The sequence below is a fragment of the Strigops habroptila genome, chromosome 7 (assembly GCF_004027225.2).
Source record: "Strigops habroptila isolate Jane chromosome 7, bStrHab1.2.pri, whole genome shotgun sequence".
Taxonomy (NCBI): domain Eukaryota; kingdom Metazoa; phylum Chordata; class Aves; order Psittaciformes; family Psittacidae; genus Strigops; species Strigops habroptila.
In genome coordinates this window covers 45,710,559-45,854,737 of record NC_044283.2, presented here as the reverse complement: position 1 = coordinate 45,854,737, position 144,179 = coordinate 45,710,559, and the positions used below count along the sequence as shown (strand labels likewise).

At 41.2% G+C, this 144,179-nt stretch overlaps 1 protein-coding gene across 7 annotated transcripts; it reads left to right on the top strand.

The window, feature by feature from the left end:
* The first annotated feature begins 53,875 nt into the window (after positions 1–53,875).
* Positions 53,876–142,308, top strand: TRIM2 (tripartite motif containing 2). 7 transcript variants are annotated; one of them, XM_030491800.2, is made up of 12 exons: positions 53,876–54,193; positions 104,054–104,235; positions 106,352–106,589; positions 112,007–112,158; positions 112,821–113,001; positions 116,085–116,808; positions 125,578–125,681; positions 126,986–127,153; positions 133,350–133,518; positions 134,181–134,251; positions 136,664–136,804; positions 137,819–142,308. In XM_030491800.2, exons 2-12 carry the CDS (start codon positions 104,102–104,104, stop codon positions 137,969–137,971), a joined length of 2,235 nt encoding a protein of 744 aa, XP_030347660.1. In that variant the 5' UTR covers positions 53,876–54,193; positions 104,054–104,101; the 3' UTR covers positions 137,972–142,308. The 7 variants fall into 7 exon arrangements, with proteins under 7 accessions (XP_030347660.1, XP_030347662.1, XP_030347663.1 ...); XM_030491802.1 differs by having other exon boundaries at positions 53,882–54,100; XM_030491803.1 differs by having other exon boundaries at positions 53,882–54,263.
* The last annotated feature ends 1,871 nt before the right edge of the window (positions 142,309–144,179 follow it).

Genomic DNA, 144,179 nt, shown 5'->3' with positions numbered 1-144,179 from the left:
GACCAAGAGGTGTGAAATGTCAGCAGGTAGGAGCAGGTGCCCAGTGTGATTCCTTGGAGAAGAAGCTGCTCCAGGAGCAGTCGGGTTGGGGCATGCACCACGTATGTGGTGAGCTGTTCATCATTACTCAGGGGAGCAAGACAAATGAGAAATCAATTGAACATCAAACCATTGTTGCTGATTGCCTATGTTGAAAATAAATGATTCATGGAGTGCTTTAATTGATTCATATACGTGGCAAGGAGTTCCAGTCTTGATTTATGGACCTCTCCACCAGTCAGGCTGGAAAGTCTTGCTCCCACTCACTTTATTTGTGCAACAAACATCCTTTTCTCCTGGCATGGATTAAGCCAACCCACTTACAAAGTCTTTTTCTCTCTGATTGTTTACTTTGCCCTTAAGTGATTGGTGATTCCACTCACTTACATGGTGCTTTTTTTTATTATTTATTTTTATGTTATAGCGGAGGAGCCCGGAAGGGATGGGGATGGCTGTGTGCAAAGCACTGGGCTCCATGCCCAGCAGGGCAAGCAACTGACCCCTTCCTCAGAGAGCTGCAGTCTACAGCATACCATGGTTTTACAATGTCCACTGTAAAAAGGGAAAGGAGACGGTTGGTGACTTAAAAGCCTTTTGTAACTCTTCATGCAATATACTGTGGATTACTTTGTGTCTTCAAACCTGTAGCCCCTCTGCAGACATAAGGGGTTGCTCACAGGGGTTGAAGGAGACTGTGCTTCCTCCCTGCTGCTGTGTCTCTGTTTACCCACCAGCCCGAGGAGGAGGTGTTGGAGATGTGCCTCTGCTTTTCCATGGCAGTTTGATAGGGTCGTCAAAACAGAAGGGAAACAACAAGGTGGTGTTTGCTGCAGGTGAGGGGAAGGGACAGGGAGGGAGGTGTATCCCATCTTGTGTAACCAGTGGGTGGTACCGTGGTGGGGAAAGGCGTGAGGAGAGCTGCAGGGACAGGGAGGTTCCCCCTGGCTAATTTGGGAGGCAGGTCTCTGGCAGTGCTTGGTGGGGGGAACACAAGTGGGAGAAGGAGGGAAAAGAAATTGGACGGTTGTCTCAGAGTTTATCAGGGGGATAAGGCAAAGGCAGCCTCTCCTCACCCTGTGTGTCCCCAGCTGTGCGAAGGGCTAACAGCCTGCCAGCCCCTTCACCACCAAAGCCATTGACTGCTGTTGCCATTGGGTTGTGTGGTTTGGCCTAGGTTTTTCAGCATTGCCTGAGGCCAGGCAGCAGGGAAGCGAGTTATCTTCGCCTGTCTAAAATACCAGAATCATAGAACGGTTTGGAAGGGACCTTAATGCCACCAAGCTCCTTGATCTGCCACAGCCACAAGAGAGACAGTGATCAGCAAACTGGGGCTGAAACAGCTAGAGAAAAATAAAAGCCCAAACCAACAACAAAACAATGTCAGCCTCTTGCAATTATTTGCCAGCAAGTAGAAGAGTCATAACTCAGTTGCCCAGGGGCCAATTTAGGATGGAGCCTGATGAGCCTTTCACATGACACAGCCCGCAGGTGCTGTTATAGGATGAAGTCGATTGCAGAATTTACCTGGCTAAGAAATAATACTTTTCCCCAGATTGCTTTTCAGCTGGATCACCTTTTTTCACCCAGCTCTTTGCACCAGTGCTAGGGCCAGTGGAGTGGGAGAGGCAGCACAGGAGATGGAACAGCAGGGTGGGCAGGAGCTGCTTTTTTCCTGTAACTTCACACCATGGTTACTAGCAGTACTTACATCAGCCTGGTGTGAAGGGTCTCCAGCCTACACTCAGGACTCCTTTGTGATTTGATTGACTGACTTGGCTTGGTCTATTTGGCAGTGAAAAGGCTGATAGTGCCGCCGTGTATATTTGTCTACTTTTTGGGCGATATGTTTTTGCATTGTACTGGAAAGAGTTCATATCCTGTCAGTCTGCCCAAGGGAGCCCTCACAAGTGAGAAGAATAAGCCTAGCAACATCTCCTGATCTGCACCCAGGCTGCCTCCGGTGCTTGTGAGCCTGAGACTTCCACCACCTGACAGCGTAGCACGAGCGGGTTGTCTGCCTTTCTGTTTCCCTAATGAAATCCTGAGCTCTGCAATATTTATACATTTTGAAAGTCTGTAAGGGAAGGGCCCAAGCCCTTTATCTCCCAGCCAGGGAAGCTGTGCAGGCAGGCGCAGGTGCTGCATCTTGGTGCACTCTGGCTCTCCGGCTGCAGGAGCTGAGGTGACAGCGAGCTCTGTGGAAGCTGGGTCTAGTTGTTCCTCTCTTTGCTGTGCAACCTTCCTCTCTCAGTGATGTTTCCGAGAAGACAGCATGGATTGGGTACAGTGAGGGAAAGCAGGATTAAGGATTTTTGACTAGTCAAAGGGAACTTTGACTAGAAATAGGGTTTTTTTTGGGAGGAAGTAGCTTGTGAGTTCGGAAAAAGCAGTCTGTGAAGAAAGGTGAGTTGCTAAGGATGGTGCCTGGCAGATAGACGTTGTGATCATATAGCCATGGACAGGGACCAAAATGTGGAAGGATGCTGGTGTGCTTGTGCTGCTTGTCATTTCTCCTTATTGGTTAAAAGACAACAGAGTAAATTTGGGGAGGATTCAGTGTTCCCCATCTGAAGGACCTATGTTAGCAGGGAAGTGCCTCTGTAAGCATTGCTTCAGTGCTGGTTCTGCAAAGAGGTTGCAGGAGCTCATTATTCATGATTTTATCTTGCTACCTGAAATACATAAATAGCCTAAAGGTCCCTCTGATGGACGTCTTCCAGCTCTTTGATGTGCCAAAGATAATTTCTGTATATACTCCCTCAACCTGTCCCCACTCCCTACCTAAGGTTTAATGTTTCTACTTGTTATGTTTACCTGTCTGTACTAGACTGTAAGCTCTCCAAGGCAGGGACCTTGCCATCTTTCATGTTGGAGTACCTTAAAGGAGTTGTAATATCAACATCAGCTATAAAATGTGATATAAATTATCAAGGCACCATCAACTAACACAGTTCAACTCCTTGGCCTCTTCTGTGCCAGGGGAGCTCCCGTGGGACTGCCGGCTGCTCCTGACACTGACTTGGCATGATTCATGCCGGCAGCGCCGGCAGCCCAGCCCCAATGGGCAGTGAGAGCACGTGGTGCCCTGCCAGTGAGTCCCGGGGCTGTTATGATAAGCAGGGCGATAAAGGCTGTGCCCGCCTGTAACCAGGCTCCTTATGAGGTCCCAGCAGCAGTGAGGCTTTTTGGAAAGCCTCCACCTGAAAGAAATCACATTGCCAGCAGCAGGATCCCATGCCCCCCTTTGTTTAAAAGCTCAGGACTATACCCCAGAACTCTTGGCACTCTGGATTTAAGTTCCCTTATGTGAGACTGTAACAGCAGCAGCAGACAGATGCATCCCTGCCTATAGGAGCTAATGCAAGAAATAGGCAGACCTCCCCTGCCACAGCTCCGACATGGCTGTAGAGCATCTTCGGGGCTGTAGCCACTATCCCACAGCGTTTCTGGGATCCTGCCACTTGGACCCACAATCCACAGTGCACTTGCAGCCAGGTCTCTCTCTCTTTCCCTTCTTTGGAGCCAGTTTCTCTGTGCGGCCTGGGATGTGTCAGGGAGAGACCTTGTTTTTATAACCTTCTGTTACGGCTGGAGGTGATGCCTCTGCGGTGACAGCTGGGGAGCAGACTTTGATCTGGTGCATTGATGCCTCCCCTAGGAATTCAGGCCTCCGAGTCTTCTGTGCCCTGGGCAATAGTCAAGAGGATTTCCCCTAAGTAAAGAGCCATCAAACCTTATCAGCTGACTAGCTATTCCTGTGTCACTGCCCCTTGAAGACAGCATCTGCCATGGAGAGGTCAGGCAGAGAAATCTCTGGGTAAAAGCCCAGTGTGTGGCCCAAAGCAGCCCCATGGCACCCCCAGCAGCTCAGGGACTAGCAGCCAGCAGGCCAAAATCCCAAGTCCCAGCTAACTCCCTGCCGAGCCCATGGCCTCCCTGTCCTTTAGTTTGTGGTACATGTTACAGGTGTCTCACCAGCACTGGGTGGATCCCACACACACCTAGCAAAAAACCCATGCAGAGCCCCCCAAGCCCTGGCCAGCAGGCAAGGGGGCAAGCTGGGCTGAGGCTGTAGGTTAGGTCCTACACATGGTCCCCAGCACCCACTGGTAACAATCCGAGACTGGGCTGTGCTGCTGTGGCGTGAGCAGGGCTTGCTTTTGGATTTTGCAGCTCTCATCACTACAGCATCCCAGAAATCAGAGGAATGGGGCTGGTGGAGGAGTGGGGTCAGAATTAGGGATGGGAAATTGGGACACCCAAGTTCTGCTTCTAGCTTTACTACACACCCTCATTTTCCCTACCTGTGAAACCACTAATACCTTCACGTTTTTCATGTCAGTTTAGTTTCTGAAGGATTGACCATGATGTTTGGAGGTAAACTGCTGGGTTGTAGCGCTATTGCACATACAGGTTGCTTTTCTTCTTCAGAGAAGTTTGTTTCCAAAGCCAGGGGAGTGGCGTGCTCTTAAAGGCCCTATAAACTGGTTCATGCAGGGGGCTGCAGACCCTACGCCCTTGCTGAGACTGCCTTGCTCAAAGCTGGCACTACCTTAGACCTCAGAAGTGCCTGCAGTTGTGGTTACTTCTTTTGCACATCTGCTCCTGCAGACTGCTCAAGGCTCTTCCATATTTCTTTCAAACAGAGCTATTATTTCACTGACCCAGGCCTGCTATTCAGTGATGAATTGATTGCTGTTCATTGCAGCTTGAAACACTATTTTGCCACTCTTAATGCTTGCCATTCATTTTCTGTGGTGATCGGATTCATAACAGCAGATATGCAGCTTTCATTGATACTTGTTGCAGCAGCAATACCCTCAGCAAAGGCTTTTTTGTACATAGGGCTCCAAACCTTTCATCCATGCTATCATGGAAAGCCATAATGTCCCTTTTCTGCAATGCCCCGAGCCACCTGCAGCCCCTGAAAGAGCACATTGTTTCCCCCATTAAAGAAACAACACGGGCAGTGTCTGCACTAGATGAGAGGAAGGACTCTGGGTAATCCCTTTTTTCCCGACCCCCATCCTTTGTACCCCTCACACCCCCATTTCTGTTTGAGGCTGAATTTCTGCCCAGATGCTGTTTAAACTGAAGGATATTTGCAGGTTGGGTTATTTTAGGTGCTAAATGAGCCTCCTGATGTCACGCTGCCAGGTGGGGCTGACTCTCCCAGGGTGGCAATCCTGCCAGGAGCGATTCCTGGTGCTGGAGTTTTACATGAACAGCCACAGTTTTCTTCTTCTTGCTATCTCTGGAAAACCATATGGCTCTAAGTGACCGGTGGGGGGTGAGGGTGTTTTTTTCTTTTCCTTTTCTTCTTTATTTTCCTAAAAAAGCACTTGTGTGGGGAGAACATGCCGCGCTACCTTTTGCTCAGAGAGAAGGAGTCTGACAGCTTAGCACTGCTCAGAGACAGGGAAATTACTTTGTCTAGTGAATATTCTAAAGAGATGAAATAACAGGGCGCAATCAAAATCCTCTGTTTAAAAGAGGAGCTGTCTCTCTCCTGCTAAGCCAACAATTTTATTGTTGGGCTCAACTTTTGCAGAATAACCTTAGAGAAGGAGAGGTGGAAATGTCTGTAAATACTTTTTTGCTAAAGAAAAGGAAGATTCAGGCTGTAACCCACGTTGGCAACCAGAGGAAAAATCTATCCCAGATAAGTGGTGATTTATTATGGGCACATCCTTGCTGGCACTTGCCTCTTTCACCTACTTAGTAGAAGGAGTTGTCATCTGCAGCTCGGTGCTGTCAAGCGCCACCCAGCAGCAGCGCGTCTGCCATTTGGCGTGGTGCGATACCAACCCTCGCTTGTTTTCAATAAACAGAGCTATGTTTTGAAGGGAATGGCAACGTTGTTTGAGAAAAACAGAGTGCTTAAAGAAAGATGGATCATATGCTAAACTAAGAAAGTGCCAAAGATGGCAAAGATAATCTCTGAGCTGGCACGCTGCAGCCCCCCTGGTTTTGTGGCGCTGGGAGAAGTGGCGGCCAGGTTGTTATCCCACAGCTGAAGGATATGGGGAGGTGCACACAGTACTTCGAATCACTACTTTTTCTCTGTCCCACATTTTGTCTTTCCTTCTTGTGGCTATCTTGGAGAGGGTGGAAAGCTGGAATCATCTTTGCATCTCAGGAGCAAGAGAAAGTCACCTTACATGCCCAGCCCTTGTAAATATCCCCTCTGCCTTACAAAGCCCATGTCTCCATTTTTGTCCTGCCATGTTTCAAAGTAAATACTGACGTGGAGCAGGCACAAGGCTGGTGTGCTGCGCTTGAGGTGAGGGGCTCCAGGGAAGCAGGGGTCCAGTGGCATTGCCCTGCCACCAGGGCTGCTGTGGGAGGGCAGGCAGGGAGGAGACCATCCCAGCCTCTCTGACACTGCTCCTCCTAAAGCCCTGCAGTACAAACCTGGCACAGGAATAGCTCACCAGGATTCCCCTTTCCTGCTGTTCTCCTCGAGGGCTGAGCCACTTGTTTATCTTGTGGGAGAAGTCTGCAGCCACAGTTAGCTTTGCATATTTGATCCTGTCTGAGGTAATTTCTTTTCCTATCTGCAATATTTCTATTGCAAGTGCCTATAATGGTTTCATTGAGGTAATGCTTACAATTGCTCAATGAACATATTACCTCTATTGTCCCTATGATCTCAAATACAAATGTTGTGGTAGTCACCTATTGTTTGTGGGCTTAGTGACAGAGGCGCCAATAAACAAGTGCTAGAGCAGCCATGTGTGGCACGCCAGAGCCGCTGCCTGCAGGAGCCCTGGGAGCCAGGCTTGGTGCCACCACCCCTCCGCCAAAGGCAGGGTTAGCACCCAACATCTCCAGGACAGCTGCTGAGATGGCTGCAGTCAGTTTTGGTGCACAACCCACAGCAGCAAATTCTGTGTTTTAAAGGACACAGTAGCTAATGCCTTTGGTTCCTACTGAACAACCTCGAGGTTGTGGGGGTGTGGCACTCCTGAAATTCAGGCTGTACCTGAAAGGGAAAAGGCAGAGAGACATATGACGGGAATGATCAGAGGTGCATCATGCTGGCTGTATGAGATCTGAATCAACCAACTTCAGCGTAGAAAAGAGAGGACTCTGGGCTACAGCAGCGGTCTACAACATGACAAATTGCAGGAGGAATGGCAGCAGTTGCTCATAACACATGAGCTGAGGGATGTGAAATGAAATCATCAGGCAGATATTTTTTAATGCAGAGAGGAGGAAGCCTTTGTTTCACACAACCATAATTAATTGGTGGAGCTCATTGCCATAGGATGCTTCAGGTGCTAAAACTATACATGGGTTCAAAAAGCAATTACGCAAATTAATGGGACAGAGGTCTATGGAGGCCTGTTAAGAGCTGCTGCTGCAGATGCAGCCTGTGGCTTGGGAAGTCCCTGGGATGCCAAGTGCTGGGGTTTGCAGGGTTGCACCAGGCTTATCCCACTCTTCCCACCATAACCCCTATGGGCCAGAGCCACAAAATAGCTGTAGTATGTCTTTCCTTCCTGGGGCTCACTGCACCAGACTGGAAGTTCTCCCTCAGTAAGGATTTTTCTCAAGTATAAAAGATCAAAGGACTGGAGGATGGGAAGGGAGACTCCCAATACCTCACTATGATACTTGGGAGAGCTTGGTAGCTCTCATTTCTCTGAGGTGCATTACTATGGGAGTATAAGTAGGCCCTGTTTAGAGAGCTGTGTTTTTGCCTTCTTTCCCCTCCCTGGCTTCATGCTGGCAGTGGTGCTGCCTGACCAAGAGCCCCTGGGAAAGCCAAGGGGGTGGGTGCTGACTTGGGCATGCGAGGCTGTGGGGGCAGCAGGACAGAGAGGGGAGAGAGGATGATGTTAGCTGCTCTGGCTGCACCCTCAGCCTCACATGCATTCACCTGGCCACCTCGTCCTTCACCCTGGTGCACTCTGCTTAATTGTGGGATGTGCAAGTGTCACTTGACGCAGGTGTAACATCAAGAAATTGTGAGGAAACAGCCCCCGTATATATATACATAAAGAGAGAGAGTAGGGTAGTCTGCAGGCTATGATTAAAGCTCAGTTCGTTTACATATTAAATGCTTCAGTACTCAGTCAATTTAGATAGCTTAATCTTTGAGAATTAGATAGCTTAATCAGACAGAAATAGAAGCTGCACAAAGAAGGCTCTGTAAAACCCCAGGGCTCTGGGTATGGGAGCCCCAACCCAACTTCATTTTTGTTTAATGCAGCAGCTTGCGAGGCACTTTTTAGACAAGTATAAAGACAAAGTGCCGGAAAGAGATTTCATGTGCGGAGATATGTAAAGCAAGACCTGTGATTTGTTTATTAGATTAAAGAACACAGCCAGAGCTTTAGGATAAAAGCGTATAAAATACATGGCATGGGAACCCAAACGGCAGCATTTTTTGCCTGGCAAAGAGAGAGGTAAGACGTGGATTGTGTCAGGTTGCCTCTTCTGCACCTGCCTGGGATTAAAGTGTTGCTAATGTTGGCCCTAGATCTGCTCTACCCAAAAGTCTTCTGGTGCTGTGCAACGTATCACAGTTTTGGGGTGGGCTTTTGTATGTGGCCATGCAGACCCACTGTGCATGTAGGATATGGGAAACCTGATGGGGTGTTTGCTGTGGCGCAGTGGGCATCCCTCAGGGGCTATAGGCTTGGGGTCGTAAGGACACCAACTGTCTGGATAAGGGGCCAATTAATGGATGTGATCTAGGGACCATAAATCCAGAGAGACCCCAAGGCTGTTTACTGTAAACCAAAAATTACCTTTGGAAATTGGCCTTGGAAAATAACAGAGGTGACAGCAGCGCTTGTGACACAGCATTCCTGGGCTCCCATGGAAATTCATGAGCCCTGCTGTATAATCTGGTCTCTCACTCTTGGTTATCCTATCTTGATCACTTGGAAAAACTGTATTCACCTGGCAAAAATGTACTTGCCCCAAGGTGTGCAAGCGTGGGGTTATTTGCCAGTGCAGCGGAAGGGCACAGCTGCTCCGCTCAGGAGTGGGCAGTGCATGCCCTGCAGGGAAACCCAGCACTGGATGCGGAGAGGCCATGCTCAGCCTTTTCACCACCAGACAACAGGCACTTACTTCGCAGAACTGAGAGCAGTTGTTGTAAGGAAACACTGAAAGGATCTGTAAGGTGCAGGAACATCTATGCCCTTCATTTATCTTTTGTTTTTTGTTTTTTGTTTTTTGGCTTTTTTTGTTTGTTTGTTTGTTTAAACTCTGCATCCAGTTAATATGATACTTCTTCCTTCTTTGTTTCTTTCCTCTATTTATTCTCTTTTTTATCTCTATTTCCTCTAGTGATGCTTGAGAAACGCCAGAGAAACACTCATTTCAGGCAGTCTCTTCCCCTTTGTCCTTCCTTGCTCCCTCCAGGCACACTCAACTAGGCTCTCTCTCCTTCCCCTTTGCCTGTTTTGTGCTTTGAGGGTGGCCCCAGGGTTTGTCTCTGCAAACAAGCCACCTCCGGCAGGGCAATCGGAGCTCCTTGGGATGAAGCGCTGCATCATCACCCCCCTGCCCTCTCCTTGAAGCTGCACTTTAAGGCCTGAAGCAAAGCGAAAATCTCTGCAGTTTCAGTCCCCAGCCGGATAGCACAAGGCAGTGAGGAGGGAGAGGCTAATCTATTCAGGTCATTAAGACGTGGGCAGAACTCAGCCTGTCCTAATGATCCCCTTTGAAATCCTATATGTATATAATTTATCTTGTGTTCCAGTGGATCCTGCCTGAAACTGGTATTGCAATTCCGTTTCTATGCATCTGCTTTTGTATTCAGTACTTTGAGGTAGTTTACTTAAATGGGTGGCTTTAATTTGCGTTCCCATTGTAAGTGCCTCACAGCTGTGTGGGGCTAGGCCCCCTCCACCCAGTTTTTGACAGAGGCAGAATTACTGAGGGCGTAAGGGGTTGTGGCTCTTGGCCCAAGCCCTCCGGGAGGTACCACCAGGCACGTGCTCTGCACAGGGCATGGGGCAGCCCTGTGGTGCTGCCTGCCCCACTCTCCCCAGCCCTCCTCGGCTGCTCGGAGGGGTCTATGCCACCCTCACCATGCAGAGCAGGGGCACAAAGGTGATGATGGTCTGTGTCAGCCCGTGAGAGACATCGAGAGCTGGCTAGAATAGCTTTCAAAGCTAACTGGATCTATTTGCACAGGGGTTTGTTTGCTTTCCTTTATGACTGATTTTGAAGGATCAGGTTGTTCCCAGAACATGCTTTCAAGTCTCATCCCGCTGCCATTAGCCATGACCTTCCTTGCAGCCAGTTGTTGGCTCCCCTGCTCTGTTCCAAATCAGGGTGGAAATGGTTTGTGGCAGGGTGTGGGACTTCCTGCACCAGCATATCGCTCTGCAGCATCTACCACAGCCCCGCTCCGATCTTGATTTGGGGTCTTTCGATGTGACCACAACACACACCCTGGGAGAGGCAAGGCAGGCCACTATTAGGCATGAGCATTTCTGCTGTCGAGAGGCACCAGCTGTATTTTGGCAAAGCAAATTACATGCAGAAGCAGAACAGCAAGAGGCTTCCCTGACAGATGTCCTTTCATCCTTACCTAGTGAAAGGGACCTAGGAAAAAGATACTATCCTGCTGCCTGCAGGGTGTTTCACACTGCTCTAACCAGCACTAATTTCAGCAGCTTGGCATAACTCTGCGTCTGTGTGTCTTTCATGTCTCCCTTTGCAGTCCAGCTCTGGAGGCTTTGCTGGAGTTTGGGTCTGAAGCCTGAGTGCATAGCAGATGAAAATGAACAAATGACAGGAATATTTTTGATAATTGAACACTTCATCCAACACTTAAAGCAACTGCATTGATCTCAGCTCAAAGCTGCAGCTTTCGCTGTGAACAATAAATAACAGATGCTGGATTTAAAAACAATCTCTTGCCCATCCTGAGAGGACACACAACTCCTTTGTAAGTGCAGGAACCAGTCCTGGGGATTACAAAACAGAGAAGAAGAGGAGGAAGGGAGTAAAAACCATCACCACCATGTTTAGTACCGAACCTGTGATGAACAGTGTCAACAGGCAACACACAGAGAAAAGTACCTTTCATTCAGCTTACTGTGGTGGGGGACATGCCCTGTACTCAGCTGTTCTGTGTCAGTGTGGGTCTCTGGGTGGAAACAGAGATACTAGCTTCCCACATGCTGCGACTCAGCAGCTCTCCTCTTTCATTCCCCACCAGGGGTGCAAGACAAAACCCAGGAATGGCAAAACTGATTTCTGCTTGCTTTTTTATTATTGCAAGCAAGGTGTTGCAGCTCATAGGCAGGATTGCCTGTTAAATGAAAGGTGATCTGAAACTGGCTGTCAGAAATCCTCCAACTGCTCCCTACCATGTCCCCAGTGCAGGTGCCAACCCCTCCCCATTCCCTTTTTATCTTTCTCTCCCCCTTCTTCTTCCATTTCTTGCACTTTTCTCCTTGGCCACACAACACGGTATGGACTTGTAGTAGGATTAATGTGAGTTGAAGCCTGAGGCTATATTCAGCTCAAATTTATGTCAAAAGGCACAGGGTCTGTGGTGCTGGGAACTGGGGATCCTCTGGATAGCACCCTCACATGGGTCTTCCTCTGGGTCAGTGCCATGCTACCACCACCCCCTCATGTCAGTGAGGATGAGGGAAGATCTTCATGCTCACCATGAACTGAGGTTGAACTGAGCTTTTGGGCTCCCAGCCCCCATAAAACTGGGGAGTGCAGGAGCCAGAGATGGCCCCCAGAAGCACAAGGCTAACGTGTTTCTAACAGGGCAGAAGCAAAGCTCGCAACCCTCTTTGGGCCACGTTTTTGCTTGGGGCAGGCTTCAGCATGCTTAGTCCTGTGACCTTCACGCTCTTCCACAGAGTCACCTGGGCTGCCTGCTGCCCGGCTTGCTGCCACCCATGTCCGGCTCCCCTGGCACTGCAGACTTGATGGGCTGGGCTTGCATGAGGGTATCTGAGTTTTCCCTCTCCAAAGGGTGCCCCAGGGGAACTGGAAGTCCTGACTGGAGGCTGGTGTGCAAGCGCGCTGGGTGGCCGATGAGTCTCGGCAGGTCTGGAGCAAGCCTCCTTGGTGGCGTGGGCACGGGTGCAGTGCGGGACCTGGGAAGTGGAGCACCTCTGCACCTTCTAGAGGACAGCCAAGGAGGCTTTAACAAGACAGTGCCACATCAGGGTACCATCTGCCTAAATCAGGTAGCACAGCTGAAGTCAAAGCCTGAATTACCCTTGGCGAAGGATGCCATCTAAGTTTGCCTAAAGCCCAATAGGGTAGAAAAAAAATGTTTTATTTTCCAGCTTCCCAGCATGAAATTTCAATTACAGTAGATACTGATTTGCTTTCCAAAGACAAAGTTAATTATCAAATTAGATTAGAAATCATTAGAAAGCTATTTCTGTTCATTACAGTGGACTAATATATGGCTAGACTCTTGAAAGTTATCAGTCTCCTCAAAATTGTTCACCAGGCAGAGAGGGCCCAGTTTTTCTCCAGCTATAATCCTACAGCTTCAGTCCTGCGTGCTTCTTGAAGCTTTCTGTAAGGCATCAGTCACATCACGCTTCAGTGCCTGCATGTAGCAAGGCCCGCTCATACTTCTGTTTAGTAATAATGCAGCTACCGAATGTCACCTGTCACAGGCAGCTGAGCTATGTGACATTGGTGACTCACCCCATGTTCCTGGGAACACCTTGGCCACAGACACACTTTTGTGAGCATACCACACCCTTTCCTGCAGCCTTTAGCACACCTTGCTGAAACATCTTAGTATTGTTGGCTTCAGAAAAATGGTCCTTGGACAGGTTAGCCGCTTGCCTACCATTATAGAAACTTACTGCTGCATGACCTGCTTTGCAAAACGTACCGTTAAAACATCTTAGTGGGGTTTGTCTGGAGGTATTTGCCACTTAAACAGCTGGGATGCAGAAAGCTTTCATTTTATAATAATCTAAAGCTGAAGTTACCACAACATGACACACATATGGAATAAAGAAAGTGAGACATGATCTGTATTGTATCTCTGTAGATACATCACTTGATTAGGTAAATACAAAGCCAGTCTTGTTTTGGATAATACATTTAGGCTTGTACAGAAACTGTATTTTCAGATTCATCCAATGATTTATTAATGTACGGGTTTGGTTTTTTTCCCCCACATGAACATGTAATTTGTATAAGTGCATTGCAAAGTTTAAAATCTGATTCTATTTTCACATTGGTTTCTCTGAAGTTTATATTGGACCCACTGTAGTTCAGATTTAACCAATCCCTATTCTCATTTCAACACATAACCTAAATAATGTTAAATGTTACCAGCTGTGGTTGTGTTTGCATTTTGCTCCCAGCTCCTGCCAGTCTATGATATTTGTCAATGGAGATAATTCAAATTTAGCCTGACAATCTGCATCCTAACAAATTTTTAGATGTTGCCATTACCTGATTTGCTAAAATGTTTTATTTCTACTTTTTCCCACTTTTGTTTCCACATTTATCTCCTCTGCTTGTAACAGCTTTAAGTAGTTATAAGCAGACTTCCTGCCACCGTACTTGTTTAGATACGGAAGTGTTTATACATAAACTAGTATAGAAAATAAACGGGCTGGTTTTAACCACCTTTATGGAAGGCTAATCCCTTCTGCTATGGGGAGCTGAGCACACTCAACTCTGCCTGCCTCTGAAGAGATGGAGACAGATTACTGCCAATGCTGTGTGTAAACAAGACCTGGCAATGTCACTTCTCTCAGGTGGGGCATCCCAGGGCGGTGTGTTTCCACAGCACAAGTTTTCAACCTCTGGGCACCACTACCTGTGCAAGGTAAGAGTGACAGTTGTCTAGCTACCAGATGCGCCTGTGTTTTTATTGTTTCTCTGAAATTTCTGCTCTTTCTGGACCATGAGGCTTGGTTTTTAATTTACTACTGCTTTTCCCTGCATTTCTCTCTCTCTGTTGCAGTAACCCTCACCAAGGAAGACAAGCAGCTTTGTGTCCAGTTTGCTGTCATTGGATCATTTGAAAGGCTGGAGGGGCAACCACAGGGAAGCAGACATGCTTCCTGCCTGTCTTCCAGGCTCTCAGGAGGCTGTTGATGAGCACAAGTGTTTCACTTACGTGGCAAGAGCTGTGAGAGCCCCTGTTGCCTAGATAACCAAAAGAAGCTATTCCAGAGGAGGCTTTTCCATCCCACAAACTGTGGGGCATGCAGAAGCCCCACCTTTCATATTCCAAACTCATTTCTGGCTGCAAAGTCTACCCGGACTGACATCATCCTCTGCTAAGGATGAATCAGCGCAGTTGCGGAGTACGGTTTTGCAATCTCTTAATGACAATTCGCCACAGCCTGTCCCTGTATCAACTGGCCAGAGAAACAACATTAGTGCCCAGTAAGCAAGAAACATGTTTAAACCTGCTGCTTGGGCAATGCGGCTGATGCTGCAGCTGTGCGCAAGGCCTGGAGGAGGAATTTTGTTGCTCAGCTCCACCTAGTGGCACCGCCTCTGGAAAGACGGCTGTGGCCGTGGGAGGGTACCCGGCCCGTGCGGGCAGTGGGTGTCCGTCAGGCGTGTTTAATTGCAGCTTTTCTCCTTTTGGATAGACGCATGAGTAAGCGTGCATTTTGGTGTGGATCTCTATAGTAATACATACACAAAACGGTGCAGAAGAGTGAAATGGTGCAGAACCACCCAAATTAGGCACAAAGCTGCTCTATGCGACCAGTTGTTCTCCTGTAACCCTTTTGCTTTCTTTAGGGGATGCTTTGCTCAGTTGCTGCATCTTGTCTCAGTCAGATGAGCTCTGGGACCACCACTGGGTGTGCCTGGGCAGCACTTCATGAGACAGGTCCTTAATCCTGAGCGAGGGTGCTCCCTGCTCCTGAACTACAGTAAATAATAATCTAAAAGAGGTGGTGAGCTATGAGAGCAACTAAAGCAAGCATGATCCTAAGTAGCGTTTGGGCTGGGTCTCGGCTCCGGCCCCAGAAAGGACCTGGCCAACAAGCCTGGATATGGAGTCACAAAATGCTCTTTATTCCTGGCTGGGGTTCAGCTGGGCTTCAGAGAACCTTGGAAAGTCAGTTCAGGTCCAGGAGCCAGAATGGATAAGATTCATGTCAATCTGTTGGCAGCTTATAACACTATTTCTTTCAATTTTTGTATTTCCCATGGCAACTTAACGTAGGAGAACCAGAAAGCAAGAGTGACTCAAAGCAATGGAGAAGAGATAATGCCAAAATCAGCAGGATTGTGAAAAGCCTATTTGCATTTTTCCCCAGGGATGCTCATTTTTAATACCTCATTTTTGCTTTTTTTAATATAGAGAGGTGCTAAAAGTAAGGGTATTTGCTTATAACGACATGGATTTTCCTAATGACATCCTCAAATAGGAATTTCTTGGACATACTATTCCATTTGGAGATCAGAGTGTGTAGCAGGGATTCGCATTCTGCACTTTGCTGAGTAGAGGCATGTTTTGGATGGCTTTGTAAGTCTTCAAGATCAACAAATCCATACAAAAGTAATGCTCAGCTTTTACATGCTGCAGAACCTTTCAACTTCAAAGTGCTTTTCACACATTAACTCATCTGAGATGCGTTCCGTCATGAAACTGTTATGCCTTTGTTTTTTGTACCACACTATTATTATATATATTAACCTGATGCCTAGAGGCCCAATTGAGCTCAGGGCTCTGCTGTGCACAGATGGAATAAGAAAACAGCTTCTCTCTGGATGAGTTCACCATCTACAAAAGTAGCACTGGGTGGGAAAGGAGAGCGAGGCACGGGGAAGTGAAGTACGCCTCGTGTCACTCAGCCAGCAGCTTGCGGGGTGCAGGCTTCCTGAGTTTGAGGCCGGCACACAAGCCCTTGACTTCCCTGCCTCCTGGTAATGTCGCAGTTGGCAAGAAAGCCCAACAGCCATTTTGTCTCCAGCTCAGCACAGGCTAATACAGACAAAATTGTATGCGACACCCTCTCACTACTCTTTTCCATTGGTTGTTTCCTTCTAGTCCCTTAATACACACTAAGTGTTATTCTCATTGAAATCACTCTTTACATGTCATATATATACATAAAAAAACCCCAAACCAAACCCTCAGTTATAGTGTCCACTGTCAGTGACCTCAGCTGAATGACTTGCACGCTTAACTTACAGGGTTGTGTATATATACATGTCCTGTAGTGGAGATTATGTCAGGTCTGACATTTCTTTGCTATAGATTACCTTTGTACCTGCACTGCAGTGTCTTGAGAGCTTGGGCACAGAGCAAATGGATGGGTTTGTGAAATCTGAAATGCTGCTAGAAAAGCTTTTCTAGCAGCTTAGATGATAGTTAATTTGTTCAATGCTTTGAAGATACAAAAGAACAGAAAAAATAACAAATGTTATTATTACTAGCATTACTTAGCACAAAAAAAAGAAGGAAAGAGAAGAAAAGAGAAGGAAGGAGAAGGAAGAGATAGGAAAGGAAAAGAAAGGGAAGGGAGCTGCAAGTAAAAATAAATTGTCTGCAACCCATGTGTTGCAAGTAATATCTCGGGAGACAATAGGTACAAAAGAGTATGTCCAGATATTGAGTATAAAACGGCATACAAGGTTTGGAGGCTTGCTACCAAGACCCTTGAAGCAGGATGACCATTAGCTTCCCAAGAGTCATTCTGTTGAAAATCAGCCCTGAGAATCAGGTAGGTCCAAGAGTTTACTACAGACTGGTGACCTTCCTGTGAGATTTGACATTGTCTTCTAGTTCTGTAGCAGATCTCTGGAGGATGGCCCTGGGCTAGTATGGAAACGCTGGCATTTCAAACTACCTAAGTAGACACTTTCCTCTTGGAATAATTTCCAGTGTGGTTCATAGTATTATCTTAAACTCACTTCCACAGCAACTTCATTCAGCTTATATTTTATCCTCCTTTCTCCTGCCTTGTTCAAGGAGAGTATAAGTCTTTTTAGGGAGAGACTTGTTCTGCTTTTGCATGCCTAACACAATAAGGCTCCACCTTGAGGGGCTCTAGGCACTGTCCTAATAAATAAGATAAATTAATTGCATGATCATCTCCTTTAACCATGGGGGAGGAATAATGCTAGTGGACCTTTTTCTTCTGTTGTCAGTTTTCCAAAGTTTGCTTTGGACGTTCATGGCAATTCAGGCATGTACCATAACTTGCCCATGCAATCTATCTTGGTGAAGAGCCCCTCTCCTACAGCTTGTATCTTTTCTGGGCATTGACACAATTTTTTTTTTTAAGTAATCATCTGCTCTGGTGATTCTATTCCTTCTGATGGCTATCTGTCCCTCTGACCAATTTGACACTGGCTTGTCAGTGGCAGTCAGGAACAGGCAAACAGCAAATCCACAGTCTCTCAATTGTGGAGAAAGAAATGAAATAAATACGTGTAAAGATTTTGCTTCATTTGCACTTTGCCTTTATGTAATTTATCATCTTTCAACGTCTTGCCTGCACTTTTTAATTACTGCAACCCTTCCATCATTTTTGTAATTTAAAAAAAGCCAATTATATTACAATCTTGATTGCCTAATAGTCGTAGTAAAATGTGCATGGGTATAAGTAGGGATGATTGTTCTTTCTTGTTTGTTTTTGTACTATTCGCCTTTCAGATTTCTGGGTTATATAATTGTTCCCTTTGGCTTGTGATCAAGTGTTCAGATTAAGGATGTCTCTGCTGTAGTGCACTGGGGAGTTGACATATGGCTAATCCACCTGGCAGGCTCTGGCTCCTCATTCCTTAAAAGCATGTGGATGGAGGATTTTGCTGTTAAAATGGCACTGCCAGTCATGTATTAAGTGAAATCAAGGTCCCGATCTTCATCTTTAAACCAGTGCTAAGAACAACAAGTTCCGTGCTGGAATACAGTCCTATTACTCCTCTTGCAGATGAGCTTGCAGATATGTAGGAGTCTCAGCTCCTGCTGGGTACTGGGGGATTATACATGCTTACCAATTCTGTAAATCAGACATGTATAAAACCCAAACCCACCTTTGTTTTCCCCAAAGTAATCATAATTGAAAATCATCCCTTAAAGCCCTTCTCTAACATATGGAGGACATACGATATTTTGTGTCCTACCTCCAGACAAACCTTACCAGAGGTTTCTATGCCTCAGTGTATTACTTGTCGTTACTTATGCGTATTGGCATAGTATCTGGCAGCCCTTCCAGCAGGCTGTGATACCAAATTGGGAAGCACTGAACAAGCAGAGATGACAAGATGGTCCATACCCTTTAAGGAGTGTGAAATTGAGACAAAAAAATCACTCGCAATGTACACTTAAGTGTATCTTAAGATGACACTTAAGTGTAAGGATATGACTAGGTTGTGCCCACAGGTATTTGCAGGAATGCAGGCCCAAGTCCACCCACATAGCCCACCAAACAAGGTTTAGTGTGGGTATAAGGTATGTGTGCCCATTAACAGCAATTTGCAAGAGAGAGACCTGATAAACAGCTCCTTTGTTGGATCATTGACACAATAAGCTAATAGAAAAATAGCTTTCAAAAAATGCTTCTTAGATACCCCAGATGCCCTTCAGGTGAAGGACAGACTGTTCTGGAATATGTATTTGCATTCCACTCTTCTGAGGGAAGATGCTTGCAGAGTTCAAAAGACAAGTATTAAATAGCACTGCAAAGAAAAATGCCATTTTCAGGGCTTGGAAAGAGGATTATGAAAAGCAAATGGCTTTGAGAAGGCCTCAAGAAACCAAGAATACAATTAGATCATCAGATTACTTTGCAGGTACCAAAAAAACCCCTGCAAACCAACCAAAACCCCTGTCATAAAAATTATGGGATGTACAAAACAGAACAACTGGGAAACACTGAGATGTTGTCTTCTCTGTGAATAATGATCAGTATGTTGGTATCAAAACAAGATATAAACAAAGCTATGCCAAAGTGATCCTGTAGCATAAGAAGATAGAAGTATACAGTAGTGAGAAAAAATAAGGGGAGGAAGGAGGAATTTTGGCTTGTTTGGTGCTAGTGGTGGGGAAGCAGCACAAGGGCAGAGGATGCTCCAGGAAGAGATAGGAGAAGGGCTGAAAAAGACAGAGAATGGGAGTCAATTCAGACCAAGTCTGAAGTGTGCATGTCAGCCATCATTAGATTTAATAGCTTAGTTCCTGAAGATGTTGAAAGTCAAGATAAGGGGTTGAGACATTACATTAAAATTGAGTTAGTTCACCTACTGTAAGCAGCAGCTCTGTCATGTAAAAAACCCATATGCTTTCATTTAGCTCATTATACCAGTTAAGTGGTTGAAGGAGGCAATGCATTCAAGGACATTTGAAGATATTATTGTATCTCTTTGTTGCACCCGCTTCAGTGTGGTCCTACCACTGAGCTTTGGCAGCAATTCTTCAAACAAAATTGCATTTTTTTTTAATTATATAGCAAATTTGCAGGCCTAGATCTCACAGCTGGGGGCAGAGTAGGGGCTGCCTTTGACTTTTTTTGTCCAAGCTGGGTTGGGTGCTAGAACTGAACCCTAAATGAAGTTTTCAGTCTGATTTGATAGAAAAGGAGAATCTGAGAAAACTCAGGTTGGCTGCTTTATGCTTAGCAACGGGCAAACTTTGAAACCTTCATCCTTCACAGATACAACCCTGTATAAATACAAGCAGCTTTTCTTATGCAAAAAACCCTCTGTAAACCCAAAAAACCTATAAAAATGTGCACTACGCATATGCCTCATTATTTGCTCCCTCTCTGCATAGGTCTCTGAAAGCTCAGAATGACCTCTAGCCCAGTGCAGCTGTGGGCTGTGTGCAAGAGCTCCATCCCAATGCTCCAACCTGAATTCTCTTTCCCAGATAACAACTGATAGGACAAGAGGTAACGGCCTCAAGCTGTGCCAGAGGAGATTTAGACTAGACATTAGGGAAAACTTCTTCACTGAAGGGATGATCAAGTATTGGAACAGGCTGCCCAGAGAAGCGGTGGAGTCCCTGGAACTGTTCAACAGCTGGGTGGATGAGGCCCTCAGTGACACGGTTTGGTGGTGGTCTTAGCAGTCCTGGGATAAAGGTTGGACATAATGATCTTAAAGGTGTTCTCCAACCTAGCTGATTCTATGGTGAAGTAGAGCATTACTTAGCAGTAGTTAATGTATGTTACTATTGCAGCTGCTAAGGGCTCTGGAGAGGCATGGAGAGGCCCATGCTCATTGCTGCCCTGGCAACAATGCCGTAAAGAGCTCATGATCAATGACTGTGGCCTCAGCAATGAGAAAGGTCACAAAAAGCCAGCAGAGGTGGCCATTTCATATTACTTCCTGTTAGCAGATGGCACTTACGGTGCTCGTTAGAGCACTTGAGTGCTTTTTCTCCTCCTGCTCGTTGACGGTTTAATTAATGAAGGGTGTGGGTGGCTGCAGCCGAGCTCTATTCCTGCTGGCCCAGGGCGGTGAGTGGGGCTTTGCTCCTGCGGTAAATCCCCACAAATGGGCCCCGTCTGCTCTGGGGGGAGATGCTGCCTCATATAAACGGTGAGGATAAAATCTCTGCAAAGAAAATACTGTTTATTTGTGGGGGGAGAATGGGGAGGAACGGGAGGGGGACAGTGGCTCCTCTAACAGGAAAGCCGACTTCCTCTTTTCCTCAGGGTCTAAGGGAGGAGATGAAGGATTTAATCCTTCCCACGACTCTGCCCTGCTCTCTGGCCGCGGGCTGGTGTCCGGGGGAGACGGAACCTTCCCAGAGGGAAAGGCTCCCGCTCACGCCGGGGCCGGCAGCGGCGGCTCACGGCACCCGCTGGGTGGCGCCAGAGCCCTCCAACGGCCGCGCCAGCCGCTGAGGTGGCGGCAGCCATTTCCGTGCTGCGCGGCCGCGGCCGTGCGCGCAGTAACGCGGTGTGCTGCGGCGAGGGGCGCCCGGCCGCCGTTTAAAGCCCAGGGCCTCCCTCTGGCGGGTGTCGGAGCGGGGTTTGCGCCTGTGGGTGGTGATTTAACCTTGCAGCTGTAGGGTGAGATTTAGGGGGGAGGTTGTGTGTTTCTACGAAGTGCTGAAAGAGTGTGTCGTGAGGCGTGTTTTGGCCTTATGTTTCCGAATTGGCATAAATTGCTTCACAGGAAGAAATCTGTCTGTCGATAAGGGATTTGCAGGGTGTGTTTCTGAACGCTTTCATGCCTGCTGGGGCAGAGGTTATGTCCAAGTTATTGGGGAGGATGTGGTCTAATAATAATAAAATTTTTTTTAAAAGGCTCATTTTAGCGTGATCCTGGGATTTCTCTTCAGATTAAAAAGGAAAAAAGTAATCTGTTACACTAAACTTATTTGAGAGGGAGGAAGTGTGGAACACAGGTATTGGCCTGGTACAAGCTGTGCATCTTTTAGTAGAATAGGAAGAGATGAGGTCAGGATTGAAAGCAGTTAAAAGTCTGTGTTGCAGCTATTCATCAAGTAGATGACATGTATTTCCCTGAGTTTTTAGATACCTGCTTGAAAATGTTGCTTTTCCTATCATTACATGCATTAAAAATGGTTATGCCTGCTTGTGAACCTGCTTAAAGATATGTAGGGGTAAAGAAGCCTGAGACTTGGTAGTGGGAAAAGATGAATCTTGGCGAAGTGTAGGTGACTGATAGAAGAGTTGGATCTCAGCACTGTGAGAGGGATCATGCGACTTCTGAAGTAAACCATGGGCAAGCCCCGCAGGCTGAAAACTGGTGCTTTTGGCAGAGTGTCAGTTTTGTTTTCCCCTTGATCTGAAGAGTCAGACTAAATCTTCTGTTCTCTGTGAAGGCATCCAGTCTTGGTTTGGAAATACCAAGCAAAGATGAAAAAATCTTCCCCCAGGTACTTTGATCCTCTGGTTAATCACCTTGTAGATTACATCTTTGTCTGATTTCACAAATTAATTTTCTTGGCTTGAATCACTGGGGTTTTGTGTGTGTGTGTTTGTTGCATTAAACATCTCTTTAATATTTTTAATTTTCTCATTTTGAAGGATTCATATACTGTAACCAAGTAATCCTTTTTTTCTTCCTTATAGTGGCCTGAGCAGCTGGAGCTCTATAGGCCTCTCCTGCACAGCATCTTATTGAGCTCTCGCCTCTTCTTTGTGGCTCTTTCTGCCTCTTTCCCAGTTCTTAATCAAAGACTTGAGAAACAAGCTTCTGCACAGTACGAACACAGAGATTGTACTCGCTCGTGTTGCTTCCTCAGATGTGTCTGTAACCTCTTAATTTTGTGTAAACCCGAATTCTTTCCAAGGTCTTTGTTTTCTTGAATATACTCTTGTCCTGTGAGACCCATTCTTGCTATTCTTACGTTTATTGCATTGCTTCTGCTTGAGTACTATATGTTACTGAGCTGAATATACTTATGATCAAGTCCTTTTATCCATTGTCAGTATAATAAGCACACATGTTTATGTATCACACATATAGAGATTGACATGGTACGTATATTTCTGTCTCATACAAGAGGAAGGTAAACCCCCACCTTTATGGGCTATGTACCCAGAATAAAACCCTGCAGAATCCCACTAGAAGCTTCCTCAACTGATCATGTTTCCCCACTGTGTCTGTGAGTTCACCAGTTAGCCAATTGTTAACCCATTTGTTGTGCTTTCATTGGTGTAGGATAATAGCTACCTTTTGATGTAGTGTACCCAGCAGCTCTGTGTCAAGTACTCTGCTGAAGTTGTTACACTTTCACAATTATCACTAGTAGTCAATCCCATGGTCTCAGAGAATGCAATCAGGTTTGTGAGTCAGTGTCTATTTTCCATATAATCAGGTAGACCAGCCCTACTTATGTTCATGTCCATTCATTCATTATTGATCGCATTGCATAGTTTTTGCCATTATCTTGCCTTGCACTGAGGGTTATGATTACTGAGGTCAACCTATTTTCCTCTTTAGTGAGCAGACTAGGTATTATGAGTACAATGCTCCAGTCTTCTGGCATGTTCCCAGTTTTTTGAAGGAGAATCTCTTAGCATAATCGGAAGAGGTATGAAATTAGATATTACTGCAGCCCCTAAGTCTCATGAGCATCTTGATGCCAAAAGCCTGGATAAACAAAAAGTAGTCGTGACACTGATACTGTTCTGTCAAATACCCTAGGGTTTGTTGATCCTCATGAATGCCTTGTGTCTCTAAACCTCCATTTGACCTTCGTGTTCCTGTAAATTTTATACTCTTTAAAACTGTAGTCTGGAAGGACAAACACTGTACAACAGTGTGTTTTGCACAATCCCTAGCATGTACTGAAACTTGGATTTCATTCTTAGGAATGCATTTTAGTCTCTTTGCATGGACTGTGAAGTCTAACTGAAGGACTGTGTGTATCATTTTACCAGGCTGTAATCTGTAACTGGGTTGTAACCAATTAATCTGACTAGGAGCAGACACAGTTATCAGAGCAAACAGCCATCTGTTCATATCCTTCCTTTTAGCTACTGTATGAAGTAGTCTGAAAGATGCAGAGCAGGAGAGAATGGGCAGATAAATTGGCGTCCAGAATGATCCTCCAAAGCACTTTATCTTTCTTTCCAGCAAGAAAGGGATATGGATTGAATCCTCAAATCACATTTGTAAAGAGGAGTTTCATAATTAATTTTGTTGTGCTTTGCATGGTTCTATGCAGTTGGAGCTGTGCCTTTTGCTAACTGGGAAACATGCATTTTGGTGGTGTGCAGTGTTTCCTATTACCAGACCCTACGGATAGGTGCAGGCAGCCATCTTGGGTTCCACAGTACCGTTAAGCCTTATCCATTAGTATCTGTAAAAGTAACTTGAGAGTTTTGGAAGACAGATGATTCTCACACGCAGAAGTTTATTTAAAAAGAGAGGAGGTGTGGGTTTTTTTAATTGGATCAGTTGTGTTGCTAAACTGAAGAGACTACATCTACACTGAGTCTCCTGAGGTGTGCATCAGTGTGGTGTGTGAGAGGGTGCCTCCCCACTCATGGTTTTTTAGTGGTGAATGTACTTGTGAATATACCTCACAGTCTGTAACAGGAGCTAAAACCTTACTGACTGTGGATAGCAATTTCATATTGATTGAAATAGAAAATCACTTAACCATTGATCTTAGTAATGTGTTCAGTGAACAAGAGCAGAGAGGCCTGATTTCAATCACATTAGTAACTTTGAGCTTTTTCATTTAATTCTGTGATATACCGTGTGACTTTCTCTGGTGCTCATGAAAGCAAGACGTGTTTTGTATGACAGGTGATTTGTGAACTTAATAAGCTTATTCTTCACCCTCCTTTGATTTTCCTGTTATTCCAGTCCTAGCTTTAAGTCCTTCCCTGAAGTACAGGCTCAGCAGTGTTGCAGATGCAGGGTTGTATGGTGACATCAGACAATTATATGTGCGCCGGAGCCCTAAAATGTAATATGAGCTATTAAGTGAGGCTCTTGGCTAAGCTCAGCCTGTAGAACTGCAGCCGTTCTCTGCGGTGGTGATGTTCCTTTGGTCTTGCACCCATACAGGCCCGCTGTTATCACTGCTCTGCATGCGGCACCGGTGGTGATGGTTCTGCTCTGTCACTTGGTACAAACCGGGTGTGCTCAAAAGAGCCCAGAGGTGCACAACAAGAGGGTGAGGGGCAACAGTGATATGTTGCAACAAGGGAAGTTCCAGCAGGACATGGGAAAAAATTCTTCCTTGCAAGAGTGGCAGAGCACTGGGACCAGTGCCAGAGACATGATATCTCAATCTGCATTGAACCTTGAGTGGACAAGGGACAGGATATCAATATTGAATGTGAAGTTAACCCTGTGTAGAAAAGGTGTTTGGACTAGGTGACCTCCACATGCGTTCCTTATACCACAGTTCATTCTGGTTGTGTGTGATAGAAGTCAGTTTTTCACCATAAGATGATTCAGAAGTGTCCTTATATTTCTCCCCCAAATTTACTTTCCCCCCACCCCATCTTGGTGGCCCCATCTCAGAATTCCCGAAGTAGCTGGATTCTTATCTATTTTCCCAGGTGTGGGGTGAGGCCTTACTCTGGAATACGAGATCTAGAGCATAAGGAGTTAACAATGGTTGTTTCCCTCCCCATGGCAAGGGATTGGAACTACATGATCTTAAGGTCCTTTCCAACCCTAACTATTCTATGATTTAAAGAGGTGATCTGAACTCATGGGCTTGTTCTTCTTCACCAATGTATATCTCCCATTTACTTACAGTAGTTTAGGATCCAAACAGTACGTGTTTCTTTAAGGTAGTTGAAGCAATAGCTGTATTTCTAGCTTCCTTACTGGGACTTAGTGGCTTAGGTAATTGTGTTCCTTGCTATTTGGAGCATAATCAGCAAGCATTCATTCCCCATACAGCCAGCATATAAAATTTGCAAGAGCTGCATACTGTGCGTTCTCAATCAATGTAAATCATTTAGCAGCCCACATAATAGATGTCTGGCTATTGGACTAAAAAATCCACTTGGTAACACAGGCAGATGAGTCATGACCAAGTTTTCCAATTATATATAAAATTATTATATCCACAAGAGACTCTGAAAGCTGAACAGGCTTTAGTTTCCAGCCACTAGAAGGGAAGATGAAATGCTGTTGCAGTATTTTCATGTATTCTGAATGTATATTCAGTGCCAAGATGTCATTTTGCTGCAGTTAATAATTATTACTGACATAGCCTAGCTGTAATCACTTGAGGGGCTGGGTGATTCTTTTCTGTTCACTGAGAGCTCATGGTAGTGGTGAACACATGTTAACGGATCTGTCTTGAAAGTAAGTTCGAACTTTGCACCAGGGTTTAGTAGTTGCACAATCTTCCCTGCCTGAATCAGAAGCTAGGGAATCTTCTCTGTGCTTGAGGAGCAGTGTGCAGTTGTTGTGGAAGTCAGAGCCTCAGCTAATAGTTCAGCAGAGATTTCCTGGGATTAAACTATCAGAGTATGGCCCTCATTTAGACCACTGACATCAGAGTGGGAGTGTGTTGGCTGAGTATCAGCAGCTGCAAGGGATGCAGATGATGAGTTTTTTCTTTGTCAATGTATGTCGAATCCCTAAACCTTTTCACTCATTCAGTATTTATTTGCTAGTCAGCAAATGCTATGAGCAGCAAAGCATAGGTTTGAGCTCAGTTTCTCTCCTTTCTTGAATAGCTCCTGTGTAACAGGAGAGTAAATGTTGCCCCTTTCCATTGTATATCCCTGCTCTTCCTTTCAATGTCACAACTTTACAACTTATTTGAAATGAGAACTTGTTTAGCCCCTCTTATAAGACAAGAACTCTCCTGACTATCAATTGTCTTACCTGGGTTTTGCCTAGATTCTCACAAAATAATAGTCTCTTGACTGCATCCTTCCATCCTCTCTCCTGTGCTTGTTTCTGCACCCATATCACAGATGGAATGGACACATCTTTATGAACATGACATTTAGCTGGTTTGTTGCAGAGAATAGAATGCCATGGATCAAACTCATTGAGTTACCTTAGTAAGCAGGACTTGGCCCCATAAGTCCTGAAGAAATAGTGGTTAGTTTTTGTGTGATATTTTTGTTGCAGGTGTGCTTTTAGTTTGGGGGCCTCTGTCGTAACTTTAAAGCAAAAAGCACTGATCAGAGGTTTTGAGTTATCCTTGAAGAGCCTGGAAAACTCTAAGTTACATTAATTATTAAAGAGGAGAGGGTCTCTTGGGTTTTGAAATGTGCGTACTGATACTCTGCACTGGTTTTCAGTGAAGAATATCCAAGTGCTTCTTAATGATAGTTAGTGGGCAATATCTGTTGCTTGCGAGATCCTGCTCCCACAGAAAAATGCAGTCATGGAAAGCTGTCTGTCTTTTTAATGCTGCCACAAAAGGGCAAAACACTTTACAAGGATCTGGTCTGCTCAGACTCATAGCTCTAGCTCCAAGTAAGATAAAGGTTAACAATTGCTTGTGGATGTAAAAGGAGGATGAGGAATAAGAGAACATGGATTATAGATCAAAGCTGTAACATTTTATAAATGATAATGTGAGAACCTGCTCTAGGCCGTGGATCCTTTTCATGCAATTTATCTTTCCTTCCTGACTGGCAGATGAGGCTCTTCACACATATTCTGTTTCTCCCTTTCCCGCTCCTCTCTTCTCTTGTGCCGAGAAAACCTTGTCGCAGATCAGGGTGGTGTGTGAGCTAGCTGCTTTAGCTGCTGTACAGATCAGGAAGAAAAGGGCACTCCCTGAAAGGGCTGATGAGCGATTTGTGTGAATCTCACTAAGTCCAGCATCTAGTTCAGTTGTTCTTCAGCACTAATGGAAGTAACTTCTCATTTACATGGACAGAATTAAGATGACAATCAGACTCAAAGTTGCCTTTTGAAAACATGTAGGGTTTGTCCCTACATGTCATGTTTGGACATGATGTATAGGTAGCTGCAAAGGAAAGTCTTCCTGGGGTGTTCCTGGCTACTGACCTAGGCTGGTTGTGGAAGCAGTTCATACTGAGGAGACTCCAGCATCTCTGCCCTGTCTTGCATTGTGCAACAGCTTCAAAGCACCTAGTAACAACAAACCTGGAAGTCTCTAGAGAGCTAGTGAAATTAAAAAAACTTCACTGAAAAACAAAGAGGAAAGTCTCTGGTAAAGCAATTGATTAGATTAATAACCTGGCCATGTGTCTCAGTTCTCTTCCTAAGCATGGAACAAAGAAAAGACATTGACTTTCGTTCCAGAGCAAGTCACTCTATAGTGAGACAAACAGATTCTCCCCAAACTTTGCTAGTGGCAGAAGGCAGGGCAGGGTGATTGATGAACCATCATGAAGATGTTTACAGAGCTGTTAAGATTTATGTGTGAAGACTGTTCAACCCTGAAGATGCAGTGATTTTTTTATAAAGAAGAAACTGACAGGTCAATAGGAGATAACCTTCTCAATTTCTCTTCCTGTCACTGTAAGCTGGTTTCAGACCTAAGAGTAAACTGCAAATTACCCAGCTGCAGTTCTTGGGTGGTACAGTTCTCAGTGCAATAGACTAGGCCATTTTTTGTACATTATTATTTTTGCCAGAAATAATACATACAAGTCTATAACTGGACTGATACAGGAAGATAAAATCGGCATGTACAGTAAATGTGACATGAGTCCTGGCATATACTATTTGAATGTTCACATTTAAATATTTTGATGTTGAGCAATTGCAGTGTTCATGTTCCTTGATTTGATGTTTTATGTGTATGTGTTTGAGATTCTTGGTAGTACTGCCAGGGACTCTGTTGTCTAAAAGTGCAAATAGCCAGCATGAGCTTTCAAGTATTGGGCACTCCAGCAAAAGGATGTTTATGACTTTCCTGCTCTGAAGGCAATAAAGGGCTTGAAGGAACAATTTGTATGGAGCCTTCAAATAAAAGATAGTAGAGTAAAAGGCTGTTTTACTTTGTGTGAGCATATTAAAAAAAGAAGGAAGAAGAGTGCTGTATTTTTAGGATACTATATAGAGAGACAGTTGATAAGGTCTCAATGTTTTAATTTAGTCTGGTGCCGAATATGTATCAGCTAAGTAAGGAGAAAGGTACCATCTGTACGCAAGAAGAAAATCAACTCTTTAAATTTAAACTTTAGTGAATTTCTTCAAAGTAGTTACTTTACGTACCTGCTAAATCACTTTAATTCTTGACAGATAATGTTATACTAAAGAAAATAAAGAGGGATTATAATGGGGTTGGGAGGCTATACACTTTGTGGCAAACCAGACTATTAGGATAAATTTTTCCACTTGGCTTAACCAGTTACCCTGTGGGGCTCCTGTCGTTAGAGACTGAAGTAGGCCAGACCCCCTCACTGCGTTGCCGTCTTATTCCATCTGAAATGTGCCCTGGTCCTGTACCTCCCTCTGCTAAGCTATCCTATAGCTATTTATTTCCAGGCCTTTTCCTTCCATAGACAACGAAGCAGGCTTGTGAAGTTGACCGAAAGTAGAGGGAAAATTTCTTTATATTATGCCATTATGCCAGTTTTTAATGACATGTGGCCCTCTTGAGACATTGTGTCATTTCTGTACTGCTTTTTAAGGTCACTGCTTAACCAAGATAAGCAGATGTATGAACTGAGTAGATGTTCTAACACCCAGATCAGCTTGCAAGATTCATAAATTATCAGAGAACAGGTCCAAATCTGTCTGGAAAAAGTCACTGAGATTAATTGTGAAGATGAAGCACAGTACAATACTACACAGTACAAGCCAAAGCAAGGTGAGGTTCAGAGAGTTAGGCAGGGCTCTTACATCACCAGTGAAAGCATCCACAGTGCAAGTGAGGGGACTTGCTGAGAAAGCAAGAGTAGGCAAATGCATTTCTTTTTGTCCACAGCTTGCAACTTCTTGCTCAAGGCTTACTGTTTTCTTTTTTTTTTTTCTTTTTTTTTTCTCCGTAGGACATTCATTTAAAAGAAAAGAAGAAGTTTGACCCATCTTTGGTGGGATCTTAATCTTTGGCCTTTTTTTGCTTGCTTGTAAGAAATGTTTCTCTTCAGCTCTCTTACAATGGCACACTGGTTGTACACCTTGTGCAGCTGATGTGGTGTGGCCAACTCTACCTACTTTCAAGCCAACTTTGTTCAAATTATCTAGGGAATGGTGTACTGAATGTGTACTTTTTGCTGTGTGAAAAGCAGTGGGTTGCATTTTGGTGTTAATAACATGTTCTGTTAAATTCAAAGGCAGGAGTTGATGAGGAAAAAATGTGGCAGAAGGCTTAGCAATGATATTTAGCTGTGGTGGGATTCATACAGGCAGAGAACTCTGGTAGTATGGATAAGGCTGAAGGCCTAGATAACTTCTGGCCTCTCTTATGTGCTGGCTGTGTTCCCCTCACTCTTTCAGTCTCTCTTATTTTATTTATTGCCAACTAACAATTCTTATTTGTTATATGATGCTGAATGTAGGCTGTTTGAACCAAGATCTGTGTCTTGACTTGTCTTTAGGAGGTATCTGGTATGTAAAGTAATTAACAATTAAACTGACAAGTAGAGAAGTCCTCCTGGCATAAAGACATAATGCAAATGTTAATAGCTCTCATTTCAAAAGCAGTGTTGTCTTAAGCCATAACAGGGAGTAGATGTCATTTAGGATACGTGAGTAGGTTACTCAAACTTAGGAAGAATTTTGGCAGTGACACATGAATTTAACTTAAAAGGCTCAATGCTACGTGCGATAAAGGACCTGGGTACGTGAAAGCTAAGCATTGCACATTGGCCCTTCAGGGTAGAACCTTCTGCCTCCTTGTACTTGGGTCAATGTGTAGATCAGCAAGTCCTTTCCTGGATGCGTCATTGCAACATGCAAATAGGTGTCTATGGGGTGGGAATTTACAGAATGCTGCATATGAATGATTTTTGTCCGAGTTGCTAATACAGCTGTTTCACCATTCATTTCTGGTGAATGGTTGGATTGTAAGCCTTTTGGGACAGAGAATGTTTTCTTGGGTAAAAGGCTCCAGTGTTCTTCAAGGCCTCATAGTCCTGTTGAAAAGTAACCTACAACATGCAGTTTGGCTGCATTGTGGCAGTGCCACATGTGGAATTGGGATGGGGGTGGGGGGGAGAAGTAGGGGAGGCACTAATGGCTTTGTCTTATTTTGGACGTGTGACCTACTTTAGCTACTAATGGTGTTGATAAATGGGGAAAATGCATGCAGAAATATTTCTTTCTCTTTGTCTATAAATACCATGTCTATAAAAACACACCAGATATATTTCTGTATGCCTTTTTTTTTTTTTTTTTTATTCTCTGCAGCACTCTCTCCTCTGTGAGCATATAGGATTATGCATTAAGACAGAATTAATCCCTTGTTGCGAAACACACAGGCTCAGCATTTGCCATGGCTTTGCTCTAAAAAAGGGATTCAGACACTGCGGTCTCCATCGGAGAATGGCAAATTTTTGGCAGAACTTTCTTCCATTTTTATAGTGAGTGAAATAGTTAATAAATCAGTCATGCATCATTGCTGGATTAGCAATCACACCCCCAAATGCTAATAGCTGTTCTCACTCTTTCTCCTGAAGATTACCCTAAATCCTATCAAAGGACAAGATGCCTTTTGCCTTGCCTGGCATTAGCACCCTAGTGACCTACAGCCAAAGTCAATAGTCAATAAACTAACTCTCTGACATGGTGAAAGAACGTGTGCCTTGACCAGACCCACTGTTTCTTAAGATGATTTTTGTTTCTCCTGTCAATGGCTCCACTTTTTATTTTTCCTTTGTTTTTTTTTCTCCCACCTCAGCCAGTCTGGCCACATAAACTGAAGCTGAACAGAAGCAAGTTTGCCACAATGAATCAATCAAGAGTCTGTTGCGGGGTCACACATGCTGAGGGAGTTTTGAAAGGCTGAAGACTGCAGAGGAGCTGGAACCAAGAAAATGAGGAGAAGGTAGGTACTTAACAAGCTCTTTCTTTCTTGTTAATAGAGCAGATGAGCTTATTTACCTTTTGTCTGCAGCTGAATGTTGTCTGTGAAACTGCCTGCTCCTCTTGCTCTGAAAACAGAGAAACAGCACTGGAGATGGATCATAAATTGATGAGAGAATTCATGATCTGTGAACTCTCCTTGTCTGCATTTTCAAAGGAGAGTTGCTTAAAGTTGGGGTGTTGGGCATGTAAAATATTGTCACATTTCTTTGATTTTGCAGTGCTCACCAATGTAATGGCTTGGCTTAGCAGGGACTTATTGCTACTTTGTGTTTGTTTTCATGGCATTTGTTCGTTATCACTGGGATTCATTTACAGAAACACAAGAGTTAATTTTGCAAAGCATGCAAAAAATAAGATTGCACTTACACGTTTCATTTTCAAGGGGCATATTTTAAAATAATTGGGTTAGAAATCTATGAGATAAATTATTACTAAAAATATTCTAGTATACATATTCTTGTACTTTCATTATGTTTCACTGTGTGGAGGATTCATGATAGTGTATCTATCTGTTAAATATTTTTCTCACAGCCTTGTAATTTTTTTGCTAATCTGTTATTTGATTTAAAGGATGGTCTGGAGATTTTAAATCTTCTTAGTACACAGACAGAGATAATAGGATATAAGCTGAAAGGTATAAACAGTGTTTGAACTTTATCTTGAACACATACCAAATGATGCATGATTCTGCAAGTAACTGTTTCAAGTGCTTCCTAGTAAATAGGCAACCACAGTCTGTTTGTAGAGATGTACTTTCTGGTATGATCAGCTTAGCTTTTGGAGTGAACTGTTAGATAAAATAATGGGCTAGTGTTCAGAATGGGACTCACTGTGTCTGGGTCTAAAGCATCAGACTGTTTCATTCAGAACTATTATTTCTTTGAATCACAGAATGAAGTCTTTACCAAAATTTCAGATTGTAATGTTTCTTTCCGAAAGACTGCAAACAAAAATGGTCAACGAGAGAATGTGGATAGGGCCAAGGGGAAAACAAAGACCAGTGCAACTGGACAAAGAAGAGGGGTTACGTGTTTGAGTGTAGAATTGAAAAGAGGAAAAAATTGAGTTGGATCTAAAAACTATGTGTAGGGAGAGCAAAAATGTGAAAAATAAAATTTAGGAGGCATCCAGACTGAAATAAAACTTTGTTTTGTACCAGGTATTCCCTTAAATAAAGACCCAAATGAGCCAGCTCACTACCACTTCGTCCTCTGCACTCACCTAATACTTACTCCTCTGTGGAGAGTCTCAGCTCACAGACTACTTTTATCTAAATGTAGAAGACCAGATACTTTTAATTGAAAATTCAGGTTATGGGCTCATCATTGTGAATGGAGTGTTTCAGTGGCTTCCAAACCACCTCTTCCCTTTCTGGGTTTCAAACTAGGTTTTTCTGGCTCTTTAAAACTCTGCTTCTTGTGTGCTGACTGACAGACTTTCTGCCTAGCTGTGACTGTTGGTCTCCCAAAAGACCATGCACATGGTCCCCATTGCTGTCATGCCAAGCAAAAACCATGGCACAGGAACCAGAGGACCCACATAATGCTGGGTTGCCCTCTTGCAGCCTTAATCACTTACTGTGTGAAGTTTCATTTATTCTCTTTGGGTTTCAGCTTCTCCTCAAATGTGCTTAAAATTTTTCTTGCCATATAAAAAATGTGGAGTAAACCAGTGCAAGTGCAAATATGATCATATAGCAGCTACTCGGGATATGGTGTAACTATTTTAGATGAAACATGATTAAGAAAATGGAAGGCCTTAAGCCTGTGCACTAGTTTCAGTCCTACTCTAAAGCTATGAAACCCTGTGGCGTTCAGGGCCTTTGATATTCCCCTCCTCCACCTCCCACCCTCCCCGACTCCTCCCTGAAAAGCTTAAAACTCCTTGGCTTATTTTAAAACAAAAGGAAAATTGCAGAATTTTTCTGGTAGCATATCACTGCCTTACACCTGTCTTTTAAAAGGGAGAAATTAGATGTGCTCTGTAAACATTTTGCATCTTAGCTTTTAATATAGCATGCAAACCTAGCATGATGTAAGGAAAGGGTGTTCAGAGAACAGCAGACTTTAAGCTTAGCTTTGAGGCCACCAGGAAAATCTGAATTCAGCTCCTGCTCTGCCTGCCACAGATCTTTCATTATTTTTTAATGACCTTGAGCAAGGTACTTTGTCAGTAAGGTCTCTCAAGACCCAGGCTGTCTCTCTGCACAGGGGCATCGCAATGATGAGTACATAAGGGACAGTGAGCTACTTCAATATTGCTCTGATGGGAACCGTGTGGGTACCTTCAGTAGTCACCCCCTCTTCCTGCAGCAGGCCCTGCCCTGAGAAAGGTGGCTTTGTATCTGGATAGATGCTGAGTAATATTTCAGCACTGTGGGTTGGTCCCCAGGCTAGTATTCAGGACCACTGGAAATCGTGTGTCCACATAGAACCAAATGTGCAATGCTGAGCCATACTGCCAAGCTGGAGAAAGATGCAGCGCTTCCATCTTGTGACGTGTATTGTGTACTCCATTATGTTTCTTCATCCTCCTCAAATGACTCATCCTCCTCAAAGGACTTCATCCTCCTCAAAACAGCCTCAGGACACTAGAATCTCAAGCCATGGTTAGGTTTTAGAGGTGCTGCAGTAATACAAACACTACTGCTACCACTAACTAGCTTGGTTTTAATAGCGGTCTTCTCTGCAAAACCACAAACCCAAGTTAATTACAGAATGCAGGGGAATGTGGAATTACTACAATAATTAGACCAGGACAGCAGCCTCAGTCCAGAGAAACAGCTTTAAGCATAAGTGTGCTGGAGAAAGTTCAGTCCAGCTTATTAGGACCAAATGTTAAGATCACGGTCAGCTCCTGAACTGTCTTTTTAAAGCTGCCTCTCTTGCTGGCTACTGTTGTCTGAAGAGCTGCACTGCCTCTGCTTGATAGCATCTTCTTTTCCTTTCTGGCCCAGCCAAGCTGAGACCAACAGCTCTCACCTAATGATGACTCTGCCCTCTGCATCTGCCCTGGCCTGGGAGGTCAGAGGTTGTAAACCACCTTACATGCTTTTGAGAGAATTCTCCATGTAATGTGTGCTGGTTTGTTTTGATTGACATGGGTAGAAAAAAACATATCCTGTCATTGGGCTTGGTAGTTTATTTATGGCACCTTCTAGTTCTTGGAATTCTCTGGGACTATCGGGTATCTTATGTTCCAATAATATTTGTTAGCTCTATCTGCAGAAGCTGACTTTCCAGTTTTTTGTCCTTCACCTGTTATTAGTACTGACCTGACAGCTTTGCTCTGCCAAGTGAGAGACCTCCTGGATTTTACACAATGCTGCTCCTTTGCCTGTTTAGGAGCTAGTCAGGATATGACTACTATGACACTGCCATAGCCAATGACTCCTCACAGAGCTGAGGTTAGGCTTTTGAAGCAAATAAAATTTGTAATCACCCAAGTTACTTCAGTCGGAATGGGATTTTCAACTGCAGTTTTTCTGAAGATCAGTACAGGGTTAGTAATGATGAAATGTTGTAATACCCAATTTCTTAAATCTCCTAAGAGCAGGTTGCATCCACAGTGGCATCTCCTCGCACTCACTGTGAGACAGCAATTCTTGGGCTTTGATGTGAGTCAGTTCTCACTATGGAAGGACAGTGATATCCCTTTTCCTGAATGGATGCTAACTTCAGACAAATTAATACAGTCCAGCTGTCCACACCCTGTGGACTCCAGAAATAATTTATGAGTTTGGTAGTGATAGGAGCAGAGGAAGGTGATACAAGTCTGAAGAGGAAAAAGGCTGAAAGAAAAAAGGAGGGAGAGCGACTTGACAACTGCATGGAGATGAGGAAGGATGCCTGAAGGAGAGAAGTAAGCAGTATGGGTGTATTTCTTATGAAATGGGGTAGATAGATTAAAGAATCCCTAGGAAAGTAGTAGTGAGGAAATTTGAAACATGGTCATGTATAGTAAATGTGAGTGTAGGAGAGAGAGCCTGAGAGGAAAAAGAGAGCAAAAAAGAGAATATATAATGAAAAAGCTTGCTGAGCTAACAGAAGAATGCCCCCTGAGGAGAAGAACGCAAAACTATGAAGAATTAAGTATCATGACAAGCCTGAGGTGAAATACAGGTCCTGGCAACAAGGGAATTTCCTTCTTTGGAAGAAGGAAAAAAGTAGATTTTCAAATAGAATCTACAAAAAGAAGTATTTTCAAATATAAACTACACACAGTTAGAGTTAATTTTAAGTGGTAGTCTATTGAAAGTTGATTGATCATATATTATACTAAAACACATTTTCATTTTCTGGATAGAAAAATCACAGAGAAATTTAAAGTACTGTACTTTTTAATAGTCTTTTCTACAGAAAGTTTCATGTTTTCATTACCACAGCTGGATGTTATGGTGAATGACCCAGAGAGCCTGCCACACAAGGACTTCAATTTTTAACAGGTCTAGTTTCCTTGATATGGGTATGCCTGCAGAGTAATACAGAGGAGAGATGCCCCAGATAGCTTGCAGCTGAATGTAGTTATTGTCACACTGTGGTTGAAGCAGCACAAGCCTCAGTGTGGCCCGCATATGTCTAAGTAACGTTTGGGAGCTGAAACCTGTGCTGTTGTTGTTGCTCTTTTCATGTGTACATCGATGACAGTCACGTGCAGGACTGTGTTGCAGGTGTGTCAGGATTGAACTTCATAGATATGAGAGCAACGTCAACATTTATCAAACTGCATTGATCAACACATTTAATGTTCTATGGAATTGCTTCTGTTTTTCCACCTGCTGACACAGCTTTGTGTCTCGCTGGTCCTGGCTACTGCTAGGAAATTATGTGCCAAAAGAAAACATCCCATTTTAACACGGCTGACTAGGAAGGGAAACCTGAGCTCCTGAAAGCTTTCATTCACTTTAAATGGCAAACATAATCTGGGCAGTCTAATTTTTGCTGGCAGGAGCAAGAATACAGATCATCTTATCCTCCAGGACAGTGAAGGTCATAAAAAGAATGTTTTTGGAAATTATTTTCTCTGTCTCTAGCTGAGGAATGACATTTCTCATAGAAGAGGAGTTGCTTTATTCAACTAAGTTTTCGTTGAGGCCAAAAGATTAATCTTCAGGTAGCAAAAACCTCTCAGCATAATTCTAAAAATATCTGTTCAGAACAAGACTTGGAGTATAACTTGATATTGTTTCAAGTAAGAGGGGTAAAGTGCCAGTCTAGTCCTTCATGAATGTATTAGGTGGTGTGTTTTTGTTTTACCTGCTTAAAGTAACCTCTTGTGCCAAAACAGCACTGTACCAGTTACTAGGAAGAAAATTAACTCTATCCCTGCCAAAACTTGTTTATAAATTTTTACTTTTGAAGCCCAGATGAAGAAAACAAAAGGTTCAGAGCAGAAAACAGAAGTTATGAGGTGATTGAAATAATATATATACACACAGGGTGACGAAGAATGGTGGTAAAATAAAGTTGAAATTGGTAAATTTTCTAAGCCTAAAATATTCCTGAAAAGTTACGAAGGGAGAAGTATGACAAAAGCAACTTCTATTTGTTTCAGATCTTTGGAAAATTTTATTACTAGCTTTAAGGGTCATTGCTGCAAGTTGAACCAAGTTAGAGAAAGTGTTTTATTTGTTCCTATTTCTAACAAACCAAATTTGATGAGACTCTGGAATACTGTCATCATAATAATCCCCTTGTGTATTATTCTTCTTGTATTTCTACACAATAGCTAATAGCTTTTTAATGTATTGTCATGCCAGCACGTGCCTTCTTTTTGAGAAGTTTTCCACATACAAGTCATTCTTTCTACTTTTGTTGAAGAAGCAAGCCATGTGGTATACGTTGTTTCATTTACTTGTATTTACACTGGCTCTGAAGGAGGAACATCTTCGAGAGTTATGAAATTTGACTGTACCACTGACTTTTTGTGTGACTCTGGTCATAGAGACAAGACTTTGTATTCAAAAGTGTTGTTCATATCCAGGTATTTAGCTTGAAGTGTTAACCTCCAGGCTCTGGTAATATTTTTAGAGATACTAAATGCCTGCAGTGATGACAGGATTGTTCAGGGGAACACCACTGCCTCTAATAGTCTTTTCAATAGCTTAACCCTGGAACAAAAACATTAGGGCACTCAAAGAAGGAGCCATTTTGGGGAGGTGGGGGGACGGAAAAAGAGATTCTTGTTTCTGTAATGCCTCAGTTGCCTTCAGTAGTATGACGTTCAGCCAATTCTTATCAGCCACCATTGTAAACCCTTTTAAAATGGGTGAATGAAAGTCTCTGAATAGGTGCTTTGTTGTGAGCCTAATAGTAGCAAATGTTCATACTGTGAGACTCCTGCTACTAAAAGCAGCTTTAACACAGACTTTCATGGAGGCATATGATCAGTAACCTTACCCAAAGCTTTGTTGTAGCCAGGCACTCATCCTGCTGTGAGTGGCATAGATATTGTAAGTAAGGGACTACTCAAGTGCCTTTTTATTTTGATACATACCATCTGACTGGACTGGGAGCATGGAGCCATATAGCTCTTGAGCTGGAGTAACAGTAGTAAGCTCCATTTTATGTTGATGTAAATTAGGATTTGTACCCCTGACCATCCTCTATTGTCATTTCCCTCTGGTTCTTATAAATCAAGTTCACCCTCAGTGCTTTGGAGGTCTAGAGACGCTTAGCAGATTGAGCTAGATCAGCTGTGCCAGATACCTGATGCACTCTGTGTTCAGGTTCTTGGAAGGCAAGCAGCAGGAATCTGGACATTTGCGGTAGGCCAACCTGGAGATACCTAAAGATCCCCCCATCTGAAAGGAATATGGGTGCAACCTCCAGATTCTGTGTTAACTGAAGGTGGAAGACAAGCCTGTTTCTCAATACTTTTCCTGCAGGCCACTAGCATGATCTGCTGCCATCTTTTTTAGCCACTGTTGCTATGGAAAATAGTTGTTAAAACTGGCAAGACAGTGGAAAAGGGAACTCTTATAAATAACAATTAAATAATTTTAATTCATCATTCTTGAAGATTGTGGTGGCTCTACAATTTGCCAATCTTTAATGTTTGTACAAGGTGGAACGGTCATGGAGATGTTTGCAAATCCCAAAGGATTAGTCATGGAAATCAGTTCTCTGCTATCAGTTGTTTTTGTTAAAAGTTTCAGCCACCCACTCAGCAAAAAAGGCAATGGATGGAAAGTATACGCATAATTCAAATAATCAATAGCTGGTATGTTTATGAGCAACCAGCATCTGAAAAATGGCCCACCAAACAATTTGGCAGAAGCATAAAGGGACAGAATGTGTTCCTCAACAGTGAGAAATATTTATGAATGATTGTGAATTAGAGAAGATCAAAATTAGTGTCAGCTGGCAAATAGTATTCAGCCAGCTCCAACACTTAAACTCTCAAAGAAGCTAAATTCCTAGAAGTGTAGACAATAGTAAATAGTCTGCCTGTAGGGGACATATCTGATAGAAAGATAGTGTCTCTTTCCAGTCAACCTTATATAGACATGCCAAGATGATTCAGTCCAAGCAACATCAAAAAAATACAAAGTCTAATTTTCTGCAGTTGTGCAACTTGTCCATTTGCGTACAAATGTCCAGCACTATAAAGACTGGAGCATTAAAAGTAAAGCTCATTATTACCTAAAGAAATCTATGGGGGAAACCATGGAAACTACTTCAGTATGGTTACAACAAGGTACTTCATGTCAGTTTGATGTTGAATCAGTGTAATGTTGTTTCAACAATGGGATATGTCACAGTGATAAAAGCAAGACTTTTTTTTTCCTAACAAAGCAGTTGCTGGCAAATTAAAGGCCAAGTACAGTACTGGGAAAAGACATGTCACCTGTAGGTGTACATGTAGTAGACCTCTTTGGAGGTCTTCAGACATCTGAAATCATTGGCACGAGGTAGTATGTAAAGGAATTACACAGACCCTTTGTAGGGAAGTGGCTTTCACCTTAATTATAAGCAGCTTGATCTCTAGGGACATGTAAGCATCCCTTTGTGGATTGAAGCCCTAGTGCCTTGATTACTGAATAGAAAACAACTTTCTATGATGTTACAGCTTTTGTATTTAGGTATTTTACAGACTATGGAAGTGCCATGTAAGTAGGATATCAGAAATACACACATCTTGGGAGCTACAGTGTCTTTGCCGTACTGGATGTTCAGCACTGTGTAAGCACAGTATAAAAATCTACATACCACAGATAGAGCTGTTCTGTTTCTCCTCTGAATGTTTCATTGCTTGGCTGAGTTAATTGTACGCAAGCACAGCATGATGTTCCTTAGCTGCTTCCTTTCAAGCTGAGGGAAAACACTTGATAAAGGACAAAAAGACTGATTTGCAGCAGATCAGTCAAAGCAAATCCCATTTTAATTGGAAAATGTGAAGGCATTTCTTCTTACTTAGTCATCTTGCCTGCCAAACTTGTGCCTTCTATCTCAGCCGTTTCAAAACAATACTTTTCTACATTGTTTGTATGTGTATATGTTTAGAAATGGAGTATCTTATATTTTTCGTACTGTGAAGTTACTGAACTGCTTTAGCTTAGATTTAATATTTGTTTTTTTAAAGACTAGCTGGAAATTACCAGCTTCAAATGTGAGTTTCAAAGCTCTTCATAACGGATACTATAATATTATCAGAAGATAAGGAGAGATGAAAGGAACTTCAGAATGTTTATTCATTTTGCTTCTTAAAGTAGTTAATGAAATTGTTACCTTTGAGTGTTAGTTATCTACAAGGAGGATTCTTTCAGTAAGGACTCTTTGCTGGCTTTTTGGACATCCAGGTGGTTGTCCCAGGATAGTATTCTGTCGGTAGCTTCCAGTGGCTCATTTGTCTTCATTTATTGGAAGCTACCTTACCCATACTTGTGCTAGTGTGACTGACTTCAAACCTAGATCTGTGAAATGGTCCATCTAAAATGAAATAAAATATGCTCACATTTCAGTAGGGCCAACCCATTTTTCAAGTCTGTTTTGGAGCGGGGTCACTTGAGGTGTTGGACTGTACAGGTAGTAACTTCTGAGAAGGGGCTGTGGCTGTGAGGAGCAGAGCTACAAGCCTCTGGCAATGGATATTCTGTTGAAGGAACGATTACAAGCAGCAACAGCCTGAAAATACAGATTCTATTTAGAATTAAAAGGGCAGTATTCTCACCATTTCTGCAGACTCCTTCATGAGTATTTACTCTCTTACAATGAAGGAGCTAGTCCCTATCTTGGGTACTTCCACATTCCAGTTTTGCTACAAGTGTGTTTTCCATGTCATGAAGGAGTTGAGCAGGTTGTACCTAAACTTGGAAGAAAGTATGCATAAATAGATGGGGTTTATTCTTTTAGTATCTGATCCAAAGACCTTTTAAAGGTAATATAAAGTCACAATTGACTTCACTGGACATTGCATCGAGCTCTAAACCAGTTTCTCTTCAGTGATACAGTTGTTGAAGGACTCTAATCAAGTAGCTAGAAACGCTTTTGCAAAGGATTCCAATCATCATATGGCTCAGCCTGGTTCCTTATCCTAGGTCCTTCCAGCAGCGCGACTGCTTTCATCTCTTTGCCTAGCTTTGCAATAGCCTGAAGCATCACAAAATCTCTCAACCCTGTGCCCTTTGTTGTATCGAAGTGTATTCTTTGACAAACTGCCTCGAACAAACATACTTCAGCTAGCATTGAAGTCTATCTAAATAGGAATGTTTTGTGGTTCCTTTGTTGTGCTGTTCTTGTTTTGTGTGGGAGGATGATAATTTTTTTTGTTGTTGTTGATTTAAGATGTTTCTGCAATTTTAGAGACTTTTTAGTGGTGCATTTGGTGTTTGAAAGCAGCTGGATTCTTTTATCTCTGAACTTGCCAAATGGAATTTATTCCACAAACCCTTTGGCATTTTCCAGAACATGCTGCCAACCCTGCCTTTTTTAAATAACTATGTAGCTTTTTTTTTCTATTTTTTTTTTCTTATGTTCCCTGTCATCTTGTTTTCCAGGTATTTTTTGGTATAGAATAAAAGCTTCAAAACATATGCATAAAGCGGGCACATTTAAAAAGAAACAACTGAGTTTTGAAGAAAAATGAGGTGAGACACAAAGGCATATCAGAACATAGATCTGCCAGGCATTTAAGATCAAATGTAGATCATCAGTTTCATGCTGTGGTGTGCAGAGAAATCTCTGAATTCACTTGTAGCTGGTAATTGAGCACATGGAAATTGTTTCTGTGAGAAAGGAAAATTATGAAGTACTGCATTGCCCATGCAGTGAACACTGCTGTGTCGTGGATCAGTTTTCTATGCAAATGGTTTCTATTTTGTTTTGATTGGCCTTTTCAATAGGGGTCTAATTCAGAGTTCCCAATGAAATAGAAAGGAATCCACATTCTAAACATTTGGAATGTCACCACAAATATTTCTGTTGAGTACTGTAAATGGAAAGTCCAAAATCATTTGAGAAGAATTCTTTACTCAAATATGATGCAGAGTATATACATAGCTGCAACTCATGAGCCCCATAACACATAACCTTTCAAACCATTGTTTTTCCATTTGTCTGGATGTTTGTGTTGTATTGATAATCTTAGGAAGGGACAGTGATGATAAACAAGCTAATAATACCCCCTAAAGAGGGGAAGCCTGAGGAATTGCCCGCATCACAGTGGTTGTGGTCGATGACTATTTTTTCCAGAGGGAGAAGTACCTCTTGTCATTGCTGGGCAAGGAACAGGAACATTCAATACCAGGGGATGTTCAAAACGTTTCTGATGCAGTTTAGGAATATACATGAATGTATCAGGTTCTTGCTCAGTGCTGCCTGGGCCAGATGGAGTACTACAATACGAATCATTGAAGAGGTCTGGGTGATAACCAAGGTCCTGGCATTCTCCCCATAGGTCTCTTGCATGCTGGGAGATCTCCAACTGATGTTAGTCAGCGGGGATGACATTTCCTCCACAGCGACACTGGCACTCTGCACTGCCAGCTTCCCAGCCAGGCAGAACAGCCTGGAAAAAGGAGGTCCTCCTCACTTTTTATGCTCTGTGATTACTTGCAGTAGTATACTGGCACCTTGAAAATGGGTCCAATACCCATGTCTTCATGATCATCCACACCCATCAGAGCAGAACGTTTTATTTATTGCCAGCTAGCCTAAAATCCCCCATAAGGTAAAAGTGGAAGGATAATTTATTTACATAAGCCAAATATAGACAGCAAAGTTAGTAGGTGTAGAAGTAAGATGAAAGAAATAAAAGCAAATATTTTTATCTACCTGTAGCTCTTCTTCAACTAACAAAGTAGTCAGAATATTTCAGTGCTTTGTGGCTGGGACCCAGTTCTTGGACAAACCTAACTCCTTTGGATTTAAATGCCGCTGACAAAAACCCTGTGTTTAGGTGTTACTTGTATGTGAGAACTGGCTAAACTTGGAATTCTATTCATATTCAAACATTCCCTCTTTTTTGATTCGTGTTTTCCTGCAATTCATTACTTTCCTAGAAGTTAGTTTGAATATTCTCATACAGGACAAGTGGCAGTTCACCTTACTGTAGAAATGCTGATGTATTTCAGATGATAGCTAGGCAGAGTAATCTCTTTGCAGATGCTATACAGGCTGGTTGCTTCACTGAACTGCACACAAATCATTAGCTTATTGCAAGATAAATTTTCTTTCAGTTGGTTGATGATGCTCAAACCTCAGTACGTAGCTCTTCACAAAGCCATATCTTTATAAACCAATGTTAATATGGGGTATAGGCATGTAAAAGAAATCAGAAGTTAGGTGCATTACCAATTCTTGATTATTCTTTGGCTCATCATGCAAATAACCAGCATCTTTTGTGAGGCAGTGGATTTGAAATCAAGAGGTCCTGGGGCTTGAGAGGCACAATGACAATTTATTTCCTGAACCCGCAGACAAAAAGGAATGGAAAGGATTTACTATTACAACAACTTCTTAGGTGCTGTGTACAGCTACAGAAACATTGTAACCAGTGACAGAAAAAATGTTTTTCTTTCTCTATTTAAGCATGCCCAGGATAAAAGTAGCTTTTACATAATTCAGGGGAGTTGGGGGAGGAGGTCAGAAGGATTGCTTTCATTGCTGCTCAGTAGGGAATCCACAAGTGTATTTGGATACAATGTGACTTTGTTGAATTATTCAACAGTAAAGTGTTCTCTCCATCCAGCAGGTATAAAAGTTAGGTCTGTGCACTGCTTTTGCAGTGTGAAGAAGTTAGCTACTGTAGTACCATGGTATATGATGGTCTATTGCAGAGAGGATGTTGATCAGAGTTCAAAATGAAATGTAACTGTTGACCACTTAATAATGTTACATGTGAAAACAAAGATTTCTTTGAATTAGTAGCTCTACTCTGTTCTTTATTATCAGGTGTAATTTCAGCTATACCAGAGGGACTGAATATTAGTGGAACTATCCTAATGAGAGAAGAAAATGAAAAATAACATCTATATTGACGTTAGCCTGTGTGTGTATATATATAGTTTTCCAATTTCTAGGCATGTGTACATAGATAAATTAATCGAGAGTTGCTTAGAAACTGTGTATGGTACAGCATAATTGATAGAGAAAAGTGTCTTAAGAAAAGTGTCTTGATTTTACCCATTAGTGTTTATTGTAACCTTTTTTTTTTTTTAAATTATTATTTTATTTTGTAATGGAAAAAAAAAATTGTTGCATTTCACCTTTGATCTTGTTCAGACCATAGACCTACTTCTTAAATATTGCAGATGAAAGCCCAGCTCCATGGAGGCCTGTAGCAAATATCCCATTGACTTCACCGAAACCAAGATTTTGCCCTGAATTTATAAAGTGGCAAAGCACTACTAAACCACACATGCCACAATGCACACCCAAAATGCCGGTGGTTTCTTTCTGGGGATTGGCAAAAACACTGATGTGAGATCATGGGGTATTAAACCAGTGTTTCTATTGTCAGATATCCAACAGAATCTTCTGTGGTATGCAGAGGAATGATGCTAAACTCTCCACTCCCAAAACTGTTCTTAATGTCAAATGGACAGTGTACATTTTTACATATTACTTTTGGATTTTAAGTATATTTGTCTATTTGCAGTGCTTTGGAATTTGCCTTTGATGAATGCATGAGAGTCATCTGCATTTGCCTAAAAGAGTCAGTATTGTGTTTTAGCATGGTTTCAAAACATCACAATTTTGTGTATGAGCACAGTGTAGGATAACCAACCTCTGAAGAGCTATTAGGAGCTTCTCCAATGTGTTTCTGACTTGTTTCAGAAGAAATTTGTCTAGGCATATCTGTGGAAGAATCTTTGGTGCTAAGATAAGGACACTTAACTGTGATTAGGAACTAAAATAATTTTTCTATAAATCACTGAACATTTCAGGAAGTGGTACTGTCCATCACTTCTGAATTGATCTAGGTATGAACTAGTCATTGAAAATCAAAGAGTCTATAATTAATACCAACTCAAATCCATACTGATCTGCGCAAGAACTGTCATACATATGTCAAATGCCAGAGGAAACATGGACCTGTAATAGTGAAGCTTCTTCCAAACAGTTTATTAGGACACGTGAAATAGAAATAGATGCACCATGGCTGACACATTGAAGACTGTTGATGTTTGTTTGTTTTTTCTTGGGTATATTGTGGTTTCCCAAAATATGGGCCTTCTTATGGACACGTTGAAAATAAATTGCTTTTTGTAAAGGACTCAGCTCATAGACTACACTGTTCATCTTCTGTCTCCATATTTAAATGGATTTTTATGTTTCATTCGCTGAATTAAAGATTACCTCCTGCTGTGACTTAGTACAGAAGGGAGACTCTCTAAAGGTGTAGTTCTCCTTACAGTCAAAAGATGGTAGTACAATTTCTGTTCCAAGCAGCAGAGCAACACAGAGCAGAAGCTATGCATCCATTGTTTGCATTTATAGGAAGGAATAAGGCAAGAAAAGAAAGGTGAATCCATAGATGTGATCACAACAACCACTTGTTTGGCAGGCAGTGGTTATGATTATGATCTTGTCTGGTAGTCAGTAATTCTGGATGTGGCCATGATGGCCAGGTTTAATTGGCTCCAGCGTAGCTATTGAGCTAGCTGGTGCCAGGATGGACATCCTTAGTGAAGGGCTTAATGAAAGGCTTAGGGGGCTGAGAGAGCACAAAATGAAAATGTCTTTCTCACCATCTCTGATGTTTTCGATAAAGTCTCCAAAAGCAACAATTGATGTAATTAAAGCAGCAAGTTTAATTAGGCCTAACTATTGACTAGTATAATGTTAATCTCAAAGTATTTTATAGTGAGGTACAAATAGCTCATAGCAAGAAAATGGTGCTTCTATGGAAAAGAGTACCAGAGTTTCCATAATTTAAAAAGGAGAGAAGTCACCATGCACTAACTGCCCAGAGATTTAAGACAGGGTGTTCCCTGAGAAATGCGGGCTCTTTCCATCATGTTTTATTTTCTAGGCATACAAAGCAAATAAGTTGCTGATGCTAAAGAAAAGGAGCTGTTTATCTGCTTTTTCACTAGTCAGCAATGGAATTTCAATTCCATTTGGTCTGTAATCAATCCTGTGAGAGCAGGCATACTGCTCTAACAGTATTGGCATGGGGCATACTGCTTGGGCATACTGCTGATTGTAGCAGAACCTGGAAAACTTATTTTACACAAGGGATACATGATCTTCTTCAGCAAAGTAGAAACATTTAGGATCAAATATTCCTAACACAAAATATTTAGATGCATATGATACTGCACCTGAGCTGAGAAAGCAGGAACATGGCTGCATGCAGTGTGTGCGAAGATTGTGATGGAATATTTGTATCGTTGAATAATATAACAAGTATTTCTGTACACTCTGAGATGCTACCATGAATCTGCTTAGAAATAAGACTAATAACTTGAGATTATATAATACAAGTCCTCTGCTTTTAGATTTGCAAGATCTGCTTCAAGAATTCCAGTTCTGCATTTCAGTGCCTGTAAAAATTGTGCTTAGTCCTAACAGGTTACACCTAGTCACCAGAATTAGGCACCCTATGGAGTCAATGAAGAGCCTTCAGGCTCAACAAAGAAGTAGCCAAAAGAAAACAAGAACAGGAGTGTGTCCAAATTTTCTTGCTTTCAGGAACCAAGGTGCAGCTGAAAGCTACAAATGATGACTTCTTCTACCAAGGCTTCCTTTGCAGATGTCATCTACTGCAGCAGGATTGTATTTGAACAAGGCCAAACAAGTAGTGGTGTTTTTCAATTCTGTGGCTTTGCATTGAAGGGTACAATGAGATATATTGCCAAAAAAACTGTGCAGGTCAAGGCAGAAGCCTGTCTGGAGGGGGGTGATGTGAGAGCATTATGCTGCAAAATTAAGGGTTTGTTTTCTATTCCCTGATTACAGGCTCAGTCTGGGAGCAGGAGGAAGTTTGCAGTTCCTAGAGTGAAAAGATTAGTTCCAGGCACTGGGATTTTCTGATTTTGTCTAAATGAATATCTGTATTATGTAGGGAAAATTATGGAGCAGAGTCACACCTTTGATTCCTTCCCACCAAGCCAGGACTCTCTCACTTCTAGAAATTGGGGAACTCTGTATTTGGGGAAGGACTTCTGCAAAATCTGAAGGAGACGAGATACTGCTAACATATATCATTGCGGCTCTGTCTTCCCTCTTCCAACAATCTTTGTCTTAAATCACAGTGATTTCTGCAGCATTCTAGTTGTCTGTGGGAGTTCATTTCTTCAGGCATGGTACAGTGTGTGGTTCCTAAATTATAAGTAATCCACTCAACTGATTTGGACTGGAGTGCTGGAAAAGATTGCTAATGAGTGTTTTGAATGAGTGCTTTCATAATTTCCATTCCACTTGGAACCTCCACAAGCCCAGAAAATTACTCAATTCATTCTAAATTGGAGGTAAAGCCATAAAGAGGTCTAACTAGCTGAATGTGTTGATCACATTGGAATAAAATTCACCTGGTGGATAATTTTGGTTTGTGTGTTTTAACTTGTTTCCTGGTATTTAACAAGCATAAAGACATTCCAAGTAAGTAGGGCTGTTTGTGGAAAGTTCTCTCTGGATGTCCCTGGAGTGTGGAGGCATCCATTTCAGTTCAGAACTTCTAGGGCACAAATGGTATCTCAGCAGGTGACAGAGCGTCTCTGCACTGACTTGATGAAGCAGGAGAACTAAAGGTAATTATTTCTTGTACGTTTTTGAGCTTCCTGGGCTGAAAGGGCTAAATGGAGAAGTTCTGTATGCTGGTTATGGTGATGGTGTTGAGGTATTAAAATGCAGGAAGAAAAAGAAGGTGGATAAGGCAAGTACCAAATTGTGACACCAGCTCTCATTTGTTTTCCAAATAAAACTATGTTTGACTTCCCTTTTACAGAGACATCTTCCCATTTGTGTACCAAGACTTCAGTTCCACCTGCCGTCTCTTACCTGCTGTCCTGTAGTAATTGGAAACCAAAAAATTTTGTATCATAATAAAGGCAGGGTAAGACTCCTGCAAACAGGACACTGCATGACTGTGTTCAAGAGGCTTTTGCTAGATATAACATCATTAAAATATGTCCAGTTGTGGTTGAAATCACTAATAGCTGTTAAAGGCAGAACCTGCAGCACAGATCTTCCATGTGACACTAAATCCAGGAGACGGCTAAGAAGCTGTGCTATGCTTCCTGGATGCAGTGTTCTCTGGGTATGAGACAAATTCAACAGCGCTTTTTTCCTTTTCCAAAGCTATGACAATAGATACAATCCAGACCTCAGCGGAGAAATATGGAAACTCAGGTAATTTTCTTTCTACTCTGCCCATTCTGCATCTACAAATCAGATCAAGACTGTTCGCTAACATTCTTCTTTTGATGTTATGGGGATTTATTGATTGATTTTTGTTTGGTTGGTTTTTAATTTCAGTTTAAAAGCATTTGGTTTCATAAGAATTTTATTTGTGTAGAATGTGTACAGAATGAGTCTGAATCAATGTCAAGTGGCAACATTTCAGGTAGGATCAATTTATTTCCTTTGGTGATGTAAGAGAAAATCTGGAAGCATTTGGAGTATTTTGGGTTGAAAAGGGAAATGTTATCATGCAGCCTTTGTCATTAGAAACTTACAGATCCACCACCCTGTAAAGCAAGAAAAGCATCAGGTTACAGGTGGATAGTAGAACTCGGAAGCTGTTTTGGGTCCAAGACAACCTTGCCACAAACACAGACAACTGAGAGAGTTCTTGACATTCTGATATGATAATCCTTGACCGAGTAAATAGGGGACCATTCTCATATTTCTTGAAAATATAATCTTAAATGATGAATGCTCTGGACTTTCCCTAGGAAAAAGGCCAGACATCCTGGCTGGGATGAGTTCCTACATTGGCATTTTGCAGGTCTCCTGATTATTTTTTTTTTCTCCCTACATTGCTCATCCCTCCTAGGAATAGGCAGACTTGTATTTAGCTGTTCACAAGGTTTATTTGGGGCGAAGCACCTTGTTTAGAGATGGTGCTTTGCATTTTACATTGCTATAACATGTAATTTTACAGAGTAGTCTATGTTCCACTCTCCAGGCAGTTGAACATCATCTCTGCTTCTCACCCTAGGGAGTGACTAGTTCATTGGCCATGTCATGCAATCATATCACAAAAACCTTGGGGACTGTCAGTGTTTAATCTGCCCTTAATGAAGCCTGCCAGATCAGCTTACACTATTTGTCACTGTTTTCTGGCCTGGCTGCCAGAGCCTTGGCAATGATTTCTGCTTCTAAAACAAGGAAACAAATAGTCAGGCCTGCAATTAGGAGCATTAGCTGAAATTGAAATCCATGAGAAATGCAGGCAGAAATCCACCTTTGATCTGTTTCCTGTGTGTTCCAGGCTAGATGAAATCAGATTAGTTTTAATCCCCATAATGATTATTTCCTTGGCTGAACTCAGGCAAGATCCATGAAGGGACTGAGGCCAGATGTAGGATGTAGGGCCTGCCTACTCTCTGGAGTAGACAAGAGTTCAGGAACCCTCGATTTGGAAAAGTCGCAGTGGAGTGCAGCATTGTACACAGCAGTATTGTTTATCAGGGACCATGTACAGAGCCAGTTTGTGTGTTTCTTCACCGAACTCCCAGCATTTCTGGTTTATGAGTCAGTATGCAGATCCCTGCCAGCTCAGGTGGCCCTGCTCCCACATTGTAGACATGGCCTTAAGTACCTGATGGCCGCTTCAAATGCTTCAGGCAGAAACATAGGCCTTCGAAACCTGCCACGTAACCCAGATGTCTGGAGATGCTAAACAGCAGCAAGGGTTGGGCATCTCCTTATACCTAGACATGTCAGGACCATCACAGAAGACACTCTGTGCCTGTCTTTGAAGCAGTTAGTCTGGCATTGCTCAGAAAGCATCTCTTGACCCCAGAAAAATAGCTTCTGCCATCAGGGATACAGAAACCTGAGTCTACTCTTAATGAAAAGCCAATTACTGAAGCAGAGATTGGACTTTCAAGGTTAGTGTCTTAAATAACAACCAGACTACTGTTCTACATAGTGGTCTTTGTTCTCTCCCTCAACTCCATTATTTAGTAGTATCAGGACAGCAGGTTCAGGAGGATTCCTACCTTAGAATAACCTAAAAAGATATGATTAAATAAGGGAATGTTGGTTAAACTTTCATCTGGCTGCTAGTAGATTTAAGCCCTAACCTGCCATCTCTTGAGTACTGTAATTGCCTCTAATCTCTTCCCCAGTCAGTTTTTGTGAGAAAGGGAAGTTAACTCAAGAGAATTGGTATGTATGAATCTCAGTTGGAGATGGGCATTTTCCTGCAGCTCAGTTGAGGATGCCAAGGATACATGGAGTGAGCTTAAGACTTGGCATTTCATGGCAGCTAAGTTAGGCAGCTCTGCGCCAATGTGCTGGCTTTTGTGGGTGTCATTCCTGTGGATTGCTTAAGCACAGAACTCTTGGCAGGGGCATCTGCAGACTGCAAGGCACCTTGTGGTTAGGAAATGACACCCCTGCCTGTGCCTCTTTGTGATTTTGTCTGTCCCTTTATTTACTAAGAATTTACTAAGAATTGCTAAGAATTTTTCCTCATCCAAAGCATGTCAATCCAAGTAGGTAGAAAGGAGGACTTTTTGTCTATAATAGCATCACGGGAGGAAAGAGATTGCAGTATCAAAAGCAGTATAAACCTGATGACCAGTCAATACCCTGGAAATATAAGTAGCTTGTCGATGTAAAAGCCTACCATGGAGTTAAGTGAGGTGGTGTATCAACGAGAGATTTCTTTTGGAATAAGTAATGTAGTATTGTACAAAGGGTTTCTTTTGACACTTTATCTCTGAGCAAAGCCATATGTAGTATTGTGTTGCTAATATATTTTTTCATAGGCTTGATGTAATGAATGGCTTGGGAAAATATGTGGGGAACATACAATAAATACTGCTGGAATGGGTGGATACCATTTTAAATAACCACTGGAAGTCTGCCTTTCTCAGCTGTATGGTAGGCTGTAGGGTTGCTATCATGTTCAGTGACGTGTGCCAAACCATGTCCAGGTCATAACAGCTCAATTACATATTTTCCAAGCCTTTTCTCCGAGAGACCATTACAGCAGATGCTGGGCTGTCAAGAGAAGCTTGGTCTCCTGGAGTGAGCTAAGTCCCTGCTGGAAGGAAACTTAACAGTAAGTTCACAGGTTACAGCTGCATCTCTGTGTGTCCGCGTCCTGCTGTGAACGCAAATCTTTCTTTTGTTAGACTAACTGCCTTCTCAGCAGTATCTCAGCCAAGTCCCTTACAGTGTGACCAGAAATCTGGGTAACTTGGGATCCCCAGGTAGCTAAAAGCAGAGTTTAAGGAGAGGAATCTAAATGCTGTATGTTAACTAATGGTAATAATGAGATGCCCAACTTTGAGGCTGGTCTCCAAACACCGTATCTGATGCTCAAGGAAGCCACAACTGCCCATGAATTGGATACACGCAGAATATTTATACAGATAAATGGGGAGGGATCCAAGTTCATGCTGCTTCCATGCTGAGCTGGCTAAAGGTTACTTAACTCAGTCCAGAAGCTGTGTAACCATGTGGGCTTTCACTGTGCTATGCTTTTCTGTATTGGGAGAGTTGGCACAGCTATGAAAAGTAGCTTTTTATGTCACTTTATGGTGGGTATTTGCAGCTTTTTTTAAAAAATAAGCTATTAACTTCATTGCTTTATCTTGTTATAATATTAATTTCTCAATTTGTCCCTGTTGCTGTCTTTGTGCAACGTACTCTTTGAAGTTCAAGGTTTTATGCAGCAAAATGTCAGAACTGCATGAGTTTGAGTGACAGCTTAGCTCTTTCTAATCTCCGTAAGGAATCTTTTCATTTTAGCGCTTTTCTTTTGAATATATTGTCTTTCCTAGGGCCACTAAACTAGACATTGTCCAATTATTTTTTAATTTTGTAAGATTAATTCAGAAGTGGATGTAGATGTTCTGATAAAAATATTTTCCTTTTTTTTTTTTTTTTTTTTTTTTTTTTTTGCAAGCCAAAAGATTGTAACACATTGTGGTGGTTATGTCCTGTGGACAGAACATGAGAGCCACGGGGTTCAAAGGGAGGCCTGACTCCTGTGTAATGTTTGACTAGGAATGTGATATTCAATAAATCATAAAAGTGTCAGTCATGTAAGATGCAGAGTGTGTCCTGCTAGTGCTGAACTTTCTCAAATCCAATTGAATTTAACACCATGCACCAAATCTCCTTTGTTTTTCTCGGTAGAAGGAGATAATGTTCAATGCTTTCGCATCTTCATATAACACTTGAGTTTTACAAACAAAAAGGTGTGCACAGCCTCTGACAAAATACTGCTCTGTGTGGTTGTCAGAGTACATCTCCTGTCTAGGTCAGTTTGGGTATTCAATGCAAGTTATGGAGCAATTTTCTTCTGTAACTTAAAAGTCAAACTTTTCCTGGTACATGGAAACCCTTTTGGGGGATTTTGTATTAGAGAATGTCCCATCACTTATGGCACCAGCAGGTTTTTTAGCTGGTGAAGCTAAAAAGAGAAGCAGCATCCCAAACACCACCTCCTTTCAGGCAGTATGGGTCTTATTTGTAAAAGTGTCTCTGCTACACAAGAAAGGAACATAAATGTGTGGGGTTTGAAGCAATGCTTCCTGCCTGCTCTGTCCCACCTGGAGAGACCCTTTGCACAGTGGAGTGTCAGAGGACCTCACGTAAGTTTTGGGGAAGTGTCCTGTAGGTGAGGTGCTCTTTCTTGTTAATTTTCTGAATAGAATTAGAAAAGAAAAATCAGTTCGCATTTATAAGAATGTAGTTCATGCTAATCATAGTTGCTAGACTGGCAGGTCAGGAGAGATCTTGATCCACTGAGTCATAACACAGATACCTCAGAAGTCAGATTTTACTAAAGTTTCCCCAACAATATTTTTCAAACTGTAATCACTGATTTTGTGTGGAGTTAAACAAGCAGCTAAACTGCCTTCTTAACCATTTGACTTTTGATTTGTGTTTCCAATAAAAGGGTTATCTGCAAGGGTGGTTGCAGATAGGGAGGGAGACATCTACCTACCTATTTCACAGGGGTCACAAAATGTCTGTGACATGGCTACCGCTTCATGTAACTCCCAAACTAGGTGGGTCCTCAGCTGCTGATTTAGAAGGCAAAGTCTCCTCACCCTGCCCCGCTCCATTATGGGGGGCCCAACCTCCCTGTCTTGCTCGATATGATCTGACAGATCTGCCCTCCCCACTGTGGCTGTGGGCAGGTTTGTTTCCTCTGGGCTGAGGTGAAAGTCATACAAACAGCAGTGTGCCTTTTCTGCTTCTGCTCCACTGCACGCTATGCCTCACTGACTCATGCAGCTCCTTTCAGGAGATTCCTTGAGTTTCAATGTAGCGTGATTTCATAATGTGGAGTAAGTGACTTTGATATTTCAGTTTTGAATGGGATAGATGTAAGCAGTGTTTGGGCTTACATCAGTAAGTGAAGTCCTGGTTGCTGGAAGAATAAACACACAGAAAAAAGCTCCACTCTGTAAAATGCAGTATTGATTCCTACATTGACCCGTAATGTCAAGTAAATGCTTCCCTTCCTCCTTCCTTCCCACACATGCTAAATAATAGACCTTGTTTACCGGAATTCACAAATTATTTTTTCTTTGTGAGTGGTGCAAAGACAGTGCCCCCTACACTCTCATTCCATTTGTAATACCATGTGGGTTTTTTTTATCCTACCTTTCTAATGCAATCTTTAAATAACTATATCCCCCCCCTCCCCCCCCCCGTTTTACCGCCTCCTGTATCCATTCTAATTTTGTAATGAGAATTTCAGCGCTGGATTATTTTAAAGGAAGAATCTAGGCCATATACATTATATAAGGTTGCCATAGTAACGTTTTCTCCGAGGGGAAAACCGACTGTCCGTAGTTTCCACAGAAACCACTCCCCACTGAGACAGGTGCCTCCAAGGGAAGTGAAGGGAATATAAATGAGAGGAGGAAAAAGACGCGCACAGATGTCATATGATCTCTGCGGCATCCCCGCACTGTTGCAAACTCAACTGAACGTTTCTGGGCTTATTTTCAGTTTGTTGTTTTTGATTGCTTGACTGGCACCTTCTCTTGTCACGCAAACTCTGCCCACTCTTCCCTCACATGGAACTGGTTTTGCAGCTGGAGGTACGGCAATGCTCCACCTTGGTGGTGAACTGGCCACATCTGATGCTAAAGTCCAGTGCTCTAGGAACCACTGCGCGTGGGAGAATTTAAATGGTAAAGGAGAATCTTCCCCCTTTTTTATTAACTTGTATTTTTCCTGAAAGAGGACAGCAAAGAGAGACAGGTATGGAAATACTTCCTTCCAGAGAGGAACCGGAGAGGAGTGACGCTCAGCTGATTTGTCAGTTAATGTTTTGTTCTTTTGGGGTACAAGCATGCACTGCGAGGAAGAATGTATTCTGAAAGATCAGGAGGATAGTAAAAGGGAATTAAGTCCTAGGATTTACTAACTGAGGAAAAAAAGGAGAAATATCTCTAATGTACTTTAATGTCACTGAGGCAAGTATGGATTAACATTTCTGAAATCCTTTTGCACATTTATTTCACAAATAGTGTTGATTTGTTTAATTTTTTTCTTCAAGGGCAATAAACCTGTGACATTCATTCAAGGCTTAGTGCAGCCATAACTACCGATTAACGTGCTGGCTACTTCATCTTCATCCTGTCATCTCTCTGCTGCTTTATGGGGAAAGCAGGCTGACATGGTTATTAAATCTGGCAGCTGTGTTGTATGCACATGGGAAGCAAGTAGAGCACAGCATATAGAAAATGAGTAGCTTTCAGATAACAGCCTTCTTTTCAGTGCTGTGAGGCTTGAAAGACAGCCTAAAAAGCTCTTTCTCTTCTTTGTAATCACCAGTCGCTGGATCAGTGCGCAAATATCACAAATACAGTTGCAAATGTAAGTATTCTTTGCCTGTGTAGTGCTTTCAGATTGCTAATTAGGGTTTCTACCTCAGTCTTCTGCTTGGAAAAGCAGAGAGACGAAGGCTGAAAACATCCTGCCAGGGAAAGCTTCTCTGCAGTATTGTTCTGCCTTTCAGTAGAAGAGCTACTGAGGGAAAAGGATGCATAAAAGCTTTCCGGAGCAAATAGTTTGCAGTTGTGTTTGATTTTTGGGATGTCTCCTTGCTGCTTTGTGAGGAGAGAAGCCAAGCAAATGCAGGAGGAACTTCTAGAGGGATGTTTTTCTGCTTAGATTAGATAATATTAGAATTAGTGAGAAAGATGCTTCAGCAGTAATAGGTGGCTCCTGAGCGCATGGGAGAGAAATCTGCCATGGTATTTTTCACCTGAAATCTTCTCTTTAAAAATCCATAAATGCAAACTCTTACTTCTCATTAAGAAACTCAACAGTACCTTATCAGAAGCGCAAACAAATAGTCATCATAAGGGGCACCAGTAAGTCTGCGTCTGACCTGATTAAGGACAATGAACATAGCACGGTGAGCAATACGTGTTTTTCATTAATCTCACTTTGTATGTACATGAAGATGATTTTTATCTACTGTGTGGCTGAAGGCAGGGTAGTAAGGTGGTTGGGAAGCAACGGGGTTGAAGGTTTCTCACTGTTGTGGTGATACTGTAAGGAAAAGAATGGGTATTTGTTAGTGTTTTTTGGTCTCATAGCACTGAAGGAACAGTGTATTGGTTTATTTGGTTTTTTAATTCTCCTAATTGTAAGCTTCTATAGTGCCATTGTCCTATTGAGTTTATAGTTAGTGAATTCTTACTGTGCTGTGAATGAAATCTGCTTATCGAAACCAGTCTGTGGTCAGTACCAAGTAGAAATGTCAGATTAATTGATCAAGAAGCGCAGGCTGTAGCCAGTTTGTGTTGCCATATCACATTTCTTGCTTTATTTACAGATCTTGTTATTTCTTAGGGACCATTGTGGTACTGTATGGTATTTTTATGAGCCATGTGAAAATGCGTGATCACAGTTAACAGGTGACTGCCTTTAAATGACTGGGGGGAGAATATGCATGTTGTGTTGTTTGCTACACATAGAGGGCTAAAGATATTCATGGTATAACCCCTTGATAATGCTGCTGTAACACAGGTATGTTTGGTCAATCTGTTGTTCATAAACTGCTTTTGCAATATTTCAGCCTGTCTTACAGATTTATAGGTAGAAATGCCTGTTTTCATTGTAGCAAGTGAAAGGTGATTTTGGAGATTCTCTTTCCTTCCTCTTGTCTCCTTTTTCCCTCATATACAGTCAGAAATTCATAGCTTTCCTGAAACTTAGCTGTGGAAATGGTCATTTTTTGATGACAGCTGTGGAACCAAGTTTCCCAAGGCTGAGTGGCAGCCAGCCAACTGCTGAGACAAGTGGTGACCTTTCAGGATAATGTCTCTCACAAAAATGTCAAAATATTAAAATGGCAGACATCAAATGCCATGTGCACAGGGAAGGATTGTCAGCTGGCAGGCTTTCAGCTGAAGGCAGTTAATTCACTGCTTGCCTGGATTAAACATTGAAAACCCCTGCCTAAGTCTCCAAAATGTAGAGAAATTACTATTGCTGTAGCATCTAGGGATGCTTTTATTGGAAGGTCACTGAGCTAGATAGTGTACAGAAACAGAAAGTAATCCTTGGCCCCAGATTGCTTACAAGCTGTATTAAAAATAAAGCAAAAAGCCCTTATCATATAGTTACCACCTTTCTTGTTTTGGCCGTTTACCTGAATTCAGAATACAGATGTCAGTAGTTATATGTTATAACTGAATTGGTCACCAAGATACCAGAGTTTGCCTAAATATGGGCTTGAAATTCCATGTAATTGAAATAAGAAAATAACATACACTTACTGTGACCTTATTTTAAAACTGTCTTACTGATTCACTTGAAGTATCTCCCTTAGGCTGTTAATGTTTAGCTATCAAGTTAATGAAGTATGTTAATTGAAATTAACTCAACTGACCAAAGCATGACTATAATTACAAAATAGTTGTGGGTCACCAACGAAGATTCCCCTTAAAATCATTAAGACATTATTGTCAATTACTAAGTTAATAAAACTCATGATAAACTTAATTACTAAGGTAATAATATTATTATTAAGTTTGATGAACCATGTTTACCTGTGGTTATTTACAGGGTCTAAATTTCGATGTTAATTGTTGACATGAAATAGCAGCAACATGAAACATGATAATCAGATAGTAATTGGCTCATCATGGATCATATACTGTGATTCAAGCAGGTGAATAGCAGGGATCATAATATGGGATAAGAGTCTTCATCTGTATTTTCTGTAAGACCAATTTTTCCCATCTCTCTGCCCATCTGACAAGTACATTTAACATTATCTTTTTGAACAGTATGGTGTAAGGTACGCGGTATTTTTTATACCCATAAACTAGGACTGAATCTGCTGTCCGAAATCAGTCAAAACAACTACAGTTTACAAAGCCATACTGTAATACATTATTCTGTTCTGAGGGTATTTCATTTATTCAGTTTGTACACTCTTCAGATCACCCTTCGTGAGGCAAGGCCGTAGCATAGGAAAACAAGCTATAACTTAACTGAGCAATGTAACTGACATAACTTGAGAAAACTTCACAATAGTTCTTTCTGGAAATTTCTATTGTGCAAAACACTATGATTTCTAAGTGCTGTTTTTATTATGAGGTCATATACCTAGTTGCATATGCAAGAATAAAAAAGCTAAAAGATCCCAGAGGGCCATGTTGCAGTTGGAAAGATAGAATACGTTGAATTTCTCAGGGTTTTTGGATTTAATTTTGAATACGTTGAATTTCTCAGGGTTTTTGGATTTAATTTTGAAATTATGCTTTGCAATAATATCTCTTTTTGCATTGACACTGCAACTTGTATAACTGTGGTGACATATTTAGCACTAACAGCGGGCACTGGTGTCAACCAAAATTTACATATATTCTGATAGTGTCACCGTTGTCCCTTCCATAAAGCAGTTGAAAGAATCTAAATGAATGCAAGCTGCCAAACATGAAGGGCTTTTGTACTCATCAAATGTCTTTTTTTCCTTTTTTTTTTTTTTTTTTTTCCCCATACAGGGAACAATGAATAAAAGAGTCTGAAGAGTCTGAAGGATTATTTGCACGCATGCAATTAATCATAAATCCAGCTTGATCTGGATGGATAAAGCAGTAGTTTATCAGTCTGGTTAGCTAGTACTTTGAAAGGATCTTGCAGAACTCATTAGTTCAGGAATATTAAGACAGGTACCTCTTTTTTTATGAGACAATAATATGATTCCCAAATGGATAAGCTAGAAGGTCAAAGGCAAAATAATTTATCCCCAGGAGTGGTATGGATTGCTGTTATGAACATTCTAAAATCCTCTCCTATCATTCATGTATTTCAAAGCATTCCTAAAAGTAATGACCTAATTTTAAAGGCAGTAAATCAGAAATAACCAAATCATCAAAGCTTGTTTGTCATTTGGAAAGATGGGTATCCTTAATTTAAAGGCTTCAGTTCTTTTGAGACTCCTTTAGATATCTAGGAGAGTCATTCAAAAAAGTTAAATACTTCTGTCCCCTCCTCCTTTTCAATTCAGTGGGAATTTGCTCACGCAAGGGGTCTTTTTAAAAAATGAGAGAGCCTACGGACTGTGAGCTACCTCTGTTGAATATGTTGTAATGCACCAGCTTCCAACCGTCTTTGGATGAAAACAGGTTCACTGGAATATATGTCTTTGGCTCTCTCTTGGCAGAATGCGGAGAAGTACTTCCTCCGAGGTGGCAGGGCTATGTTTTTGGACATTTAGGACATTGACTCCTTTGACATTCTGAGTGTTGCACTACTAACATATCTGAATCCATAGATTGTTACAGCTTTGTTGCAGTATGTGTAGCCCTCAGACAGATTTTAAATTAGGCACTAGTTAATGCTGAGGCATTAGGTAATTACTATGTAAAAGTGAAGCAGTGAGGCTGAAAATTGATCAAAGAATTAGATCAACTAACACCCAAATTATTTTAGCATGTTTGGAGTTCCCAGGACAATACAGATATTAACCTTGGGCCAAAACGTAGCTATCCTAAAAGTGAATCTAACTCATACTGCATATTCTCATGGCAAAATTTTATCCTGAAAGGCTCCCAACTGTCAGTATTCCTACAGGAGGGATAGCCAGCATGCTCTTTTTCTCTATGAAACCAAGATTGCGCAATTTAAAACGAGAAAGAGATAATTTGTTCAGCTTTTTTAAGAGCGTATTGAAAGTTAACAGAGTGAACATGTAACATGGATAGCTTTATATAGCGCTTATAATGAACACCATGCTATAGACTTCAAAGGTCTTCTAGAAATCAATAATTATTGATGAGAAAAGTAATTATTTTCTTTTTAATTATTAGGAGACTCGTGATGGCTTCCTTTGTTTCTGACCTTGCCTGTTCCTGCACTGAAATAATAGTCACAGCTAATTTCTTTTTCCAGAAATGCTCATTTCATGGTCAGCATCAGAGAGTGTAGGTAAGGGAGGACCACCATGCAAAACATGTATATTTATTTCTCTGGAAGTATGAGTTTATCTTCTTGGGGCAACAAAAGACCACATCATTGGCTTAGGGCAATGCTTTTAAAAAACAGTTGTGTCCTTAAAATATCTTCTGAAAGGTTTTGCTTTGCTTTATTCTTGAAAATGTGAGGGCACTTAGACACAGAGGGAACCTTATCTTATTGCAAGTGCTCTGGAGGGCAGAAAGAAGAAAGCTCTTTGATGCTCATTCATCCTCAGCCAGCTAGCCCTAGGAGAAATCAGAGCTGATGTTATGCAGCCCTGATTTATGGAGGAACTGCAAAATGATTGCTTAGATCCTTCAGCTGCAGAGACCCCCACACTACTCTGACCCTATTGTCTGAAAAGCCTTTTCCAGTAAATATGCTTCCCCTCTGTCACTGAGGAAAGTTTGGGTGTTGCCAGAGCAAGTGGCACAACATCACTATGTCATCATCTGTGCTTCTGGTGATCAATCTAAATAAAGGTGTTTATAAAGAAAGCTTAAGAAGGACCTTCAACTGATCAGTTTAATCAGGTATGGAGATTAAAAGTAGATGTAGGGCTGCCTATCAACTCACAGTGCAATTCTCTGGGTCAATGGATTGCAGTCTCTTTACAGGACTGTCTGTCAATGTGTATGTGTGTACAAAGAAGTCCATAGTGGTTTGTTTATCTACTGATTCAGAGCAGATGCTCAAATAGCACAACTTCCATGACGGAGGAATTGATAAAGAGTGCAGCTGGGGTGCGGATGGTACAAGAAACTCCATCCATCATTTTCCAAAAGGCACAATGAATGGCTTAATTGATGCTACTAACAATTGTTGGCCATTTTATTTGCTATAGACAAAGTATGATCCCACTAAGAGCTAACGTGGAGAAATACAGTGATAGGGGAGTCTTTTCTATTCACTTGGCTTTATTCACCAAACAGATTCCACTGGCTCTGTCTGGACCAAGCCCTTCCACTATTACTCACCTGCAAAGCCCACTTCTTGATGACTATGAGGTCTTGAGCTTGCTAACATAGCTGCAAATAGGGAAGGCACAGCCCTGACAGCGAGGAAATTGTGTTAGCACAGTATACAGTAAAAAAAGCAGTATTTCATGTTGGGGAATTTTTGCAGGACAGTATGTAAAGTTACTGTCTTCTGCGAGAGCTGCCTGTGGGAATACTTCATGCCAGAGAACTTCCTTCAGTGCCCTGTGAATCTGGCCTCTTTTGTTGAACTGGGTTTGATGTGTATTGCTTAATATCTTTGCTGCAAGGTTTATGCTTAAGGCTATCTCTGGTGCAACCCTTTATGTAAATGTGGCTGCAGTACTGATATCTCTGGAGAACGTTACAGAGTATTTGATTTTTATTTTTTTTTTAATTTTATTTTATTTCTTGGAACAAAATGTCTACCTAAACGGGGTTTCTGATTTTCTCTCTTCACATTTCATCAATCTTCTCTTTGTAATAATTGATTGAGGCTTGGTAATGGGAGAGGAGAAATCAGACTTATAAATGAAGAAGAAAGGAAGTATGTGCATTGTTTGGTCTCACATAATCTCTTCCATTCTCTTTGACCAAAAAATTTGTGCCCAAATCCAGGTGTGTGTTATTCTTATATTCTTCTTCTTATATATAACTTGACCCATTAACTGTTTTTACAATGAGGACAAAGTCTTTCATTGGCATCAAAAACTAGCATCCCAAAGTAGGCTTTCTTCAAGTATTAGTACTCTTGCAGCAAAGGCGGCGAGTGGTACTCTGGGCTGCGTTAGTAAAAGTATTGCCAGCAGGTCAAGGGAGGTGATCCTTCCCCTCCACTCAGCACAGCACAGGTGAGGTCACACCTGGAGTGCTGGGTCCAGTTTTGGGCTCCCCAGTATATGAGAGATATGGACATACTGGAGAGTCTAGCAAAGGACCATGAAGATGATGGACTAGAGGATCTCTCCTACGAAGAAGGGCTGAGAGACGTGGGACTGTTCAGCCTGGAGAAAAGAAGGCTCAGGGAGGATCTCATCAATGTGTACAAATACCTGAAGGGGAGGTTGGGTAAAGAAGATGGAGCCAGGCTCTTTTCAGTGATGCCCAGTGACAGTAGCAGAGGTAATGGGCACAAACTGAAACACAAGAGGTGCCATCTAAACATCAGGAAACAGTTTTTAACTGTGAGAGTGACTGGGCGCTGGCAGAGTTTGCCCAGAGAGGTTGTGAAGTCTCCGTCCTTGGAGATACTCAAAACCTGAATGGACATGGTCCTTCGCGGCTGGCTCTAGGTGGCCATGCTTCAGCAGGGGGAGTGAACCAGGTAACTCCAGAGGATCCTTTCCCCCTGAACCATTCTGTGGTTCTGTGATTCTGTAATTCTGTTAATGAGTGTCAAATAATAAGACTAAATATAAGGACAAAGAAAGGTACTTATATCACATCAAAAATTCATCTCCCACATGAGAATGCATCAGGACACAATGAAGTTACTGTACATATTCATGTGATTTTAAAAAAGACATTCTCTGGAATAAAGCCTTTCCTTATTGTTTAGTGTTCAGGCTCCTACTGCAAAGCAGAGGATTGTAATGGTTCTCAAATAAAGGCACTGGAATTTTTACCATGCAAAGCAATCTGATTTTTCTTAGTCTTATTCTCAGAAATAACTCAATGGTTTTGGCTGATTTTTTCAATGAGGTAAATACCTAGCACAAAAAATATCACCCTAACCACTACAGACTGTCAATCTATTAACTGCTGAAAGCAGGGTCACTTTAATGGACAAATATGAAATTACCATGCTTATAGATGATATTATCAAAATGCACTAAAAATGCACAATTGATGACAAAATGCACCTTTGGACAGACATCATGGCATTCAATACCTCCACGTAGCAAGTAGCTGTAATAAGATTTCTTAAAAAAATCTGAATGGTAATTAACTCTGTTGAGGATGGTATAATCTCTGTGGGTTCTTTCCCATTTAAGAAGTCATACTGGCGCTTGTTGTAGAGGCTGAGATTACTGTAGATGAGAAAGCAAGTGAAAGGCAAAAAGATTGGTCCATACATCTTCAGTTTCATTTTTTAAAATGCTACTGGGAAAATTTAACTTCTTCCCTCATTCAAAAATTAAACAGATTTTTGAATCTGCAAAATACCTCCTTTGCAGAGTGCCTGTGTCCTGTTACTCTGAATTGTGCACAGTACCACTGTTGAATCCTTTGGAATATCAAGGGGTGCACGTGTTTTGTTTTAGGCATCGTCATATCTAGGGATGCCAGTGGGTCTGACTGCAAGATAAGCTTCCTTTCTGGCTGGTTTATGCTTTTTGCAGTCTTTAACCTGACCTTAAAATGTCCAAGAAATATAGCTTTGAAATTACTGCATTAATCCAAGCTATTACTTAATTTTAGCAATTATATTGCAATTATCATTGCCTCCTTCTGTGAGGTCTTTTTCAGCTCAAGTCAGAAAGCAACCAAGAGCAAACAACAATCTTTTCAAAGTCTCCTTTAAACGTGGCACATTGCTGATCTTGACAAGTATGCAGAAAATCACAAGTGAATGCACAGAAATTTTCAAGGCCTGCTGTTCATCCAGACACTGGGTACTATGCAATATTGCTTTGCAGCAGATTTTGTTCCTTGCATGCAAATAGAATCACAGTATGCAAGCTATAATTTAATCCATGTCGTAGGCAGGGTCAACACAGAGGCCCTGGTAAAGCACTGGGCTGCAATCAAGCATCTGTGACTGTTTTAACAGAAATCAGGGAGTCTTTGCTCAGGGAATGAGGTGGCATATTCACTACTTTTAGAGCAATAACAAGACTGAATGCTGAACTAAATGTGTTGGCTTTATTTTGTTTTTTAAATGGCTGTTAACAAAAAGCAAACGGAGATGGAGCTGATCTCATATTACTGTGAAAGTATAGTGATGCTGGATCCAGGTTATAGAAATTAAAATTTATTTCATTCTGCATATTTTCAGAAAACCTTTACTAATTTACATAGCAGTAGTGCTGCTTTTGTATATACGTAAAAATGTATATTTATTATATTTTATTTATTTGCTTGAGATAGAATATACAATATCCCCAAACTTATTTGCTGGCTATGTAATATTTCAAAAGACTTCAACCCAGTCAATATTTGCAAGAAATCTATCCAGACATTTTGTTTGCAAATTAAAAGATACAATTTAGTTGATTTTAGGCTGACATTAAATACAAAATTAAATGGGTCATGTTTAATTCTCAGCCATGTCCTTTGTCCTTCCATATTAATTACGAGTATGTTCTTATGTATATTTTCCCCCATAACTTATAGTTGCTATACAAACTTACAATCTCATGCAAATGTTTTCTTATGGAGAATTTGGTTTGAATACATGCAGAACTCAAAATATATATTTCTGAACCATTTTAGCATTCTATGAATTAATTGTGTTTTCAAATCAATGAGAGCATACTGAAAAGAACTCAGTTCTTTCAGTATGCATTTGTTTAGTAGGTTTGCTTGAATTTTGTAGGCCAGACAGAAATTTGTGATAGCATTAGTGCTTTCACTCTGCAGTAAGCCATTTGTCTATAGACTTGTTTTTCTTGCCTTTAATAAGAATCTTTGTATGCTCAGTCTGCTGATACTGTCCGTTAACCATTTTTACCCAGGTTCCTATATGTGTACTAGACTGAAGAATTACTCTGGGATTGTTTTGACCCCAGTTCAGCTTTCTTAGGCTGCTATAAAATGGCATGACATAATTAAATCCAGACATGGGGGTGGTTGTTCTGATTACATGACAGCTTTAGCCATATGCTCCTTGGATTGGGGGACTTTTATATTTTAATTGGGTTATCCTGCATGGCTAAAGTTTGTAATGTCTTTTGATATTAAGGTCTTCTTCCCTCTCCTACTGTTCAAAATATCACCATAACAGAGCTTTTCTTGAGAACTAGCATGGCCCTATTTTTATAGGGGAATGGGTAATCACCAGGAAGCTGACACGAGAACATCTGGAATTCATCAAAATTCCCTCTTACTAACCTGTTATATAAGGATACTGAAAACTTGGACTGTTGTTTTTGCTTGTGGGCCTCTATAAGTACACATTGCCATCTTTTAAAAGCATTTGTTCATTCAAGTGAATGATTCTGACCTCTGTTGTGCCTCTGCAGTTCCATTTCAAGTGTTTAAATTATTTAAGTGTTTCCGCATGCTGGATAACTAGCACACTTTCTCTAGGCATGCTGGGTGGAAAGGGGGTGTAGAAGTAAGCTGGGTATAACATTTGTCTTGATATCCCCCTCACTCCAATTCAGCAAGTAGGCAGACGTAAAATGCATGGGTAGTCTCATTCAAGGAGAGGTAAACTGCTGGTCTACATTGGGAGTGGGAGGGACAAGTCACATCTGCACTGTGAAGCACAGACCTCTCTGGCCATTATTCAGGGTAAGTGTGTGTGAAGGGAGTTAATTCCTTTTAGTTCCTGGCTAAATCCATGGCTGACCTCATTGATGTGACAGTGAAATCAGCGGGAGTTCTCATATGCTTAGAAGGAAGGCATGGATTAGTGCTTTCTTTGAACCAAGGTCACTGCATTGCTAATCTGAGAATTTTTCCTGTGATGGGCAAATACCCTCTGGTCTCTGGGCATCCTTTGCTCTTGCTGATGCAGAGGTTTGATTCTGTGCCAAAGAAGCAAGCAAGATATTTACCACTGAGTTCAAGATGAATAGGGTTTATAATGGGAGCAGGAGGCACTGTTTTCTTGCAGACAGTCTTCTAATTAATCGTATCTATTTGTTTTCCGACAGCAAGTTCTTCACAAAAGAGTTCTCTTGAATACCTCCCTAGAGTTCATCATCTGTGTGAGCAGGGGCATCTCAGCCCACAGGGAAGTGTGAGGAACTGGGGAAGCTATTTCTTTTTCCTTGTGAACAAGCCCACATTGCAAAGGCCATACCTAATAAGGGAGATGGCATCTTTTTTCCTACCAGTTTGACAGTTCCAAAGGTACTGCTGGAAATGTTTTACTGTTACCTAGAAAAGCGTTCCTCACAGACGAGTTGTATTGTAATTTGAAATTAGGGTGGAATGTGTGCTGTTGGTGTCAGTGGCTCTTTCTGGAAGTACCTGACACTCTGAATGTAGGTCTGCTTCAAAGCCAAAACATTTGTCCTTCTGAAATATTTTTGTGAACTCTAAGGCTAATCATAGCTAAAGGGTATTTCAGCACTGTTTGAAAAATCCCACAAGAAGTGCATGAATCACTGAACAACAGTGGAATTTAAATATTGTATCTAGATTCATTCACAGAAGTTAATAGAGAAATGCCTGTAGTGTAGTATAGCACAGCTCAAAGTGGCTTATAGCCAGCTTGTGTATACAAGCCCAGTTATGACAACATGGTCTCCAAGACAGGTTAATTTGCTTTCCTTCTTGGCTGAGTTCTCTAGTACTTTAGCAGCACAATACTAGACAGCTATTTTAGAGCTAGCTTTGATATTTCTGGCTACCCTGCTGTCACAGTGCAATCTAGACAAACCTCGAGGCTCAAAAACTCTCAGACGATCAGACTTCAGGGTGAGATGGGAAATTGAGGCCTTTAGTTTGCAAGAAGCCAGAGCACACCTGAAGGACAAATGAAAGGCATGTGCAAAGAGTACTTTGTACTTGAAAGGCCTCCTCCAAGCTCTGTGGCAACTGGAGCCTGTGAACCGCCACTTACCAGGACACAGGACTCAAGGAAAATAGGGAGAAAACTTGCAGAGATGGAATTTAAGCTTATAGGTTTACTGTGCTCTACAACCCTAAAGCTAATTTTTACCCATGATGCATATATTTTTGGAGGTGCCTCTCCTTTTATTAGTGTATTTGATATGTTTGGCATGAGTGACCGTAGAGGTGGCAGGAAATACTAAACAAAACTTACTCTGCCAAAGTAGTTAACCTGTTTATTGGCTTTTGAAAGATGTATTTCTCAAGTCAATAACGAAAGTAGTAACAGTTTGTATGTCCAAAAGGTCTTCAGTGAAAGCTTCAAAGCACTGTAAATGTATCTACACAGTGCTTCCGTAAAATAGGTGAGACATAATATTAGCACTTTACAGCAGGGTATACAAAATGAAGTCACTACGCCAGATCTATCTAGAACACCAGTGGTAGTCAGATAGGATAGAAATAACAGGACAGCTGTTGATGTACATCAGCTATATAACCCTTCTTTCTTTCCATACAGCTTTTAATGCTATGTTTGTATTTTTGGTTACAGTTACAATTTATAATAGTCTGCTGCTTTTCCACTTCTGTGAAGTAGAGAAGCAAGTTTCTGTGTGCAGTGTGGCATTATTTACACTATTAAGTTCAGGCACGTATCTCTGTTTGATCTGATCCTTGGTGTGGCATTACTGGTGAGTTTGGAGGAGACATGGCAAGCCTTAAAGAGAGGTAGATTCTCAATGGGGAGCTGGCATATTGGGGGTGGGGAGTGGGATCCCAGCAATCATTCAGCAGTGCAGGAAGGAATAGTTGTAAGCCTGACCTTTCTGGGTAGAGAGCCATGAAGAGTGAGGTGCTGACAGCAGACATTTCCCTAAGCCATTTGGAGCACAGGGATATTTCCTGTAGTCAGATGTGGCCTCCAGAGGTTTTGGACACATCCCCACAGTCTTTTCTGGCATTTGCTAGACCTCATAAGGCACCACCAAAGGGTTAAATAGTTCTACAGCGTGTCGCTCACTCTCTAATTAGGAAATGATCCAAAAGCTCAAAGTTCAAAATGCACATGGCCTGAGCTGGGACTAAGCCCAAGTTCCCATTGATTGCAGCCTCATCTGTTAGTGTGCTACATCTGCACATGATCTCTTTGCCTTGCCATTTCTGCCACTTTTTTTCCTTTTCAAAATTAAAATGAAACAATTCATCTACAGCGTTTCACTTCTTTTGTCACTATTTGTCTTTTATTGCTTGAGCTTGTGTGCTTTCTGGGAATAATTTGAGACCCACTTTAAAATTGAAACCAGGCCAGTAAAACATGACAAAAATCTTCTTGCTTTATTCCATTCTGCAGCATCCGTGGCTACTGCTGGAGTAGCAGAAGAGGTCTGCTCCCAGCAGAGGCATAGATATAAACTGGTCAGACTGAGCCTCAGGAGGCCTGAGATTTCTTGTTGGCCCCCAAAGGAGAAGCAGAGGACAAGCAAAATAGCATCCAGCCGGGATTGTGTTTTGAGAAGAAAGGGCAGAGTGAGGCTAGGCTGAGGCCACAAAAAGGGAAAGGAAAAAACCTCCAGTTTTACCAAGCAAACAATAAATGGTAGAAGCCAGATGCATGTATGGTAATATGGAAGATGACAGAGTCAAAATACTATTGCATGGAGCCTGCAACCTAGGGAGTAGGCAAAGTTCTGGTGCTTCATAACCCAAATACTTTCTGGTTTCTGATGCAGAAAACTTAAATGTTTTCCTTTTTTTGCTCATCAGAAGCTCTTTCATATCCAGATTTTTTTTTTTCCCTAGGAAATCAAATGATTGCTATGTTTTCAGAAACTTGCCTTTAATGAAAATAAAGCCTCACCTTCCTTTGGAAAATGCATTTCAAAAAGACATTTTAGCACATGCCAGAAATCGAACATGTGGCTACAGGAGCTTTTGGGACCTTGTGTTTGAGTGGCACAGGTTTGGGGCTCATAGTTTTAGGTCTCACTCCAGAATCGATGATAGCTTCTGGGGCTGACAGCCAGCTTTCTGCTTATGAAAAAGAGGTTGGTGATTCTGGTCTCCACCTCTTTCCTGCTTCCAGCCACATGTGTTTACTGCTTCCCTCTGTTGGTTCTTGTGCTGTTTAACGTGGCAGGGAGATGAGTCAGATCATTAACCTGTCTGAAAAACATCCAGCAAGACGAATTTGCTCTGTGAGCTTTCAAACCATTAGTGGAACATGTGTAAGGGAGGGGGCAGGCCTGGGCAGCTGGGAATGGCGATGAAGAGAGGGGCCAGGATGATCCTTTCAGTAAAAGTAAGCTGTTAAATCAGCTTGGCTTTCTCACTTAGCTGGTATCTGGGTTGGTACTGTTGGCAGTGCTGGTAACAATTTTCCTGCGCCATACAAGGCTCAAGGACAAAGAGTCAGCTTCATTCTTGGCATAATTCTATGACCGGAGTCACAGTAGTTATACTCAGAGTGACTTTGTCTAAAGTGTGCCTTTTCAACATAGTCCACTAAATCAGCTCATTCTTGCTCTCTCTTTTGTTTCTTTATTTGTGCCTACACTGAATTAGCATCTTAAATAAATTGCCATGGGAATCAGAGATGCAATAGCTAGCTTGCTTTCTCTTGTGCATCTGCAGTCAGTCTTTTCATAGCAGTCTTTTCACAATCTCATATACAGTGTTTGGGCACTTGGTCTATATCCATCAAGGGCTTTTAACGCCTATCCTGTTCTGTAAAAAATCTAACAGCGAAAGGTGCATGACATGTTATATGGCTGATTGTTAGAAAATTTCTAGCACATGTTGATTTATATATGCAGTTGAAACATCTCTCTGGAGTGACTTGTCACCTATGTATTGCTCCTCACTATCATTCTGATACGTTCATTCTGTATTTTCTGACGTGGATTATAGAAAAGAAAGAAGAATAGATAACTTGATGAAGCAAGGCATTCTCTACATAGAGAACAAGGTAAAAAAAGAACAAAACCCAAAAAAGAGAGCTTTGTAGGAAGAGAGGATGGCCTTATGATGAAGAAAGCTGTGGGAGCAGATCAATAAGAAAGGAGAAACTCTGAAAAGGCCTTGAAGCTCAGGACAAGAAAGCATGGCTTTCATGGAGATGTAGGCAATGTGGCTGGGGTATGGAACAAAAGATGACCTCAGTTGCTGAATTTTCTGTGGAGAACAATGTAGGGGCATTGGGAATAAGATCCAGGCTCAGTAATCAGAATAATTAAAGTAATCAAATACTCTGATCACATGGTGGATCTGGGCACAGATTTGCATATTAAAAAACACTAGAGGAGAGCTCTGGTAAGATAATGTTCATGTGGATACCATAGGGTTAACAAAGCAGAAAATCTGGGTGAAAGTATGAGCAGTATAGGTTATATGCTTGGGTGGCAGCTGATGGAGCCATGCAATTGAACCAGCATGTCAGATATAATTGAAGAACGTGCCTAGTATGTCTCACTGTGAAGAAGAACTTGCAAACGTGACCCCAGCACATTGTGATGCAGCAATATGTGCCAGAACTCCCGTGCAGCCTGTCAGCAGAAGCCTGAGAGCTGCGATATGCCTGCCCATCTGAATGAGGTGCTAACTTCAGCATCTGCTTTTGCAGAGGGCTCAGCTCCTTTACCAAAGCAGAGCAGGGGGAAGTGGCTTGTTCCAAGTAATGCAGTAATGAATGTAGTGTGATTGGCTTGCTTTAATTTGCCCTCAGAAAAGCATTTTAAAATTAGGAGCTGTCAAAGGCATTTAATACATTATGCCTAAAACACAGGGTAAAATACGGGACTGGAGAAAGGCTTTCTTGCCTTTAGATAGAAATGCATGCTTATAAATCATTGACATAAAAGTGGTACAAGAACCTGCACACGCAAATAGTACAAGCTGGATAGAATATAATGAGAAGTAGGGTGCCTTGGGGAGTATGAGAGAGGAAGAGGCAGATGCTGAGCAAAGAATTAATCAGAAAGGTCAGGGGAAAAAAAACAGTGAAAGTCAAAAAGATGGCATGGTTTTTATGGAGGATTTTAATTATTCCCAAAGCAGAAAAGAACTCAAAGAGGCCGAGGCTGAAGTACAAAACATGATATTAGTCAGGGAGTTATTATAAGAGACTTGTTGAGACTGATTTTGGTGGCAGACAGGCCTCACAGCCAAACTAGAGGCACAAGAAAGTAGGACAGAGCTGTGATGAAATGGGATCAGCAGCTGTAAGCAAGGTATTCAATTAACTAGGAACATTCAGTTCAAACAACAAAGGAGAGAGGAACTTGGGAAGACAGGTGGGATCATAGATGACTGAGGCAAGATCAGAAGGAGCTTAAATTTCAGGGAGTATTCACTCCATGTAATACCTCTTTTGTCTCTTTGTTAAGATCACTAAACAGGCAGAGAAGTACTTGTTTCTGTGTTATATTACCTTTCCTTGAAATGATGGGAGGGGACAGACAGATGGACAGGGGGCATGGTGTGGTGCTGAAGAGAGCGGGGACTCAACACTTCCACTTTTGACAGCAGTAAGTTGCTAGATGAGCTTGGTTGTCTCACAGAACCTTACCGTAAGGTGCTTATATTGTGACCGTGCTCTTCTGGGGAGATCAAGATCAAAAGAACAAGTGGTTAAGATGGAGATGAAGAGAAGCAATCATAGGAGGATCAGTGATGGTTGGGGGGTCAGGTTAAGAAGGTCAGGGTAAGATGTTTGTGACAGACAAGTGAAACCCCAGTATCAGCAAATGAAGTGCATTAGGAAGAATAAGAAAAATCAGAGACTTTGCAAGTGAAATTTTTTTACAGTGAATATGGGCTAAACTTCTTCACAGGGGTTTTGTTTGATTGATTGGTTGACCTAAATGGAACAATGCACTGTGGTTGCCTTTGGGCATTCTAAAAGTGTTTGTATGAATACACTGCAAATATGTGCTTTTCCTAAAGTGACTTATTGAATATTTTTTTCTTTCCACCTTAAGCATTTTACTCCCTAGCAGTAAACTGTCAAGTACTAACCCTTCCCAGTCAGTCCCTCTTGTTCCTCTACTTAAGAATGAAACACAATATCTTGAACACCCAGAATGCAAAGAAGCTAATCATTGGCTCGCATTGTGGCTGGCAGGGCAGGCCCGCCTCTTTGGCTTGTGCTGACAAGCTGTTTATGTTTGTGCAAGGCCACCCTTTAACTCAGCCGCCTGATGGCCATAATGGGACCAACTGTCTGAATGCTGCAGGGAGCTAAATCTTCTGATCAGAGGCACAGTGAATTTCAGTCTCTGATACTCCTTCGTGGACTCTATGGAATACTAGTAAGTAGCCTTCTGTCTTGTTGTGGCTTTTCTTATAAGATGAAAGGCATGTTTTAGCAAGGCAGGTAGGTGCTGTCATTCAGAGAGGCAGCTATTAAAGTATTTTCCTCTGTCTGAAGTAAAAGAGCAGCTACTTGGTATGCAGTGTCATGACTACAAGGACTACGCTATTTCAATCTCAAATGAGACCTTCCTGGGAGGCAAGAGGGAAAAAGTTAATAGGGACACAACCTATTTAAACTTGTCAAGGTTTTTTTCTTTATATGACTTTAGTTAACTTGCAGCTAGTTTTCATTTTTAGCTGCATTTCCAGTGTTTGATCATCTGGCCATATTTCAAACAGCAGCATTTTTTTGCAAGATCAGAAGTAGTATTGTTCGGAAAAGTGTGAAAGGGACACTACAAAACGAATGCTCCCCGAAATGCTGATAGGTACTGCCATATTTTAAGACATATACCTAGCAGTAGAAAAAGCGATGTCATGTTCAGACATTTCAGTCGTTTTTGCTGGCTGCCTTTAGGAAATGTTCACAGCTTCGCAGAGCAAAAGACTGCAGAGATGGAACGAGCTTGACTTTTTACATCTTTAATACATCCTTTCTAATGTTCAGAATTTTAAATAAAATATTCCATGTTTGCACAGTATTCTTCAACTTAATCCTGAATTGCAAATACTGATAGACTTTTCAGATGTTCTCTTTCGCCCTTTACACCAGCAGAGAAAATCTTTATGTCCCTGTCAGAGCTGGACACCATGCAGAATCTCAGAACTAGTCTGCCCCTGAAGTTTTGGCAAGTCTGTGTCTAGATCTCTTGTGGTAGCTGAGGAATTAATCTACAGATATCTTTCTATAAATGAAGAAAATAAAGATATGACAGGTGAAGTGGCTTTGCCATGACCATAGAGCAAAGCAAGTGTCAGCACCCAACAGTCTATTACTAAGGTCTCTGTACTATATTATTTCTTTTTCTTCCTTTAATTTATTTTACAGAATCCTACCAGACAATGCAAGTAGTAATTTCTAGGGATGACTGTGTGCACCTCACAGTGTTCAGATTGGCTAAGAGAAATACCTCATGATTTGGCTGCTTATCCAAAATGCTCTGAGCTCAGAACTGGGTCAGAAGCCTCAGGCAGAGTAGGCTGTAGCAATATATTTAGTTCTTCCTTCTTTTGGTATGGCGGGAAAAGTCCAATATGGTTCCATGGCAGCACTTCAATATTGCCAGGGTGGTCCTTTCTCCAGAGTACTACTTCTTCATCTCTCTGCTGAACCAGAAGTGCCAGGATCCCCAGAAAATTCAGCTCAGGCTTTGAATTCAAGATACCTGGGGGATAAAAAGAAGCCATCGCTGTAAATAACTGTGTTCATTATGCCTTTTCTTAAAATCTTTACTTCTAAATTCCAGTCAGGTTTGTTTGCCTTTGTTAGCCTTGAGTCATGCCAAAAAAATAAAAGCAAATCTGAAACATCTTTTCAGCTTGTCTAACTTGCCCCCTCTGGATGTACCCAACAGGGGGATGGCCTGGGGGCTGTGCCCTTGTCTCTGCTATGCTGCTTGTGTTTTGGGGCTGTGCACAGCTTCTGCAGACAGCCCTGATGCAGTCTGGAGACCTTTGGCTCAACTCTCCCACTCATCTATAATGCTTTTAAAGGACTGCATCATTCAATGAGTTTTGAGTTGCAGAGGACCAGTCAAGCAATATTATGTGTGGGAAGCAGTGACTAAGAGACAGTTAGACAGAAACTTTCAAATAAAAACTGGTCAAATTATGGGCAGCTACTGTACTTAGTACATTTTAACTAGATGGGTCACAATGCTCACAGTTGTTCAGCTCTGCGACTGAGCCTCCTCTACAGCAATAACAGTGCATGCATGGTAGTGTATGAACCAAAGCTAATTACAGCAATAAACTGCTTCTATGCCAGGCTGTGAACGCAAGCCAGAGCTTTTCAGTCACTCTTTCTAAGTAGAAGATGGATACCAAGCCTTGATTGGTAAAGATGAAGATGAAATTGCTTTCTGTCTAAGATTAAGAAAGCAGGAGCTCAGTAAGTAACAGTGAAAGGTATGCGATGTACATCAGGCTTAAATACACACCTAGAAGTTTTTGCTGTGCTCTCTTAATACATAGTAAGGAGTAATCAATATGCTTACCAGAGTGTCTCTCTCTTGACTAAAGAAAGAACTCCCTTGTGCATCACGAGCTCAGCACAACATGGCTTGCTCTGTAGGGGCAGACTGTGCCTGTTTGATTTATATCAGGGTAAACAGGCGGAAGATTAAAATTGATTTGTCTTCCTCCCAGAGAGATAATTTTCAAGATGGATTCACAGGGCTCTGAATCAACATCCTTCATAAAAAAACCTGGCTACTCTGAACTGCATATGCTATAATCATACTTTCTGGTTCTCAGATGGTTGGCAGTTTGTGAAAACAAAATGATTTTCTAATACTCATTAATTGAACTTTCAGATAGTCTGGGAAGCAGATAAGCATATCATCCTCAATCTACAAAAGAGGCAAATGAATTCTGCAAGAAAGCTGGAAATAGAACTAAGATCTGCTTCCCAAGGCTGTGTTTTTACTGCAGTTCATTTTCTTCCCCTGGCTCTGTAGTTCTCTGTAGTTGCAGAGTATGTTGACTGTTGGATTGCTTGCCAACATTTTCCTGTGGCTGAGTCTTCAGTCTGCAGTCACATTTGCAGTATAGTTATTGCTCAGTTATTCAGCAATTAATGGAAGATACTAATCTGGAGTTGACTGAAACCCTGACCTCTTACCAGTACTTCCCAAATAGAGTTACCAGATTACAAAGCTTGTAACATCGAATCTGACCTACTAGATTCAATTCCCCTTCTTTGCCCTTGAGAATGTCATACTAGCTCCCAAAACTGATTGACCTCTTGGGGAGAGAACAGGTCTCTAGATCAATAAGAGTTTTGAGTTACTGGAGCTGTAATTCGTGGCACTCTGAGCATTTGAATTCTTAGTGAAAGCAGCAGGCTTTAAGGGCGCTTTTTATCTCAGGGTTTCGGCTTATTAGCTGGTACTCTGCTGATGTGTCCTGTATGCTTGACACACATTAATTAAGGTTATGATAAGAGAAAGCCTGTGAGTTAAATACCACATGTGCTCCTTCCCATCAGCTGAGTCTGATCAGAAAACTGAACTGCCAAGTAACAGGAAAAAGTCTGAGAGACTGAAAGAAATAGTGGCAGCTTTCTGTCTGGCTTGGATAGGCTTCCTTGTAAAATCACTCACCATCAGTAAATGGGTCTCTGTAGGGGTAGAGGCTATGATTTGCAAAGAACCCCTCCTCAGTCTCCTTGGTTAAGTTGTCCTCTCTCTTGAATCTGAACCCTCTAACTAATGTCCTCTATGCTAATATCCTCAACTTTCACCCATACCTGTGAAAGCTTTTAAAATCTTCCATTGTGGGTTTTGGTTTGGTTTTTTGGTTTGGTGGGGTTTTTTGGTTTTTTTTTTGTTTGTTTGTTTGTTTGGTTTTTTTTTTTGTTTTTGTTTTGTCTCTTTGTTTTGTTTTGGTCTGGGTTTTGTTTGTTTTTTTGTTTGGTTTGGTTTGTTTTTCCCAGGTCCATTTTCCCATTTCGCTAGGTATTAGATCCTTTTCTAGCTGGGGATGTTGTTGCCACTGAAGTGGAACATACTGGTTGGTTCTAAAAAGTGAAAAATGCTTGCATGCATTTTCTATTAAAAAAGAAAACGCAGAAGGGTTATAATATTCAGATCTTACACATCAAGAGCAGAGGTCTCTTTTTAGGTCTCTTTTTAATGTGTGCATTTTAGTTTGGTGTTGTTACTTGGAGAAAGCACTGCACTTAGGAAAGAAAAGGATTGCAAGGCAGGTTATATGTGCAAAATTCATCCCAGGAGATTAGAGGAAGTTTCTCAACCAGGAATTTGCCACAGGGCCAGTTCTGAAGGGTGGCGTGCCCAAAATATAATAGAAAACTCAGGTCAAGACAGAAGAAAAGGGATCACTTCCTACCTTCCTTGCCTGTGGCTAAGTGGTCTTCAGGCCTGTGCTGCCTTAAATCTCTATGTACTAGAGTCCACTGGTTTCTTTAACTTTTCTCCCTCCTGTGTGATACGCCTGGCCTCCCAGCTGCCCAGCAATGCTGCAAGAAACAAGCATCAGTGGTGTACAGATACATGTACTAGCTGTGCTCTGTTCCTATGCTGGGATAATGTTCCCATGGACTCCATAGCCAAGCCCAAAGCTTTCTTCTTACTGGAATCACTGACCTGCAGAACAAGCTCTCTGCATTGCTGCTTTGCTTTGATAGTGTGTAAAAGGCACAGCATTGCAAATGACCTTCTTTTAGGGTATACACAGGACTGGTATAAAATTAACTGCAGCCTCCAGATGGCCCACCCAGATTCTTCCCTAGCTCACCTCTCTCAGACCCAGAAAGCAAATTGTATCCCAGTATGTGCTCAGGTAGGCAGGAAATATTATAGATGCCACTGGACCTTCATCCACTTTTAAATATTTCAGTTTCCTTCCTTTTGCCTGTGTAGCTGGGCCAAAGGTCTAAGAAAGCAACAATTTAGCTTGGAGCTTAAAATGTCCCTAATTGAGTGGGTAGCTTGCTGTGTTCTGTCCTTGTTGCTGCTGTCTAAAAGAATTATCACAGCTGTCGTCAGCCTTTCCCTCTTACCACTGCTGGTTCACAGCATGTCCAACTGAGAAGCATAGTACCTGTTAAGACTCAAGGATTGCACTGCAGTTTCCCTCATGAAATCAAATCGTACTGAGGGTCGCTTGTATCTTCCTGACACCTTTCTCCTTACACAGCATCTTCAGCTGACACTTTACCTAGTGCTCCCTAATGTACAGTATAACGCCCTAATGTACCCTAATATCAAATGTTAATGTTTCTTACAGTCATATCCTGTCATGGAATTCTGCAGGTCTTACTCTGCAAAACTCCCACTAAGGGCAACAGGGGGAGTGGTTACTTAAGGGCTGAAATGGGACTATAAGAAAGTCTTTTCTCAAATATATGGTTTAATTTCTGCTTCTGATTGGGATGCTTTAGAACGGTACCTTTGGCCTTCTTCTCAAATAGTTTTTGAATGTGTAGGAACAAGTTGATAGGTATTGGATGAGGTTAAATCCAGCAATGCAGTGGTTGAAATGTCAGCATATTTTTTTCGGACATTGCCTTCGTGAGATCATCTGTCTAAAGAAACCTGCTACATCCTCTCCATTTTCCCCATCATTTTCTCCAGATATCCACTCTCTATCACCTTGAAATCTATGCTTGATACTCATATATATACGGTTTGGGATCCAGACCTACATCAAAACATTTCCTTTGTTCACAGTGGCTATGGAAAATGTACATAGATGGGAAAACGTGAGCTGGGGCTACTGTGGCTCTGGCTGCAAAAGGCAGGAGTGGGAAAAGATGATCATGTGGGTAGAAAGAGCAGGGGCAGTATTATTGTGTATGTGTGCAGGTACGTAAATTAGGGTATTCTCGGTAGAGATATCTTGTATTCCCATCTGCCCCAAAGCCCTGCACAGCCTCAAGCCTTTCAGCCTTTCACTCTGGCTTTTACTGTCTCCTAGCCTGAGGCCTCTCATTCTTAGGCGGGGCCCCCAGCTCATGTCAGTGTAGTGCATCTAGCTTTTCCCTGTGATTCATGCCCCCCTGCCTCAACCACATGGTTCACAGCCTCTCCATCTTTCAGCCACAACTCCTCTCTGCCCATCCTAGAGCTGTCTTTTTCCCAGGCTTCCCAGATCCTATGGTCCTGAACCTCTATGCTCCATACATCCTCCCTGCCTTAGAGTCTTAAAAGTTTCCCCAGAGCCCTTTGCTCTTTGCCATATTCTCCTCCAGTGTTTGCAGTCTGAGAAACAGGGGGCTGTTTATTCTCCCGTAGAGCCTCAGGTTCTTCAGTGCAAAGGTCTCAACATACCTCTTTTTCCTCTTTCTTGTTGTACTTGAAGGCAGGGAAGTAGGACAGGTCCAGCGTAGACCAGGCACATACTAGCCTTTTGTGTGCTGTAAGAATGGATAGCTCCAGGCAAGGTCAGTGAAAGACTAAGCCAAGAAAGTATAAGCATGGTATATGTTTTAGAAAATGTAGCCCTTTCTATTTCTCTTGGCAAACAAAGTGTCCAGTATTCAACACATATCTTGTGAACCAACTTCAGGCCCAGAGCTGCTTTTGAACTGTTAGCTGTGATTTTTCATGTGTTCATTTCTTTGTGTCACTGATCACATGGTAACATTTCTGATTCTTGGATGAATGATGTTTTCAAACAAAAAGGGGGATTTGGGCACATTACTTTTGGTTCAGAACTTTTCATGAATGCAGCCATGTGAAAATGTATTACATCAGTGTTTCCTGGATACTTGCTTTTGAAAGAAAGCTTACTTACATGAATGAAAGTTTGTGAAAAACAGCAATAATGAGGCACTATGATTTTTTAGGAGCCAGGGCTGGTGGTTAATTTTTGAGAATAGCAAACTATGATTCAGGGCAGTACAGAGCAGAACCGTGAGCCTGGCACAAACTGAATGTATGACAGTGTTTAAGAGTCATGGTTGCCACAGAAGTGTGACTGAGAGTTTAAAGTAAGATTACAGTCAGGAGGAGTGTGGAGCTTACCTGCTGTTTCATGGTATGTTTTCATAAGCAGCTTGAGCATTTGGCTCACAGTATTCTTTCTTCCCCCGCTCTGGTCTGTAATGTCCCATGTCTGTTTCAGCTGCAGCATCCCTGTGAGCTAATTCACCTCACTCACCTTGCAGAAAAGTGATGCATTTTGTCATGGGTCAATTTTCTGTCAGGCGATGAACTGTGTCTGTTCACTGGGAGTCCAACAAGTTCCTCAGTGCAAGGTAAGAAGTGGGAGGGTATAGCCAGAGCCTTTGAAAACAGACTAATGTTTGTCTTTTGCAATTGCATCTTTCCAATATTTGACCTTCCCTGATGAAAACCACTGGGACATATACATTGCATGTTGTTTGCTGGCTTGATACTTAGAGAATACAAACTACTGTGGGCTTCAGGGTGGGGAGAAAAGGGACCATCATGCCAGCTCACTTAGAAGGGAAAAAGCTGCATGTCTCTGTCACCAAAGAGCACAGAATGAGATCATGTGCCGCAAGCAAGCCCAGATCCCTGCAGTCACAGATGATAGAGTTTATGGGAAAAAGTGGCTTAGTGGGCTGGGAACAGCCAGGGACTACTGCAGACTGTTGTGCAAAGAGCAGCAGCCATGGGCTTCTCCAACCATATAAAGGTTATAATGCATTATGTTTTTGTCTGAGCTGCTATTGTCTTTCTGTGGAAAATAAATATATTATAAAGCTTTATAATACATTATAAAGCAAGATATGTACATTATAAAACAAAACACCAAAAGCACTGAAATAGCCCAATCCTCATCTAATAGGAGCAAGCTGCAAAGGATTATCACACTGTATTATCTCTTTGGAAGACCAGCTGACAATTATGTGCCTTTCTGGAGGGGGACAGGCTTTTGCCAAACTCAAGTCACTGGGCACCAAGCTGAAGTGCAAGTCTAGCATCTGAAACCAGACCCAACATATTCCATGTGCTGGCTTTAAAATGCTGGTGGCAAAATGATTTATAATATCACAGCTAAATCATCTTTAAAAAATGGGTTATTGTCAGTGCTAAAATCTACATTATTTTATTATACCAAGAGTAAGTGAACTGAAGCTTTGCTTTGAACTCCTGCAAGGGTAGATTTGTCTCAGTTTATCAGACTTGTGATTTTTCAGTCTGTACAAAGCCTGCCAGCTTGTTTGCATCAGAAAATTCATCTAGGACTTAAACTATGACTGACTAGAAATCTGCATAAACTTATTTAAAATCCTGTGCCACGTAGACTACTGCTAAAATGAAAGGTGAATACATTGCTTTGGTGCATCTCTGGCTTGTTAATCTGTCATCCTGAGCTTCTGTCATTCAGGCAATTTCACAGGTTCAAATTAAATGGCAAGTTGTGTCCTCCACCACACCCAGACCTTTCACCTGTCACAGTATTTAGACTGTAAAGAACAGGATGGAAAACAGGTTGCTTTCATCTCTACCGTTGCAGTTCACTAATCCCAGTACAACCACACTAGACTAGATGGGAGCAGAATCCTGACCAAGAGAGATATATATTCTGACATCTACTGTGCATCACATCCTGTCCACCACTGACCAAAGAGAGGCATTTTTTCCTTGCTTTAATATGCAGTGAGGTTTAAAAAAACCCAGCTTTCAAAAACCTACATGCAAAGCTGCATATAATCTGTATAATCAATATCTAAGCTGCATTCTACTCCACTCCTGTCGTACTCACGTCACTAACGTAGTTGGTGAAAAATCAGAACTGTTTTCTACTTACATGGAAAATAATAGGGTTGTTTGTAGCTGAAGTTTGAAAACATCCTAAATGGAAGCTGCCGTGTTCCTGAGAAGGCAAAGTGCTCTTAGAAGGTTGTTTTTGGTATCACATCTGTTCTTTGTTGCAGTCTTTATTATATGAAGCTTTCTACAGTAAATTGTCTCTCACCATTAAACTGATGAATATCTTCCATCTCCATTTATTGAGAAAACTAATGTCCCTGTACTAGATAGGCACATGGTGCTTGACTGCCTCAAAGTTCATGGAGACACAGTGTGAGAAAGTGGGCTTCAAATAATGCTTTTGTAATATCCAGGCAACAGTGAGGGGACACATGGCTGGCCTGCCTGGAGGCAGGAGCTATCTATGGACAGTAGGATGCTGCTACACCACATAGATGATACAAAAAAGGAAGTGAAGAATAGAAAAGAAGGGAAAAAAAAATGGTGAATAAAAATGATACCTGGAGCATGGAAAATGAAAGGTCATTTAAAATCAGTGTTCTATTTTTGAATATTGAATTTTCTTGACATTTTATCACAGAGTTGTTATTTCTGAAAGCAGCCTTCAATATAATTGGTCTGAGTTTTTTTAGGGAACAGATATATTGAAGAGTACCTGAGAGATCAGTGTGAATTAATGCATTTGCTCCTCAGGGATAAAAAACCATTCAGTCTGCATGAGCATCGCAAGCTGAAAGTGGTTATTTACACCTACTCTCTGCTTTAACATCCTATCTCAGAAAAAAGAGTTCTTATTCCACAGATAACAGTCGTTTCACCTGTCCTGTAATGTGATAGTACAGTGAGGAAGAGAGCCTACATGTCCAGAAAATCATGCAGGGGCTACTCCGCTGTACCCCATGAAATAATTTCTGGCCTCAAACCTGGAAGTCTGCTCTACCAGGATCAAGTCCTTTGATTTAATGGAAGATACCAGTCCTGATAAAAACAAGATGTAGTCAGTTCACCCTACCTATTTACTAAGTGGGAGAAGAATAACTCAGCTGTTAACAAACCTTGTTCACTGCTGTTTCAAAAAATAATATTACTTGCTTCAGCTGATAGTTGATGTCTGCATTTCAAGTTACTTGCTGCTTACTACTTGATGAGAGAACAGAACGGAAGAGAGGAAAAATGCTAGAGTGCAGGCCAAAGATGCACAACTGTGGTTGCAGCCGAGCAGTAGGGCACATGAAATCTGCTCTCAATGTACCACTTGTTTGTGTGGGGTGCTCTGGTGTCTAGTCATAAAACTTGAGCTCATGTGTAGCCTTTTACATTGGATCACTGGATTGTATTTCACTCACCTGGAGGGCTGCCTGTTTTCACAAAGCTGTAGCAATATAATACCTTTGAGATCTCTAGCATTCTACCTGATAGGATTGAAATTATTTAATGGGTTTATACAACTATTGGGAGGAATTGTGATAGCGCAGGCAAAAATACATGAAAAGAAATTTTTTTCATAATTTTCTCCTTCTACTGATTAGAGTCCTTATATATATATATATATGTATTTTTTAATAATTCGACTGCTTTTGACATTAACAGTCCAGTCATATCAATCCTGGATCCAGAGATCCAGGTACAAGATGAATAGACAATGAGCACAGTCATAACTGAGCAAGTGGCAGGGCTCAGGACTTTTGGGCAGAGTGCTGACAATGGTGTTTTTATTTTGTTAATGACTCAGTGTACTGATTCACCTATGTTTTAGTGAAAGCTGCCTCACTTAGAGAGTCTCACTGTTCAAACAGAGTAAGATTATTCCCAGCGGAAAAGCTTGCGAAAGTCCTCTGGCGAAACTGAAGACTAAATAAAACTTGGTATTTAAAAGAACATGCAGATAACAACTTTAGCTTTAAGCAATGTCAAAACTTTTTTTAGCCACTGTAAAATTGGTTTCCCAATTTTTTATTGGGAAAACAACATTCTTCAGTGCTGATTCAAAAGCTTTGAGGTATCAAAAAATATAGGTGACCCCTCAAGCCTCTGGTAATTGAATTTAGCCAGGGCAGTAGACCTTTAACAGCTGAAAATGGGGACTGGAATTGACGTAGGAGCTTCAAGCCATGGACTTTCACAGGGTGTTTTTAAAAGTTCTGCTTGTGGTACTTTTGGTAAAATGTTCATTCTTGTAATTAATAGATCAGATCACCTCAGAGGTTCTCTATCAAACAACCATCTGCTGACTCTGAGAGTTGCCTTGTTAGAGAAACTCCTCCCACCAAACCTAACCAAAACCTTCCAACACAATAGATTTGCTTCCCACCTGGAAGCACTTAAAGGATGTAAGTGGATCAGCATTCACTTCCTTGTTGATAAAAACCAGGTTGTTCTAAACGACTTGCTAAACTGTTGAACTATTTCAAGTAATGCACTGGATTTCACCTATCCCCCAACTTCCAGAGAGGCTGTTTGTGCTGGGAGGGAGGGCTACAAGGTTGCTTTGTTTCCACAGGGTGGGGGGGACCCAGCTGCCACCTTTGTGAGTGGTGTGTGGTGCTCTTGGCTGCTGGGAGAGCAGTCAGTCATCTGCAGATGGGAGACCATCCCGGCATGGGGCTGGCTGTTTATTTTCAAAGCCTTTGTACCTCAGGTTACTTGTAAGGCTGGTGCTTGGGGAGTTCTGCTAAAACTGGGCTGTATATATTCACTGGTTTGCCTGTAATTTGCAGCTGATGGAAACCAGATGGATGATTCTGTGCTCTGCAAGTCAGTATAGGAACAGGAGCTTCTGGCATCAGAGCAGCTTTCACAGAAAACACTGGGTTAAGATTCAGGCTCAAGCTAGATTGCTTCTTCTCTCCCCCCCTTTTGTCTATTTTTACTGCATCATTGGTATGTGTCCAAGGAAAGTCAGCCATATCATTCGGAAATACAAGGGGATAAACTTTTGACTGTTGGATCTCTTCAGGCTGAGAGACTCCAGAGTAAATGAACTGGGAGAGAGAGAATTAAAAGGAGAGATTTCTTTAGGTGAACTCTTTTGGTTGTCTGCTCTGCCAACAGCAGTGTAAAATAACGAAGAAACTGCAGCAGTCCTTTCCCACTGTCTTTCTAAATAATGTAAGTTACCCTTTCACGCTCATCTCTCTCTTTCTGCTTTTTCCGCTTTCGAGTGTTTTGTGAGAGCACTGGTTATACAGCAAGTGAGCTCTTGCCAGGAGCTATGCTGTGTGATCGAGGGAATCGCTTTGTCTCTCTTCTTTAAGTCAGGTCTGTAGCGGGGAAGCCGAGCAGCTTGACACCACCTTTCTTTGACAGTCGTGCTAGCTCGACTTTAGATGGCTGTCAAAACCTTTAAACCTTTTCAGCGTTTGTGCAGAGGTTCGTTTGTAGTTGGCAAAAGACAATAGCAAATGTTCTGATTGAACTGTGTGTGTCAGGCTTGCTGTAAGAGCAGGCGTTTCAAAGGGGATCGTGTGATGCTGTGTAAAGAGGACAGGATGTGACAAATGTTTCCTGCTCTTTAATATTTAAAAGAAATAATTGGAACAGAGCCAAGGAGTTTGCCTGGGAAAGAAGTAGTGATGCTTATTCAAAGCAAAATAACAACTGTGTAAATCTAAGAGGACAACACCAAGGTCTAATTAGGGGAGTTTACTTTTCCCAGGTGCTTAAGTTTTTGAAGTTGGCAGTTGGCATTCATGTTGCTGTACTCTGTTGTGCTTTTGCGAAGAGTAACATGAGCTATTACCTGGTGCGTAGCTCTCTGTAGGTTACTTACGTTGGTTGGCTTCCCCTCTTTGAGTTCATGTTACTATTTTCAAAATGCAGTCTAGGCAGACTGTCAGGCAGATGGATAAGTTTAAGTGAAAATAAGAGATTATAATGGTTATGTACCACGTAATATACCAATAATAAGACAAAAATCACCCTGAACTCACGCATTAGGCCAAAACATTACATGAATGTTCATTTATATATGGGGACAAATAAGAAAATTGTGGTGAAAGTACAATGACTAAATAAATATTTCTTAGATAAGGATGTGGCATAAAAAAAGTTGCTTTCTGTTCCAGCTTTGGATTTTTTGTCTTTGAGGGCAATGGATTTATTACCTGCATAACAGTTCTGTGGCCAGCTATTGTGACTTAATCACCAGAAGTTTTTTTTCTTAAAATTCCACATTGCTGCTTGTCTGAGAACTGAAATTAAATTGACTAGTGATACCAATGGGAGTTTCTAGGCAATTTGAGTATTTGGAACAAACTTGGGAATATAAACTTGAAAAGCACATTAAAAGGTTTGGTTTGTTAAAATCTGTATAAACTTGTTTATTATAAAGCTAGTCCCATAATTTTCTGGAAGATGGACACATGATACCTAAAGCCTGGAGTAGGTATAGAGAGAAGGTACCAGGAAGCTGCTGTACCTCGTCTTGGAACTGCGTTGTCCTGCTAGAAAACAAAGCCAGCAGAAAGAGGAGGTTAGTCTCTGTTTCCAGACAGTTTTTGAGGGGGGAATCATTCAGTTGGCTGACAAAGTGAAATAAGGCTTCTGTGCTTTGGCTCTCATCTACTGCTTACCATAAACCAAAGGTTTCCTCAAACTTCTCAGCAAAACATTTGGCAAACTTTAGTTGTGAAGAAACATCCTTGTCTGATCTGGACCTGCAGTGCCCACAGTTGGCTATAAAGAAAAGCTTGGGGTTTTCTTCTTTGAGGGCTCATTTCAGTCCTTGAGATTCATCCTTTTTAATGAGAAATGGCTTTGATATACACTTTTAATACACCATGGCTTTCCTCAGTGAGACGGCTAAACAGAACTTCTTTGTTGCTTCAAGGAGCACTGCTAACACATGCTGCTTGAGGGCCAGAAGGAAACATAAAGTGGATTTTATGACAGAACCAATTCTAGATTTGATTATAGGTTTTCTGGGAAGAGGGAAAAATAAAAATCAGGGAAACATTTATTTCAGCCAACTGGGAAAAATCTTTTGGTTTCTTTGTGTGATTCATAAAGGAAGACAGCAAACATATGCCATATACAGAATAAAAATTAGAAGCATATATGTTTAATGCCTTTTTGGGGGTGCTTAGGTGTTCGTCTTTTTCACAGAAGTGATTTTCCATGTACTAACTAGAATATTCTTGACTGTGAGGGTGGTGAGACATTGGTACAGGTTGCACAGAGAAGCTGTGGATGTGCCATCCATGGCAGTGTTCAAGGCCAGGCTGGGTGGGGCTTGGAGCAACCTGGTCCAGTGGAAGGTGTCCCTGCCCATGGCAGAGAGTTGGAACCAGATGATCTTTAAGGACCTTTCCAACCCAAACCATTCTACGATATGGAAGTTCAGTGATATCTTAGTTTTAAGGCTAAGTTTGAGACAAGCAATGTCCATAGCCTTACAGCACAAGTGCTGTCTGATTTCTGCTATGTCCAGCAGCATGCACAGTGTTTGGAAAATTAGACCTTACCTGGATAAAGATGCCAATACTAATGGGGGATTTCCTCAGCCCATGATAGTATTCTTTCTCTGGCAATACCAGTTTTAGCTTGAAGGTCAGGTTGTTTACTGGAAAATCCCAGATAATTGGTACTTGAAGCCATCATGAAAACATGCTGGGCATGTCTTTGCCTGATAATGGAATTTCATTAATTCATAACAAAACAAGGATTTGGACAGCTTACATAAACACAGCAGTGCCTGTGATTCCTTTGAGGAAAACTGAGGAATTAAATGAACTGAAAAGGTTTTGGGTGTCCTAATGTGAAGAACTAACTGTTGTGCATTATTATAGTGAAGCTGAAATGTAATCATCTGCATAAAGTATTAAACATACATAGTTTTGCAGAAACATGTAATACTACATCTAGACACACGAACTATTTCTACAAAAACAAAATCATGGTGCACTGTAGGTTAGGATAAATCCTTGAGCCAAGTGTAAAAGAATTGGATTTGATCAGTTGGCAAGTGTATTGTCTCATCAAATTAAATGTGCCTGAGGATACAAGTGTAGCTAGTTCATATCCAGCAGCAAACATATCTATTCCTCCAAATAATAAATTCAGTTTATAAAGAATGGTCCTTAATAAAATTACAGCATAGATTTAAATAGCTGTTTTAAGACCAGTGCAATATGCTGTGTTATAAAGAGCCATTAATTCCAAAGAAACCTTAAAAATTTTCTCTCGGGATTTTGCCCACCCATATTTTGCGGGGTAACATATATGAACTTGCTTTTATCAGTCAGCTTTCAGGGACCGCGTTAAAAAAGTTCAGTGACTGTCAGATTGAAATCCGCTACTGCAGATCCTACACTTGGCTAGCCGACACCTTCAACCAAAATTAGATATGCTATCTTCAGAGACTACAGGTTGTGGTTATGTTATTGCTAATGTTTGTGGGTTGAATAAAAAAGGGGGGTATGCAGGGAAGCTATGTGAAATGCATGTCATGAGTTGTTAAAAAAAACAGGACTGAAACAAAATCAATATTTATTGAAAAGAATAAATGTTGGAAAGGAAATAATGATTGTTTGGAGGTTTCTAAAATACTGAAGGGAACAGAACAGGGCTTAGCCTTCACATAAATAGACTTCACTTCTCTATACCTCCATTTGTGATAGATTACTTCTCAAGACACGCTTGCTGCTTCTGTTAGAACTGGGCCTGCTCTTGTACTTCTTATGTGAGATGAATGGATAGGAGAGAGTCCCTTGATGTGCTGTAAGGTTTATGTTAACATGTGACTGTAATGGAAAGAGCTGCTTGGTTGCAAACACTTAGCAAATGTAGTTCAGGAAGAATTCCTGTTTATGAGAAATTGTGCAAGATTTCTTTCTCTTCCTCTTTATTTTTGATCAACTGGAATAAAGTCTCCACCTCCCACTGAACAAAACTCAGGTTGATCTTTGGAGAGATTAAAGTGGCATTTAATGTCAAACTTTCTGTATTGTTTTAGTTCTATTTCTGTGTTTTATTCTGTGGTTTAAATAACTAAATATTTATTGTATAAATTCTAACATTAAAGGCATTTGTCTTTGTTTTCTACCACAGACTCTCTAGACATTTTCTGTCCCAGAATTTGTAGATGTATCTTGGCACTGCATGTCATTCCTTCTAATAATTGGGGTGATTGGCTATATTTGGATTGGGCGTTGCTTATTTTAAATGGTGAATTAATTGTCAGTAATTTAGTTTGATCACAGGAATAGCAGTTTGTAACTGGAATAGCATGAAGTTAAATAAATTACTTAATATGTCACTCTAGTGTACTGTATGGGGACAGCCAAGGATCCGGTCAGCCGAGAAGCCTGCTGGCAACCAGGCAGCCTTCCCACTTTCCAGCTGGACCTTAGGGCAATAACTCAAAAGCAAATCCCATTCAAAAGGAAGAATTGAAATAGAAATTGGAATATAGTTTTTGAGGTGCTGAAGAGATAGAGTGGCAGGTAGATGTTGGCTGGCTCCATCCATCTTGCTACTAGTTAGTTGCAGTAGGGTTAAAAGAGGCACAGCTAAATTAAGAAGGAGACTAATCATAGACATGTGAAAAATGTTAGCAGCATGTATTCTGGCACTTCTTACATTACATGGTGATCCTGTTAACACAAGCATCAAAATATATCCTGTATAGCTGGACTGCTACAATAGTTTACAAAGAAACTGCTGGCAGAATGGCTATGATGGTTTACTGTTAGATATTAAATCTAGGCTATAAAAACTTTAAGAATATGTCCTGCCACTGAGAGAAGACAACTTAAAAATGTACTGTAATGATGCATACTCTCAATGCTCCCCTGGAAGAACTGCAGAAGGCTGCTTCTTATGGTCAGCACTTTTGCTCATGTGTAAAAGTATTATTCATTCTCACTTTAAAGCCTTCTGAATATTGTCAGTTTTGGATGCATTTTAGGAGCAATTAATTAGGTAGATGATAATCTTCAGTGTTTATGCCAGGGCAGACTCCCTCTGTCAAAGGGACATAAAGATTGGAGTAGATGCAATTACTTTTGATCAAGTTCTAAATGCATGAGATGAGTGTTCAGCAATCTGCCTGCTCCTAATCCAGTATGGATTTATTTGTCTTAGTGTTATTAGTCTGCCTAAACATATGTATGATCAGTTTATTTTTGGGTGACTTTCTGTTCTTTTGTCATGTAAAGCTATTTGTTCTGTGCTACCACGAGCTTCTGTTCTTGATTATTTTTTTCTTTCAATTCTGGAAATATAGAGTGACATCCTTTCTTTTTGTGCTGTATTTTTTAATGTGTGTGCAATGCTAGGTTTGAGGATATCCCTTCACTGAACTCAGAATTCAGAAAATTGTCATCTATACTGTGCCTGTTTCCTTCTACATCAAAATTTAGTGGACCTTGGTTTATTTGTGAGCTTAAAGGTGCATGGTATCTACCAGTGTGTTTTGTGAACTACTCAGGAGTTGATTTAGCAAGGAAAGAGCAGTGGCTAGATTATTCTCAGCTATATAACTCTGACTAGTATGAAATGGAAGGATGCTTCTGCACCTTGTGCAGAACAAAACCCCTCCAAAACAGTGATGAAATCATGTGCAAACACACGTGACGCAATTACTTACAGAACAACCAAAACAGATTGCACTCAAAAAATTTTGCTGAACTTGGAAGTGCTCTTGAAAAGATCTGAACAATTATGTTTTTATGTGCCTCTGAATGCATTAATCTCTATAGTGGTTCTTGGGGAGAGTATGTGTACCATATTTAGCCCTAGCCATATTTGGCCCATGATTTATATTGCTAGAGAACTTGCTTACTCTGTGAGAAACAGGACGTCCAAAAGAGCAGATGTCACCAAGTTCAATGATGTCAGGTGTCTTCAAGGCCACCCTGGTTCTTCTGAAAACAACTATATGTTATAAATACTGTGAATCAGCCTGCTTACAAATTCCTCAGGATCTAAAATGACCCCTAGGAATGATAACTCCGGGCTGAGGAACAAGCCTTTTGCAGCATACATAAACTGTCGAAGAGATAAAACTGCCACAGTTTGTCTGCATTTGCATAGTATTTTTTTTTTTAAATTCCTTTTCCAGTGAGGAAACAGTATTCACCTAATACCCTTCTACAACTTTCTCTCTCAAAATCCCTATATTGGTCGACGTGTTAATGTAAACCTTCGGGGATTAACTCCCACATGGTAAGCTTCTGCAGATGGGCTTTTTTTTTTTTTTTTTGGTATCTTGACAGCAGATTTAATTTGTTGTTTAGAGCTCAAGTAATTACACTGTACTGAGGTTAGGAAACCTACAGCCCAAAAATCAGGTAGAGCCACAGCTCAATTTCATACCGTCTCAGGGGGTATTTTGTCCTGAGTGTTACTCTGAGACAATATTATGGTATGAGTTAGTGCGTGGTCTATCCAATGTGCTTGAAAGGCTTGCTGGACCCTCCACAAAACCTAGGCTCTTCTCTTTACCTATTTACCTATTCTTAGTCTGCTCTGTGTAGTCTTGGGAACAACTGACCTTTCTGCATCTCAGTTCAGAAAACATTTCATAATAAAGAGATAAAATTAAGCGTTGCACCATGAAGATTTCATACTATTTCTCAAATATGCAGTGTTTTTTTTTTTTGGTTTTTTTTTGTTTTGCATCCAAAATAGTTGGAAATAAATTTTGATTGTGAAATACAAACATGTTCTGAGATACTTCATTACTAGTCAAAGATGAATAATTTTCCATTCATTCACAAATGTAATGCCTTACTTAAAATCTCTGTGGAGACAAGTGCAGTCTTTTATTACTGGAAACAGTATGTAGTAGAGGACTGTTTTATAAGAACTGCACTACATGCTCTGTGTAGGCATAGAACACCCTCATCCCTTAGCTTCCTCATTCTAATGAACTTTTTTACTAGTCCCTCCTAGAAAAGTAAAATAAGAATTAAAAACCCCAGACTAGACTAGTGCATGCAAAAATGTTTCCTTAAAATAAGGTGAATTTGCAAAAAATGAGCGGTTCCATTTTCCTGTGCTTGCAAAGTCCAAAATTTTTATCTGTCTTAGCAGCAGCTGACACATTGCACAGTCTTAAATACAAGTAAGTAGAAGAGCAGGAAGGCTTCTTCCCATATTTAATTTTTATGATGGATCTTTATCTGCACTCCTGAATGGTGGCCTTTACCCTCTGAACAACCACCAGTTCCCCTCTGGGATGTGCTCTTGCAGAAGGCCTGCTTGGAAGGTGTGCGCTCTCTGGAGGGACTTCCGTTGAGGAACATGGACAACTTTTAAATGAGGAGAACCAACGTAGTAATCAAGGAATGATTTCCCCAAGCTCTATGGCATTGCTTTTGGAATAATACAGAGTACCTCTGCAGAGAAACAAGACAAATGTCACTCTCACAGAAATATCACTAGAAGTTTCCTTTTTTTTTCTTCTTGAAGATAAAGCAAATTTGAAAAGGCAGGAAGTAGTGGGGAGATATGGTAGGTTAGTATCGTATTCACTATGAAAGGGTTCTCTGCTTAGGGTGTGTCTTGTTTGTATGACTTAGAAATGGGTGTATGTGCTAAAGTGGCATTTTTCGTGCAACAGTAGTGTATTAAGGTAGCTGTCTGATGGATTCATTTTACCTGACATCCCTGAATGGCAAGGCTCTGCAAAGTGACAAAAACAGCCCTGTGGAGCCGTTAATGGCCATTAACTATGCCAAAAGGGAGTGGCTACTATGACAGCCCTCATGATATCTACACCAAGTATTTTGAAGGTTTGTCTGGACCTAATTAAAAGTAAATCTATCTTAGCCTTATAATTTGGATAGTGGCTGACAGTGAATGCCTACAGAAGGGCATTTGAATAGATCACACATATCATGGTACTCTTCCGAATGCTCTTTCATATTCAGTGATTTGTGCTTCCAGTTATGCCCCTGGTAGAGGTGGTGTCTTTGTATTTTAAAATCTTTAATCAATTTATCCACTGTGAAATATTAACAACTGTAGCATCCCAGGGCAGTGGGTTTCACAGCTCACAGGATGGCAGAATATCCAGCACATCTGTGGACAATAAAATAGGAGGAGTAAAAAGCTATAGATCTAAATTGTGAGTAAAATTTAACTCAGAGTACAGCATGCTCCACCTACAAAAACCCTAGTGAATGCTGTTTCATCAGGCTTTCAAAAGCATTTAAGTGAAATACATCCTAATAGCCCCTCACTGTGGTATCTGAGGAGAAGTATTTCAGTACCTGAGATAGTGCAGACTCTGTATGTCCTGTTTGTAACTGATTTTCTGCCAGGATTTCTCAATTACTTTTAACAGCAATGCCCAGAGCTGGTTTCTTTACATACACCTCAAACGGGTTTTATCGTTTACTCATATAACCTGTATCAGTAACAACATGATACATCTTGTTGCAGTCATCACAAGGACTACTTCTAAAGTGTCAGTTCTTGTATCTGCTCATTGAGTTTGCAAAGGGAAGAGATTTCTAAGATCTGCTCCTGTTCTCTGACTGCAAAAGATTCAGGCTATCTAAGCTACTATCTTGCACCTCTTTCTTTACAAAAATAGTTCTTATCTAAATCAATGGCTAGCTATGAAAACTTATTTCATAGTCTAGAAAAGTACTTAGTGTCACTGATACGGTTAAATGGTAATAGCTGAATTGTGTGAGGTGTTAAGACATGGGCTACCTATGCTTGCACAGGATTTGTGTTCTGTGTAGCTGGTGCCAATCACAGTGGGATTCTGGCACTTGGAATATATTTCCAGGTGCTCTCTCAATCTGAATGATAATGTGGCTGATTTAAGTCAATATTGTGCTTAGCTGTCCTGATTCCAGTGTTTTTTCCAGGTGCTTTTTTTCTTTAAAAAGATAGCTGCATTCACATGGTTATTGTTTTCTAGACTGTCTCCTGATTTGATTTTCATGTACTTAAAAATGTATTTGTTTTCCTGTAAAGTAAAATGGATGCGTTTTTGTATAGAAATGAATGTACTGTGTATCCTAGTTCAGCTTGGGAGAGCCTTAAAATTGTGTCATGTAAGTGGTTCTACTTGCCTCCTCTTTCAACAGCTGCTGCTTTGTAAGCTGTGGTGTAAGTTAAAAAGATGGATATTCTTGCAGGCAGTTATGTATGAGGGTCTTCTGAGAATGTAATTTTTGCAGAAGTCTGACCTATGTCAGTGCTGGGCATTTGCTTACAAATAGCCTGGCAATGTCCCTTGGGCATCTAGCCTGAACCTGCCTTGTGTGGTGAGAACCTGGGAGAGATGTCTAACAGAAAGCTTAGGAGAGTTATTTTTGGAGATGAAGGATAAAGGTGGACACCTTTTACTACTGCTGCTCCTTCCAGCTTGTGTCAGCTATAAAACCTTGTACCTCAAGGAAGAGACTTGAGGAAAACCTGGTCTGAGCCAGAGTAGCTGCTTGGTAGGCCCTGAGAGAGGGTCACTAGGACTGTCTGCCTGCTTAGGGGTACGGTGGCTTTGCAGTCAATAACCACATCTTACTGTGACTGAAGTGAAACTCCGCAGTGGAAACGCATACTGGGAATTGATGCATTTTGCAGATAAGGCACGAGGTATGGGGAACGCTTCGTCTCTGCTGTAGAAAGGTTTCAGCTTTTTCCCATAACAACAGTTCTTTAAATAGGAGTGCTGGCATGCAGTCAGCAAACGGTTGTCCTTGCTGAGGGCTGGAAAGACGTGTTTACTGGGTGAAGTTCAACCATGGGGTGTTTCCAAGTTTTGAACTGCTGGCCCTGACTCCTGCTAAGTCAAATGGAGTGACCTGTGAGTGTGGAAGAGGAGGACAGGGCATTGCAGCCAGCACACTCGGGCTCTGTGTGCTTGGAGCACCCTACAGGAGCTGTAGGTGGCTTTTTGTTACTGTTGTTTGGCCAGTTCAGCTCCTGTGCCTACAAGCATTGTTAAACCCATGGAGCTTCTTTTGCCAAGGTTGTTCTGACATTGCTTCTCCTTTTTGCTGGTGCTGCCAGACTACCTGCTGTGTGCAGATATGTGTTTACCTACTTGCTGTGAAAGTTCAGTGTTGCATTTTTGCCAACATAAAGAGCCTGCCTCGGTAAACCTCTGCCTGCCACTTTATGCCTGAGCAAGGTTTTCGCTGAACCCAAGGACAATATAAATATTTAGACATACTGCTGGTTTTTTTAAAGACATATCAGTTCATAAGAAGACTTAGCAGACAGAAGGTAACATCGCTGCTGGGCTCTGGGCAAGAAAATGAGGTGGGTACTGTACACAAGCCAAGGTAAACATGTAGGTGCAGCAATCAGTATTTCATCTTTTAAACAATGGAAGTGCTGCAGAGGTCGTGAGCCTGCTCACAGGCTAGAGAGGGGCTCTTGCTTCTGCCTCCTTCTTAATCCCTCTCCCAAGATTTTTTTTTTGGCAGAAACCTTACCTGCTCAGGCACCCTATCTGCTGTGCACTGTGTACTAAGAAGACGTGAGTTCCTTTGCCTTCTGCCTCATAGTTTGCTTCTTTAACGCTTATATTCCATCTGCTGTTTCTTGCTGTGAAACACCTAGTTTTTCCTCCCAGTTTATTTTCCATATGCTGTATCTGCTGGGAAATGGGGTTTTGAAGGCTGCAAGAAAAAAATTCTAAAGGGCTGGCAGTCTCTAAGTTAATCTTGTGAAGAAGTTACATGGCATGTAGTGATTGCTGGGTGCTGCCTTCTCCCTTGCTGACTCTAACTTTGCGCTAGTTCAACAAAATCCTGCTGTAATAAATGGAAACAGAAGCAGAGGAACTGCTTCTTTTGCAGTGATGAACAGAGAATATATGACTAAGCTCCAGTACCCAATGTATATCACCTCTCCTAAAGGGAGAGTTACAGAACTGTAAGATCAAGTGGAGATGCAGTGTGGGGCAGATCCAGAGGTGAGTGACTGGAGGGGATGGTCTCTGAGCAGTTCAGCCTTCACCACACAGCTCAATCCCAAAAGCACTGAGCATTTGTTACTTGCCTTTATTTTTCTTGCCATTGCTGAGCAACTCCGAAGAAAATGCCTAGTGCATTTTAAAACGTACCTTGTATCTGACAGTATGTAGGAAAGGCCAGAGACATCTTTCCAAGTAGATTCCTGCTCAGTCTCCTGCTTTTTGTCTGTACTGCCTGTTATCCTGTGCCTGGAGAGGTTAACAGTGGTTAGTATCGAGTCTCCATGGAGCAATTTTATTTCAAGTAGCATTTCAGAGCAGATGTTTATGGAAGCAGCAGTGATTTGATGTGCAGTTTTAATTATTTGTCAGTTCAGCTTGGCTTTATTTGAGCCTGTGTACTTATAAAGGCTGAACAGAGATGCGTCAGCGTTAACAAAATAGGTAGGCCTAGGGAGTTAAAAATGTACGGTTGTAAGGGTGATGTTAACAGCACTTGGTAGTAACCAGGATAGGGGGCTTTTCACTTTTCACTATGCTCTGACTCGCTGCTTTGGATGGCAAGTGTACAATTTTAGATCCTTCTACTTAGGCTTGTACAACATCTAGCCCCTGAAATAATTACTTGGACCTACCGCACTGCAGATGTTTTAATAGCTCATCTGAGAATATGTCATTTTATTAAACATGGAAGGGGCCCTAAATGACAGCATTTAACCTGATATGTGATGGTTTAATCCAGTCATTTCCTTTGGCATGCCTTCTCCCCCTCACTTCCTACCCTTTTTCTCTGAAGCCTTGTTTGTGAGAATGTTGTCCATTTAGTTGGGGATTCATGGACTTCCACTGCAAGCACTCAAATTGTCCTTACACGTACAGTAAATCCAGTATGCTCCAACCGTGATGGAATTTAGTGTGCAAGGTCCTGACCCAAGATGACATCCTGAAAACCTCAGACAGACAATCTTGAAGTAGGTATCATATCTCAGTTGAGTGATGACTGTGTGACCACACGAGCTCTGACCTGCCAGTCTCATCCCTTGGTGTGTGTAGGGCAGCCACCAGCAGGTCCTCTCTTACGTCCAAGGACTGGACAGCTAGGAGGTGGGGTTTGTGGGGATGGAAGCAGGACTATTGCACCACGGAAGGGTGGTGGAGAAGGGATTCTGCGGAGGCAGGCAGAAGTTGTGGGGATGGGGAGAGAGAAGAAAAGGGGGTATTAGATTCCACTCATAACCCCTTTCCTCCTCTACAAGAATATAAAGCATTAGCATGTTGATGACTTAAGAGGCCCACCCCTGCATTTCAGATGTTCACCCTGTTATAAGCTTTACTTACAGACTGAGGAAAGAAAGGAGGAAAAAGCAACAAAGCATTAAATATGTAAAACTATTAAGCAAGGCTTTCATTTATAGCAGTGGCTTCTTTTCTTGTTATTCCTGTGCCTTTAGCAGTTGAAAGCTTTTAAAAGAAACCTTGTTCGTGACATCAAAATCTGACTGGTACTGAGGGTGAGCCCATTGCTGTGCAGAAGAAATGCCAGAATGCAGTCACTAGAGGTTGTTTCCGGTGTCTGAAGTGCTTGGCCCTGCAACCTCAATGGCAAATACCCGAAAGGGAAAGAGTAACACAGAGGGAAGAAAAGCAGTTGGTGCTGCCTGACTTGCAACATCAGTGCTGGATACAGGCAGGGAATGCAGTCACTGCAGCCAAGCTTGGGCTGGCTGAGCCAGGAGGCCAGGCTGTCCCAGCCTCACTGCAGTTGTGCTAGAAAAGCTGCAACCTTGGCAAGCTAAACTAGGCGTAAGCAGAAGGTAGAAGGAAATAGAATAAGGTGACAAAGGCATAGGAGGGTGGGTGCTGGTGGGGCTGGGAAGGTCTCCAGCAGCCCGGCATTACATCCCAGGCAAACCTTTGAAGTTCTTTGCCTCCCAGGCTGTGACAAGCCATGTGTTGGGTCACAAGCTTCAGGGAAGAGCATCTGCTCCACTGGATCACAAGATGGGAGAGGGGTTATGGCTCCAGGCTGTGGCTGGTGGGGAGGAACCAGGACCTAGCAGAGTTCCTTTTGGGGCAGACGTGCCCTCTAGCTACAAACCCACAGTGGGAGGAAGCTGTGGCTCTTCCCAGGCCATGTGAGCTACAGCCTGGGCTATTGGAGACTGTGGAGTTGGGGCTGGAAGCTGCTCTTGCTCTGCGGAAGCTGCTGGGTCTGCATGGGTAAAGAAAGGTAAAGGCGCCTCCACTGCTGCTGTTTCATGAGGATGACTAAGGCCCCTTGATTCCTGGTGTGGGCATGGTCCCACAATGACAGAGCTTGGTGTTTTCAACCCACCTGCTTTCCTGGCACCAGGGTCAAATTAAGGACGTTGGAACTGGGCGATGGCTGTAACAGCCCATCCTCTCTTATATATGTGTTCCCAAACTAGCCCTCATTCCCACCATGTCAGCTTTGGGTAGTTGATTTCTGGTCTATCACACCTCTTATTTTCCATTCAGTCTTAATTGCCAGGACTTTATTAGCTGGCCATTTAGTCTGGGTTAACCCAGTATTATTTTTTTCTGCTGACCTTACAATCCCTTTCCTATAGACTGAGTTAAACTACTCTCCCTTCAGTCAATTTATAGTACAGGCTTCAGTGCAGACCATTAATTTTAACCTGGCATGTTTGGATGACTTATTTAATGTTAGGGAAGGATATACCAATATCTACCTATGGTCTGTAAATTAGCTGTGGGGTTTTTTGGTAACTTATTATTAATGGGCTCCCTAACAATATGAACTGAGGTTGTGTTTGGAACAGGGAAAAGAATAATTTTTTCAAAACCCATGACATTTACAGGGGCTAGATCAGTCTTCTATGACACTATAAAGATGGCATGTACTATCTATTTTCTTCTCCTGAACTTAATCCACAAATCAACAGTGATGCAGATAAATCATGGAATCCTAGAATGGTTTGGGTTGAAAAGGACTTTAAGATCATCTAGTTCCAACCCCCCTGCTGTGGGCAGGGACACCTCACAGCAACAACGATGAGTACAGCAAATTTCTGAGGGAAAGTAGCCTGTTCTTTTTAAAACAAAAAAGACAAAAAAAACCAAACACAAAACCAAAACCAAGCACATTACAACAACCCCCACTCTCATCTCCCAATTCAGATGACATACACATACAATACACCCATTTGAAACAGACTGGTAGTAACTGCTATGGGGGTAAAGTGCACAACTGTTCACTGAGCTACAAATCCATTTCCTCTTCACTAGGGAGAAGAAAAACACATATCAACATTCAACATGTAAGAACAAAAATCACAAGGGAAATTCTAAGACTTTTGTCTTGTTTTCCTTGCCACAGTAGCACATTTTTGTCTTGTTGAAGAAGCAGGACTATTTGCAGAATATCAGCTCCTTGTCAGCAGGCAGTTTCTCAGAGTTAATTATAAGAGAACTGCACTTTGAAGCAATCCTCATTTGGAGGTGCAGATCTCTGTGAGAGTGGCTGCAGCTGTGGCTCCTTCAGACTCCTTTGGCCATGAGGTATGTTGTGGGATCGGTTCTGATTTGAAGGGTATGTAGTCCTTACTACTGACTGTAAATGGAAATAGTAATTTGAGCAATACTCGTCATTCTGTTTTAGTGTATGTAAATTTGATGCTTGAAATGAGCAAGGAAAGCAAGCAGCTAAGTGTTGTCTGTATGCTTCAGTCTGAGAGTTTTCACCTTGGTTCGGGGGGGGAGGGCGCTACTCCTGAATTTTCTCTTGATTTTTGTTTTACGTGTGTCATTGTTCCAGCGGTGGAAACAAAAGGACTTGGATCTCCTTGTGGGAGTGAAATATGCTGCTTGCTCTTTGCAATGGAAGTTCCCTAGACAGTTTAAAAAGAGAATAAAACCCCCCAACCAATCATAAAAACCCACTCCTCCAAAAACGTGCCTGAAATCTCTGGCCGCCTTTTTAAACTGTGAACCCTGCTGCACAGATGCCTGCTGCTTCTGAACTGCTGAATGTTGGAGCTAAAACGAAACATACTTTGTTCTCTCTCTTTGACAGAGTTAGGACATATTGAGGGAATCAGAGGAGCAGTGTTTTGGCACAAGCACCCAAAATCCTAACACACGCACACACGCTGCCTGATGTTTCATTTCAGTTTATAAACTGGATTACAACATGCTTTCACCCTGTGGGCATTACCCAGGGAAACCAAGCTGGATCTGCTTGATGCATAAAACAGATCTGGTAAATGATTGCCAAGTGAAAAGTAAATGATGTATGAGGAATCTGTATTTTTAACAGGAATTTAGATTACTTTTCAGCCATGCTAAATGATTATTAATTCTACTTACCTCATCAGTGCGAGAATTGAATAAACTCTATTCTGGAAACTGTGCTTGAAAAGCTTAGGACAACATTTTAAACTTCTGAAATAACGATATCTGTCCTAATTAAGTCACAGTAGCTCAGACAGTGTTTAAACCCCACATTTTTTCTTCTTGATGCAAATGGACCTTTGTGTCCTTTTATTTGTGGGAAGCTTTGTTAGCCTCAGTTAGCTGAAATACTTGCATATGATTTGCTTTTTCAAAAGAAAAGATACACTGTATTTAGAGATGCAAATACTACCTAGTCTGCAAAACCCACCAGCTGTTCTACTGGAAGACAAAGCTAATTCCATGTTGCTTTACTTCAGTAGTGTCTGTGTATTCACATGCATCTTTTAAACAACCTTCTCTGCATAGCTGAAAAATACCAGACTCTGAATTTCTTTTGGTAATAGCCAAGTTAAATCTGAATTGATCTGTGATTTTACTTTTTTTAAAACAAATAAATAGATTAACTAAGAGAATACACCTTTGCATTAATGTTTGTACAACAGTTGAACAGACTGTTAGCTCTGATTCTCACGTTCCTTGAATATGAGTTTACTAATTGCTGCCTTAAATATTTGACTTGAGTCTGGGTCAGGTCAAATATGCAGCTCTGTAGTAGAAGAAACTGCTGCTGGTTTGTGTGTCAGTAGCACAGCTTTCTGAAGAGGTTCTTCGCTTCTTCTTTAAACATCTGGCGAGACAAAGAGCGCTTGTGGGGGTCTTTTGTAGCTGCTGGAAGTTGGAGCAGGGAAGAATTATGTCCCAAGAAATACTCTGAATCCTTGAAAAATCAAGGCAGAATAGCGAAGTGTTAAACTTTGTCCCCTTTACAAACGAAAGTGCTTTCGTTTCATCTGTGGTGACTGTCCTGGTAATGGGCGTTACGTAATATTTACTCTCCCCTTCGGAGTTAAATCCTTTTTCCTATTCCCAAGCAATATTTGCATATGTATTTGTTAGCGGCATTGAGATGCCAGATGCACAGCGGTAGCCGTGCCTGCCTGCTAATCCTGTAATAACATTCTGGTGACCAAATTCAATGGCCCTGCGCGGACCCTTGAAACAGCTGATTGCTGAGTAGGGAGGGAAAAAAAATCACCCAGCGAATCTCGTCGCAGCTCTCTGCTGCATCCCTATCCCACAATCCCTTGCACCATTTGCTGCAGTCTTTCTACACAGGCTGAGTGAGAAAAAGATGTGCTAAATAAAGATTGATTGGTTTGAATCCTGAAGGGGTCTCCCCCTTGTAAATGACCCGGGGGAAAAAAAATTCATGACGACTTCTCTGGGCCTCCTCTTGTTCTTCCATTTTTCTTTCCACCTGTCCTCTCCGTGGAATGGAGCGTCATTCCTTAGAGCACAAAATCTGTCATGCATCTAATAATGACTGTGCTGTGATAGGGATTCTGAGACAGTTTTACGCGTGAGGCTTGAAATATTGACAGATGATGGTTTGTTCGTTTGGATTACTGCGGAACTGCAGCTCCATCCCTGCAAGGATTTTATCCTCAGCACTGCACTGATTAAGCTATTTTTCTACAAAGATGGGTAGGTCTAAATAATGCTCAAGTTGTCTCAGTGTTGTTCCTGGTGGCTGCTGCTGGGTTGCTCCTTCTGTTTCAGCCACCAATCGTTCATTATGCTTCTGCATGCTGTAAGAATGAAGAGGGTTGCTGTGTTTTAAACAGGGCACCCAGCTGATTGCAAGAGTGGGAGAGAAAGGAATGCAAATTTAGCTTATCAAGCCTTTTACACAAGTGGACTGTGTGGCGGTTATGATTATTAATTTGTGTGGTGTGTTCTGTATCAGCTAATTTGGGGGCTGCTATTAGAATCTGTTCCGTATTCCTAAAGACTTTGGATACATGATATATATGTTTTAAGGACTTTTAAACCCCAGCTCCCCCATTCCTTGGAGCAACAATATCGAGGTTCCCCACCCTTTCTTACAGCTCTCGAGGCCTAACCGTTCCTTTGGAAACGTTGCCATTGGAAACCTATTCATTCATAATACATGAATAGACCCTCTAGGTTGTGAATACCATCGATAAGAAGAGGATGAACAAGCTGCAAGCAGTTTGTTCTCTTCAGGCTGTACTTTCAGGCTAGTCGCAGCTCTGGCTGGGTGGAGTTCAGTGATAGCAGTGTATCAGCAACAGAGAATTCTGCACTTTTAGGAATAAATCCTGGAACCGAACAGACAGTTTTAAGTTTTCTAATGTCTTTTTCTTGGCTGAGCCACAGAAACTGATAGAGAATTCAGTAACTGTTGAGAAATTCCAGAGCTCATTTATAGATACCTGTAGAAAGGGTGCACCTTCCTATTACATGGCTCTATTTATCTGAAACAGCTCTTCTGGAACTGTTATTTGCTGTACCCTAATGTGGTTTTTTTTCCTTTTCTAATGCTATAGGAAGTTCTTTTCACATGGGTGGGGCCGCACCCTGACTTTGGTTCCCGAAGGCATGCATGCATAACAAGGCAAGGCTTTCCACTAGCTTAGAGAGCCATTGTTTTCTCCTTTCTTTGTTGTATAGTATATTGTGAATGAAAATTGATAGTGGTATCTCCAAGCAGAAAGAAGAGTACAATGATATTTTTGGGGGTGGCTGGAAAGATAACAGTTCTTGAGCCTCAAACGGGTAACAAAGGGTACATGTTTCAGAACCCTTTCCTGCACTTGATTTAGTACACATGAACTGGGTTTTGAGTGTGTGCTTCTTATAGATAAATGGGTGGGGATTTATGTCTTGTTTGGTGCAACGTTTCATAAACCTTTGGCTTTGCATGTTTAAATTATGAAGTGTTAACTATGCAGAGAAGTGATTCTTAGACTTGGTTTCAAAGCTCATGCTTCAGCGGCTCTTTATTAGATTGTGAGGCAGGATGAACCTCCAAAAGAGCTCTGTCAGTTTGTGAGCTCAGAAGATGCTACTACAAAAAAGAATGGGTTTTTTTTTTTTTTTTTTGTGAAACTAGTGTTACTCTGCAAAATCTCCCACTGCTAATACATCTGAAACTTACGTTGCTGTTTTGAGGAACTGCTGTGAGCACTGCAGTAAATCGGAATACTGTCTTTGGTGAAATTCAAAAGCATCATCTAAAATCTCCAGCTTTTCCTCAAATACTCTTCTATTGTACAGTTGCTTTCATTGAGTCAGTGGGTAAAATCGTCCTCTCGTAGCTACATCCCATTCATCAAAATTGCATCAAAGGCGGAGTTGGCTCGGGGAGGCTGCAGAATCCTGAAAATTCCATACTCAAAAAACTTTTTAATATGAACCACCTGTGTGAGACATTGTTATAGCGGGTAGTGGTACAGCTTGAAATGTACTGATGAAACTTTATTTCCAGGTGCATGTTTTGAGCCTGATTTCTGTGAGCACAGGGGATAAATGACAGTCATGGCCTGCTGCGTTCCAGACAAAACATCAGATGTTGAAAGCACTTATTTCTGAATTGTTAATGATTTCCTTCACTGACAAACCTTAAAGTGTGAACATTTGAAAATCAAAGTGGCTGACACGAGCCTTGTGTATGAAACACTAAGAATCACCTGATTTTGCAATGAGATTGGGGGAATGTAAAAAGCTAAAATGAAGATCAGATTAAATGAATATGACATTTTTCAGGCAGCAGGAGTTTTCCTTGTGTAAACACTGTTTGCTGGTGTAGCAGTACTTGATAGCCGGAAGATGAAATCACAGAAAATATCTGGTTGCTTAGAGAATTTTCTTCTGTTAAGTGACAGGCAGCACTCACTGCAGACCTTTTCTTTCATACAAGTAGAGGGGGTTTTTTCTCAATAGTCTGTGCTTAGTCTGTAACAAAAGATTTACACTGTTCATAATGTATCAGTGTCCAGCTTGGAAACTGTGCTTTTGATAAGAAGTCCTCCTGCTTCTGCTTCCGATTATCTTCCTTGTTTTGCTGGGTCCCCACCCCTAACTTTTGGGGAGGGAGAATGGGAAGCAAACACAGCTGCATCAGTGGTGAAGTGAATTTTCTTTTGAAACACACCAGGGAAGTTCCACGTGTTATGCTGCCAAATGCATGAATACGTTAGTGCATATTTGATAGCCTGCTCTTTCTACTCTGTTTTGTGAAGGCTAGATACTTTATTTCCACTGCTTGTAAAGCCATTTTTAACTCAAGCTTTTTAAAAGTAACACAGGTTCCTAATTGATCTCCTAAGGTTTATTGTGTGTTAGTTATGGCATTTAAATAGGTAAAATTAATTTGTGTTTATGTAATATTTGATTTTATCTTACTATGGAGAAAGAAACGAAAAATAAAAGTGAAGCAAATGATCAATCCTGAAATCATGCATTTTTGGATCATGAAAAAACATGATATTTTACAAGCACTATAGCAATTTTTAACCTTGCAGATTCCCCCTTCTTGGAAAAAAAAGGAAACAAAAGGGCCTGCCATAAGTGCTTTCCTTTGAATTAAATGCCAGTTACTGCTGTTTGGTATTCTTAACTGTGAATAACTTTATGCTGCTCTATTTGCTAGCACAGAGGTGATTCCTGAGGAACCTGTTATCAGGGAAGTCAGTACAGCTTAATCCATGATCACTGATATTATCCTAGAAATAGCCACTTGCTCGATGTAGTAAGGAAGCCATACCTGTATGGCAAAATACACAGCTCGGGAAGAACAGTATGAGTTCTACTCTGCCAGATTAATGTGCCATGCATTCAGTACAGGAAGAAGATCTAATGCAATGCTGCCAATAAAATGCTGCAGGTCATGCAAATCATTGTGGAATTGAGTGACTTTTGAATGAGCGTGATCAGCACCAGTGCAGAAGGCTCGTTATTTCTGTCTTGGAGAGGCTGAACTGCCCTCGAGCCAAATATCAAACTGTCTGATGTGGATGACTAAAAACTGGGGTAGAAAATGGTTAGGGAAGAAGTTACCTCCTTAGGAGTGTACCAGCGGTGGAGCCCAGCTGGGCACTGCTCACACAGAAAAGGAGCCGTGAATTCAGTGCTGCGACAGAGATGCTGGCTCCAGCCCACTAGAAATGCTGATGGAGAGGAGTTCTTGCTGGGCCACCCTAACAGGGCCTCCGCTTGGCAGGTTTTCCTAAACTATTTTAGCAGGAAGTTTACTTTTCCCTGAGGTTGCTTCCTTCCTTTTCCTCCCCTGTCTTCTCTTTCCACATATGAATTCTGTTGGCTAGAATCTGTACCTCCAGCTGAAAAGAAACTAAGTTTCTCCCTCCCTGTGCCTTAGGTGTTCCAATCCTGCTGGCATTCCTTTAACCTGTTAATTTAATTCTGTCAGTCAGTAGACTTTTCTTACCCTTCTATTTCATGCTTTATATGCCAGGGTTAATAAGAGTCCTAGAAACATGATTCTTACTACTCTTTCTGCCTAGAATGGCATTTTTCTTGCATTTATTATTTTGATGTGCTTCCTGCATCCTTTACCCTACCTTTGCTGATTCTTAGCACCTATTAGTTGCCTCTTCTTTGCTCAGTTTCTTATATCATCAGGATTTTCACCTACCTCACCTGCACAGCTGATGCAGAAATTGAGCACTCCTTTTCCAGAGGCTGGCTGGTTCTGGAGGTTCCTTTCTGGGGGCTTTCTGGAGTCCAAACCTACCATATCTTTGGCGACACCAGCACTGATAAGGGAAAAAGTTGTTAGGCAAACCATTTTCAAACTCTGTCTGTGACGCAGCCATTTGACTGCCTGGTGCAGTTCCAGTTGAATCATTTTGCCAGCGGTACTGTAGGTGTAAGAAATCCTATGTTTGTTAGCACTGACTGAACCTACTGGCACAAGAACGTTTTTATCATGGGATTTCTTTAATGCATAAGGATGAACATGAGTGAATTAGTTGTTGATTTTGTTATTTCATGGAGTTTATAAGCCATTTTTCTTCTTTTCTTCTTTTCCCCTCCCCACTCCAGCAGTGTGCAGGGTAGAAGGGAGCAGGACCCATATGTCAGTGGTCTAGGATGGCCAGTGAAGGCTCCAACATCCCAAGTCCTGTGGTCCGTCAGATTGACAAGCAGTTTCTGATTTGCAGCATATGCCTGGACCGTTACAAGAACCCCAAAGTACTTCCCTGCCTGCACACTTTCTGTGAGAGGTAAGTCCTTTCCTCAAGCTGGTAACTAGGTTTTTGTGTCATGCAACAGGCACATGGATGGAGACTTTCCTCTTGACTTGTAAAGGTCATCTCAAGGCTTGATAAAGTCTGAGAATGCTGGAAAGTCAGGGACATAGAAAAACACTGTTATTTGTGACAGGCAGGAAGAAGAGACAGCAATGGAATATTTGGAATACATTCCCTTTATGCAAGAGTAAATAAAAAGTAAATCCAATGAAACTAATGAATACAGTTACAAAATGTGAAAAGTGTTGGCATTCAGAATTTGGACCTCAAATTAATGGCCTCAAATTTATACTGATTAGTCTACAATTAGAAACAATAACACTCTTTCTTTGTTGATTTACTAAGCAGAGAATTAATTATCTCATCCTTTAATGTCCAAGGGTTAGACATGATATATACATTATTAATAACCTGTGATTAAATGCCTTCATTATTCTGCAGCTTGGTTGACTGAAGTGGAAAAGCTCTGAAAAGAGATGTGATAAAACAGAAACCTGGCACCTACTGTATTCAGCTAAATGAATTGAATATACATAGTGATAATGCTATATTATCCATCAAATGGTGGAGAAAATAGAGCATCTGCAGAAAAGTTAGCTGCAAAAATGTTAGAGTTCTTTACCCAGTGATGGGATCCAACTCTTTGGATTATATATTGAATGTCATGAGAATTTTAATAAATGGTATTTTGTGTGAATATTTCGTTCAGGAGATTTCCACTTCCTAGAATTATGGTGTGCATATCTAACTTTGCACAGGGTGCAGGAAAAACTGTGGATCTCTGAATGTGTCAGAGGAACTGGTCTTTTATAGAAGAATGGGAAACCCTGACTTTTCTGAAGTCAGCAGTGAAACTCTCACTGAAGTCAGTGAAGTCAGAATTTTCACCACCATGTCTTAAGTTTCTTGACTTTAGTTCATGTGTAAATCCTAAGGTCAGCTTCTGGTTTTCACTGTAATCCTCTTATGCTGACCTGGTTACGGAGAGAGGCTGGAAGAGCTCTTCCAGTGCACTCCTGATGTGCAAAGCCTAAGCTCTCCTTTCATAGAGCCCTTACAGCTGGGTCAGGAGGAGAACTGCCAAAGGAGGATGAGGAGTGGTGCAAGAAAAACCCTTGGAAGTGGATAAGAGCTATGTGGCTGCGTGAGGTCACACTTTCTTGGTTGGCATCTCTTGAGGAATTTGGTGTAGCACTGCTCCCGTTAAGGACTGCATTCTGCAAAGCTTCCTGTGCTTGTGGGACTATACTGAATTGCCAATTGCAGCTGGATGTTGCATGCCCAGCAGCTGTTAACTTGATTTTCAAGGCCAAAAGTGGCACTAAATGTTACCTGGGCCAGTCTGCTGTATATTGTTGATCACAGAACTTTTGTGTCAGATTTACATTGTGTGAAATTTAGTTTTTCTAAAAAGCCCCCAACAACCCTTCCCACACACACACAAATCAAACATAAATAAACAAAAATCTCCTCCAAAACTCCCCTTAACATAAACTGATAACCTAGGCTGTGTTTCTCTAGGTAATGAAGACAGCTCTGTTGATTCTGGCTATCTGCCAAATAACTTTCCTAGTTGAAATAAATGGGAAAATTTACGTTGGTTTCATTGGGCCCAGGTTTGAGCTCTGAAACGCTAAACCCACAAATAAAAGTTAATAAAGGAGATTCTATTAGAAAGACAAGGGTCAACCACTGGTTAGGTAGTTAAAGACATAGGCTCAAATACTTGATGCAGTAACTTCATGTCTGTCAAACTTAGTCTGATAGTCTATCATTTTTACTATCCTGTGAACAGGATGCAGTAGATGTCTGGAAGCATGGATCCCCTCTGCACAAGTATCTCAAAGGCAGGCACATAACTCTTATAGTGATACCAGCTTATAAACCTTTTCTCATGTGGCAGAGGTAAAAGGTTTAAAAGAAAAAAGAAATCACCATAACCACTTTTACTTCTGAAGCCTGGTGATGTACCTTTCCTTTTATAAGTAGGGGTAGCACTATTTCAAACCAGTTCTTCAACTGAAAGGATTTTTTTTCCTCTTTGATGATACTTTGCTTTTCTCTCCTCTTCCTCCTCCCTTTCCCATAGGTGCTTACAGAATTACATTCCAGCCCATAGCTTAACCCTTTCTTGCCCCGTGTGCCGCCAGACCTCCATTCTGCCAGAGAAAGGTGTTTCTGCACTCCAGAACAACTTCTTTATCACTAACCTGATGGATGTCCTGCAACGAACGCCGGACAACAGCATTGAAGACTCCTCCATCTTGGAGACTGTCACCGCTGTTGCTGCGGGCAAACCGCTCTCCTGTCCCAACCATGACGGAAACGTAAGTGAGGTGAACTCCTGTGATGTGTACAGGTACTGTTATGTACTGGCTTGTCTGGTTTGTCATAGATATTTTGTTCTAAAAAGATAGGGGGAATTGGAATCACACTAGTTCTTTGATTTTATAATATGCCAACAAAAGACAAGTGATTCTTACAATTAACTCAGATGCTTTTTGTGGAGCATTTTAAAGTAGTTGGGATATTATTTCATCTTACCAGTCATCTTGGATGATACTGTCTTTTAGCATATTTGGTCAAAATTATTGTCCTGCAAGTGCTGAATCTCGTGCCTTTGCCTCTTTGTGATGGGTTTCCATAGCTCTCTTGCTTGTGCAATCAACTATTGTTGTGGGAACCTGTGTGCTTGTTTAGTCAGTATGTGGCAGGGACCTTACAAGCTTAACTGATGTGCACACTGAGGCAGTACCAAAAGCTATGTGAGCATATTAACATGGAGCCAAGTAGAAGGGCTCAGGACGATTTGGGTCAGCACAGGCTAGAAACAGAGAGCTTCTGTTTATCTGCAGTGTTTTGTGCATCTCCCGTATCAGTCCTTGAAGGATGCTTTCTTTTTTCCCTCCACCTACATTTTTTGCCCAGCATCCCCCCCACATATGCCCTCAAATTAAATCACTGAATTCATTGTCAAGCACCCCTAACTGGGTAAGTATTCCCAGATTATTACCAGAACAGCTCTAACTCTGCTTATTTAAAAATTTTCAGTGTTAACCTGTGTGGCTTCATGGTAGGCATATGAGCTCCTGTCTTATAGCGAGGCTTATGCAAATGTATAAGTAGACAACATTGCAAAGCTGAGTGATGCTGTGTTGTGAACTGAATGCTGTGCTTCTATGCAAGCCAAGAAATATATGCTAGTATTTTAAGACAACTTTCAGGGGACTGTTTTATTTGATACTCAGTTTAGGTATAGCAGTTTTATAGGAATAATTTAGCTGATAAGTAGTGATTACACTTACAGAGGAACAGCTAAGTTCCTTTACCTTTACTGACCTGCTGGAATTCGATGGGCTTGTAGAATTGATTTGCTGTACACTCTGATTAATGAATAACTGGTATAACTTTTTAAATGTGTGCTATACCGATGTGTGTTTAGTGGTTACTGATTAATACATTCCTAGTTTTTATTTTAATTTTATTGGCTCTCCTTAAAATGAATCATAGCTCTTTTCTGACACAGCAATCGTGAAAGAGATCATTTGATTGTGAAATGCAGAAAACGGTCAAAATGAGGGTGTTACTTGGTTAGCATTTTACATTTTCAGCTGATCATTCTTTGTGTGTGCTTAGAAAAAACTGGTTTGCCTACAATTAAAAATGACACCTTATACCACTCTGAGAACTTCTTTCTAGGGAAAGGCGTTTTTGTAAGTCCTCCAAACCCAATGTACTTGTCTTGCCTTGAAACACAGTATGCCCTTTAGGATGCTGAGTAATGTGTGATGGGAGTATCTTCTTGCTTCAGTAAGTACCTGGGAGGGTTGGCGACAGTCTGAGGGTGACTCCAGTTTAAAGCTTCATGAAGCTAGGAAATTAAAAGCTAAAGTGCACACATTAGTCCTTGTGATGGGAGGAGCTGAGATAAGCTTTGGGGAGAACTGCTTGAGGCTGGTCAGGTGGGTCTGGCTGAAGGGCAGAGTGTGCAGGGCAAGGTGTTGGGCACCTTAGGCCTCACTGAGGAAATAAATAGGTTTCTGCTGGCTTCATGTGTACACAGCATGAGGGCACTGTGTGGCAAGTGCCTTGCTGCTAACAGCTTTGCTGGGGGCTTTAGAGAATGAGAGAGGATTGAGGTGGTAGCTGAAGCAGAACGCCTTCACAGAACCAGCAGTCATTCTGCTCTCCATTAGTTTTTATGTTTTGCTTGGGGTAGGGTCAGGCCCATTGTGTTTTTACTATCAAGGGTAAAAATTTGCATCAAGTATATTTCATTTAAATATTACCAGATTTTCTTTGCATTAGCTTGGAAATAAGTTTCTGTTTAAATAAGTTTTTTCAAGCTTTCCAGCCATGCTGGGTTTAAGCCTCTCTGATTAAAATCAAATAGAAAATGATGCGCAGATACTTTCTTATTGGCATGCCTCTCTGCTTGTTACTTAACCTTCCTCAGGCCATGTGGATACTTTCTCTTCCAGTTGGTCTGTTATTCCCACCACTCATTTTTCCCGTATGTGTGTGTATCCTATTCCTTCTGCTCACGACCTCTCATCCTCTGTTGTGGCATCTTTGTTGTGCGCATTCTTACAAAAAGTGAAACTTAGCTTGTAGTATCTTGACACAAGAGACTGTTTCCTGCACTTGAACTATTAACAAATACTTCCTCATATGCACCCAACATGAAGCACAAATATATGTTCTTGTTAAACTGGGGTAATAGGGCACATATATTATGGAACTTTTGAATCTAACAGAAGATTGTAGTCTTCTACCTACACATTAAAATAAGATTGGCTTTATCCTCAGCTGCTAAACACTGCAGCTCTTGTTGGATGGTTTGGAAACATTGATCTGCAATCATTTAGGGGCAGGCACAACAGCCGGGACAGGGAAGGCTGTGAAATTCTAGGTCCATTACTTCATAATATGTAATGAGTGGTGTAGCCTCTTTGCAGTCACCCATCCTGAAAAGTCCATGCTTGGGCTTTATTTGAATTTGAAATGAAAGCCAGCTCAGCATCTAGGATCTGTGCTTTTACAGGTGCAGTGTATTTTCTGCCTGTAGAGTGTAACAAGAGAACATAGCCCATATTAAATTAAATGCTTGTAACAGGAGAGAGTGCCTTATCTTTGACTAGCTTTTTCTCAGAAGATGATAGAATAGCTTGGCAATTTGACAGGAATAAGATCTTGTCTAGAAAAACATTTCCTGAACTTGTGCGGGTGTTGCTTACTGCCTGTATGCTTCTCTTAGAAAAATAAAGTACCTATCCTTGATACTCTGAAGTGACTTTATAACATACCTTATAAAACCTTGCTTTTTCTCCTCACCTCTGTACTTCCCACCATGGCTCTTATTCGTGTATCTCATTGTGTAATATTCAGTGTGTCATTGAGGCTAAATAAAAAAATCAGAATGTCAGAGTTAGTTAGAGTCTTAATGAGAATTAGAGCTAATAAACTGAGCTTACTGCCGGCACAATTTTGTTCTCCCTGTCACAAAATGCGATACCCATGTTGGGCATGGAAGGAAGAGAGGAAAAGCCAGTAAGACCTGTCCATCTGTAGTTGGAAATGAATCTCACCTGTTTAAGAAATGCTAGACAAAATCTTAGGAAATCAGCTTACGTAGGCACTTGAAACCTGAATTGTATTAATATTAGGTTTTCTTTCTCCTTTAGCTATGGCACAATCTTCAGATTTTGATGTGAAATGAAAGCTGCTTCACTCAAAAGACTGTAGTTTGACTGAGGCAAAGACAACTATTTCTATGCAGACACACACATTACATCTTTGTGGTTTTCATGCTATTACCATCCTAGCTTATGTGATTGATTCTCTGGTGCTTTAATAAAAAGGAAGAAAGTTTATTCAGCTAAACTTTAATATGCCAATGAGATGCTTTCTCTCATATACATGTTGCTGCAAATATAATGATGTTTATTATAAGGTGCTCAATAGGAAACAGAAATATTAAATTATTCTAATCATTGTATCCAAAGATAAAAATATTTACTAAAGGCTTATTAAAACATCTTGAACCTGCACATTAAATTATGAAGAGGCAGAAAGATTAACTTTTGACATTCAAAAGAAATGAAATTTTGACCATATAAAAACACATATAAAAAAAAAGAAAAATTCCTAATAAAATATATGAAATATTGTTCCTTTTGGTTGTTTCTGGTTGCAAATTTTTGAAGCCTGTGAAAAGAATTTGAGGCCTAAACTCTTTTAAACTCATTTCCTGTAGGCACTGTAAGACTGCATCCCATCTTAGTGCCTACCAAAGTAACTGTCAGGCCTCAGAAGATGTACTAATGTGAAACTGCTAAATTCACAGTGACTGGAGTAGTGTTGATGGGGATTGTCATTGTTTAGGAGGTCTGTTTTGTTTTGTTTTGTTCTGTTTTCCTGGCTGATATAGTTGATCTTACACTGTTTATTTGGAGCAGCTTTTAAATTTTCTCTGAAGTGGCTTACACAAATGGCCAACAAATGTCTTAAACCCTCATTGCATGTGGATCTCGTATCTTGTGAATGGAGATAAGAGAGAAGAATGGGAATAAGACAAAAAGGAGCTTATCAAAGGAAAATCCCTATTAATGCTAATGGCCACATGCGAATCACAATCTTATTTCACCCTCCTAATTCTCAAGATGTCTTGGAGTAGCCAGCTACTTTGCACGGTGCTGTTACAGGTTCCTCTGCTCACCTGAAAACAGCCATTTCTACACAACCATCTTGTTGTCAACTAACATCTCCAGCACAGCCATCTTTGTGTGAGAGATCTGAGTGCCAGAAGCATCAGCCGAGTTATTCAAGATTCTGATACTAAGCTGTGAATGCAAGAGAGCTGCCAATGTCTTCCTTTGAAGCATATACTATGAGCTTCCTTATACACTGTTAATAAGCCTAAAATGCTTTGTGCTTGAGGACTTCCTAGCTGTAATAGAAAGTCTCATGCCAAATTTGCATCTATGTGCATTATTCCGGGCACAGCACTTTTCTGTTTCTTTTCCTTCATGAACATATTCAGAATTTGGGGTATTTATTACATGTAAAGATCTCTTTTTATCTCCAGACAGCGTCTTACTGGGTACATAACAGGTTGAAACAATCTCTTCCTCTTTCAAGTTTAGATCAGCACCCTTATTATAATCTCAGATACAAGGTTTTGATGGTTTTAAGGGATTAGTAATGGGATATGGAGATTTTTCTCTGTAGCACATTGATTCATTTAGGGTGTTTTTCTCTAGCAAATAAACATGCTGTTTGGTGAGCTCCATCAAGGTCATGTTCCTTGGGTGGCCCTGTTATGAAAAACAGCCTAAGTCTACACTTTCTTTGGCAGACAGTCTGGGGAGACTAAGGATTGAGTTAGTGAGGGGACTTGAATGCCCTGGTTTTTTGAGTTGTTTCACAGAGTAGTTGAGAGAGACACCAAAACTTACTATTACACAGCATAAAGATAATGCTAGGGCCTGCCTTGAAGTCCAGCATTCTGTTTCCCAGGCTGCTGTTCTGACGCTTTCTGATAGAATGAAATGCATTTAAACCAGTATTTTGATATGAATATATAACAGCCATCTTTTAGGCAGTAAATTAGTGGTGGCTGAGAAAGGAGAAACTTTTTCTCAGAGGTTGGATAATAACATGAGCTCAAGACCCAGTAAGATGTCCTTCGAGTGATGTTACTGCTGCGGTGTTTGAATTTAGAGTTGTGCATCACCTTTTCCAGGTGATGGAGTTTTACTGCCAGTCCTGTGAGACTGCCATGTGCCGGGAGTGTACAGAAGGAGAACATGCAGAGCATCCCACGGTACCCCTCAAAGATGTGGTGGAACAACACAAGGCTTCTCTCCAAGTCCAGCTGGATGCTGTCAACAAAAGGTATGGAGACTCCACTGATTATTTTCTATTTTCAGTTCTGCCACTGGCTTCCTGTGTTACCTGGTAGATGTGCCATGGACCTTTGCCTAGAATTCAGAGATAGTGAGGCTAGCATAAGGAAAAAAAAAGCATTTGAGCGTGATGCACTGAAGGGTTAGAGAAAAGAGCTAAAGAGTCCAATCTGTCCTTCACAAAACAGAAGCCAGTAGAAATTCAAGTGCCCTCCAAATAAGGGACATAAAATGTTAAGGAGAAAAGCACTAGCCAGTCATGAATTTAATCATAAATAAATAATACTGGATGCTTAAAAGACTAGTACAAACACTACAGTGGCAGAAAGGCTAAAAAAAAAGGAAAAGTGGGGTAGATCTAGATATATCTTCCTGAGCAGATACATTTGCATAAAGGACAGAGGATACAAGGCCTCATTGTTAGAAATGCCTAAAGTCTAATGGATTTCCACAAGGCAGGGCCCTGGCTTAGCCTTATTTTATCAGACCAAAATCACTATGTGGTTATAAAAGGAATAAACTTACTTCTGGGAAATGGCCGAGTTTGAAGACAGCCTGCTGGTGAGATGGTTTCATCAAAGATATCAGGGCAAGGGCCAATGTCTAATGACTTTTGAAACAGCAATCTTTGTAATTTAATCCCTCCCTCAGGCTTCCAGAGATCGACTCAGCACTTCATTTTATATCTGAAATCATACACCAGTTAACCAACCAAAAGGCTAGCATTGTAGATGACATTCATTCCACTTTTGATGAACTCCAGAAGACTTTAAATGTGCGAAAGAGCGTGCTGCTTATGGAACTGGAAGTGAATTATGGCCTTAAACATAAAGTAAGATGCATGTTTTGTTTCAATAAAAAGCTATTAATTTAATCAACCATAATTTACAAATGATGCAGGACACCAGTTTGGCCAATTGTGTCTGAGGTCCAGGGGAGAACTTTATTCTCCTGAAATCAAGTGCTGCAGAGCCTTGCTTGTGGGTGTCCAGCCTTATAAATGGAATTCAGACCCTGTATGGGCAGGTAGCCCTTTTTGCATGGTGTATGAGGATCTAAAGTGGTCAACACACTAAGTAGGCATCTGCTTACAGCCAACATGCTTATGTATAGATGACAATAAGGGAACACCAAAGAAAAGTCTGAAATCCTTGGGCTGCAATCCTATGACTCCCCCACCTTTCCCCCCATGAAGATATATGCCAACAAGAACTGAGCAAGGCTTACTCTTTTGCTTTAAAGCACTGTTTTCCTTTCAAGTGCCTGCTAATTTATATCATGTTAGATGTCACTCGTTGGAACATATAAAGATTGGAGGGACATCTCACTTTCTCAGGGGAATGCAGACAACAGTAGATTTCAGAGCTGTATTCACTCTTTTACTTCCTATCTGGATGATTGAATCTTGTGCTTTCCCCCCTGTATTGTAGACTAAGCTTCAAAGGAAGAGAACAGAAATCTGCGCTTCTGCAAAGTAGAGTCTGTAGCCTGGTGGGTAGGGGTTTTGTTGAGGATTAGTCAGTCTGAATCAGGCAAATGAAATAATTTAGTCCTTGTCTTCCTGGGCATCATTTGTCTGTTTCATGTAAAGGAAAGATCTCTTCCCTCAAAGCCTTCAAAAGAAAGTAGCATCAATGACTGGAGTTTCAAGAGTGCCTGATAATATTAGCATCTTGGGCATTCTCTGCAATTACTGAGCAGCTTGAGCATCTCCAGATGTCTGAAGCTGAGGAATGCTGCATTCCTGGATCTGGAACAGGCTTGGTCATTAGGAAGGTATTGAACGGCTGAGCCTGTGAATATGAAGGAATTCTAATATGTGCACAAGATGTGTACTTTCAGGAACACACAGAGCCCAAAACCCTCAGGGCACAGAATTCAGTCATCTTCAGAGCTAAGCAGGAGCTGAGGAGCTTTAAAATTTGGACTTAGATCTCAGGTTCACCTAAACGTATTCAAGATGTCACAAAGACTTATTTTCTTATCGAGTAAATATACTCAGGGTGTGTACAAAGTTCACACAAGATGCAGTATGATGTTAAATTATCTTACTGTTTTTAAAGGGATTTAAAATAGTTTGAAACCTATTTTGGGCATCAGAGAACTAAATTTTTACAAAGCTGTAGAGCAGTAAAAGAGGCATCTTCCCTGTTTGTATAAAAATAGAGCTATTGGAATTGGATTTTACTTTTGAATGAATAGTAGTCCTGCAAAATAATTCAAACCCAGATATTCCATTATTCTGATCACGTACTTTGCAAAAACATAAAAATGAAAGGACTACACTTTACCAGAAGAAAGTTGGTGATTCAGTTTGAGCTGTCTAATGGACTGAAAGAGGTCTTGTGTAAAATACTCTAAAATACATTTTAAATATTAGCTATGGTAAGATGTAATATTTTCCATCTTTGTAATGAAAGAAAACTATTTTGAGAAAATAATGGGTTTAAAATGTAGCTGCAAATTGTCTTCCTCCTCAGTTTGTGGTTTTTTATGCCAAGCATATGGGGTTTTGTCATCCTAGGACTTCATTAGCTATGCTATCTGTTTAACTACTTGTGTCCTTGAATAAACACAAAGCAGATTAGAAATGCCCTCTATCGAATCCTGAGTGTTGACTAGAAAAACAACTAACTTGAAATTTCAGTGTAGTCTTGAAATTTGTTCATTCTGTTTTGCTTGCCAAAGGTTTTGTGTTATCGCTTTCTCGTCAGCCTGGATTTTCTCCAGTGGGTGAAAAGCAGACAGCTTTGTAAAATTCAGAAGAAAAATGCCCTTAGAATGTTGTGTCATTACATGGTGTGTCTCACCAAGAGAAGTCATAGCAATAAATACACCCAGTCTCCAAACTTACTTTAAAATCAACTGAAAAGTTTTGAAAATATTTACTTTACAGTGATGGTCAACAGAATAACTTCTCTGATGCACAGTAATGTCTGTGCCCTAGTTGTTCTTTGTGGGAAAAATATACCACATGTGTGACTGGGTACTTTGGTTTGGGGATTTTGTCAGACAGTGTGGGGGATAGCTGGAATGTTTGAGTTTTCCTGACTCTTGTGAACGTCCCTGCTAGGTTGTTATAATTCAGGGATCCTTTTTCCAAATCATTGCAAAATTGGTTTTAAACAAAAAGTTAGCCTTGTTCCCAGCCCACATGTAACAATTTTGAGGTCAGTATTGTTTTAAGGATTTTACACTGAGGGACAGAACTGAACCTAGAATAAAAACTCTTTCTCAGTCTTAAATACAGAGTAGCTGTATTTAAGCAAATACACCCACCAAAATTTCAGACTACTCAACCCAACTTTTCCCAATATCCACAACCCATCCTTTACATTTTGCTTTCCTGTCTGCTGAAACTGGGGGATCAATTTACCCGCTTCTGCTGGAGAGACTTCTTTCTTCACTTATCTAGATCAGGAATGACATTTTTCCTCAAGATGGATGTACAGTGCCTTCTTGTCTGTCTCCATAGAGGAGTAACCCTAGGTTTCCCTGGGCTCTGAAGACATTTTCAAGAAGTTTCTTGCAGCCTCCCTTAGTAATGGGCCTGTGACTCCAAAATATCTCTACCCCTGTGCATGCAGCTCAATTCCCAGTGATTATCTCATTAACTATGACTATGGAGAGTTAGATGGAGCAGGTGGGGCACAACCTAGTGTGACAGTGGGTCTGTGAAGCCTTGAAAACACGAAACAGGGCATGTTTTTTGTGTTGCAGCATGATATTCCAAGAACATGTAGGGGATCAGCGTGGTCCTTTTTCTAAAATGAAGCTTTAAAATAAACCCTATAAAAATAAAATAAACCCCATAAATTGGGTTTCTACAAAGGCCTTCAGATACAAAGCATGCTACATCTTGCTGGGACAGTTCTTGTAACATAATGCTAATCTGGTGTCTGGTAATGTACACAGGTCCTCCAGACACAGCTGGACTCCTTACTTGAAGGACAAGAAAGCATTAAAAGTTGCAGCAACTTTACAGCCCAAGCCCTCAACCATGGCACTGAAACTGAAGTTCTGCTGGTGAAGAAGCAAATGAGCGACAAGCTGAATGAACTGGCTGAGCGGGACTTCCCGTTGCAGCCCCGTGAAAATGACCAGTTGGACTTCATAGTGGAAACAGAAGGCCTGAAGAAGTCCATTCACAACCTGGGTACTATTTTAACCACCAATGCTGTTGCCTCTGAAACAGTTGCCACAGGTGAGGGACTGAGGCAGACAGTGATCGGACAGCCCATGTCTGTTACCATCACAACTAAGGACAAAGATGGGGAGCTCTGTAAATCTGGGAATGCTTACCTCACTGCTGAACTGAGCACGCCTGATGGGAGTGTAGCAGATGGAGAAATACTTGACAATAAAAACGGCACTTATGAATTTTTATATACTGTTCAGAAAGAAGGGGACTTCACTTTGTCGCTGAGACTTTATGATCAACATATCAAGGGTAGCCCGTTCAAACTTAAAGTGGTCAGATCAGCAGATGTGTCCCCTACCACTGAAGGGGTTAAGAGGCGTGTTAAATCTCCTGGCAGTGGTCATGTGAAGCAGAAAGCTGTGAAGAGACCTGCGAGCATGTACAGCACTGGCAAAAGAAAAGAGAATCCCATTGAAGATGATTTGATCTTCAGAGTAGGTATGTGACTTGTCTGCTACCTATTGACATACTTAAAATAGTTCAGGGAAACTGGATGGAAAAAATCTAGAAGATATAGTATTTTAAGGTTAAAACTGCGAGTAGAGAAACCTAATAATACCTTTAGGCCTCTTGACTTTTGCTCACTTGTAAATTTTAAAAGCACATACTTCAGCAATTCTGTTTGCAGCAATTATTTAATTGGAAATTGGGTTGAAAAATGCATACATCTGATTTGGGATAAAATATTTTACCACCTCTTCTGTACTCTATTGGGCATCATAAAATGAAAATATAAATAAGATCGATGTTTCTGATCAGATTAAATTACTTCTTTAAAAAGTTGCATGGCAAGAAGGGAAGTAGGAGGACTCCTTCTCTAAAACTATTGCCCTAGAGGTTAATCTAATTAATTCACCTGGAACTATAAATGATAAATCCTGTGGTCATATATAGTTAATTCATCATGTCAGCATAGGCCAAAATGATGGTTTCGTTTATTTTCTTTTTTTTTCTCCCAATATCTAAATATGTTTGGTTCTTTATATATTGTAATGTTATCTGTGGACTTCTAATGCTTGGTAAAAATGTAACATCTTGGTGTCATTTACAGGAATTTTCTTTCAGGTCTTTTGATATACACTTATTTTAAGCTATGTAATAATTCATCTTTTTAAAAGCCTGTACCATGGGCTGCTGTATTCATATAGTATCTGCTTATACAGTTAAAAAATACTTTTCACTTTGCAAAATGTGAAAAGAAATAAAATGTTTTCTAAAGAAAAAAGACAAATTAATTCTTAATACGTACAAGTCAGGATTTCAGCAGTATGTGTTACCAAGTTTGACAACCAGTTGGTAAGGTGGCTTCCCGCTTTGTAGCAGAGAATCAATGGTAGTTAATCCTTGAGGATTTTTTAATAATTCTATTGAAAATTCATCTGGGCACCATTTGTCATTTGGATAACCCTGTCCATCTGATTTCTCATCTGTCAGTATTCCTAGTAGATTCCTTGCTTTGATAGAGAGTACATACAATAACATAATGGTTTTCTATCAGAAAATATATTCAGGAAGCATGATTTGCTTGCTGAATAGGACAGTGCAGTGTAAACTTTGGCTAAAGCCACTCATAAAATGACCAGCTTTCCCAGGTGGCCAGTGCATTTCCTAGTAAGATAAATTTAAAATCACAGAATGGTTTGGGTTGGAAGGGACCTCAAAGATCATCCAGTTCCTTCCCCCTGCCACGGGCAGGGACACTTCCACTAGACCAGGTTCCTCCAAGCCCCGTCCAGCTTGGCCTTGGACACTGCCAGGATGGGGCAGCCACAGCTTCTCTGGGCAACCTGTGCCAGTGTCTCAACACCCTTATAGTGAAGAACTTCCTAGTATCACTGCTCGTACTAGTAAGGGAGGCAGAGGGTATGTATAAATGTAGCCTAGATCTTTTTGGGGCCTTCTTTTGAGACAGGGCTAAACAAAATAGTTAAGAATAATGTCTGAACCCTCTCTAATCTCTTCTGGAACAGTTGTGACATGTATGCTAGACAGAGCTGGATGGACAGACACAGGCAGATTCTGTGGGTCTATAGCAGGTAGGAGCAGGATGGCAAAGCCTGCACAGGTACACTGTGCCTGTGAGTAACAGAAGAGCACTGGCTGACACCTTCACTGAATACCAAGCCCTCTTGTTCACATATATCAAGCAGTAATTTGTCCCAGTGTGGAAATCGTAGATCTAAATACTTTAAAAGAAAAAAAGAAAAAAAAAATTATATCCTGAAATTATTTTAAAACTGTTAATATTCGTATTTAAAGCTTTTGGTATGCATTAAAGTGATTTCAGCTTGTAATTTCTGCTTCTGTATCTCTTGCTTCTAGTGAGCAGTTTCTAGTCTGACTGCCAATAGTGGTATGGCTCTGGCTTGGGTTTTGTTTTTGGTTGTGTTTGTTGGATTTCAGTTTTGTTTAACTACTCTCTCCAACACGCCATAAACTCTAGAAGTCTTAAATGTTTTCCAAAAAGTGCAGTGCCCCTTCTTTGTGTTGTGATGCAGTCATGACCATGTGCTTTATTGTGAAGTTCTGCCTCCTCCCCTTCTTCACCACTCTACCCCCCCCCCCCCAAAAAAAAAAAAAGAAGAAAAAATAATTAGAACAAGAGCTATGCATGTCTCGGGGCTTTTGCTTGATGAAACATCTGAGGAGTGTCCACGTTTGGGATATATGGAGAACTATTTTAATGAAAAACTGAGCTGAGAGTAATACTTCATCCTATTACAAGTTCAGTTCTCAGCCACTCATTTCACAGAATGACCCTACATAGAGATGTCCCTCTGGGTTTCTGTGGGCTTATGTATGCATTGTCTGAAAGGTCTCTTAAGCCATTACAGCTGTAATGCTCTAGGTTTTTACACTCTTCCAAAATATGCAAAGTTAATGAAGACAGGTAAAACTTCTGACATTTTCACAAGGATTACCTTCATGGATTTAAGAGTTTGTTTAGTTCCAGTTTCAGATCACTTGAAAATTGTTGATGAGGTAATGTAAAATAGTGTTTATCGCTGTTTTCCAATACAACTGCATATCTATTTTGAACCCATTGTTGAATTCCTCTGATAGCCCATGCCAAATCTGGATTTGTAGTTTAAACTGGGCAAGATAAATCTTATATTTGGGCTGCCAGAAGCTCATACAGCTGTGTTGGAGCAGCATACTGTAATATTCCTATTGGCATCCAAGTATACTGAGTATGCTATTGTATATATGCTGATGTAAGGGCTTTTATGCACAAGTAAATTGATCAGCTCTTAGCAGGAGATTGTTCTCGTGCTAGGATTAACAGAGATAGCATTAATACAACATTAGTACAGTTAAGTGCTTTCATTCATGGGGAATTGTGCATTGTATCTTTTGCCAATTCTGTTATTCATGGCTTTTAAAACGGCATGTGGCTCTATTCAGACATTTTAAGGTCAAACTACTGAGTGCACATTCATGCATTCGTGTAATTCATATTTACAAGAACAGAGTATTTCTTGCTTTAGCCTCTTCTCTCTCAATAATTTGCATCCTCAACCTTTTAATTTTTTTTAAACAGGCATAATCTCTAAGAGTGTGTCCATGCAATATCTGTGTGGTACGTACTTGGTTTATACAAATGAAAACAAGAATGTGCTTATGATACCCAGAAAATAATTGTGCCATGTTTTTTGCCACCTCCATAAGTGGTAGGAAGCACTAAAGTGAGAGGGAAGGCTCTTTTCCATTACCCTGTTGTTGTGCCTTAGACCCATGCTGAGCAGGGGATAATAGAGGTGAGGGATGTTCACAGTGTCAGCAACTTCCACCTTCCCTGGTAAACCTATTCCCTGTTCTCTGAAGAAGGGTTAAAAGCCATCAGTTAGCTACTCTGTCCAGGACCCCACCTTGTGCTCTAGCCCTGCCATGGTGTGCCATATGGCTTGGTATTTTTTCTCTTCTGGCATTGCTCATGACTGGGTTCTTTGACACCGTTTAGCAGTAGTGGTACTATAATTTCCCACTTTAACTTGTTTTTCTCTTCATTTATTTATACTTGGGATTGGCATTAGATACAGCCAGATGGAGAGCTGGCTCTCTGCTAGAAAGTTCAATTTTCCTTTCCCTCTGACTGTGTTTAGTTGTCTATTCAGTCATGTAACTGAGCATCTAAGTTTAACTGGTACATTTAATGTGTGTAATTCACTCCGATTCTGTGCCTTTAACAGTACCTTCTGTCAGTCTCCTTACTAGGTGTGGATGTCATCTTCTGGTCTGTTATCAATGCTGAAAGCATATTAGGAACTCTACATAAAAACTCAAGAACAAAGCCTGTGTAATAATTGCTTTAGTGCAGTTTAAAAGCAGGCTTAGGAGGAGCAAAGGGGTTCCTGGTCAGGTGTTTCTTTAATTTTCCCTGAAGGCCTCTCCCTGAAACTCTGTATTGGATTGTCCTGTTTGAAAATTACAGAGCTGCCTATAGATACATACTTTTTGACCTTTTTAAAAAAATACAAGTGGATTATATGGGTACACATCTTCAAAAAACGTTTTCCCAGCTGCAGTTAGCCCCCTTCTATGGATGGTCCACAGGAACCTTCCCCCTGTAGCAAGCAGCATCCATTTCCTCCCATTCCCCTGTCCCTTCTCTACCTTTCAGGTCCTGTCCTGGGCAAATTACAGCCTGGCTAAGGGCACTGGAGAAGGAAGGGATGTGCATGTGTAGTTCCATGTATTGCAGAAGTATGATACATGAAATGCAGAGGCCCCTCTAACACACATTAATCAGCTGTTCTTTATTCTCTATTTCAAAACGCTGAAACAAACCCATCAATAAGTAGTATGAAATAGCTCGTTGTTTTCTATACAGAATTTGTATTTCTGTAGAAATAGGAACACCAAGTAATGGGGAAACAGAATTTCACTTTCCAGTTTATTAGCTCAAATCTCTCTGAGGCTTGTCAGGAACTCTTTATGGGTTTGTGATGGCCAGTGTGAAATTTGGCCAGGACAACGTTGCGTAGATTTGCAGTCACACCTCTATTGGACAGGGGACAAAGAACTCTGACTGCTGGCAAAATCCCCAGCATGGGTCTGATGTCCTGATGGCAGAGACCTGGTCTTGGTTCAACTCATCATTCAGGGCTTTGCTGCTATACCAGCGAAGAACTGCTCCTGAGGTGCACCTACGCAAGGATGTGTGCATACCTAGCTGTGGTGGCAGGAGTTCCACTGCACAAGCAAGGCTTGGAGGTGGTCTTGGCCAAGCTTTTAGGGACAGATTCTGTGTAAAGCAAATTAATACAGATCAGCCCAAACTTCACTACCAACTGTGTGTGGGAGTATCTGCCAGAGTCTCTACTGAATTATTCATTCCTCTTTAAAGGCCGCAAACATTGTGTGCCTTCATCCAACAGATTGACTAAAATAAAAATTTAGGTTTGCATGGGAACTTGAATTAGAAACATTGACATTTATTTTACAGTAAGCACATAGCTTGTTAACAGTCTGATTCAGTGCAGTTTTACTAGAGAGCCTTTCGTATTTCAGCTGTGTCTATTATGAGAGATGTCATCGCGTCCTCAGAATGTGTAAGATTTGACTAAATATCTTTTGATACTCTGAGATAAAAAGAAATGAAGCTAGGGAACAAGAAAGCAACTCTGTTATACCTGCCTATGCAGTATGTATATAGACCTTTCCATGCTGTTTAGTTTCATCACTTTTTTCAGTACCATGTAGAGAGCAGTCCAAGAGGAAGTATTTGAACTGGTGCAGGGAGGAAAGAAATGGTACTTACACAACAGGTTATGGCTACTTGCAACCTCCAAAGTCTTCCCATTAATCTGTAATCTTTCTGCAGGGTTTTTGTCTCTCTGAATCCATTTCCTTCCTGCTGGGGGCAGTGACACGGTTTTCCTTTGTGTTTTAGGAAGCTGGTAAATCTAGCTCAGCAAGCAGGGAGCTATTAGTCATATTAGTAAAACTTAGAAAGAAAAAGACACTCCTATAACTATGATAATCAAAAATGTACATTGTACAACAGGTTTGTCCAGATACCCAGCACTTACAGAGCAGATTATTATTACAGTTACATGATGTAATTTTTAACATCTTCTGTAGCGTTAATGGGCTTTTAGTTTGGGGTTGTTTCCCCACCTCAGCTTCCCTTCTTTTTGAGATTCAACCTTGCCTGTATTGTGCAAGAATAAAAGATTGCAATTATGAAGCATTTTACATGTGCTAGATTGTCGTGAGCTGAAAATGGATACTCTTTGTTGAAAGCGTATCTTCAAAGCTAAATTATTTGGTTTGTGCAGGCTGTGCTCAGTAATACCAGAAGGAATTAGATAGGGCTAAGGCAAATCTGATTGTTTATTATCTGTATACAAAGATGGTATAAAAGGAGCTGTTCCACAGGCCACAGATCTTCTTCCTAATAACTCTGTTCAGCCTTCCCCTAATGAAAACTCTGCTGTCCTCTCCCAGTCAGCTTGCCACAGAAATTGCAGTAAAATGACTGTCTTTTCCTCCTTTGTGCCATGCAGTAGCTCAGAACAGGAGGGAGGCAAGGCTGGGCAAAGACAGGTATGAAAGATGTGAGCTTTCATCTCTAAACCAGGCTGCTTGGGGAACACTGGAATGAGGATCTCAAAACTGTCCTCTAGATCCAGCCCTGTGCATTTGAAATGTTGGTGCCTCCCTAGGCTAAGGAGATGGGTGACTGCCCGTGGCTGAGAGCAGACAAAGCACGGGGTGCCTTGATACAGAGGTGGGGCATCTTGCAGTAAAAGACTTGCTGAAGACTCTCTCTCAGGCAGGTATGTTTATAAGACAGGAATCTCTACAGGAAGGAGCTATTATCCTTTGGTATGCAGGGTCAGTTGCAGGAGCCTGCTTTTCCAGAGGCTGACATACTTTACCACAAGCTGTCCTCTCATCATCTGAACTGCTGCTGCTGCCCATGCTTGGATTCAGATCTTTGCTGGCATAGTGAATTATTCAGATCAGAAAGTTCAAAGTTATCCGTTTTCCTCTTGAACATAAGTTAGGAAATAAGCCGTGTTTCACTAACCTCAGCTTTCTTCTTCAGAGAAATTCGTGCCACTGCAGAGGGGACTGTATAAAGGCTTGTGTGCAAATTAGGACCTATGTGATAGGTTTAATAGCTGCAAAGCACTATGCACAGGGACACTGCATGGAGCTGAATTTCATCTGCATGCTGTGCTAATAAATTACTATTTCTTAAACTTACTGTGAAGTATGACTGTGGCATTTCTGGGTAATTTCTTCTCCTTTTCCTTTGATGTATGTTTACAAGATCCCACTGAAGAACATTCTGAGTAACTCTTTATATAGGTCTCTCTTATCTTTAAAAATGAAATTCCTTGACTTTCAAGAGGATTTTTCTAAGGGTAAAGAACGTACATTCCATATAGCTTGTGCTAGTTGGTTCCAGATGCTCTAGCTTATGCCTCCTCTTTTCTAACAAATGTTTTCCCTTTACTCTCAGTAGTAAAAGGAATGTTTCTCCCTTTTCATCTATTCTCTTTGGCTAAAAGGCAAAAAGGAAACTTATCATTAGCATATGGTGGAAAAAAATTACTGCATGCATCCCTCAGGCACTGCTCATTAACAGAATACACAGAAATGGCTCAAGTGTGGGTAATGTAATTGGTGTGTAACTCACTATTCCCTGAATATGTGCTTTCCCCTTACAGTACAAAAATTGAGAAGTATTTGCCTTGTTTAGAGGAGGAAACATTTGGAGTTCAAGAAAACAAGCCTTGAAACAAAGGGACATGCTCGCAGCACCAAGTGCAGAGGAATTAAATGTTACTTGTTAAGCAGTGACAGAAAATACTGATCCCACACCCATCTCCACGGCAGAAAGAAGGGTTGTTAAGAGCATACACATCCCTAATGAAAGCTAAATACAAATCAGAGCTAATATGTATGTCCTATACTGGGCATCACAGTCAGAACAGTTTTAATCACTGAGCTCCAGGATATTTTGTACTGACTAAAATAAAATAGAAGCTTTTCAGTTAAAACCATATATTGAAACCAATTAATGTCTGATAGGCAGCCAGCAAATGCTTATAAAAATACTTCACCAGGAAAAACAGTGCTGCATCCAAGTCTTGGAAAGAACAGCTTATAGAGAGACTTTTTGTTTCAAAACTCATTCATTCCTTATGAATAGCCATGGGGTCCAAGTTCATAATTTCAGACTTGTCTAAGGACCCCTGAGCCTCCTTTACAAATAAAGCAGGAATTTGGATACTGTTTCTGTGCTCCAGGTGTAATCTGGACCAGCCACTTTAGGGCTGACCTTTTAAAGACATCAGTTTGCTGTGTGACTCTCCTTGGAACATCTCAGAATAAACATTTAAGTACCGAGGCACCTAAACTTAATGAACTTTTGTGAAAATTTGTCATTTTTACAGCTCCTTATCCCCTTAAGCCACTGGGAAAAAGACTTACAGTTCTATGTAAATCACAGTTGCATTTGTCCTGGGTGAAAAAGGGACCTCTGTGTGCATATGCTGCTTTATTAGAACAATCTAAGGTCTTTGCCAGAAGCATTCAGTCTCCAGCTGTTGGTCTTCATTGGCACACATGTCCTAATCATTCAAAGCCAGTTCTTCATCTGAGTTTTGCTTCTAGGGGAATTTTTAAAGCCTATGACTGAAAACTGGGTATGAGTGAATAAGAAACTTCCCTGTCTTGAAATAGCCCCATCCAAAGTGTTCACCAATATGTTTTATCTCAAGTTTGTGACTTCACTGAGATTTAGATAATTGTACTAAAACCTTGTCATCTTTCCAGGTTCTTATCTTAGCCTCTGCCTGTATGTTCCCACAGTACCACCCCTTTCATTGCCCTCTCAGCTGAATAAAAATTTACAGTCCATCACTTACGAGAAAATATTTTACTAGTTTTCATTAGTAAAATTCACGAAAGAGGCAAATCGTGAACACTTTGATTTGTGAAGGCCAAAGAGGTAATTTTGTTGATGGGAGCTTAGATGGCATACATGCCAAAGAGTAAGAACAATCCCTTCTTGTACTTAGAACTGTGGATGGTACTGAGATGGTTCTTTGAAGCTGTAGCAGATACAAGAACTCCTCAAAATAGAAATCTGTAGATCAAGGATGTAATAAATGCATGTATTGGCACTTGGGTCCTAACTGATTAGTCCTGCCTAACCTGATTTCCTATGTGCTTTGTGTTCTGTTTTAGGCACCAAAGGAAGAAACAAAGGTGAATTTACAAATCTTCAAGGTGTAGCTGCATCTACAAATGGAAAAATATTAATAGCAGATAGTAACAACCAGTGTGTACAGGTATGAGGATATGCCACTGCCAGCATTTTTCTTTTTCTCTCCACCCCCACACCTGTGCCTTCTTCGTAGTCCAGGGAAGACACATTTTGTACAGTTCAAGCAGATATACAAAATACAGAGGAAACTCAACTTGTTTGTTATCTATTATCATTCTGTCTTCTTGACCTGCAGCTATCTTTTTCAAATCTACACTACATCTAGTATGTATATCAGAGTTAATTTCCCTTCCTTATGATGTTTGGCAATGAATAAATAAAACAAGCGGTACAATAATCTGGAAAAACGCCTTTCTGTAAATATCATTTTACATAGTAAATTTATCACTCCGTGTTTTCAAATATAAATCTATGACAAGATGCCCTAGATTTATATTTTTATATAATTTATTAAGCAAATACAAATATAAACATGTAGGTGTCATTCTCAAATAGCTTTTAGTCTACTTAATTGACTTTTGTGTCTGATACCACGATCAAATTTCTTCTTTGGTAGCACGCTTGACACCCATGATTTCTTAGCTTCTGTAACCTGTGTGAAAATCAAGCTGTGTTTGTTCGTTTGCTTGCAATGTATCTTTTTTACCATTAACAATTTGTCATCACTTTTCAGGCTGCCCATGTGGTAGCAATGAACAAGGCAGCAGTGTGTGGCTTGTTCTTCAGTATGTGGGAAACAGCAAGCCACATGCAGTAAGAATTTGTTTCCAGGCCTTTTCAAAGAGACAGTCAAATATTCATCACACTTTGTAATTTGCAGCCACTTCAGAGGAAGTTCGGTGTCTAATTACCTGGCTTGGGGACACAACCAGTGGACTGAATTTTGTGTGGCTAAAGCATCTTTCAGGAAATGGCCTAATACTTGCCCTGGAGTCAAATAATTAAATTCTGCAATTCTCTTTTAGCTCCTATTCCTATGCTTTCGACCAACTTAGTCTTCGACTGTGGCCAAGTCACTCAGTGCCTCAGTTTCCTCATTTCTAATATGGGAATAATACCATTTCCTTCCAGCTAAGAGAGACATTGTGAAGCTTAATTCACTGATGTTTGCAAAGTACTTTGAGATCACTGAAGAAACAGTGCAATGTAAGTCCAGAGAACTTCTTTATTTCAAAATTAGGGTTCAGGTGGAAGCCTCTTCTTGAATTAGGCATATCACTTTCAAATATGGACTGGTAAAAGTTCTTCATGTTCCTAACTTTCTTCCTGACTGTAGTGTTCATTAGTGACTTGTTAAAATCTATGGTCCAAGACACAGATGATGTTATTATGCAGACTTAATTTTAAAATGAATGTTTTCTGTTACAGATATTTTCCAATGATGGTCAGTTCAAGAGCCGTTTTGGCATACGAGGAAGGTCTCCCGGCCAGTTGCAGCGGCCAACAGGAGTGGCTGTGCATCCCAGTGGTGACATCATTATTGCAGATTATGATAACAAATGGGTTAGCATATTCTCATCGGATGGAAAATTTAAGGTACGCGTTACCATGGGAACTCTCCTGAGCTTTCTCTGTCTTACAGAGGAATGCAAAGTAATGGGGTTTTTGTCCAGAAACTACATAGTTTGGTTGTAACTTAGTCCAAATTCCATTGTTGTGATGACACAGCCACGTTGTGTAATTAATAGGAGGAGGTCACAGCTGTGATGCTAATGTTTTACCAAATAGAGACGATATGTTCCATTTTACAGTTCTACATACTAGGTGCTCAGATGCCTTTCCATAACTTATAGTCAAGGATAGCTAAAGTAATCAAGTCTAGTTGGACTAGCTCAACAACCTTCATATCATTAGTATTCTCATTATACAGAAAGGTGTGTGCATATACCCATACACACACAGATAGACATAAAAACTTATGAGGAGGACATAAGGCTCTTCAGTGACAATGAAAAATAAGGTAGCAGGCTGATGATGACTTCCTCTATTTACTGCATACGTACCAGCAAATCAACCGTATAATTTATGTATGATCCTGTTGGTAATAAATGCAAGGAAGGGCAACCCAGGATGTTGTTCTAATGCTACAGCATGGACAGGAGTGTTTTAGGTGGGGTGATATGCACCAGAAAAACTGAAAGGCAGTAATAATGTCTTAGGTTTCAGAAATCAGAAGCTCTGAGAAAAGTTCACCTCTTATTTTTGTAGCAACTCTGATCCCTTTAATAGGAGTAAAATAGGAAGGCAGCTACTACACTACACTGATGCTTGCCAACCTGCAATATTTATTTTGTTTGGGTTCAGGTGCAATTCCAGAGAGAGTTAGAGGTTGTCTCCATTTGGTGTGTTCTCTGAATGCATGTTACCGAGTCTGGCAATGCATGCCAGAAATAGCCACCTGTAGCAGAGGTTAGCAGTACACACTGTTCAGTGAGATAAAGGACCTGCAGGGAAACTGCTACCATAGTTACTTAGTTCTACAGTCTTGCATTGGAGAGAAATTGCCTGTTTGGCTAATTTTCTGGAAGCCTAATGAACAAAAAGCTCAGGCCCAGGGCTGCTCACATGTGTACTAAGAAACGGCTTTCCTTTGAGTAGGCTTTGCAAAGTGACAAATGCCATAGCAAATAGGCAATTGTGCTTGCGTAGTCCTCAGCGACCTCCATGTGGGAAACAGACGTGTATGCTTGTAAAAGTATCCAGATCCTGTGTAGACCTGAAGCTAAAATAAAACAATACTAATATCCAATGCAAGTGTCAAAAGAATACAAATTACTTGCATTTGCAGAGAGTATGTGATTTTCCTTGTCAAGTAGTTTTGAAAATGTACAGCTACACACGAAAACGTTGGTTTTGGCTGAAGTCCTTGAATGAAATGAAAACAGCAAAACAAAACCAAAGAAAGACGTGATTTAGTTAAGAGTCTAAATACCCTGAGTAAGCTTAGTGTGTTTTAAATAATTATTAACATCTTTGTTAACTGGCTTGATCTGGACATAGAGCATGGAGAGCTTATTTTCCTTCCTTCTCAAGACATGCTGTAAATCCAGCATTTCGGATGGTGCCAGCTCTGGAGGAAAAAGCCATGGCTCTGGAGAAGCCAGGACCCTATGTGCTATATACTATCAGCAGGAAGACAGGTATTGAAAAAAATAAATTAGGAAGGTAGTTCCTCTGACCTGGAGCCTAGCTTTGTTTTTAGTCAATGCTTTTGTTGGATTGCAAGAGCTGTATAAAGTTGGCAATGTTTGTGTGGTTTATGCAAGTTAATGCATAGAACTTTATAGTTCCTGGGACTAGACGGAAATGAGAGATGAAACATCAATGATATAAAGTACTATTTTTAGACTGAATGCAGCAGGCTATATTTAGGAGAGAAAAAATATACAAATGTTTTGTAGAAGCATTTTACATATGGAGGGCAGGCATAATCATACAGCTGAAATACAGGACGTGGATATAACAGATCTAGCATGTGGGAATCTGGCCAAAGCCTTGTAATATCTTGTGTGTTGGCAATGGTAATTCTTACAGTGGCTCTGTCAGATTAAATTGTGCAACACTTGCTAAGATACACAGAGAGAGAGATAAAGGTATAATGGTGTTCCCCTTCAAAGGACTGTGTCTGCAAGCCATTGTATATGATCTCTGATGCAGGCGGTCTGCTAGTTGTTAACTCGGCATTATCTGGGACTATTCTGAACTTAATCTAACTATTTCTTTAGGGTTTTTTTGTCCCCCTCTTTCTATGTCTACTTACACCTACTCTCCCTTAGCAGCATTTTAATAGTCGTGTGAGCCAGAAGGCAAGTTTCTCCTGGAGCCAGGCCCAGGCATCTCCCTGATACAGTGCAGGGCTGATTTACCCCAGCAACCTCTGCTGCCAGGCAGAAATGTGTCACCTTCCTCGGTTGCTGGTAGCAACAGGAACAGAGCTCCATTTTCTAAGGCTGTAAAACTTGCGTAGTGCAGAGGTGGGCAAACCCTAATCTAAGGTTACGCCAAAATACAAGTCTCTTAATGAGGCTGTGTTATCCTGTCAACGATAAAGCCCCAGATAGGGTCTTAGGATTTGGGGCTTCTGCTACTGCCTGTGCCACAGGTCTTGCAGGTGACTAGTGATCTTCCATTTCACTTGCCAATGCTCTATTTTCCTTATCTATAAAAGGCAGGTATAAAAGTGTTGGGGCTTCCTCTGTAAATTACTCTGAAATTGCTGAAGAAAACTGTTACAGAAGACATATTGCTAGGCCAAGGAGAGAACACATGGTGAAGCAGCAGCAGCTTCTGTGCCAGTGGTGGTATTCAAACCTAGTGAAGGAACTGGAGAACAGAGCCAAGAAAATGATTCTTGGACCTCTGAGGAGAGAATAACACTCTTTCTAGTCTTGAAGGATTGTATTTAAGATAGCTTGTTATTAGCCAAACAGGGCTGCAAGTCAAGATCAGGTTTAGATGAGTAGGAAAAGAGGTAACATTTTCTCTGACAGAAAATTCTTCTTGTCTCATTAGAAGAATTAAGGGAGCTGCTTGAATCTGGTTGTCATGTTCAGATAGGAAAATGGAGTATGGTTAAGTGGTCACAGTTGAATTAAGACAGTCACATAAATGATAAATCCATTTATTGTGTGACATTGCAATGTGTGACAAAGCTGTATCTCTATATTAGGGAAGTTCTCAAATAGGAAAAGGTGGTATGTTGAAAGTCTGTAAATTAATTCCCATCAATCGTGAACCTTTCAGGCAGCAACAAGATTGGTGAGGTTAAAGCCCTAACACACCTCGTTCTACAGTGGAAAAGTCTTTATAAATCTTTATACAGGCTAGCTGACTTCTTTACCTCTAGGAATATCCCACAGTAGAATGTTTTTCACCTCGGCAGGGTGGCTTTATAAAAACATATTTGAAAACCAGTCTAAATTCATACAAGCCTATAAAGTAAGGGACATAATGTCCTTGACTGAATTCAATTAAACATGTTATTTGTATTCAGGGTTCAGATGATTCATTATACTTTACTTATTTCTAATGGCAGAAAAGTCTGAAAATACTTCCATTCATACACTTAACAGGAATGACTGGGTTTCATAATGTTCTGTTCTGAATAATCAAACCTATAATTCTAAGAAACCTTCTGAAATAAAAATATACAAAGCATATGTTCAGCCAGACCCAGTAATGTGTCATCAGCATATTTGGATCTAAACTGGAAACAGAGATTTTTGGTGAAAAGCACTGCAAAGTTTAGCTGGGCCTAATTTATTGCTGCCTGCAAATTATATATGAAATTCTGGCCCAAGAATGGTGATTTTTATTACTCTTCTCAGCACCGAGTGCCTATTAACGTAGTACATGATTTATTCATGACTTTTTTCCGTATGTATTGACATTGTACTCATGAGTCTGAGTCATAGGAATCCTGGAAGTAAGGAGGTGGTGCAATGCACTAGCAGACAAACACAGGGGCATCCCAGAGGAAAAAAACGAATATGATTTAATCACATCAAAGGAAATAAATCTACTGATTTGCATTGTTTTATGGTTTTGCTGCTTTGTTGTTATGCAAACCTGAATACGTTTTGTAGGCTTGCTCATATCTTTCTCCTGGTGAACACAAAGTCATTTTTTTATCGTTTTCCCTCGGGATATTTTAGTGTGATTTAACTAGGTGGTTTTTTTCCTAAATATTTAGCAATTTATAACAGCATACGTACCTGAACGTAAAACAGACACATGATAATTGCATATTGGCTAAGCATAGTCTTGAAGCTGCAAGATTTACTCCCTGGAGTTTTCTTCATTTGAGACTGAAAGAGGTTGTGTAGTAATTCTGGTGAATTTGTACCAGACAGCATCAGGGAACCTAGATGGCTTTAGTTTGGGATCCCTTCTATTTTTACCTGCAACCCCACCCATGAGAATGTACTTTGGAATAGGAGCATGGGATTTACTAAGGGCAGTTCAGCTCCTTCAGATACCAACATGGATGTTTGCTTTGAAAACATTAAGGAATTGAGGGAAGTGAGTCAGGTTATGCATCTTTTCTGTGACCTGTAATCTGTTAGTTAGTCACAGACTAACAGAGATTCAGCTCCTCATGACTTGCAAGAGGAAGGGGAGAGGGGCAGGGAAGTCAGAAGCATTGCCTGTTCTAGGTGATGATTTGTCCCACCCTGCAAAGGCAGTGAGATGAAAAATGGTCTTGTTTCGTAAAGAACGTGAATATCTTAATACCTACTTCATTTAAATTCTGATGGAAACAGGAAGTTATATTCTCCACCAAACAGATCATAGAGTCATAGAATACTAGATTGGAAAAGACCTCAAGGATCATCTGGTCCAACTTTTAGGCAAAGCATGACGTAGAATAAATGTCCCAGCTCTCTGTCCAGCTGAATCTTAAAAGTGTCCAGTGTTGGGGAGTCCACTACTTCCCTGGGGAGTTTATTCCAATGGCCGATTGTTCGCATTGTGAAAAATTTTCCTTGTGTCCAGATTCCAGCAGAATCTCCGCAGCAGTAACTTGTGCCCATTACCCCTCGTCTTTACCATGTGAATCCTTGTAAAAAGGGAGTCTCCATCTTCTTTATAGCCACCCTTTAAGTACTGGAACATGGTGATAAGATCTCCCCTTAGCCTTCTTTTGTCTAAGCTGAACAGACCCTGTTCTATCAGCCTTTCCTCATAAAGCAGGCTTCTCAGACCTTGGATCATCTTTGTGGCCCTTCTCTGGACCCTCTCCAGCCTGTCCACATCCTTTTGGTATAGTGGGGACTAAAACTGAACACGGTATTGCAGCGCTGAGTAGAGTGGGGTGATGGCTTCTTTATCTCTGCTGGTGATGCCCTTGTTGATTTAACCCAGCATTCAGTTGGCTTTCTTTGCCACAGCAGCACACTCTTCACTCACATTGAGCTTGTTTTTCACCAGGACCCCCAGGTCCCTTTCCAGAGAGCTGCTCCCCAGCAGGGCAGATCCCAGCCTGTGCTGCGCTCCTGGGTTGTGTTTACCCAAGTGCAAGACCTTGCGCTTTTCCCTGTTGAACTTCATCAGGTTCTTGTTAGCCCACTCTTCCAGCCTATCCAGGTCATCCGGCAGGGTGGCTCTCCCTTCCGAAGTGTCCACTTCCCCAGTCAGTCTGATGTCACTGGCAAACTTTGTCAGGGTACACTCGATTCCACCACCCATATCATTTATGATGTTATTAATCAGCATTGGGCCCAATATCGATCCCTGGAGGAGCCCACTGGTGACAGGTCGCCATCTGGAACAGGAGCGATTCGCCACCACCCTCTGGATGCAGCTGGTCAGCCAGTTCCCCGCCCACCGCACAAACCACTTGCCAAGACTAACCTGTCAGTTTCTCCAGGAGGAGGCTGTGGGAAACTGTATCCAAAGCCTTGGACAAATCCAGGTAGACAATTTCTACTGCCTGTCCCACATCAACTGAGATCGTTTTTCTTGTGAGTTGTATATTTGGGCATACGTTGCTGAGGTGGCAGATTTTCCATTCTAGAGAGGACATACAGAAAGCAGTCTTTATTTTCACTGAAGAAAAAAAATTATGAAGTACACAATAAAAGCTGATAAAAACAATCACTTCCTTCTGGGAAACTTCTGATGACAAAAATGTCTCTCCATCCCACTGTGTGCCTGTAATACAACCTTTGAACTGTACTAACTTATTTCTATCATGCCAACATATTTTCCTGTTTTGTGTTTTCCCTTTTAGGCCAAAATTGGGTCTGGAAAGCTCATGGGCCCTAAAGGTGTTTCTGTGGATCGTAATGGACACATCATTGTAGTGGACAATAAAGCATGCTGTGTCTTCATCTTCCAGCCGAACGGGAAAATAGTCACCAGGTTCGGCAGTCGAGGAAATGGTGACAAGCAGTTTGCAGGTACACTTGATGGTAATATGTAAATCCCCTTTTCTTGCCTCTTCTGCTCACATTTGCATGATGTTTGAGCATGTTGAAGACGCTATATCCTACTTGTTTTCCCTGGGAGGAGAAAGGTTCTGCTAAACATACAGCTCCTGTTCACTTCACCATTTAATTGGTTGGGAAGACGGCAACATCTGTTCTGCAAATGGAGCTGTAACCAGATTGTTTTATCTACCTCCCCGTGCCTGGAAGCATTCCACATCAGTGACCCAAGAAAGACTGATCTTAACTAGTATTTTATAAATGCTTTGTAATGCCCACACAGCTGCTCATGATAATCAACTACACCATGCTTTGTGTTTCCAGTGATCAGATACACATTAACCAATGCCCTAAGTGGTATCTTCCCATTAGAAAATGAATGTAATCGAATAGTGTTCAGATTGAGATCAGGAAGACACAGTTATGCAAACGGAAAATGCTAGGAAGAGGCATGCTGAGCTTTTTAAAACATGAAATGAAATTACTCCTAACTCAAAACTGATATTCTCAATTTGACTATTATTGCTCAGAAGCCAAATATAATATTCTGGCAAGCTGAATAACCTTTTTAATTAAGCAAACTTTTTGATTTAGTGTTGTTACTGTTTATATCTTTTCCTTCCTTTGCATTGCAGGTCCTCATTTTGCAGCTGTAAACAGCAACAATGAAATTATCATTACAGATTTTCATAACCATTCTGTCAAGGTACTGTCAATTAATGGCAACTCAGAAAGCTTTTTACTTTATCTTAGTACTTTCTTGGGGGAAATAAAGTATTGGTAAAAACAAAGAGATCACACTCTATGTGTGAGGTCTGGTATAAGGACTGCACATTCAGAGACCTTTGCATGCAGTGCATTGCTTAATGGAGATATAATCCGTTGCCTTTGGTGCCGCTATAATGTTCTCTAATTCAATTGCATAAACATAAGTAGTAGCTGAGATAAATAACGTCAATTTAGTTATTCTTATTAGCTCTCTGCTAAACTTGTTATTTACCCTATATTCTTTCCTATTTTAAGTAAGTCTGGTAACTGCTTTTGAATTTCCTAGCAAAAGCTTCCCACATTTCTAGTTGAATAAAAGTATAACAAAGTAAGGATACCTGACAATCTTTAATTCTATACTTGTTAAACAGCCATGGTAAGATAGGGTGGTATATTTGTTTGTCCCGATATTAAACCAAAGCAAGGATACAGGTTGAGATGTCCTGTGGTGGAAAATGTATACAAAGGAGCTACAGGCCATTTCAGAAATTACTCACCTCTGCGTTTGTGTTTTCAGGCCGTGACATTCACTTTCAGTCACTTTCCATGCTCTTTTTCCCTCCCTCAACACACAGCAGCAGCAGGAGGCCATGGGCAGCAGAACGCTGTCCTATCCCAGTTCTCAGGCCATGTGCACTGGTCCCACACACCGGTGAGATCCGTGGGATTTCACCTGATGGCTGCCTGTTCTGATTGAACACAAAGACTGAGGGTTCTGGACATCAGTCCAGTTCTTCACCTGAAAGAGGAAATCACTGTCAGATCATAGATGCCCTCTTGTCCCGAGTGGTGCTGAATCATCTAGCTTTTGAACAGCAACTTTGCTTTTGTATCCTTTTGGAATTAGAGAAGAAATAGCAGCTCATGGTTTGGATTACAACAAAGAAACCAAGCCTGCTGCAGGAGCCCTAAAACAGATTGTTCATGTGGTTTAGCAGCAGGAGGCCTATGGCTCCCATAAATTACCCCTCCACCAGCAGGGCTTGCCATGGTAACAAGAATGCCCGGAGAGAGCTAACAAGGACAACCTAAAATGAAGAAAAGCAAGTGAAGAGATGTAAGAAGTGTGACATCTTAGCAAATTTCTAATTGTTGCATTCTTAATGAGAACAGAGTGTTCCTGTCTGTCTCCGTTGTGAGTCAATGGGATAAAAATGTTACTTGTTACATTTTGGTACTAACAGGAAAAGATTATTATTTTTGTAGTGTTCTCTAAATCAGTACAGATAATTGTTGACATTCCAGAGAGTCATTTATAATCTGGGTGATACCGTTATCTTTTCTTAGATGGTGAGGAGAAGAGCAGAAAGTATATTTTGTTTTAAATAACAAATAAATTTATAAATAAAAAATATGGGACTCTTATGGGTCCCAAGGTCTTCCTGTCACCTGTGTCTTGAATTAAATATTGTCACTCAGCAACATTATCCTCTCTCCCCCATCAACCTTCAAGCATATCCCTTCCTTCAGGCATATTCTATGGAAAATCCTACTCAGTGTAGGCTTCTCTCTCATTCCATCACTCACCGTCCATGCTTATACCCAGGGAGAGAGCAATACGTCGCTGCCTGATTTTTTAATTAGTTGACTTTTTTCTACTTCCTTTAATCATCTGAGGCACCAACCTGGTACTTCATTCATTTCCTCCACCAAATGCCTTTTTTCTGTTCACTGTGGGTGTTCAAGAACAGGATGATTTCCTCACATCTTGCACCTCATTAGCACTTCAGCATGCACTTGGCACTTGTCGGGTCTTTGCATTTTCTTGTGCAAGCCACAGCTGGGGTCTAAGAATGTTGTTGGACCTTGTGGCACAGCTGGGCCTAAGTCCAAGATGGACCAAAATAGAGATGGCTACAGTACTATATAAATGACACATACTGTATCTCACTTGGTCCCACTGGTGCATCCAGGTCACTGACAGAATAGTCATCGATTGATTCCATCTTTCTGCTGTCTAAACCTGTTACCATCACAGAGAATTCAGTTGCTAAACCGTCTGTACAGAGAACAGCATGCCATGATTCTCAGTATACGTTAGATCATCGAAGTCAGAGTGCATCTGTTCAGTTGTGTTTCTGTAGGACTGACTCCCAGTGCCATATCTGTGCTCAGCTCTTCTTAATTCAAGATGCACTAGCTGTAGAAGGGCTCCTGGGGCCCTCCCCTCTGAGTCTGAGCTGAATCAGATCTTAAGTGAGAATGGAAATACTGTTTGGTGTAATGGAGCTGGAGGGAGAGCTGGGCACCTTTTGTGCGTGTGTGTTGGGGGCTGTGTTCCTGGGAACTCTTTAATTCCTAGGTTTGTATTTGATATGTCATACACAGGTTCTTGTTTTAACCCATACAGGTATTTAACCAGGAGGGAGAATTCATACTGAAGTTTGGATCAAATGGAGAAGGAAATGGACAATTTAATGCACCAACTGGAGTAGCTGTAGATTCCAATGGAAATATTATCGTAGCAGATTGGGGAAACAGCCGAATACAGGTAGAAATTTCTATATTTCAAAGGTGCTTGATTAAGAAAACTAATGGATTGATAACTCTGGCTACTGAAGTCTTCAGACTTCCCAAGAAGCAGGATGGTAGCATTAGAAGTGATGTGTTTTTTAACACAGCTTTTTATATGCCTCATTGCTGGTCTGTCCACATTTAGAACTGGGGGTGTCAGATGGCTTTCCAGTGTGACTGGTAGTAACTCTGATGGTTACTCTGACCAAGGCTTTTGAATCCAAGTAGTTCCCCAAAACCTATTTGATGACTTAGAAGACTTGCAAGCATTGTTGAGATGATAGTAATTTATAATCACCATAACAGAAGATTGGAGACATGGTGGAAAACATGAAAAAGCAAACGATCTGGATAGACCCTGAGGCAAATGATTTTTATAATCTTTATTAAATGTGGAGAAAATATTCTGTGTTTAATTTATGAGAGTTACGCTCATTTTATCTTTCAAGTGCTAATCACAAAGCCTGCCTACTTGCCAAAGAATATCTAATAAATAATTGTATGTATTATTTTCACTGAATATAAAAATAAGCAAGCTGCTTATGAGTTGTTCTCAGAAAGCACTGTCAACAGTGCAAACAAATTCCTGGTTTTCTCTGCGTGGGAAGCCAAGAGTCATGCTAGCCACAGTAGTAGTATTTGTTAGGAAAGCAAGGTGTTGGTTGAGTCCCTGATTGAGTTTGATTTATTGTAGTTGAGTATTTTTAGAACAAGGAAAAGCTGAGATGCCATTATTATTTCATTACATGTTTAATTCTTGCCAAAGATTCTGAAGCTTTAATTAGTTCTTTTTAATAATAAAATACTTGAATATAAGAATATAAGCTTGTTTATTATGAGAATAACAAATCAGATTCTGCCCTTGTTTATTCTAGTGGATGTCAACCATTTCAGGAATAAGAAGTATAATGGTATAATTGAGAGCAGATTTGTGTCCGCTATTGTTCTTTTTTATTTGTAACATTTATTCTGTGCTTTCTCACCCTCAAAGGTTTTTGATGGAAGTGGATCATTTTTATCCTACATTAACACCTCTGCTGACCCTCTTTATGGCCCTCAAGGCCTTGCCCTTACTTCAGATGGCCATGTTGTAGTTGCAGACTCTGGAAATCACTGCTTCAAGGTCTATCGATATTTACAGTAGCAATGAGCTCTGGAGCTGGATATTCGTCCACCCTTAAGAAGAGGCTGGTCCTAGAGATCCACTGCAGGATATCTCCTACTTTGAGTTCCTTTTTAATAATGAGGGAGTCTCTTATGGACTTCTTGTGTTAATTTCCAAACTTACCTTGTTTACATAGGTCTTGCACCTCTTATGTTTCTCACTGAACTTTTTGTTGCAAGGTTAATACAGAAAATATTCTTTAACTGAATTCATAAAGACAATGTGATATTAAACACAAACTGCAACTTATGGAACTGGAATTAACTATTAGGCAAAAATGAGGAAAATTTGGGAAAAGTCCCCAAAGCTTTTTGAAGACTGCGAAGGGTAGCTCCTGCTCAGAGCTTCCAAATTTGAAGAAGTATCATTGTTATGCATTATTTAACCCAGAAGTAATCCTGGGAATCTTCTAGATCTCATTATCATGGTAGGTATTACACTTTTAACATTCTTCCGTCTTACTATCTGTAACAAGTAGGTCCTTTTAGTATAAGGTTAAGTCTCACAAAATCCTTCTAGCTCTAGCTGTCAGACCTAACACAGCTCAACGTTTAGCACTATGAGAATCAATGCAAATTCCCTACTCATGTGGGATTAATGAAGGATTGTTTCATGTGCTTGTTTTCACTCTTCCTCTTGCTCAATGTGCTGGAAGTTCTTTGCAGAGACCTGACATTTCTAAAGCTCTGGAAAAACTTAACTGTAGTGATACATTAGTGAGAACTGAATTTCTGTGTAACGACAGACCTTTTGACACCAAACTAGTTCATTAGGATCAGGGTTATTACAATGTCAACTCAATTAACCTCATGTGTGCCACTCTTTTGTATGTGTTCATTGCCATGTTTCCTTAAGGCAATTCATTGTATTAACCAATAAAATAAAATGCAGCATCACACAGGACAGAAAGCCAGAGAGGTACCCCTATGGAGGACCTACGTTATACAACCAAAGGAACTGTGTTAAACAGAGGTTGTATAGGAAAGCCAAGGGTTACCAAAGCTATTTGTTTTTACATGAGAAAAAATACGTTGCAAATAAGAATGAATTTGAACCAATTCCTGAAGTCCTTCATCAAAGGGAATTTTGTTAGAGGAGAAAATAAGGACTCTGAGATTTGTTCTGCTTTGTTTGTATGTATGTACGTATGACTGATGGACATAAAATAGTAATAATACAAAGTAGGTTATTTCAGCAAACTGGAACATATATATGCCATTTGAGAATGGCAGTAGTCTGAAAACAATATCCTTCCTCCTTCCTGCCGGATCTCTCTACCATGTCCTTTGTTGAAGTATTAATTTAACTGGAAATGCTTACAATCATGGTTCTGTTTTTAATGTGGTTTTTTTAAGTGTGAACTTGTCCTTTTTAAAGTAGCATTGGCTTTATTCTTATTTCTAAACCCAGTGGTCAAAGAATGAGTTGCTACCATAGCCTAATAAAGATAGAGTGGTGCTCACTCTTAAACCTCATTTGAGGAGCTGGTGAGCTTGCTGCCAATGCCTACAATAGCCTGGGAAGTACTGTCTGTCTTTTCTCATTTTTAGGGCCTTGAAACAGAAGGGCATTGGGTCAGGAACAAGGGAGTATTTTAAGCATGTTTGTGAAATGGAAAGAAATCTTTGTTAAATTACTTGCAAGTATTTGTCTTATTTCTAAAAGGTTAAGGTTGTTGTTTCAATGAACTTGAGTAAAACTAATGGTTTTTATGTAAAGATGCATTTGATTTGTAAAAATGCAGACCCCAAAGTTCTTAAATGTGGAGCTTGTCTGGTTTTAATTATTGTTTCTTAAAGATATTTCCTCTTCTTTCCCTTGTTTATTTTTTGCACATAGAGCCAATTTACAAATTCGCATGCAAAGATAACTTTCCTTATTTCATTGGAATAAATATTTCGTGTATAAGGTTTAAGGTTTGGACTACATAATGCAGCTAAGAAACTGGTGGTTACATTTTTGAAATGTTAAAACTCAAGTTTTTTATTACCAAGAGAACAAAATATCCTCTGCTTGAACTGAGTTTGTCCTAAAATTCTGAAGTCTATATCTCAGTCATTACACAATAAACTGTCCTATCAAAATTTAACAAAGTTGTAGACCAAATTTTCTGATGATCAACTAATTTCCTTCTAAGTGTCCTTATAAGCAATATTCTGGCAAACAAACAATTTCTGACATTGGAATGCCCTTAAATGGCAAATTTATCAATGAAGAAAAGGTACGTATAATTTTAACTGTATTTATTAGCAGAGAACAGGTTGAATGGGTTCATTGAGATAAAAACTTAAAAATAAAATGAGAAATGTGCTGTTGCTGTCAGTTACGGATAATATTAATCAAATGTAGTTCCAAGTTTGGATTTTTATAATAACATTTTACTAATCTTGCAAGGTTTCCACTCACAAAAAAATTGCCAAATCCCTCTGTTGCCAGGAACTCGGAGAGCACAGAAATCAAACCCTAACCTAGTTATCAAAACATATACTTAAGACTTGTGCTATTTGATGTAAACACTTTTCTTCAAAAGATTTCCAGTCCCTTTGACTCAGTATTGTTTACCAGGATTTTATATAACCTATGTCAACCCTGTGCATCCTGATGAAATACAGAATTCCGCACGTAACCCCCTTACAACCCAGCTAACAGCTGTTAGGGATGATGTAGATGTTTTTCTTAAGACTGAAGTCTTTTGGGTTTTCAGACAGTATCACCAGAGCAGCACTTACTGCACCTGAAAAATGTCACTAATTTGGAGTTCCTTCTGATAGCAAACGCTGCCAACTACAGTTTCAAATTCAGTAGCATAGGGAATTCATTTCCAAAGTCTGACCTTATCTGCCTGGCACCAGGAAACAGAGAAACACATTTCTTTTATGGTGTGCTTCTGAAGCCAACTTAGCTAAAATGCTTGGCTTACAAAGCTCACAAAGAGCAACCAAAGCAGAAATTCTGTTCTAAAAACCTGCCAGATTGTTTTTCTCATCCAATTAAGCGAACAGCAAAATTGCACTACTTGATTTGCTGAGTTGCTAGCATTTATTAAAGGTTTATAGGCATTCTGCTGCCAGATTTCAGGTATAACCAAATGTTCCCTTGACTTCCCTGGAATACTAATTGACTAGCAGCACAGCATGAATGGTGAAAATATGTGCTTCATTTAACTAATCTTCAACCCAGAAGTAATCTCAGAAGGTTATCAGATCTTGTGTAATTTAGAGCATTTTAGGACAAACTAGCCAACTGTACCTTCATTGTTTTGTGAATAGAATGAAAGGATCTGTTCAGATAAATCCAATATAAACAGTAGGGGATTTTTACATATGCTAAACCAGCAGCAATGTAGCTGATAAATGAAAGGAAAATGGTTTAGGGAAGCATTTGCCTAATGTAGTGGGAGAGCGATTTAGTAGAAAATGCTCTTCCGCTCTGTAAAAGCTAGAGGGCTTTCGATTTTATGTCAATATTTTTTATAACTAAGGATCTAGTGTTGCCATAATGAGAACTATAAGTGCCCAATATGTTGTATTTGCTATAAAACAATTACTTTCGGTTGTGGGTGACAGCTAGTTATGAAATCACGATGTACACTGAAAATTTCCTTCAAGAATTGTGAGCAGCAATTGTTTTGGCCTGTTTGTGGAGAGTGCGCGGAAGGTATTTGTGCTATGGAGCAGGAAGATTCCTAACGGGTTGTGTTATTTCTGATGAATGTACAGCACTTTCAGTTGATGTTTGTGAGCAACACGGCCTTAACCCTGACACTTTTGCTTTGGCTTTATGACATGGGAATGTTCCCTAAGCTGCACGGTGTAGGGCAGTAGCCCCTGTTAGAAACCTCTACCAGTTGATAACGCTGCAGTTTTCCACTTCTGTGAGTGAGTCTGTCTGTTTTCTTTATTTCATTTTTTTTTAAAAGGTTTTGTACATTCCATCTTTGTAAGTCAATCTCATGTGTTTTGTGTACACGTAAGCCTTGTACTCTCTTGACACTCATAATGAAATATTCTTCTCACTTGTTCTTTCTGTTCTTATTTTTGTTTTGTTGTTCGGGGTTTTTTCAATTCCTGTGAGGCTAGATACAAACTTTGTCTCCTTAAGGTCAAGGATGAAAGATGCACATCAAAGTGTTTGTGTGTGTGCGCGTGTGTGCGTGTAGTTTTAGCTTCTTGTGTGCCACAGTATTCTTGATGCTTTAGCTGACGATTAAAAAGAATTACTCTGTCTTGGAAATGTAGGAAAACCAGAGTCAAATGTGTACCTTTACCACGCACAAAACTTTCAAATAATAAAAATAAAGCTTGTTTCCTCTGTTATTTTCTTGGTTGAGGATTTATTTTTCACATCTCATACTCACTGTCCCTAAAAATAGCCCCATAATGCAGGAAGATAGGTTGAGGATGAAATGAGGCAGCAGATGCTGCAGAGACTGACTTGTGTGGGATACTCGTGGATCATATTGCTTCCTGATACCCAGCCGCATCCCACCACAGACTGCTTGGATCTCAGAGGAGGTGGTATCGCCTCCCATAGATGAGTATCTCCTAAAGTTTTCCCTGTCCTCTATCCTAAAACTCTACTGAAGCATCTTTTTGCTGTCAGTCATATAGATGATGTGGGAGGTAGCCACACGGCTCAGAATGTTTGCTATTACTCTTCTGGAAATAAACTGATCTCCTGTTCAACTTGAATTATTCCCTTCTGCTGAAAAAGTAGCTCATGTAATTGAAGACTGCACTATGGTGCATATATATGAAAGGAACAAAATTAAAGTAGGACAATTTTCATTCTCCCACTTCCTAACTTTCCTGCCTGCCATTGTCACTTTACGTCCTCTCAAAACAGAATTTATGAATGTAATTCAATTACAAATTTGTAAGAGCAAAATGAAGGAGGGCACAAATTTCATCCCGTCTAAGCATATTTTAACACTGACAAAGCAATGTATTTTCTCTACCTCTGGAACAGAAAAAACCTGTTTTAGCTGGTACTTGAAAGTCTCCATGAGACACCTAGCATAGAAAATTTCATCCCAAACTGCTAAAGTTTAAGAAAATCACAGTGAATGAAAACAATCTTCTAACAGAAAGGCACAGTTATGAGTCCCCCATCCGCAGTATTTCCATCCATTATCTTGTTTTTATATTACTAGTATATGATTAGCAGTTTTGTGAAATACCACATTTAGACCTTCTGAAGCCCATTAAGAATGTCAGACCTTTATGTATATTAGGAATTGTTTATTCCACTTTATGCAGTAATGGAAAACTACCCTCACATGACAGAGCATGAGATACTCCTATATATTCTCCCTCTATTTGGGACCTCTTCCACCCCATGGGCTTTCAAACTAGCTAGTTTTGATCTGGTGCTGCAAAATTTGGGAGGTGTCAAGGAACCTCTTACTACAGAGTAAGTCAGGCCTAACAATTTGGCTATGGAAGGGTTTATGGGCTGCCGGTGCACTTGGGGCAGCTTGAGCCTGGCTGCCCCCAGGGGCACGGGCAGAAGAACTTGCTGAGCCTCCTGCCCCACTGTTACCCAAGAGCGTGACCTAATGTCTTGGAACGGGGATGTGCCGGTCTGGCTTGGTTGCTGTGATCACATTCAACTGGTGAGACCAGGAACACCTTCCAGCTGTGGCTCCAGGTGTGTGCGGAGGTGAGACCTGGGTGTTTGTTGCCAGTCTACTTTCAGGTGTGATAGGGAGACACGAGCATTGCTGCCTCATGCGTGCAGAGCAGAAGAGCTGAGGTACATGCCCCAAAGACCGCTTCGGAGTGAGTGTCCCTCTGAAACCCCTTCCTGCCTCTCGTCTTCCTTTTCTCCCAGCAGCATGTTCAGCTCCGACACCCACTCTACCCTCACACATGTCACTTGGAGAAAACCCACACTGCAACACGTGCTCGGCAAATGTGGTAGCAACCGTTTGCTTGGCAGTGGTAAAACAACGAGTGGAACTCGGTTTTATTTTGGCTGTGATGGAGCAGGAAGGGGCCCATGTCCCAGGGGAGAGGAGGTCATGGTGACAGGAGGAAAACAACTGCCACAGGGAGCGTGGGGACACACTCACTTTGAGGGCTGGACAAAGGAAGGGAAAAGCGGGCGGATGGAATATGAGCCCTCACAACAGATGAGGAGGTGTGCCAACAGATTTCATTGCCAGGTAGCGAGTTGAAAACACAAT

Bases quoted from the DNA above. Each gene is read 5' to 3' on its own strand.
- TRIM2 (XM_030491800.2), top strand. From the start codon at position 104,102: ATGGCCAGTGAAGGCTCCAACATCCCAAGTCCTGTGGTCCGTCAGATT. The intron at 133,519-134,180 runs GTACACTTGATG...TTTGCATTGCAG, and splicing joins TGGTGACAAGCAGTTTGCAG to GTCCTCATTTTGCAGCTGTA. The intron at 134,252-136,663 runs GTACTGTCAATT...TAACCCATACAG, and splicing joins TTCATAACCATTCTGTCAAG to GTATTTAACCAGGAGGGAGA.